Source organism: Lepus europaeus, chromosome 5, assembly GCF_033115175.1.
Source record: "Lepus europaeus isolate LE1 chromosome 5, mLepTim1.pri, whole genome shotgun sequence".
NCBI classification, from domain to species: Eukaryota; Metazoa; Chordata; class Mammalia; order Lagomorpha; family Leporidae; genus Lepus; species Lepus europaeus.
Window position 1 is genome coordinate 136,690,011 of NC_084831.1, and position 144,179 is coordinate 136,834,189.

General features: G+C 41.1%; 2 protein-coding genes across 2 annotated transcripts; both read left to right on the forward strand.

Annotated features, from left to right (window-relative positions):
- The first annotated feature begins 1,876 nt into the window (after positions 1-1,876).
- On the forward strand, positions 1,877-42,787 carry SELP (selectin P). The gene is made up of 16 exons (XM_062192754.1): positions 1,877-1,987; positions 12,140-12,230; positions 13,833-14,219; positions 16,061-16,168; positions 17,771-17,956; positions 20,536-20,721; positions 22,621-22,806; positions 24,880-25,065; positions 28,166-28,351; positions 33,949-34,134; positions 34,877-35,086; positions 36,001-36,186; positions 37,732-37,851; positions 39,773-39,803; positions 41,286-41,341; positions 42,229-42,787. Exons 1-15 carry the CDS (start codon positions 1,985-1,987, stop codon positions 41,338-41,340), a joined length of 2,307 nt encoding a protein of 768 aa, XP_062048738.1. The 5' UTR covers positions 1,877-1,984; the 3' UTR covers position 41,341; positions 42,229-42,787.
- A 2,054-nt stretch (positions 42,788-44,841) lies between these two features.
- F5 (coagulation factor V) lies at positions 44,842-118,754 on the forward strand. Its single transcript, XM_062192756.1, has 25 exons — positions 44,842-45,308; positions 48,576-48,667; positions 63,397-63,519; positions 70,432-70,644; positions 72,238-72,381; positions 74,678-74,899; positions 75,652-75,817; positions 78,961-79,138; positions 81,383-81,485; positions 81,875-82,086; positions 84,426-84,576; positions 85,304-85,516; positions 86,710-89,233; positions 95,056-95,233; positions 97,135-97,371; positions 98,751-98,958; positions 101,844-102,023; positions 104,841-104,957; positions 105,833-105,904; positions 107,161-107,264; positions 107,562-107,717; positions 110,537-110,681; positions 112,640-112,791; positions 116,366-116,548; positions 118,251-118,754. Exons 1-25 carry the CDS (start codon positions 45,151-45,153, stop codon positions 118,395-118,397), a joined length of 6,378 nt encoding a protein of 2,125 aa, XP_062048740.1. The 5' UTR covers positions 44,842-45,150; the 3' UTR covers positions 118,398-118,754.
- The last annotated feature ends 25,425 nt before the right edge of the window (positions 118,755-144,179 follow it).

Genomic DNA, 144,179 nt, shown 5'->3' on the forward strand with positions numbered 1-144,179 from the left:
CCTTCATATACAGAAGATCAACTTAGTATATACTAAGCAAGGATTTCAACAGGCTGCACTCACACAACCGCACAAGGTATAGGGTATTATTTGACTAGTAGTGTTGTCTTTAAGTTTCATAGTAAAACACATTAAGGACAGAGATCCTGTGAGTTTTATTAGGGAAATACTTTCCTTTACTGGAGGGTGTGAAAGCATTAACTGTGTCATGTACAGCAGATCTGGCTCTGGAGATGACATGGCTGTGCAGTCTCCATCACTGTTGGTGGTGACTACAGGCATTCTCAGAGAAAATGCTGTGTGTGTGTGAAGTAGCTGTGAAGGCTCTTAGGGTTTTGGTTGTGATAATTAGTAGAGTCCTCCGTATCTCTCCCTGTCTTTCTTCCTACCTGTAAAATAAACACAATAAATAATAAAAAAATTTTTAAAACAAAGAGGAACCAAAGAGTAAAAATAAGAACTGAAGTAAATGGACGCAATAAATAATAGCTAAGATTTAACATTGCACTTACAATATTCCAGGTATTGTTCCAAACACCTTAAATTCATGTGATTGTCCCAACACTTGTATTTATTTTGTGGTTATTAATCTTACTTATTCACATGAATGAGGAAACTGAGTCACAAAGAGGTTAGTAACTTGCCCAAGTGACACAGCTGGCAGGTGGTGGGGCCAGGAAGTCTGGCTCTGAGGCCTGGGCTCAGGACTATTGCATTATTCTGCCTCAAACTTTCCCATTTCTTTCCTCTCACTCAACTCTTCTTATTCTACTAAGCTCGTTCCTTCATCACTACCTCCTTCACCAATCTTTCTACTTCTATCATGAAATTAATCACTTTCTCGTGATCATAAATTCCAAAGTGCAAATGCAGCCTCATGTTCTTTAATTTATCTTCTTCTAGATCTTTCCATTTTGTTCCACCTCCAGTCCATCTATGAGATGCCTATTTACAAGCGGTAACTATCACAGAGTGAATCAAGAATAACAAACTCCTCTGCACCATTAGAATTCCAAAAGGATACACTGCAGTGAGGTTTTTTGATACTAAAGGTTGGATACTTGATTTTGCTGAGACCAATCTGAAAAGTAATATTAGTAGTTAAAATTTCTTGAGTGCCAACTATTTTATTTCAAATACTTTCCACATATTATTTGTTTCAATCCTGTGAGTTAAGTAGTGATTATTCTATATCACAGTTCAGAAAACAGATGAATAGAGTGCTTAGGTAATTTGCTTAATCTGTAGCCAAAGATGGAGCCAGGATGGGTCTCACCAAGGTTAACAGCACAACCCAATTCTTAACCACTGTGTCAACAGCCTTTCAGTCCCACACTATCCATGGCAAGAGGAATATCAACCTTTCCAGCTTTATACCTTTTTTTCTGATATAGGAAGCAGAGTTTCTTTCCTTATGAATCTTGTCTGATTAACATGCCATTTCAAAACCATTTCTATTAATCTGCCCCAAGTACCAAGAAACCCTCCGTGGCCTTTTTTTTTCCTACACAATTCTGTTTGGTTACTATTTTGCTCTTTTCCCTTGGAAGGGTGCTAGAATAGTAAGCATTCACTGGCATTTCACAATGACTGGAACATTTACTCTGGGACATTATGATTAATTCAAAGCATGTTTCCCAAATGAATTGCCTAAAATTGGGGGCTCACCTCAGACTCACTAAACCTAATCTCTGGGGGTGTTGCTCAACCTGGGATGTCCAGGCATGATTCACACTTGCCCCTGTCTCCAGACTGTCTCCCGTGGAGGGGTAACTCCTTGTCCCCTTGGCAACTGCTCTTTGCAAGCTGCCAACTTTGCTCCTGCGCTATCAACACTCTAACGCCATGGGAAGGGCTGTGACGAGTTTCTGGAAAGTGAATAGGAAGTTGACTTTCTAAACAGCCTGACACTGAGGGGAGGCAGTCAGACTATAAGAAGCCTGGGTTTGGCAAAGGGCAGTGAGCCAGTGAAGTCGCACAGGAGATGGTAAGTTCATTTTTCTTTCGTATGGGAAGTAGATGAGTTGATGTGGCTTGGGGCTGAATCAGGCAGATAAAGGTTCAGAAAGTCAAAACCAGCAACAATCATAGAGTTTCATACTGAAGAGACTGTGAGGGTTGGCAAGCACATCTAAACTTGCTCTCCACTGGGAGCCTCCCAGCATCCCTGTGAGCTGAGGAGGTTATTTGCATTTAACAAATGAAGACTGTGGCTTACAGAAGCTGTCTGTTCAGCCTAAGACTTCACCTTTAGGCTTGATCATAGAGGACCTGCATCCTGTTTTCTGGCTCCAAATCTGCTCTTCTTCTTACTAGAATATTCTGGGACCCTTTTGAGTGGATCTTGGTAAGCCTGTCAGCTCCTTTCCCAGGACTGCTGTTCTCTCTGGGATAAATAGAAGGGTGGGGGAGTGCCCTGGGACAAACCTACAATTGAGTGGTTTCTCATCCCCAGCCCTCTTCTTTCTCTAAGCCCATATCTGCATAGTTTTAGTTTCTGCTCTAAATTCAAGCCTTTTAATGACTCAGTTTCTGCTTCTCTAAAATGAACAAAATAATAGCATTCTATTTTGTAATGTCATTGTAAGGATTAAATGATACTAAAAACTATTTATATCTGAGTCTGGAACATAATAACTATTAAATGATAGCTATTTTTATTGTTAGGAGAAAGAGAAAATTCTTGGGATAGTGTTGGATTTGGAACCCAGAGAAGATGCAAAAGTAACCAGGCATTTCAACTTCAGTAATGTTTTCCTAAATGAGACACATAAGGTTAGGCCACCTCTAATTCCACCTTTGCTCCACACCAACTCATCAGTGATATCCCACGGAGTCCCAGTTTCCAAAATCCTGCAGTCTGTGGCTAGGGAGGAATCAGGCAGGTCTCTGCTCTTGTGTGCATTTCTAAGGGCTCAAGAAGAAAGTAGAGCAAATACCTGATTCATCCCACCTCTTTATTTTACTACAGCACTTTTCAAATAACATATGAGCATTTTCTGTTTTGGGGAAACAGAAACAAGGGGATAACAAAGAGAAGAGGAAGCAGTTCAAGCCCGTCCTAAATTTGAACCACAGTGAAATAAGGATGTAGATTTCTTTTTGCATGTCATACTTCTCAATTCTCAACTCAAATGAATAAGCAATTCTTCTCCTCCATTCTCTTTGATGTCCTTCTCTCCATTTCAAAGATATAAGCCTATTGAATCATGGAGGTCTTTTAGATTCTGGGTAGAAACCATGAAAGATCTGACTCCAACCTACCTTTTCTATTAACCTTGACCACATCAACACTGATCTTTAAATCTCATCCCTTTGTAGTGATCTGCCACTGGCTTCATCTCATATTCCTCTCCTCCACTGCTCTTTATATTTCAGCCACACTAATGTTCTTTGAATATATTACACTATGCTTCTATCTTAAAATCTTTGAATTTGCTTTCTTATCTGCTTTTTTCACTACCAATTTGCTGTATGAGGACAGGAATTGCATCTATTCTCATCATTTTAGCCCCTTTCTCTAGAACAGTGTCTGGCATTGTAGGTACTTAATCAACAAATAATAAATAAATAGCAACAATAAGTAATGGGAAAGAACAGAGCACCTCTCTTGGTGTCGGGGTGGAAGTGGTTGTGATAGGACAATTCCTTTGAGGAGGAAACTTTTGGATTCACAGAGCTAGGCAGACCCAGAAGGAGGGGATGCTGTGGGCACAAGAGCACAGGGAACAAACAATGCATCCTGGAAATTATATGATGCTTTATTGTAAATGCATTGTTAAGTTGCAGAGAAAGCATGGGGTGATTAAGGGGTACTGGCAGGAGATAAGAATGGATGAACAGGAAGAGGCCACATCTGAAAAGGTTTGACTCAGGGTTTGCTCAGAAAGTGGGAACAGCTGAAAGATTTTAAGTAGGAAGGCAATATGGTCATATTTTTGTGTTGGGACTATTATTCTCATGGCATTTTAGAGAAAGAATTGGAGACAGTTTATGTAGAAAATGTGGCCAGTTAGAGGACGAGTGTCCTGGTCTGGGAAAGAAATGATGGCATCTAAGCTAATTCTGTGACAATCAAAGGAAATTTGGAGAATAGTTAGGTATTTTATCAAAAGAGAAAGTCAGTGTTGATGTGATTGATGTGAAGGGTTATGATGAGGAAGAGGTCCTTGTTCTTTCCTCCTTGCTCCAACTTGGTGGAAGACTGCAGGGTGTCTGTGGACAGGTAGGGGACAGGGACAGTGGCGGTGTCACAGCCTTTCAGAGTCATCCGCAGTCTAGAGGGTGAGATTGAAATTTGCCTTCCCTTCTCCCATTTCTAAGAGTGTCTGCTGTCCAGTGCCCTCCAGGCTTCCTGGGGTATACCAACTGTGGGACAGTCCTCGCTCCTCCCCTTCTCCTCCATTTGTTTCTTGTATCCCAACCTGGAGTTAAGAGAGTGAGTCCTGTTCATTGATCTCTTCATTAGGAAGAATGAAGGAATGAGACCTCGTACCCTTAATTTCTCTCACAAATAGAATGAGACAAAGTTCTAAGAAAAATTGTGTGTGTGTAATCTCCAGAGGCCCAAACATATTTTAATAAATTTTACTGTATATGTTTAAGATATACCATATTTTAAGGCATACATATGGATGGTAAAAAGCTCACTACAGTTAAATAAGTTCATATATAGGTACTTTTTTTGCTGTTTATTTTGTGTGCCAAGAGAAGCTAAAATCTCATTTAGCCTGAATCCCATATACTGTATAATTTTATGATCTATAATGCCCATGTTGCCCATTAGATCTCTAGACTTGTTGATCTTGCATGTATGTTACTCTGTATGATGGAAAGCAAATGGCAAGAACATATTTTACAGCTTTCCTGTGGTCTTCTAAGCATAATATACTTTTACTTAGATACCATTGCTACTGTCACTATAATGCACTTCTTTATAATTATTACTAATTGTTCTATTTAGCATACCTCTATCTTATGTTTAGTCATTCCCCTGCTACAATTCATTCAACCATCTATGCATAAAATTTTCATTAGATGTTAAGCATCTGCTCTACCATGGATGGGGATTCAGACCTGAACGCCAGCAACTCCCTCCAGCCTTATGCTCCCATGTTTGCTTTGTGTTTGGATTGTGGCTCTCATGCTCGGAGGGAGATCACGAATGGAGTTACTTAGGGGGACAAATGACTGTAAGAAGGACCCACGAAAGCAAAGAATGAGGGGAGAATGGGGCCAGGAAGGTGGGAACCTAGGTAAACACTTACCACTGCAAGTGAAGGCAGTGGGCTGACATAGATTCAGAAGACTAAACCAGTTACTCCAGGCATTACGGAAGAACCAAGAGTAGAGCTAAGAGAAGCATTTTAAGCAAAAGGAAGTAGTCAGAAGTACATATTGGTACACTAAGGGCAAGGCTGTTAAGAGCTGAAATCTTCCTTTGATTTGGCAATTTGGATGCTAGTGATAAAGCTCAGATGAGAAGCTCTGTAGGATGGTGGGGCAGAGGGTTGGACAGTAAAGGCGAGGCAAGGAAGTGAAGAAAGCTTAACACAGAGGAAGGAGAGAAGTCAGGCAGTATCTGCATGGAAGGATAAGGGGCCAAGAGAGTAACATGGACTCTGCCTCTCTACGAGTGTAAAGCTGTGGTCTCCAGTGTAGAGGAGATGGGATCTCCTTTTCAAGGCACCCTTCTTGCCAACTGTGTACACCAGCTGGAATACCAGCAAGGCCTGGGGCTCCTGTGGGTCTCTAGTCCCTCTACCTCTGAAAAGGGAGGTCAGGGTCAAGCACGATTTCCTTCTACTCTCTGCCTCTCTCTTTGCCCTGCAATTCCTTTCTGTGCTTGGAAAAATGAAGTTAAAGATAAAGATAACCATGGTGCCTGACGAAGGTTTACACAGGCACAGGATATCACTCCAATGACCCAGTCTCTGACTCCTTTCCAGCGACTTCCAGTTGGAATCAGGCTGCCAGAGAACATTAAAGCAAAGATTAGCAGAACACATTGCAGCTTCTGCTAGAAGGCATTTCCTCGTGTTTCTACATGTAGCTTGCTGAGTAACACAAGGTAGAGTCCTTAACCCTTCAGCACCCTGACCCAGTACCATTCTAAAATCTCTACATGGTGTCTTAAAAAATATCATGGAAAATTCTTGGGATGAAAAAACTTCATGGATTTGAAAACTTTTGACCAAAATAAAATTATCTTTTAGTTCTCTTTTTCCACAAACATTTTGAAGATCCCTCATACTGTACAGCCGGAGCAGATGTGAGAAGAATTGTCTACCCATGGAAATTTCAGGAGAAAGCTATTGAGGAAGATTTTTAAGCATCATCTATGCCCCAACTCACACATAGTTGTGAGTGATTGAAGCTGCTATGTTACAATTAACATTAACCATGGGCAAATGTAATGGGTATATGCACCTTCTGAAATTGTCTACACCATTGCGAGTATATTGCTAGGCCCACTCTACAGCTTGAACCTGAGGCTTCTCTAATCCAAACAAGCACTTGTACTCTTGCACTGTAATGCAGTACCCAGTTGTTTTTGTCTCTGTACCCATACCAACTGGGATGTGACTACCTGCCATTAGTAAGACACAGGCCTGTGCCCAGTACAGTATCTGACACTCAGAAATGACAAAGTGAATATACCCAGGACAGCCTGGTACAGAACCCTTGCATGGAGAGAAAGAGAGATCAGGTTTACTGAAGAATTAGATGGGAAATCAGGTGGACTAAGGATCATCAGGACAGATAAGAAGAGCACCTTCCTTCTTCCCTTCAACAAATGCTTAACAAGTGCCTTCCATTTGTTATCAATGTATTCTGCTAGGGGAGGAGGGTTTATACAAGAAATCTCCTCCTGTGACTGTGGGGAAAAGGAAGGCCTGGCTGTACATGCCTAGGTTACGATCTCAAAGAATATGTTTAGAAGATTTTATTTATTTATTTATTTATTTGAGAGATAGAGACACAGACAGACAGAGGAAGAGACAGAGAGGTCTTCCATCCACTGGTTCACTCCCCAAATGGCCTCAATGGCTGGAGCTGGGCTAATCCGAAGCCAGAAGCCAGGAGCTTCTTCCAGGTCTCCCACATAGGTGCAGGTGCCAAAGCACTTGGGCCATCTTCTACTGCACTCCCAGGCCATCAGCAGGCAGAGACCTGGATCAGAAAAGGAGTAGCCAAGACACTAACCAGCGCCCATACAGGGTGCTGGTGCTGCAGGAGGAGGCTTAATCTACTATACAATAGCGTTGGCTGCCTCCAAGAATATTGTTTGCTTATGCAAGCAGACTATTTCAACAGTGTAACAGGGTCAGGCTCCCTACCCAGCTTTGTGTATACTTGATGAGCAGGGCCCCAACCTTCCCTAACAAATTGGTCTACACATCACATCATTTAAAAATACTTTAAGGGGCAGGTGTTTGGTGCGGTAGTTACGACAGCAATTGTGGGATGGGTGGTGTGATACAGCAAGTTAATCTGCCACTGGGTATGCCTACATCCCATACTGGAGTACCAGGTTCATTTCCTGGCTATTCCATGCCTCTGATCCAACTGATTACTAAGATGCCTGAGAGTATGGCTCAAGTACTTGGATTCATTACCACCCATTTGGAGAACACAGGCGGACATTTGGAGAGTGAGCCAGCAGATGGAAGATCTGTCTCGTTTTCTGTCACTCTGCCTTTCAAATAAACCTTTAAAAAGAAAGATGCTTCTTGGTATCCCCTGGTTCAAGTTCTGCTCTGCTTCCTATTCAACTTCCTGCTAATGTGCAACCTAGAAGGCAGCTGAAGATGGCTCCAGTAGTCGGGTCCCTGCCACCCACATGGGAGACCCAGATCGAATTCCAGCCTCCTCCATTTGACTTAATCTAGCCCTGGCTATTTCAGGCTTTTGGGGAGTAAACCAGTAGAGGAATAGAAGATTTATCTGTCTCTGTCTCTCTGTCTCTCTCTGCTGAAGAATTCCAAGGAAATGCTAAGTAGATTTGGCATAATCCTCATAGTCTCCTACAGCTGTGACATAATCTATGAAAGGTGACCGGTACTTGGTGATCAAAAGAAACAGAAATGTATTATTGGATTAAAGCAGAGGATGAACTTTTTCCTCTCTTAGATATAATATGCTTTGATCTGAAGCACCACAAGTCCTATAAGACTTTGAAATGTTTAGAACCAGCGTCTCTCTCTCTCTCTCTCTCTCTCTGTGTGTGTGTGTGTATGTGTATGTGTGCATATGTGGGTGTATTCTGTTTCAGTAGAGAATTTGCTGAGGAAATTTTGTTTAAGCCAAATTTTATTTAAAAGTTTAAGCAATTAAGATGGGAAATAGTGGTTAGAATTGGGCATGGTGATAGGGAGTCATGATCCTCATCTACTCAACCTCCCCACAAACTTCCTGGAGCTGGTTCCATAGCCAGAGAGATCTATGAAACTATTCTGTTCAGGGAGAAAACTACTTCCTAAAGTCAGCAGAAGGGCATTGTTGGTTTAGAAAATTTGTAAGCTTCCAATCTTCTTGAGTAGAAATCCAGCACAGGTTCAAAGGTAGACACTGGGGTCACCTTCGTGAAGGCTGAGTCATTGCGCTTCTTACTGGCAATGCTTTTACTCTCATACTTCCACAAATATTTTTGGAATACCATGTAACTTCCTGCACTTTTCTAAGGGGACAGCTAACATTTTTCACAATAAATTTTAAAAGAAAAGATTGGACTTCTAGCAGATTGTGAAGATTAGCCTCTTAAAGTTGTTGCATCATTTCTTAGTATAGCCAATGTAATTTATACCAAAGTGATCTGGTGACTCTCATCACTTAAACCATAAATAAACTTGTAATAACAAGTTTTCCATAACTCGTTTTCTCTCCCTTAATACTTCTTTCTTTAATTCTTATTTACTTCTCTAAAATTTTAATGACATTTTAAGCTTAAATTCTTTTCTTGATTACCCTATCATATTTATTTTAAAGAATAAAAGTACGGCCGGTGCCGTGGCTCAACAGGCTAATTCTCCGCCTTGCGGCGCCGGCACACTGGGTTCTAGTCCTGGTCGGGGTGCTGGGTTCTGTCCCGGTTGCTCCTCTTCCAGTCCAGCTCTCTGCTGTGGCCCGGGAGTGCGGTAGCCCAAGTGCTTGGGCCCTGCACCGCATGGGAGACCAGGAGAAGCACCTGGCTCCTGGCTTCGGATCAGCACGGTGCACCGGCCGCAGCGCGCCAGCCACAGAGGCCATTTTGGGGGGTGAACCAACGGAAAAGGAAGACCTATCTCTCTGTCTCTCTCTCTCTCACTGTCCACTCTGCCTGTCAAAAAAAAAAAAAGAATAAAAATACAATAAATAGAAATTTTAAAAGATTTTATTTTTCTGAAACCTTAAGTATTTATGTTTAAAATTTATTTTAAATTTTTTATTAAGTTAGCATAAAAATTACTTTTAATATACAACTGAATAAACTACCATAAATATACTACAAATTTTGATAAATAACAAACCATTATATTTTAAATGGTATTAAAATGCCTCTCTATATGGGAAAGGGACTTTTTTCTTATTTATTTGTATATCCATAGATTAATATTGTTTATCAATAAAATTAGAGAAGTTTTGTATCAGTTTTTTTCTTATATTTCATTTTTAGGAATTTAAACACTGAAAAACTTCATTAACATGAATAAGTAAATGAGAAGAGAAATTTTATTATAACAGTTATTTCAGTTCTTTGAAATCCTTCTATGTCACATGCTCCAACCTCTGTAGTCGAAACTTGTTCAAAGCTGTGACTTAATTGGGTCTTCCCTCAAAGTTGGTGAAAGGAAGGAGATAGAAGCCACTGGATTTGAAAATGGAACAGATGTGTTACATTATCATAAGTTCTCAACACCTATTCCAATATTTTTAATTGTCTCTGACATACCAATTTTTTGTTTTTTTTACAAGCAGAGTGGACAGTGAGAGAGAGAGAGAGACAGAGAGAAAGGTCTTCCTTTGCCATTGGTTCACCCTCCAATGGCCGCCGCGGCTGGCACACCGCGCGGATCCCAAGGCAGGAGCCAGGTGCTTCTCCTGGTCTCCCATGGGGTGCAGGGCCTCCACTGCCTATACCAATATTTTTAATGTCCAGGGGGCAAAACCCCAAGTAAATAGAATATTAGCAAAAAGAATGATTTTCTTTTGTAAAGTGGGAGAAGGGCATGTTTTTAGGCAGATTGGTTTTAGAAAGGTATTCATTTGAAAGGTGAGAATATAAATTCTGATTTAACTAACCCTGCTCTTGCTTGTGTAAATCATAAGTCAGAGTCGTCCTGGTTTGAAAATTTCTCCTAATGTACTTAGAATGGTACTTTTTGTATATTGAATATAAATTGAATATAAATACAGCAGTAGAAATAGCTGGTAATTCAACACAATCTGAGAAACCTCAGTGGGGTTAAGTCCCCACCAGAGAATTACCACCATAGTTGCTTGTGCAAAGAAGCAGCACCATAAATCATAACATTAGGATACTCCCAGTTTAAAACCAAGGTTGCTACAGAGGTCAGCTAACTAGTGTTCTAACTTATAAGAACATGAAATATGCCTGCTTATTGAAGTCATTATTCAAAAAGTCCTAATTAGAAGGTGCCAGGCTTCTTACACAATGATACCCTCTCACCTCAAATCTGGGAGACTTTTCATTGTTTGAGTTGTGTCCTCACTGCTATATGGTTGGACTATAGTCAGTTGTGCATGTACATATCACACACACATATATACCACCTTACATCATTGCAATTATCCTACATCATTCACTATTGGGACACAGACTGTGGTAATTCAAAATTTCTCTGTAAGAGAGGTCTTAGGCAGGTCTGGCATAGCTGTAGAATTACAGCTCCAAAGAAAATGCAATTTTTTGTTGGTGGTGATAATGCTGGGGTGGCTCTTGGGGGCACTGATGCAGCAGCTAGGCTTGGTCATGTCTGTCACACACCCAGTCACCCACAACAGCAACACAGCATGCATCTGGAAGCCTGGATGTTTATCAAAATGAAATTGTGGAGCAGACAGAGCTCTTGTTTCAAAGTCAGGCTTTTCTGCCATCCTCTGTCCATGTTATTTAGATGTGCCAAGCTTCATCATTTTCATGTGCAATATGAGGAAACTGGGGAAGATGAGCATTTCTAGAATGAATTTGTCTAAAAAACCTTTTAAGTGTTAATGGATTTGATGAAATCCTCACAAAAGGGAGCTCATGAGAATTAACAGCTGTTACAGATCCAAGGGAAATAAATTTACTCTATGTTTTAAGATATTTTAAATATATACTAAACATTAAATAGTATTGTGCATACCTATGCTAAAATGGTAAATCAAGCAGTTAAGACATAGATCAATGACACAAAATAGATGGCATTGCATAATACAATTAATTGATGCTCTACACATCAAAATAGTTAGATATTATTTCTATGGATCGAGTGCTCGTGTGACTTCCTAGTATACCTGGTTATGACATACCAATTCTTAAAGGAAGAATGCTGCATAATAATGACATTCATATTGCTGTGCTTAGCTTCTTCTTTAGAGATTTTTTAAGGACAGAGACAGAATCAGTAGGAGGACTGAGCGCCTATCTGCTGGTTTAGTCTACAAATGCCAGCATGAGGGGGTCAAAGCTCTCAGTTCAGGTCTCCCACATGGGTGGCAGGACACCCAGTTCCAGGGTCTCCCTTCCAGTGTCTGCAGTAGCAGGAAGCTGAATCAGGAGATAGAAACAGGTATTGAACCCAGGCCTTCCAATGTGGGACGTGGCTAACTGGCTTAACCACTAGGCCAAATGCCCAAAGTGGGTCTGGTATTTTTCTTACAAGCATATTAAAAATATATTTTAAAAGAAATGCATTGGTGGTAAAGTATTACTCAGGAAATATTTGGTGAAAGAATGAAGAAACAAACTCTGTGCTCAGCTTCAGTATAGTGTTCATCTAAGCCTTGGAAACACAGCAATGAGAAATAAGCAGAGAGCTTGCACCACCCACCAACTGAAATAGGTAGTACTCAACATAGCAATTATTAGCTAGAACTGTTTAGGCCATTTGGTTGTGCATGGGTACTAATAGGAGGTTTGCCTTTCTTGTTTCAGGCCAGCTGCCTAAAAGTCATCTGGAACCAAAGATTCCAGAAAGCGGTCTTCGGAGCAGCCCACCTGCTTTACTTCAGTGCTCTGATCTCTGGTAAGCTTTATGGTACCTCCTCACATGAACTGAGTAATCAGGCTAGAGCCCAGAGCCAAATGGGAGAAGTCTAGGATTGCAGGCAGTTGTGAAACATGGGAAAACTGTCCAGGTCCAGATTCCTAGAGGATAAACACACCCTATGCCACTGTATTGGTAGAAAAAGGCTTCAGAAAGAACTTACGTTGATATATCCAGGACCAACTACTCTATTAAAGCGTAGTAGGCACAGTCTCACAGCAGTGTAAGGAACCCATCAAATGTTTTCATTTCTTTAAAGATAATTTTCTTTGAATTCAAAATGCTTTAATATAGAATGTACTCATTTTTATATTGCCTAAGTCCATGAAAGTAAAAATGTGAATCTGGTTATATCAGAATAAAGTTTTACGGCAAAGCAATTTTATACAGGTATTAGTGCAGAAGGCATCAATGTGACTGGTCCTCAGGCAGGCAGCAGGGGTGAGGGCTGACTAGCAACAATGCTTTATAAACAGGAAAGGCAGCCATTTCCAGGCTTGATTGCTTGCATTGTACACCTTTTCACATGGGATTTGGCCTCTTCTGCCCAGTGAGCGGCCACAGGCTACAATAACAGTAATTTACCTCATCGTGCCTTTATACTTCTGAAGGGCACATTCTTTGTTTCATTTGATGTCACAAACATTTGTAACGAATGGCTGTTTGAGGCCTGCTTTAACAGTGAGTAAAAAGACATAGAGGAAGTAGGGTAGTTTATCAAAAAGAAACAGTCAAGAGAAGTAAAATGAGTGCACGATTTCATATCAGGAGATCTGATTTCTATTCCTGACTCTGCCCCAAACCTGTTGTGTTTCACACATTCAACAAGTTTCTATGTTGATGCCTATGAAGTCTAAACTCTATGCTTGCTGCAAGGGATCCAGGGCTAAAAAGAAATCACCATCAGGGATTCACAGTCTAGCGTATGTGAACCATGTCAGTGAAATTAACTGCCATATCATGGCAATTAACTGTGGCAGAAGCAGGGACGGATGCAATGGGCAGCTGGAGGGGAGAGCACTGAGCCTACTTGTGGCTGATACAGAAAATAGGTGGAGTAAGAGAGGAGGGCCGCCAGGGTAACAGGAAGAGGATGTGCAAAGGCACAGAGGAGAAGTTTTGTTTTTCTAAAAAAAGTAAATATGGTGAGCAATGAACGTGGGCCAACAGGTAGTCTCCGACTCAGAAAGCATTTTGGTTTCCATGTGACGAGGAAGAACCTACCACAAAGATTTTTGCATGTGTGTGTCTTTAAGTTGAGTTTGGACAAATTGTTTGACATTTCCTTAATTTATAAAAGAATAAGTTACATGATCTCTACCATCTCTTCAATTCTGAAATCTTATGTTTCTGAATCTTTCACACCAGAACTTTTTGACATGTTCTTACTCTGGACTTGAATACATTAACAAATGAAATAGAGAAATCAGTCTTTTTCATTAAAACAACCATATTAGACAAAAAATCGTATTTTGGGCATTTATCTGGTCAGAACTTCTCTGACTTCATGGACGCCTACTTAGGCTCATAGCCTCCTTCTAGTTAGGGTGCTAACCTGGTCCTCATTCTTCTTTGCATTAGAGTTAACAAATCAGAAAGAAGTGGCAGCATGGACATATAATTACAGCATAAAAGCATACTCATGGAATGTTTCCCGCGCCTTCTGCCAGAAATACTACACGGATTTAGTGGCCATCCAGAATAAAAATGAAATTGCTCACCTCAATGATGTCATACCCTACTATAGCTCTTACTATTGGATTGGGATCCGAAAGATCAATGATAAGTGGACTTGGGTGGGAACCAAAAAGCCTCTCACCAAGGAGGCTGAGAACTGGGCAGACAATGAGCCCAACAATAAGAAGAACAATGAAGACTGTGTGGAGATGTACATCAAGAGGTCGACTTCTCCCGGAAAGTGGAATGATGATCGCTGCAGATATAAAAAGCGGGCGCTGTGCTACACAGGTAGGGCCTTCCCCATGCTGAATCCTTCCTGTAAAAAAAAATACCTTCCCTGGTTTGCCACTGTAACCACTGGGCCAATAGCATGAAGTCATAAAGTCAGGGACATGGAAAAAAGGAGTAAACAGTCAGCAATTTTGAGCACATTGATGGCTGTAAGGTCAGGACTAGAGGAAACTGGCGATGTGAAGCTAGAGGGAAATGTTAGTATCATCTCATCCACCTTGCTTGTCCTGTAACTGATGAAATGGATGGCCTGGAAGTTTTAATTTCTTAGGGTCAGAAAGCTGGACAGAAGCAAAGTTAGGGCTGCAAACCAGTCCTAAACTTTAGGTTCAGAGCTTTTTCAGCACTATGCCTTGGTATAAAAGAAAGTACAAGTTGAGAAGGAATTTATTCCCACCCTTGGGAGACACAGCTGTAACTGCTGTTTAGTGATGGCCAGCTGTCTTTTGTTCCAGATGTTGTGCTGATGGAACGTGCCATTTGATCATTTAGTGTTAGATTTGGTCCTCATGACAACACTGTCAATCAGGTTCTTCTTTTATTGTTATTTTGCTAGTGCTGGAAAAGGTCAGATTTACTAAGTAATCCGCTCAAGGTTTTAAGCTTGTTGATGGTAGAACCAGTTTCAGATTCATGTTGAATCCAAAGTTGGTGTTTATAACCATATATGCTACTATATTCTTTGCTTCACATTTTCATAAGATAATTTGAGAACATGACTAAGGACTGCAAAAGCTGAACAGAATTTTAACGTCGTATCTTCAAGTACTTTGGACTTTGATGGGGTGAGGATAGTGCAGGAAAGGGAAGAAGTTCCCTAGTTCAGAGTAAATAGGTGTGCATGTCTGAGAAAGAACACAGGAATAATCTAGCACATCTTTCTGTGTATCATATGGATTCTCTTGGTAATATACTCCAAAGTGGACCGACACGTGCCTAGAGATTCGGGCAAAGGAAGTGGCCAACAGAAAATAGTTCACCATAGGCCTTGCCCCCGGTTCTGACCTCATCAATAAAAATATCAATACAAAATATTCATCGTGCCTATTGAAATACTAATCCTCCACAAGTGCATATACCCTCAAAGACTCTTCATGTAGGAAAGAAGCCCTGGTCTTTTCTCTTCCATCACTCCAGTGTCACAGACTTAGTGAGGAAGGCCTGAAAGGTCAGCAGTCAGCTGCACCGTTTAAGCCTGACACATTTAGATTCATGAAATGTCCTCTAATAAGATGTTTGTTCTTTACCATAAATAAGTCTTAAACACCTCATTTGGCTCCTTTGTTTCTCTGCTTTATGGTATGAGTCTATATTTGCAGCAAAAGGTGGGAGGGTTTTGCCCCTAACATTGTGCAATCTCAGCTCAGAGAAATATTCTGCATAAGGTCTCACAGCAGGTAGGCAGCAGAGCTAGGATTCAGATCATATGTGTATTACCGTTTCCCACCTCACATTTGGTTTCTAGACTCCATGCTCTAATGTCTGGCACAGGGCTTCTACAATAATGCAACTCATTGGATACTCTTGGTTTGAAAACCATAACTCACTTGTACTCCCGATACAGGAGTTTCTTTGTCCGCATATCTATCCATGGCTCCATTTGTCCCTCAGTTGCCACACATTGTTAGCCCTCCTTAGGAAACACTGCATACAGAATGAAATGGAGCTGTGCAGTACTCCATCAGATTTCCACAATACTTTTTACGAGGAACAGGGTGGGTCACAGATGGCACTATGGTTCTCTGTGGTCTGGTTGGTTCATTCCTACTTGAGAGGGCTGCATCTACAGCTCGTCTCCTGCGAATTCCCATGTTTCTGATTCTTGTGTATCTATGCAGCTTCCTGCCAGGACACATCCTGCAGCAAACAAGGGGAGTGTATCGAGACCATTGGGAATTACACCTGTTCCTGCTACCCTGGATTCTATGGCCCGGAATGTGAATATGGTAAGGCTTCTATTTTGTTGACATTATTTTGGTCCTGGGTCTTATGCTAGAGATGATACCATAGAGCAAGTCATGTTGGAGACTTTCCAGTGAGTAAAGATTAATCCCAGGCCCCCTCTATCATCTGTTTTCTGTCTCCTTCAAACTGTTTCTATACAGACTATGGATAAAAATATTTTATTCCTAAAGACAACAGTCACTCATAAAATTTCAAAAGGGAAAGCGAGAAGGCAAAGAAAACAAACAAAATTGGCTATTTCAGATTAATGTTACATGTTTAAAATGAAACTAGCAAAAAAATGATGACTTTCCAAGAAGCAGCCAATACAAAGGAATGAAGTGAAGATTGGCAGTCAAAGAAATGAAGATGGCTATGAGCCTAGGAAGATAGAGTTAAGAGTGTCACACAAATATGAGGATATTCCAAATAGGTCATGGAAAATGGAATTAATAATGTTTAATTTGGTGCAAATTTTAAAGATTTATTTACATATTTGAAAGGCATAGTTAAAGAAGGAGGGCAAGAGAGCCAGCCAGCCAGTCTGCAATCTTCTATCCATTTGTTCATTCCCACAAATGGCCACAACTGCTGGGCCTGTGTCAGGTTGAAGCCAGGAGCCAGGACCTAGGAACTCCATCCAGGTCCCCCACATGGGTGGCAGGACCCCAGGTATTTGTGCCATCTTCTGCTGCTTTCCCAGACACATTAGCAGGGAGCTGGATTGGAAGTGGAACAGCAAGGACTCAAACTTGGCACTCGTATGGGATGCCAGCATCACAGATGACAGCTTAACCACTGTGCCAGCCCTTTAACATGTATTTTCTATGAAATTTTTGAAATGTCCTAGTAGTTCCAGCCTTCATGGACTTATACAAGTAGAGAGAAGAATGGTGATTATTATAGAGGCCAAGGAGTATAGAGGAGAAGGAGGCATGAAGAGAAATTGGTTAATGAGTACAATGGTATAGCCAGATAAGATGAATAAGTTCTGTTATGTTATCACACAAAAGAGCGACCTAATGAACAATATTGTATCACATAACTCTAAATATCTTGAAGAAATGATTTTGAATGTTCTCATCACAAAGAAATGATAATCAGTTGAGATGATGGATAATCTAAATACCCTGATCATTAAGCAAACTATACATTTACCAGAGCATCACACTGTACCCCACAGAAATATACAATTAATCGCTTAATTTAAAAATACACCAAAAGCAAAAGTTCCAGGGCAGGCACTTGGGACCGTTGTTAAGATACCATTTAGGATGCCCGTATCTCACGTCAGAGTACCTGGATTCAAGTCCTAGCCCAGTTACCAATTCTGATTTCCTGCTCATGAGACCCAGGAAGATAACAGGTAATGGTTCAAATACTTGGGTCCCTACCATCCATGTAAGAAAGAGGCTGGAGTTCCTGAGTCCTACATCTGCTTGGCCCAGCCCCAGTTATTGCAGCCTTTGGAAAGTGAACCAACAGATGAAACATCAGTCAGCCAGTCTGTCTCTCTCATTCCCTTTCAAATAAATAATATTTTCCAGCTTATCTTTATGTCTGAAATTCGAAAGAAAATAAATCAACATTTGTGTCCCCTACAGTCAGAGAGTGTAGAGTACCTGATGTCCCTGAACACACCCTCATGAACTGCAGCCACCCCCTGGGAATGTTCTCCTTCCACTCACAGTGCAGTTTCCACTGTGCTGAAGGGTTCCAAGTGAGTGGACCCAGCGAGCTGGAATGCGTGGCTTCTGGAATGTGGACCAGTGAGCTCCCGCAGTGTGAAGGTATGTAGACTTCATTCTTTCTATCCTCACTAACAGCTAGATTTTGGGGTGGGGATTGAGTTTTCTCCATTAAAAAAAAAAAAAAAACGGGGGCCGGTGCCGTGGCTCACTTGGCTAATCCTCCACCTGCGGCGCTGGCATCCCGGGTTCTAGTCCCAGGGTGATAACAGGTGGCAGTCGGTCCTGTCCCGGTTGCTCCTCTTCCAGGCCAGCTCTCTGCTGTGGCCCGGGAGTGCAGTGGAGGATGGCCTGGGTGCTTGGGTCCCTGCACCCGCATGGGAGACCAGGAGGAAGCACCCGTGGTGGCCATTAAGGGTGTGAACCAACGGAAAGAAGACCTTTTTCTCTGTCTCTCTCTCACTGTCTAACTCTGACTGTCAAAAAAAAAAAAAAAGTGGGAAATAATGATGACTTACATTAAATGGACAATTTCGGATTTCACTGTTACCTATCAACGATAGTAACACTAATTTTGATTTTCATGGTATTTTGTATCTGTAGAGTGGGGTAGTCACTCAATTTAATTCTTTTTCCTCAGTCAAAAACATTCTAAAGGGAACCCTCCTGCTGCTAATTACAAATTGAACAAGTACAGTGATGAGGACTTAAGGGTTGAGTGTTACTAGTCTGATGATTTTAACCTTGCTTCTTTAAATCAAAAACAATGGTGTTTGGAGCTTCCCAGACAGCTATTGAAAAGTACCATTTAACTAACCAAGCATATCACCTTGCCTGCCACTTTGGGAAGGTACAGCTACTGCAGAATCCTAAGACTTCTGGGACCGGCATTGTCACCTAGCAGGTAAAGCTGCCACCTGCAGTGCCAGCATCCCACAGATTTGAGTCCTGGCTGCTCCACTTCTGATCCAGCTCCCTGTTAATGGCCTGGGAAAAGAAGTAGAAGATGGACAACAAGAGTTTGGGCTTTTGCCATTCATGTGGGAGACTCAGATGAAACTCCTGGCTTCAGCGTGGCCCAGGCCTGGCCATTGCAGACATTTAAGGAGTGAACCAGCAGATGCAAGATCTCTCACTCACTCTGTCTCCCCTCACCTCTCCCTCACTCTGACTTTCAAATAAGTAAATAAATCTTTAATAAATAATCCTAAGATTTCTAAGGTGCTTGGTATGATTGCCCAAGGACTCCTCACACTGCTCTGTGGGGGTTTTAGCTGTCCAATGTCCATCCCTAAAGAGTCCTGAATGAGGAGACGCGAGCTCTCTCCACAGGGCAAGAGCATCCCAGCACCATGCTGCTCTAGCTTCAGTTGTGAAAGTGATTTGTGTTAGTTGAGCCAGAAGTGGTGCAATGCATAACCTAGGGGTGTGTGGAGGAGAGTTTCAGGCAGTTGGGGATGTAAAATATCCACTGCACCCAATCCCTGCGAGAGTTTGCATGAAACCGGCCAATTTATGGAGAGCGCCGGATTGGAAGAGGACCTCCTAGGAGGCAAACTGGGGCCCATGTGGGATGCAGGGGCTTCAAGCAGAGGCTTATCCTACTATGCCACAGCACTGGCCCCTAAGTTAGCAAATTTCAAAAGCGTTGTTGAGCTGCAAAAGATTTCAGTAAACGGTCTGTATGTGTGCCCAGCAAAACATTAAGGATCTATCATTCTGTTGAAATGTTAAGTTTCTCTAATCCTTACAGAAACTGCTTTTTTTTTTTTTAATAGAAGGGCTAATTCTTTGTGATCATAGAGCCTCAAGCTGTTCATACCTTTCAGTCTACTAACAAACATCACTGGAGAGCTGAAAACAGTAACCTCCTTATACCTGTCCCTCAGCAAGATTGAGAACATCTGGGATGGAAAAGGGGTGACAGAGTCTAGAAAAACAAGAGGCTTATTTTACTACAAACAAAATTATTAAGCTATCCCTTCCCCAGAACCCACAACCCACAAACATGAATAGCCTCATTTATAAATCACATAAGACAGGAAAAGGTGACATCCACATGAATAAGTAGGCATCAAGAGATCTACCAAAACAGGTTTACAGAGGTATAGGGAACAAAAGGTATTAAGACTTGAGCCTGGAGCAATCCCTTACCTGAAGACTGATACTCCAAGGTAGGGCATTCTAAACTTTTTCTTTTTTTTCTTCTGAGGTTTTTTATTTTGAGAGTCATAGATACAAAAAAGAGGGAGAGGGACAAGGAAAGAGCGAGAGAGAGAGAGAGAGAGAGAGAGACAGAGAGAGAGAGAGAGAGAGAGAGAGAGAACTGGGACAGATGGAAGAAGCCAGGAGCCAGGAGCTTCATTCAGTCTCCCATATGGGTGGCAGAGGCCCAAACCCTTGGTCCATTCTCCTCTGCTTTTTCCAGGCTATTAGCAAGGAGTTGGATCAGAAGTGGAGCAGCCAGCACATGGACTAGCTCCCTTACAGGAGGCCAGTGTCACAGGCAGTGGCTTTACCTGCTACGCCACAGTGCCAGCCCTGGGTCTTCTGACCCTTTCATCATCCCAGCTCTGCCTCAATTTCCAGAGGGAGTTCCACCATTGCCTTCCATTTGTTGGTGTGGTTTTTCTCCTTCCTCATTGCCTTTCTCTTTCTTTTTCCTTGGTTTTTCTTTACAGTTGTGCAGTGTGAGCATTTGGAAACTCCCAGTAAAGGAACCATGGACTGTGTTCATCCACATGCTGACTTTGCATATGGCTCCAGCTGCAAATTTGAGTGCCAACCTGGCTATCAAGTGAGAGGCCTGGACACACTTCACTGCAATGGCTCTGGCCAGTGGACTGCACCCCTGCCAACCTGTGAGGGTAAGATTTTCCTTCAGTGGTCCCTAGTGCACTCAAGGAGGAGTCGTGACACAGTAAAATCAAAACAAAACAGAACAAAAAAAAGGGCTCTTAGTGTCAGGGTGATCTCCTCAGGCTCTGACACTGGAGCAAATTATTCAGCCTGTGGGAGCCATGAGTTTTCTCCCCTGTGAAACGGAAGAATTGCAAGGTGCTTTTCCATGTACTAAGTGTATAAAAAGTATACAATAAGACAGCTTGTATAAAGTACCTAGCAAGGAGCTGGGCACTTGATTAACTGCTTTCTGCCTCTTTTTGTTTCCTTTCCTGCCCCGATGGCACATACAAGCAAGCTATGGGATGACATCTGATACTTGAGAAGAAGTCACAACTGTGGCTCTTAGGATGAAGAGATAGAGAACCCATTGTAGCCTTTGACAGAGCAGAGGAAGACCATATGGAAAAAGAATGTGTGTGTGTGGTCTTTGTCCTGCAGTTAAGATGTAGCTTGAGATGCCCACGTCCCATTTTGGAGTGTCTATGTTTGAGTTCCAATTCTGCTTCTAATTCCAGCTTCCTGTTAATGCATATTCTGTGAGGCACCCATAATTGCCCAAGTAATTGGATTGTTGCCGTCCATGTGGGAGACCCAGATTGAGTTCCTGGCTCCTGGCTTCAGCCTGGCCCATCCCTGGCAGTTGCAGACATTTAAGGAGTGAATCAACAAGGGCAGATCTGTCTCTCTTTGTCTGGCTCTATCCCTCTCTCTGTTTCTCTGCTTCCAAATAAAATTAGTAAGTAATTTAAAAAATTCAATTAGACCCTAAAAAGAAAAAGAGCTTATGATGCCATCCTGGTTAACTACATAACTCGGCAAAACTAAATTCTGTGCAATTGCCTCACATCCATAGCTCTTAATAATGGGGAGGGGGTATTGGGTGCAGAAGTAGGAAATTAAAGGCTGGATCCATGAATTCCCAGACCTAGATTCTCAGTCCAGTTCTGGTACTGTGTAGCTATGAGACTAGGGAAATCCTTAACATTTCCAAACTTCACTTTCCTCATCTATAAAGTAAGAGAGAAGCACTAGGGGATTTTTGGTCCTCAAACACCCTGAGTTTGTAAAAAACAAACAAAACAATAGAAGTGAAAGCCAGTGAGAAAGGATAGTTTTTATTCTCTGCAAAACTCCAAAACTCCAAGAACAGCCTGGAGATGAAGTGCTTTCTCAAGGAAAAACAGAGGAAGACAGTCATTATCAGCACTTTGGTCACTCAGGGCTCAATTGTGTTCAGGAACTCCCTTAGGCTGCATTCTCTGGGCAGTTGAAGTCTGATTAGGATGACATCTGATTAGGATGACATCTGATTAGGCTGACAAATTTGTCCAGGGACAAAGCCCATTCAGCATTATTTCATAGGAGCGGGTAATAGCCTCAAAAATAAACTATGCTCTTCCAACTTTTGCTTTGTATGTTCAGCCTTTTTCCTGTATCTACTCTCCAGAACCAGTAAGAGTGTCAATAAATATTCAGTGAGCACCTTCAGTAGACTGAACACTGTGCTAGACTCTGTGAGACAGCTCCGTATGATCCATCCAGCCTCAAGGAGACTGTGGTACAATGGGGAAGAACTGAAATTATACATGAACAATGCAAAGGACAGGGGTTATGGGAGCCCACAGAGTTCCTGACCCCCAACGAGGGTGTGCAGAGGGGGCTTCTTAAGAAAAGTGAAGGCTTGCAGAGACCTGAGGGCAGATGAAAGTGAGCCAGGCAGAGAAGTGCATGAAAAGGAGGAACTGTGGGATCCGCACATACTGATGATGTGGGTAGGAAAGGTATAACATCACCGCAGAGGCTCAGCTGAAGAAGACCTGGGCCTTCCACTACCCAGTTTTCAGACAACCTTTTTCCATTAGCTGTCATGTGTAAGCCACTGGAGAGCCCCGACCATGGAAGCATGGATTGCTCCCCATCTGAAGGGGCATTTCCATACAACGCCAACTGCAGCTTCCACTGTGCTGAGGGTTTCGTGCTTAGAGGAGCTGATGAAGTGCAGTGTGCCGACTCGGGACAGTGGACAGCACCAGCCCCTGTCTGTCAAGGTACTGTGATGTTGAAAACATTTCTTCTATGCCTCCTGGTCACTAAAGACACCCGCATTTGCATGTAACATTGCCATTCATCTATTCATCACACATCCATCCACTTAAAACTTACCATGTGCCAGGTCCTTTGTGTTCAGCATTAGGGATCAAATACTGAGCCAAACCAGTCTTAGGCACAACATGCTCATTACAGCACAGTCAGGGAAGGGGTGCTTTGATTGGCACATATAGGATGGGTTGAGGATACAGGAGCTGTGGAAAAGGAATGATGCATGAGGAACACCACGGGCTGGTGGAAGAGCGATTGACAAGGTACTGAGTTCAGTTCCATCATTTCCTGTCGATAGGATATGAACTGTGTGAGGCTCAGTGTCTTCTGAAAATGGGAATATTTTATCTACCTCACTAGTACTTAGGGATTAATGCATGTAAGAGCAACTTTAAAGCTGCTGTTAGCTTTATGAATATAAGGAAAATAATGATGATGATGATATTACCTTAAACACCATTTGTCTGTAGTCTGGTTTGACAAAATGATCCTTTCCCAATATTTCATATTTTCAATGCTTTGAGAGGTCAGTAGGATGATGACGATTTACACAAAGAATTAATGTTCCAAAAGTAAGATATTTGCATTCCACGTTGCCATTTACGGAAACCCCCTGAAAAATTTCTGTGAGTCCCTAGGTCTACGTGTTCCTTGATTTTTAAACAGGGGCAGTGGTTTACAAGTGAATCCTGGAGAACCATTTTTTACACACATGTTCATTACGGAATTGTTCACAATGAGTAAAACACAGAAGCAATCTATTGTCTATCAGTGAATAAATGCATAAATAAAATTGGTATATACATACAGTGGAATATTATTCAGTCTTAAAAAGGAAGGGGATTCTGACACATACTAAAACATGGATGAAACTTGTGGACATTATGCTTAGAGAAAAAAGCCAGCCACAAAGACAAATGTTGTGTTATTCCACATATATGAGATGTGGGTTAGTTAAAAATCATACAAGAGTAAAATAGAATGATAAAAGAGGAATGAGTTTAATGGCATAGAATTTCAGTCTGAGATGGTGAACAGAATTCTGGAGAGGATAATTGTGATGGTTGCAAGGCAATATGAATATATTTATTATTATTTAATTGTACAGTTAAAATTGGTTAACTGATAAATTGTTGATTTTATGCTATATATTTATATATTACCACAATAAAAAACTTAAAAAACAAGGCAGCAAAGTAATTGATGGCCACATACCAACATGGTGAGAGTTAGGGTGATGGGAGGTGTTGAAGATGTATCATCTGGAAGAGAAAGACACACAGAACCCTTTGACATACTTAAAAGAGGTGGTAAGGATTCCTTGCACCATTCTTATCTCCAGGTGGATAAATGTCTAACCATCCAAAACCAAAATTCTAAAAACTCTGAAATCCAAAACACTTCTGATTTCAGGTAGAGGAGACTCAGCTTCATATTTAAGATAAGAAAAGACCTGACAAATGTGGAACACATGTGCTCTCTCCCTATATAATCATCTATTTCACATGCTTAAGATCATGGCATAGGTTAGAATTTTTATTCTGCCTTTTCATTTCATATCATACATTGGAACACTTCTTACATGTTTCTGAGATGAAATACATCATTTTAAGTGACCTTCAATTTTCCTTTCATGGATCCACTGTAATTTATTTAAGCCTTAGATTGGCAACATTTATTCTTGTTTTTAATATTTTGGTCTTACAAATGTCTTAAAATCTGATTTTCCAAATTGCATCTTCATAACATACTTAGCATATATCCTTGGATCTTAATGATAGTTTAAAAATTATTTATATTTATTACCAAAATGCTCAATAATGGCTGAGCATTTTCCTTATCAAATTCATCACGTGGCATAGTAATTAAGTGCACTTTGCTCACCTTCCAAGTTAAAACAAGCTCAGTTCAGAAACCTCTGTTCCTGGCTCTAGAAATGGTTAACCAGGTCAAAATCATAAGGAGCATTTTTGTAACCGACTATTTCCTTACTCCTTTTCTCCCTCACTTCCTCACCTTAGCTTTGCAGTGCCAGGAACTTCCACCTCCAAATAAGGCCCAGGTGAACTGCTCCCACCCCTTTGGTGCCTTCAGGTACCAATCAGTCTGCAGATTCTCCTGTGACGCGGGCTCGCTCCTGGTGGGAGCAAGTGTGCTTGAGTGCTTGGACACTGGACGTTGGAGCGCTGTCCCTCCAGAATGCCAAGGTAAGAGTGCGAGCTTCTCAGCGTCTTGGGACTACATTGCAGGCAGTGGTTGAAGGGGCTAGATTTTAGACTCGTAGCTATGATTGGTTCACCTTGAAACGTACAGGAAAATTAACATCCTGCAACACTAGGATCCCAAATGAAAATGTCTTCAGTGACTAAGCAGGTAGCACATGTCAGAATATTTGACAATAGAGAATGGCCCTTGCTAACTCCTTATCAGAGTGTTTCCTAGCACCTAAAGGCTGCTAGCATCAGGTGAATTCTCCTCTCCAAGCCAAAAATAGTATATGGAAAGAAGACCAGAGCAGGGAGGAGTAGTTTCCGGGTGGTCGTCCTGAGACTGCCCTGGCAGTGCCACAGGACGTAGTGGTAGAATGGGAGGAGATGCAAGGAGTATTATGGTGGTGAAGTTGAGGGGGGAGGATTTTATAGGTACCTTATTACACACATACTTGAACATCTGTACAGAAGTGGGGAAATATACTTAGGATACAGTGGAGAGTGATGGAAAGAGGAAGAAACTACTCCAAGAACTGGAGTTTACTGGGATTCGCAGAAGAAAGAGATGTACAGATTCAGAATAATCATTTATATCTGCATTGTACTTTACACTGAAGGTCAGTGTCCTCTTCAGTCTTGTAACACCCTCTCTGAAATAGAACTGGGTCTACTCATCCGTGTGAATGAAGAACAGATTGTGTTTTTCTATATCCCCCATTCCTTTGTCCACTCATTGCATCCAACTCTTTAGTTATATAAAGGAAAGTAGGGCTTCTGAAAAGCAGGATTCTCATTAATAACAGAAAAAAAGTAGGCAGATTTAGGTTTTTTATGTAGAGGAAGCTACTTTCTCACACACACAAATGCATGCACACACACACCATCATTAAATAAGTCAACAATGAATGAGTGAATGAACTCTACAGAATTGGATGTCCCTCATCCCCAGACACCAAAGCATATGGGAAGCCACTGGAGCTAGGTTGGGGGCAGCTTGCACCCTCAGTTCACATCCCGGCCACGCTGAATGGAGCACAAAGCTCACACAACTTTGGGGAAGCGCCTGGAGTCTCTGAGGGTGGTTATCTCAGAGATCAGAAGCCTTCCAGGCAAGCCTGGGGTGCACAGGGCACAGACTGCATCCACATTGTTGCTCCATACTGTCCTGCCCAGGGGTTCACAGCAAGGCGACTGCCACACACCACGGCTTCCTGTGACCTTCCAGTTCCCTTCTGCTTTTAGTTCTTCATTTGCTCTGAACTTTCTCCTCTTGCGGCTGGGTACACATCAGTACAATACCCAAATGTGGGCTGGGCAGGAAGGTACCACGAGATTTGCAATCCACTCGCTGTTGTAATACTTCTGACAGTACTATTTTTTTACTGGCCCCATCCCCTAGTCCTACCAGGCCACACACACACACACACACACACACACACTGGATACAGAAAGACTTAAAGTGGTGGGAAATAACGATTTCTTTTAAGAGGTGGATCAGATTGAATGGAATGGAGCTGGGGAGGGAAAGGAATGAAGAGCAGATTGAGAAAATGCTCTTGAAACTTCATGTTGTTCAAGTGAGCTTCTAAAAAAGTGGCTGCATGAGCTGTAGTACAGCTGTGTCTGTCTGAAGCCACACACTGCTCAGCCAGGTCAGCCAGTGAAGCAAAAATACTCTAAACCATGCGTTGACTTACTCTTCCTTTTTAACGTCAACGTGTTTAATCTTGCCTTCTTGTTGTATCAGTTGGCAGACGAACATCTTGACAGCTCTGAATATAGACTTCCTTCTTTCACTCTTTTTTAAAATTTTATTTAAGGCATACAAACTTCATGCATTTCATATATACAAATTTAAGAACATAGTGACATTTCCACGCTACCGTCCCTCCTGCCCTCACTCCCACGCTTCTTCTTCCTCCCTCTTCTATTCCCATTCTTATTTTTCACAACAATCTATTTTCAGTTAACTTTATACTCATAAGATTAACCCTACACTAAGTAAAGAGTTCAACAAGTAGTATGAAAAAAAAATTATTCCTTAACAGTTGAGACAAGGGCATTTCACAATCACTGCATCTCGAAGTGTCAATTCCACATCCATAGATTACCTTTTAGGTACTCTATTAGTTACCACAGATACGAGAGAACATACGGTACTTGTCGTTTGGAGACTGGCTTATTTCACTTAGTATAATGGTTTCCAGTCACATCCATTTTGCTTTTGTTCGCAGTAAAAATCCTGGGAACCACGTAATGCTCTTCTCCCCATTTTCCAGGTGAAGATAGCAAGGCTCAGAGAGGTTAAGTGACTTGCCAAAGGTCACAGAGGATGATCTGTAATGGAAGCAAGTCCCAGTATCTCAAACTCTATATGTGTATACTATGACAAAGAACTAAGGAACCTTGCTTACTTTTCGGGAGGTAATTGAACAGTAGAGCTATGAGTACCTGGTTCTTGAGAAGAAGGAAATGAGCATTTGCAGACAGTGGAGTACATGATGGGTCTACTTTGTGTGAGTGTTTGTTTATTACATTTTAAACTTTAATTTTACATATGATTTACTTAACATTACACAATACAGTCCAATGCTAGGTAAAGATTATACTTTTTCAAGTAATGACAGAGCCAGGATTTGGATCCCAACTGCTACTATTTGGTTCAAGAAAGCATGAGAACGCAATTTATTCTATTTTCCTATTTCAAGTATCTTGTCATTGCTTTCTGATAGGGTCATTACAGCTGTTTCTGAAGACAGCATCAAGGGTGCAAATTCTTCCACTCCCACCCGGGTCAATTGATCTGAGCTGCACCACCATCTTTCCAAACAGAGCCCAGCTCTTTTTCAAAATCTCTTCTGAAGCTCTTTGGGGGGAAGCATCATTCCAGGACATCAGTCCTCTGTGAGCTGCCACGGTCTTACCCCTCCACAACCTCTGTGGGGTGAGAGAGCATCGTAAAATGTAAACCATCATTCTAAGCCCAATGCTGCCTTGTGGATTAATGTGTGTGCACACACACACTTACCCTCAGGCTCATTTCCAGTTGTTGAGTTTCAAATGATCTTTTTTCTCTTCTTCTGCCATTCCTTGGTAGCCATTACCTGCACACCTTTGCTGAGCCCTCAGAATGGAACAATGACCTGTGTCCAACCTCATGGAGACTCCAGTTATAAATCCACATGCCAATTCATCTGTGATAAGGGCTTTTCTTTATCTGGACCAGAACGATTGGATTGTACTCCATCTGGAAGCTGGACAGGCTCTGTGCCAACATGTGAAGGTGGGCTCGTGGGTCTGTTCTTCCTTATGCTTTTCACATGGTAAGAAGAGTGGAGACACATCAGGAATCCCTTGACCTGAAAGCTCTCTTTCTCTGAATAATCTTTTCATAATATAAACACTTCACAGTTTTATAAAATACATTATGTCATTAAAGTATTCAATGTTTACCACAATTCTGAAATAACAAGGAAAAGCAATATCATTCCATTTTATAGGTGAGGGAGAAACACAGGCTCGGAGAGATTAAGCAACTTGCCCAAGTCACACAGTTAACAAGTCATGATGCTCAGCTGTGTCCCTGAAACTTGTTTCCTTAGGAAGCCTTTTGCTGCTACGCTAACCTGCTGCTACAGTCACCTTCACCGAGCCCTGCCACCTGCCAGATGCTGAATGTGGCTAAAGCCTACTCTGTATACTCCTCTCTCCACTTCCATGCAGACTACAAGCTCCTTAAGGGCAAAATCTGTGCCCTCCTTGTCTTTACATTCCTGGTAGCAATGAGACAGAATAAAAGTATGTGTGTAGCAATCATCTGTTGAATGGAAGCTTACAACGTTTACTGGCAAATTTGACTGAAGCACACACCTAGTTGGCAGTAAATTAATGGGATCCTAAAGGCAGGAGTTGGATCTTATCTGTCTTTGAACACCCCTCAGCCCCACCGCCCAGAGCATTTGAAGGGCACGATGTCTAACATATCATGTGTTATAAAATAGAAGAATGCTGAATTGATTTATAGTTAGCGTTTTGTATAAAAAGGCATCATTTTTCCAATTTATTGTTCAGTATAGTCATAGTAATGAAACAAATGCTAATAACTAACATTCATTGCTTAGTGCAGTAGCAGTTGTTTCATACGCACTGTCACATTCAATAGATACAACCATCCCTTTCGATGGTTATTATTATTCCCATCTTAAAGATAAAGAAACTGAGGCTTTGAGATGGTATGTAGCTGGCAAAAGTCACATTGCTAGGAAGTAAGAAGATGGGGGTTGAAAACCAGGCCTGGTCTGACTATAGGCCTTATGTTTTTACCACTATGCTACACTGCCACCCAGTGGCCTGGCTTCTAAATCTTGGGTCTGTCACCTGTAGATTTACTGTTTTCCACTGAAGTTAGAGCTTGTACTGTTTTAAAGAACCTTAAAAATTGTAGTGCCTGGCTGTCAGATGAAAGAATATGGTAGATGGCCAGCGCCCCGGCTCACTAGGCTAATCCTCCGCCTGCGGCGCCAGCACCCTGGGTTCTAGTCCCAGTCGGGGCACCGGATTCTGTCCCAGTTGCTCCTCTTCCAGTCCAGCTCTCTGCTGTGGCCTGGGAAGGCAGTGGAGGATGGCCCAAGTCCTTGGGCCCTTCACCCGCATGGGAGACCACGAGAAGCACCTGGCTCCTGGCTTCGGATCAGCGTGGTGCGCCGGCAGCAGCGCGCCGGCTGCAGCAGCCATTGGGGGAGTGAACCAACGGAAACAGGAAGACCTTTCTCTCTGTCTCTCTCTCTCACTGTCCACTCTGCCTGTCAAAAAAAAAAGAATATGGTGGAAAACAATCCGTTACTGTATAAAGCTACTGAAATATTATTCATCCCGCCTTGTGCAATGGGCACTAGATCAATGCCCAAATATCTCTATTAGTCTTGGCCTTAGGTCATTAAGAAAGGCTTGTCACACACACCCTTGGGCTTCAGTTTTCTCAATTCTAATGGGAAATAGGTGGAGAAGATAATTTCTGAGGTCTCTTACTTGACAAAGAATTTTGTAGTTTGAAGAATATAAAATACTACCCCCTACTGTCAAGAAGATATACTACAAGCCCCTAGAGGTATACAGAACGTTTACAGGAGCTAAACATAGGACTGGTGTTTCTTTGCTCATTCATTTCTTTCTTTCTCTCTTACTCCTTTATTCCACTGACATTTATCATGAGCTCCATTTTCTAGCACTCTGTTTTCAGGCTAAAGAATTTTTTTAAAAATCCCTAAAACTTGTCTCATTAGAGTTGCAAATTATGTTTGTTGTTTAATCTGTAATCTCTGAAACTCCTGGTAACCCTCACTCCTTTCCACTCGTTTCTCACTTCTGTCTCCAAACAGGACACATTTGCCTCCCACCTTGCAGGTCCAGCTCCTATCCAAGGTCCAGAACCAACCCGGACCGTGGACAGCAGCCTTAGCCAACCATGGGCCTCAGAATTGTCTGATCTTGATTTGGAGTTCTGGGTGTTGTATCTGTGTTCCTGCTTCATTCTTCAAATGTATGTTCTAGATTTAGGCAAACGGTTCCTCTTCTTTTCCTGTGTGCCTCAGCCCGTGAGCTGTTAATCCTCGGGACTGCGCTTAGAACCCTGACTTTCACATAGCATTTTGGGGAAAGCGAGGGTATATCAGAGGTGCCTGAGGAATGCCAAGTAAGAAGAGGCAATGTGGCAGAATGCAATGCAAATTAACTTTGGGAGTGGTTCCAGAAATGTCTCCATTTTAGTTAGAATACCACACCAGCACCCTGCACCCCAAGGGACTTGGGTTCTGCCTGTATTTTCCAGTTTCCCTCTTGGACCTTTAGGACCCAAAGTCCTTTCCACAAATCTAGGTGGTGATTGAGGCTCTTCTACCAACTTTCACGATGCCATTTGCATGCTGGATTGTTTGTGTCCAGTTACTGTGACCTTCCTTTGCGTGCCTGTAGAGCCACCTTTCTGAAAGACAATAACACTGGGGACCATGTCTGATTGATAGGCTCAACTCCTAATCCAGCTTTAGCTTGCTCTGTGTGTGTGTGTGTGTGTGTGTTGGGTGGTGGCAGGGAGTGTCAGGGGGTGGAGCAATCTTTGGTTCCGTCTCAACCACACTCTGCTCTTCTGCCTTGTCCCTGCTTGTCCAATTCTAAAAAAAAAAAAAAAAAAAAAAGTAAGTATCCTTGGAGCTCTGACCTGGCTCACATCTCTATTTTTTTCTTCATTCCCTCAAGTTTTCCCTGATCCATGGGAGCTCCTAGTTTGATTTTTAAAGTTTAAGTTTAGAATAGTTCACTCAGTTACATATATATATATATATATATATATATATATATATATATATAATTTATATCTTCTGTCCACCAAATTCTTGAAGAAACTATGTGCAATTCAAAAGAAGTGAGATAACAAGAAAAAATTTGCTAAGTCTATTTGAAATAATATAAATCAACTTACTTTCAGCTAATGGCAGAGTGCCAGTGAATCTAATAATTCACACATTCACAATCATGTACACATACATAATGGGTTACAGAAGAACACCAGTGAAGACCACTAGGTGCACAATTGCAGAAAACAGTGGCAATTGAGTATTAATAATAAAAGCACTAAACAACGAAATAAAAAGTACTAATTATTCTTGTAATGATTCAGTTTTGCCAGTTTTACAGTAGGTTCAAGAATGTGACTACTTTTTCAAGTTATGAACAGAGGTTACTCCTTGCTATAAATGTCCTTTTTGTCACAGATCTCTTCCACCCAGTGGAATCCTTGATAGCTCCACAAGATTAATGCAACCCACATTTGCTAAGTGTCTACCATATGCCAGATCTGGGGTAAATTTCCATGTACTTCATCAACACCACTCCTCAGACAACAGCCTGTTTCCCTACACAATTCAATGTGAAGCTCTTAAAAGTTATCTGGAAGTCTTTGGTTGGTCATGGTTGATTACTATCTGAGGGGGTTCAGAAACTTCCATGAATACAAAAGGCTGAATCGGTAGCCTTGGCAGAGCAAGACTGATAATGGAGACCAAAGTAATATCACCAAATGGATTTAATGCTGTATTAATTCTCATTTTATAACAGGAATTACTTTGATCAACTTTTTAAAATAGTTACTCCTTCTGTTTCTCAACTGGATAGAAAAGCCCTTGCTATGATGCATCTAAGTTATATTCATTCAACAGATATTTTTAGAATCCCTACTATGTGCCAGACCCTGTACCCTGGATACAGAAATGAAAGTGTGACAAGACCCCTGCTTCCATGCAGCTGATACTGTGGAATGTATTCTTGGGTTCAAATTTGGGGAAGGAACCAGGGGATGGAAGACCTCTCTCTCTGTCTCTCCCTCTCTCTATAAATTTGCCTCTCTAATAAATAATCTAAAAAATAAAGTATTGCACAAAGACAAAAAACTGTAAAAAGATACAATCCTGAGAGATTCTGAAAAAGTCATTTTAGTGAAAATGTTCACAGATGATTTAATGTCTAAGAGTTATACCAATAGACAAGTCTAATAAATGGAATTGGTTTGTGAGATATGAAGTTATTAATTATGCAACAATTTCAGAGTCTTAGACTGAAATTCAATGTTACTTTGTTATTTAAATTATGTAAAAAAGAGCCACAATCCTTTAGTGAATAGCCAACCACTGAAAAGCACATGGGATAATATGTATAAACCAAACATAGCACTTTCTCATAAGGCAGCATGTAAGATTTGAAAAGGTGTTAAAAAGCTAAACAAAATGAGTTTAACTTGACCAAGATATTGCCTTCGAAATAGCATTGGATTTAAAAAAACTAGTCACTTTGTTTGTTAATAACCCGAATCCAATATCTGTTGATAAATCATAGTTTGTGTTAGAGAATTTACTGGAGCGACATATGCTAAGAGAAATGTGCAACTATAATGATTTATAAAAACAATTTTAGTGAGAAATTGTGGTTAATAGAGTAAGTATTCCTTTGGCTATTCACACATTAGATGAGCATTACTTCTTGAAACTTTACACTGGGAATTATGGGAGATACAATGACTAAAGATTCTTAGCTTGGGAGGCTTACTACCCAGTAATGAGAAGGGAAGGCATGACATGTGACATGGCATTTAAACAAAAAGCAAATACATTGAGAGAAGAATTCAGGCTGTGGTGATCAATGGAGGCTTAAGAGAGGCTATATTGAGTTCAGTCTTGAAGGATGTCTGGGATTTTGTTAGTGGAAATACTTTTAGAAAGAAATGTAAACAATGTGAGCCAAGAACCTGACATGACGCACACGGGGCAGTCCAGGGGATTCCCAGTAACTGATCTATCTTAACCAGGAGGTTTTGGTCTTTCCTCTGATTTGGAGCTGTGCTATTTAAACAAAACAAAAAACAGCCTGGGAACTAAAATGGAGGAAACAGTTTGAGATAGAAGGTGATCGCTAGTGATCCCTAGACATGTTGCATTTGAAGAGATGGCAGGATATCTAAGAGGAAGTCATTTCAGGCAAGAGGAAGGGCAGAGGTGAAATCCTGGATTGCACCTATTCAGATAAGAGTGTGAGCCATGGGAGGCCACAAGGTTTTGGAGTAAAGGGTGTAGAGAGAAAGATGAGTTCACTGATATCCTTGACTTCCTTATCTTTGTCACCTCGACCTAAGATCCCTCTCTGCAAGCCCAGCATCCCCCCCAGTGCCCCCTGTAGTAAATGACCGATCTTACATGTTGTGGAATGCTGGCTGCTTAGCAAAAAGGGTAGGAGGTGTTTAATAAATATTTGTTAACTCTATGACTGCATGAACTTTGTGGAACAGAACTTTTGAATAAACCTGGAGATGGTAACACTCTTGATTTGCTGCTCTAGCCATCAAGTGTCCAGAACTCTTTGCCCCACAGCACGGCAGCCTGGATTGTTCTGACATTCATGGAGAATTCAGTGTTGGCTCCACCTGCCATTTCTCCTGTAACAAAGGTTTTAAGATGGAGGGGTCCAAGAATGTGGAATGTAAAGCTTCAGGAAGATGGTCAGCACCTCCACCATCCTGCAAAGGTACTAATATATACTTTTCAGAACAAAGTTCTGTTGGAAAAATTTCCCATTAAAGCAAACACTTACAGAACTTTTCTTTATGACAGGCTTATGTTACAGTATTATTTGGGTCTATCAAACGCCGCTATGGAATACAAAATTCTAGGGAATGACAGAATTTCTGATGTTTGTGAAATGTTTCACATGCGTGGCCTCTTTTTCTCAAATAGCTTTATTGAGTCAATTGCATAGTCTCCATGACTTCACTGCTAATAGAGAGCAGAAGAGGAGGGATCTCTGGTCCAGCTTTTCAAATCAAGGAGTTGAGATGCAGAGGGGCCGACCACCACCGCTCTATCACATACCAAGTTAATGACAGAGCCAGTGGGATCACTCACATCTCACTTTTCATGTTGACCTTTAGCCAGAAAACAGAAGCCAGGGTGCAGAATCAGCCCCTGCACGTATTTGGTTTTCTGTTACATTCCTGCACCGATTCTTCTTCCTGTTTTAATATTGGTAAGATTGATCCTCTGTTTCTTCTGGCCAGAAGAATAATCTCTTTAAGGACATTTTAGAGTCCCTTTCCTTATCTGGTTTTCCATACCTAATTAAAAATTTTTTCTTAACTTCCTTATATAGATACTGCCAGAGCCTCCTTTGTTAGGAAAGGAATGGAAAGCAATTATTTCATATCAGCTTTAATTCTGTTGTGCTCCTTTTAACTGGGAGTTTTCTAACTTGGAACATTTTCTCACAACAGCAATTGTATCAGTTCTTACTCCAGAGGTGCAATGCCCAGCTCTCACCATTCCCAGCCAGGGAACAATGTCCTGTAGGCACCATCTGGCAATCTTTGGTTTGAATACCACTTGTTACTTTGGATGCAAAGCTGGATTCACCCTTATGGGAGACAGTGCTCTCAGATGCAGACCTTCAGGACAATGGACAGCAGTAACTCCGACATGCAGAGGTAATGTGTCAAGGAGAAGTTCTGATGCTATTTTCCAACTAGGTATTGTACCTGCCTGCTGAAATTCCACACAACCCCATCAATCCCTACAAGATGTTAAAACCCATGAAATCTAAAACAGTAATGTGCCGTGGGCATATCACTCTGCCCTTCCTTGTGTCACAAGATAATGCCCTAGTACTCAAAGACCCAAAAAAGGAAGCATTTACAGATGTCCAGTATGTATTAGAACAGTAAGCACAGTAAACCTGAAATAAGCCGTATGATTTGTGAAACACAAGTTTCAACTGTATTAATTACATGACAGTATCATGTATGATGACTCCTAAAGAGCTGTCACCTTGTGCATGAAACATTGAATCCCATGTCTCCTTCATTTTTATGTTTCCCACAAAGTGTAGCCTACAGCCTCACAAATGTCATTCTTGCTCAGTAATATTTCTTTCTATTAAATTTAATTTCTTGAGCTTTAGTTTCCTGTCCATAAGTTAGAGAAAATAATCTGAAATTTCCTGAAATATAAAGAGGATGATGGTGTTTACTTTTTTCAAATTTCCTATCTTTGGTTAAGTATTTTAATAAGCACATGCTAATATGCCTGTTAATCACCGATGTAGTAATAGTAACATTTAGAACAATAACAATATTATTTTTGAAAAGCAAAATTTTGTGGGTAGAAATTTTGCAGGCAAGATCGGTCAATCCATGAACAGATGTTCCTCCACATTTCTTAAGTGCTATATTACCACATGTGATGTTGCAAGAGCTAGTGTGAATACTGGGAGTGGCTCAGCTCCCTATATGAACTTCCACATTCTGTCTATTGGTAATCCAAGTCAGGTTGCAAATGAAATCATAATTTCTTTCACCTTCATTCCACATGTTTATTTCTCCTGCATTCTTTGGTTCTGTAGCTGTCAAATGCTCGGCATTGCAAATTAATAATCCAGTAGAGATGAACTGCTCCATTCCTTGGGGAAACTTCAGCTATGGATCAACCTGCACGTTCTATTGTCCAAAGGGTCAGTTACTTAATGGCTCAGCGAGAACAGAATGCCAAGAGAATGGCCAGTGGTCAGCTCCCATGCCAACCTGCCAAGGTACATTTTTAATATGGTTTTAGAATAAAAAATAACACTGGCGCCGTGGCTCACTTGGCTAATCCTCTGCCTGCAGTGCCAGAACCCCAGGTTCTAGTCCAGGTTGGAGCGCCGGATTCTGTCCCGGTTGCTCCTTTTCCAGTCCAGCTCTCTGCTGTGACCCGGGAGGGCAGTGGGGGATGGCCCAAGTGTTTGGGCCCTGCACCTGCACGGGAGACCAGGAGGAAGCACCTGGCTCCTGATCGGTGCAGCACGCCACCCGCGGCGGCCATTTGGGGGGGGGGGGGCGGTGAACCAACGGAAGAAGGAGGACCTTCTCTCTGTCTCTCTCTCTGTCTAACTCTGCCTGTCAAAAAAAAAAAAAAGTAAAAAAAAAAAAAAGAAAGAAAGAAAGAAATCACCTTAACTTGAAAAAAAAAAAAAAAACAAATTAGTGCTTCTTCTATTCATATTCCTCAAAATGGTTTTACTTTCCATTACTGAATTTCCCCCATGCTTAATAAATATTTCACAGTGAGTCAGGCAGTATCTCCTGGCCTTATATATGATAGTGAGAATTGAATTTAGTGACTCCCTGCAGAGAAGCACCATTCCTTTCCCAGTGTTCAGACTTGTGAAATAAATCCTTTTATTTCCTTATAATCCTTGTTTAACACATGTTGAAGCATCAAAACATTCTAAACTTGGCGTTTACTGCATGAAGATTGCTTGTTTATCTCAGAAGGTCTTTATTCACCACTTGCCTCTAAAAACCCCACAGATCTCCCTTCACTCACCTCCATGTGCAGGTTTATTTCATTCTCCCATCTACTCCCTAGAAGCTTGTTATGACTACTTTTTGTTGAGGAACTGAATTTTCTATTACCAAAATAAATACTCATGGTTTATTTGATTTGCTGAAATTTCCACATGTAGGCCTCTTGTGCCTACAATTTAATTCCATTTACAAGGCCCTTATCTTGACTGATAGGGAAATCATAATTTATATTTAAGCTTTGATTTTAATTTTTTTAAAGATTTATTTATTTGTTTGAAAGTCAGAGTTACACACAGAGAGAAGAGAGGCAAAGAGAGAGAGAGGTCTTCTATCTACTGTTTCACTCTCCAGTTAGCCACAATGGCCAGAGCTGAGTTGATCTGAAGCCAGGAGCCAGGAGCCCCTTCCAGGTTTCACACGTGGGTGCAGAGGCCCAAGGACTTGGACCATCTTCTGCTTTTCCAGGCCAAAGCAGAGAGCTGGATCAGAAGTGGAGCAGCTAGGACTCAAACCAGCAGCCACATGGGATGCCGGCACTGCAGGCAATGACCTGAACCGCTATACCACAGTGCCTGCCCCGAGATTAAAATTTGATCCTGCTTCCAATTCTGTTCCAATGGATTGATGACTGCTAGATCTTCTTTCATGCCAGATGGTCATCATTGCTAGGATGATGATCCTACCTGGTCTCACTTCTCAGAGGTCTTGAGATTCTTCTGGGAGAATGGCTGATCTCTGGCAAAGTTCACTTCTTATACCTTGCATGTTTGTTTGTGTATTTTTTACAGCGGGGTCATTGACTGTCCAGGAAGCCCTCACTTATGTTGGTGGAGCAGTGGCTTCTACAACTGGTCTGGTAATGGCTGGAACCCTCCTGGCTCTACTAAGAAAGCGTTTCCGACAGAAAGGTAAATAGAAAAGACTCTTCTTGCTTTCTTTTTTTTCACGTGATTTGGGGTGGGGCAGTGAAAACACAACTTCAGTAGTTCACGTTTGGAAATACTTCCTTAAAAAGAAAACAGGGTGAGTGATCTTAAGAGCTAAGTGCCCAATCAGAATCACTTTGGGGGCATAATAGTGAGGAATGTAATTGAGCAGCTAGGACCTGGTCAGGATACCCATACCAGAGTACCTGCATTCAAACCCTGGCTCTGTCTCCAGACTCCAACTTCCTGCTCAAGTGGACCCTGGAGGTAGCTGTGATAGTTCAATGCATCTGAATCAAAAGGAACTATGGAGGAGGCAGGAGATGCATCTCAAGGTGTAAGCTGCTTTATCAGTGACCTGGAGTGACAAATTAAGAGGTCTGAATTTTGTCCTGAAAATTTATGTGGTTTATGTAGGATTTAATCAGAGAAGGGAACAAATGGATGAAGACTCTGTAGAGGAAATTGTTCATCAGAATAAGAATTTCAGCCTAGGAATAAAAGAAGGGAGCAGATCTTCTCCTGAGATTTAAACAGCCTTCCTCAGTTTGTTGTAGTCATGATTTCACAAACCTTTGGTAATGAGGCTGTTTGTGACCACTCCTTGTGAGAAGTAAATAGGGACATCAAGGGGACAAGTCATGCTCAAACTCAGGTAACAGTCATGCTCAAATCTGTTAAAATACCTGACAGTTCCCATTGGATTGAGAGGTTTACCCACCTATTTTTAAAAATTTATTTATTTATTTAAAAGTCAGAGTTACACGGAGAGAGAAGGAGAGGCAGAGAGAGACAGTGAGAGAGGTCTTCCACCCACTGGTTCACTCCCCAATTGGCCACAATGGCCGGAGCTGCTCTGATCCAAAGCCAGGAACCAGGAGCTTCTTCTGGGTCTCCCACGTGGGTGCAGGGGCCAAAAGACTTGGGCCATCTTCTACTACTTTCTGACTCAACTCTCTGCTATGGCCTGGGAAAGTAGGCCTGATCAGAAGATCAGAGTCTGTTGTTTGGATTAAGTTAGAAGATTCCTTGATCATGTATGTTACCAGGAAAAGGAAACATCACTGTTGTGTTGATATGGGTTTGTTTATGGGATTAGCTTGCCTAGCTGAGGGAGTCTGACACAAAAATGCAACAATTAGACCCTCAAACACTAAATAAATGGGTTGCAAGAACCAATAAATGGGCTGGCGCAGCAGCTCACTTGGCTAATCCTCCACCTGCGGCGCTGGCACCCCCGGTTCTAGTCCCGGTCGGGGCGCCGGATTCTGTCCCTGTTGCTCTTCTTCCAGTCCAGCTCCCTGCTGTGGTCCTGGAGTGCAGTGGAGGCTGGCCCAGGTCCTTGGGCCCTGCACCCGCATGGGAGACCAGGAGGAAGCACCTGGCTCCTGGCTTTGGAACACACTGGCCGTAGCGGCCACTTGGGTGTGTGAACCAACGGAAAAAGGAAGACCTTTCTCTTTGTCTCTCTCTCTCTCAATGTCTAACTCTGCCTGTCAAAAAAAAAAAAAAAAGAAAGAAAGAAAGAAAGAAAGAAAGAAAGAAAGAAAGAAAGGAAAAAGAACCAATAAATGAATAAATGAAGAACAGAACAAAACAAAGCAAAAAACCCCAAATAGATATGCATATTATCTCCAAGAGGCTGAAGGTCTTAGAGGTACCAGGAGAGATTTTTACTGAAAGGAAAGCAGAAGGTGAAAGGCTCTGCAGTTAAGTATTCTCAGATATTTAATTTAGCCTGAACCAGGTCCTGTCTTTCAGGGAGAAAGTGTTCCCAACATTCCTCTTACAAACAGCTGTCTGAAAGTCAGTCTACTGACTTCCCTAATAATTTCTAACACCATTGACTTCTCCCCCATATGTTTTTCTTTTCTAATCATTCATATCTTCTCAATTATTTCAGATGATGGTAAAAACCCCTTGAGCCCTCAGAGGTAAGTTGGAAATGTTTAGGCTGGAGGAAATTTTGCTAGTTTTGTTATGGGCTAGCTTAAGCCAAAATTTAACATTTAGGGTCCTTGTCTTAAGCTTAGAGAAGAATTCTAAGCTCAGGCACAAACGAGACAGGCAACATGGTAAGGCTTGAGATTTATTTAGAAAGTGAGAGGAATACATAGGAACGTGAGAGCTTTATTAAGGGAGAGGAGCCCAAGAAAGATTAAATGGGAAGCTACATTCCAGAATCTAAGGAGGTGGGCAGGGGCCACGTGCAGGGGCCTCAAGCCAGAGGTGCACTGAGAAGCCAAGTGAGCAGAATGGCCAGAGCGGCGGCAAAAACTGGGTGGGCTCAGAGCACTCTAGACCCCTTATTTGCTCCCCAAAGGGGAGTGGTTACCTAGTCTGATTGGCAGGTGGGTGGATAGAGGTAAGATCAGGTAGGGGCAAGAGGGGGTGTGGTCTCTAGCTCATGAATCTAATCAATCTAACCCTATCTCCCTGATTGGGTCCCATATCAATTTGACTTTCTGACTTACTATGTCAGCATAACGCAAAGCTGCCTCTTTTTTACAGCAAATCTTTTGCATCATCCTCTTTCCCATTTTGAATTAATGTGGATAATAAATCTCAACTACACATGTTTTTTAAATCAGCAAATGTCCCAATTATAGTGCAAAGAAACAGTAAAAAAAGGAAAGGGGCTTATAATAAAGACAAGATGCTAAAGCTTATAGGCTACACTAACAGATGCCATGCAGTCATCAGAAGCTTGCACCTTCTCATAGAATCACCATGAAGCTCCTAGCCACTCAGGTAGGCTGATAGGACCAGAGTCATGGTCAACGTGAAGCTGGTTTTTCAAAATAGAGGACAATTCTGGTCAAGGGTTGTTATCCTTCAATTTGCATGGCAATTGTACTAGAAATAATGCAGAAGCAATATTTACATGCAAAGCAGCAAAGCTGCAAGCTCAGAGGCGTTTAACCTGGATGTATATGAAAATTGATATATTCCAAGTTTAGGTGTAGTATAGGACAATTCTTCTGTGTCCTGTGCCTATTTGGACTCCCAGCACTGCTGACCCCTGCCCACTAAATGCTGGTAGAACTCTTGATCATTATTATCACCAAAAACATCCTTAGGGGGCAGTACTACTATTCTTTGAAACCTATTGCTAGAGTACCATTTTCTATTTCTTCTCACAAAAGAGGCTGCAGCTCCCCTAGAGGGCATAGCAGGTATTTCATACATAAAGCATCAGCCATGACTTAGTGTGGGTATAAAAAGCAGGGCAAACCTCCAGGAGCTGTTAAGCACGGTTCCATCAATTTCTTTGGCATCTGTTTTTCTTTCCTTTTTAAGGCAAAATTCAGAGGGTGGGGTGTCGATCTATGGTTCTTGGAGGTGGTATGTGCTTGTCTACACTGCTGAGGACCAAGTACTTTATGGCAAATCACCCTTGTGTTTCTGTTCTTCAGCCACCTAGGAACATATGGAGTTTTTACAAATGCTGCATTTGACCCCAGCCCTTAAGGTAAGTTACTGTGAATCTTTTCTTTAATTTAATTAATTTATTTCAGAGAGAGAGAGAGAGATGGAGAAATAGAGAAAGAGAACTCCCTTCTGTTGACTGATTCACTCCCTAAATACTTGCAACAACCACAGCCACAGCTATGCCAGAGCAGCAGCCAGGAACATAAACTAAAGCCAAGTCTCCCACATGTGTAGAGGAAAATTATTGAGCCATCAATGCTGCCTCCAAGGGTCTGCATTAGCAAGAGGCTTGAGTCAGAAGCCAGAGCTAGGAACTGAACTCAGATACTACAACATGGGAAACAGGCATCTTTAATAATTAGGCTAACCACTCACTCCAAAGATATTTTTAAATGAAATAGAATAAAGGGAAATGGAAAAATATAAATTTGACTTTTATATAAATGTGTATTATATTTTAAGCATTCCTTAACTTTTCTGACCAAGAAGGAAATTGTGTTTACAGTAGGAGGCAAGGATGAGAGCAGAGAGTACATTCATAACAAGGTTTCCATTTCTCCCAGGATAGAAATGTTCTAAGACATAAGGTATTTCAAGATGTCTAACACTAGGTCGCTAAATGATATTATCACTGTGGCCTTGCCTGAGACACAGAAACCAGGACTGCTGGGAAAATTCAAGCAATATGTTATGGAGTCAATCTCTTCTGCTACTTGCTAGGAAAACAAAAACAATCCCAAACTTTCTATCTTCCAAAAAGCTCAGTGAGTAATTGAGTTTCTTATGAAAATGACCTTAATAGCAGCATATTTGGAATCTACAAAGAGGTGATCATTTGAGCTTTAAGGAATAGATATGACACAAGATTCTTTCTTTCATTTTTTGAGGAAACTACAATTATTTTAATTTCTTTTGTCTCATTTTTAGAGGCCTGGTCTTCTAGTCATCTCATTCAAGCTCCACAGGTTCCTGTTTGTGAACACCGGGTTTCCTGCTAGACCCGACTGGGACTGTAACGTGTTTGCTGCAGTTTTCTGTAAATACTTGTGAATAAAGGACTTGGCATTTCCTTTCAATTAGCTCTGGGTCAAAGCAGGATTTTACCACATTCCCAAACTCTCCACTCACCAGCCCTTCCTGCTCGACCTCTGCTCTTCCTGCAACAAAGCTGCAGAAGCCAGAGCAGACAACTTGTTGGAAGACCAGCTGGTGGAGCAAGAGCACCACCTCTTTATTTTTGGGCTGAAAGGGAGGGGTCCGTTAGTTTGTTGGAAGACAGGCGCCTTCTCAACTTGGAGGACTTCCTGTGCGGTCTCCTGGACCCTCCAGTGGTTGCTGCTGCTGCTGAGGCCTCCTACACTTCTGCTGTTGATGTTTCCAGAGCTGCCTCCAGATGGTACTGGGAACTATGGAAAACCAGGAATCAAGACTATTCAGTTCGCCAAACAGAAAGACCAACATTCAAGTGTATAAATAAAATGATCCCCAAATCCCATGATTTGAGTTTTATTCAAAAAGTTCTTCTATTTGAGTTTTATTCAATGAAGTCTGTCACATGTCTCTGTCTACCGCCAGTGCAATGCATGTTTCGGTTGTCAGCTAGTCAACAAATGCATCACACACTACTACCCCAGCAGAAAGATGAGTGGGAAAAGTCTTCATCACCTTCTTCTTCCACAGTGAGAATGCATGTGTTTGATGTGTTCTTTAAAAGACATGTTCAGCAAATAGATCATGGAAAATTACACTGCAATTATCCGGAACTTATCCCAAAAAAGAAAGCCAAACAATGAAGTTATCTTGTCTCTATGAAATGTGATGTGGTAATTCTATCACACAGATTTGATACACAGAATCAAGCATATGGGTAAAAATGGTAAAGCCATATAATGAAAGATTACGATACTTGTACAAGAAATTTGGTTGTAACCTTAAGATTTAGGGACACAGGACCTTTTAAAAGTTTCCCTGAGATACTGCCAATGGCATTTCTGGTTGCTTATCATATATCAGTCACTAGGCAAATTATTATAAGACAATGGTTTCAATCCTGTCCATCCCCTGAATGAGAATCTGCATTTTTTAAAAGCTCCCTGGGGAGCTCTTTTTTTAAAAGTAATGACTATTTGAGAGGCACGAAGACACACACACACACACACACAGAGATCTCCTATCAGCTAGATCACTTCCAAAATGTCCACAACAGCCCAGGATGAGCCAGGCCAAAAGTCAGGAGCCTGAGACTCAATCTGAATCTCCCACATGGGAGGCAGGGACTACTTGGGCTATTATCTGCTGCCTGCCAGTGTATGCATCAGCAGGAACTTGTAATCAAAAGAGGAGCTGAGACATGAACCCAGGGGGGACAAGTGGAGTCTTAACTCTCGTGCCAAACACCTGCCCCTCTCTCAGGGAATTCTAATGGCCTATCAACTTCAGGAATCACTAATATTATAGACACAGACGTATAAGGAATTGTTCCTGCTCTTCAACAGCTTATAATCTAGTTGTGGGTACAGTACTCACATAAAATGATAAAGGGTAATCAACACAAGTATATAACTTGAATAGTGTTGGAAGAGCTTATAAAATGGAAAAGTCAACTTGAGCCCAAAATCATGGAGAGTAGGACAATGAACTTCAAAGGCTGGACAAGCAATGAGAAAGAGAATGGGTGTTCTAAGTTGGGAGAATAATATCAGCTGAGGAACAGACAGAAGGTGGTGTGCAGAGGGAGGCAGCTGCTGAGGAGCTGACGTCATTACTGGAGAGCACCTGTCCGGTGCCTGCTGACAACGCATCAAATGCATAAAGCCCGAGAGAGTTTGAGGGCAGCAGACCCGCAGCCCAGCACAAGTCATCACAGTGCTCCAGGTCATAGCACCCTCAGCTCCTCCGTCAACAGCAAGGTAAGATGTACGGCAACGTGAAACCACCAGATCCTTCCATAAGCAGAAGAGACCTTACTGGCAGCAAAATAAATCCACAGCAATAAATATGCTGTGTGCTTTCTAAGTTCTAGAAATTACACAGTGTACAGTAACTTTTTGTCCTCCCGACAATTCTAGAAAGAGAAATTATTATTATCATCCCTATTTTGAGGATGTCGCACTGCACACCAGAGAGGTAGAGTAACTAGCCCAAGATCACACAGCTAGCAGGTAAAACTGAAATATGGACCAAATGTCTCAGGAAAGCTCTTTACATTGTCTGTTATGCTGATGCTTCAGCTGCTGACTGACAGGTTCTCATCAAGACAGAACCGTGCTAGAAGTCAGCAAGTGACTCAGAGCCATGTTCACGTGTTTGTCCCTTGTTTCTTTACCACCTGATAACAGGGTCCAATACCCTTCCCCACAAGTCAGGAGAGATGTTGTGAAGGATGCCAGGTCCCATCAGACTCAGCATTGCAGGGGATCTGGCAAATGTGGACTTTGACCCAAACTGGTTTTGTGACAGGTGGTGGGCGGCTCCCGCCCCAGTGGTAGCAGCAGGTACAAATGGAGGAACGTAGTTTTTTCGTGGTACTTGAAATCCCTGGGTATTGTCCTTCCTGCTAGAGCCTCTGTTCTCTGCCCTTTTCTCGCCTATGGTAAAGAAGTCACTAATCTGGTTGCTCTCCCTAATAAATTCCTCTTGTCACCAGGGGCAGTCCCTGACAGGAAAAGCCCCAGGACTCGGGGAGGGAGAGAGAGCTAGCTAGAGGCTGCTGGGGAAGAGGGTGCTGCCACCCGCCGCCTCTGGAGCTCACTGCAGTGGGGACAGCCAGCCCAGCACAGGGCACCGTCAGCCACCGGGCGAGCCCTGCCTGGTCCTGCGGTGGCAGCCAGCAGGATCAGGGGAGGCATCATGTTGCCAGGCTGCCCACACCTCTGGGTCCTGCTGGTCCTGGGCACCAGCTGGGCAGGCTGGGGGAGCCAAGGGACTGAAGCAGCACGGATAAGGCAGTTCTACGTGGCTGCGCAGGCCATCAGCTGGAGCTACCGCCCCGAGCTCACAAACCTAAGGTAACTCAGATCTGGTGTCTGCGTGGGCTTCACTAGGGAAAGTAATCTATTGGCTTTAGAGAACACTTTCTTTGCATTTCCATGACTTAAAAAAAAAAAAAAAAAAGGAAAGAAAACTTCAGGCGAGTAAATGCAATTCATAGGAAAGTATAATGAAATAAACTTAGTGGATGCTAATTTTGCCTCCAATAAAATGGTTTATTATTCTGAGAATATAGAGCATACTCAGTTTGATTGGTTAGATGTGGCTTTCAAGAGCTTGATTTTTGTTTAAGAAGGGGAACAGGAGAGGGAGGAGGGAGAAGGGTGGGAGGGCAGGTAGGGTAGGTGGGGAGAATCTCTTTGTTCCTGAAGTTGTATTTATGAAATGCATGAAGTTTGCGTACCTTAAATATTTCTGGGAATAGAAGACTGTTTTTTTTAAACACAGTTTTGTTAACATCTTTGTTGGTTTAATATATTGATTGATTCAAAGTGCCACTGGCTCCCTCATTGGCCTCTCAGCAATCTCTTGCTGCAGATTTTAGTTTCCAGTATTTTTATAAAACTTTTGATTGCATATTGTCTATTACATTGTCTGTATAACCATATCTTCTAGAACCAAAATGTACAGCTTAAACTTTATTACAAACAGATCATTCAATAACTATTGCCATGATTTTGTTGCTTTCTTATAAATGACTTTCAAAATTTCATCCAGTCCCTAGAAACACATCCTTTTCACACTTTCTGCTTTTCCTGGTTCCCATTTGATTCATTCATGCTTTGAAAGTGACTCTCACTTTTTTCTCTCACTCTTAATAACCTCCTGGGATATGGTTTACACTGGCTATTTTGTCAAGGTCAGTATTAAAAGGCATACATAAACAAAAGGAAGTTTAAGTGATATAACACAATCTTTGAGTTGTAAACTACTTTTTGCTAATTCAAAGAGTAGAAAAAAGACTTTCCAGAAACTGACAAGATCATAGTATATATTCAATGTCTCCAGTTTGTTATATTATTTAAGTAGTAAACCTCTTAGTGTGACTCATTTTTTAGCTTAACATCACAGTTTAAGTGATTGTGAAAGATTTGTTCCTCTTTTACAGTTACAAAACCAAAGCAATCAGCCAGGAAATAATGTAATATTTTGAGAGTCTATTAATGTACAACATTAACCCTTTTAAAATTTCATCATACCTGAGTTATTTGGGAGGGTATTACATACCACTGTGGTCTTAATAATAATAAGGAATCACTTCTTTTTAAAAAAAATAAGTATTTTAAATATTGCATCTCAAGGTGATAATCTAGGTCATACCTACCCTCTTAGGGAACTGATTTTAACTAAATCCCCACAGAAAACAATGGTCTTTCCAATGCTAATCTTGCTTGCTGGTGAGCAGAACAACAACTTGGTTGCTGGTTTCCTGTGGTGATGCTGTGTTTATGCATGAAGGAGTGTGGGGGTTGGGAGATGTGGGTCAAAGGAGACACAGTGGCCAACATGCAGGGTGAACAGTAGAAGATGTAACATACAACATGACAACAACTGTCAACAACAGGGCATTGCACTGGCTGTCTGCCTCTGATCAGAAGGGAAGGTTGAGTGAAGCACTGACAATAGGATCCAACTGGAGGAAGTCTGTCCTGAGTGGCTTCTGTAGTGCCTGTGAAATATGCTGCCAAGATTAGGATCCTGAATCCCATTCAGCCTAGAGATAAAGAAGAAAACAACCATTACCAGAGTCAGGGTGGCCGTGGGGGAAAGGGAAGTTTGAATCTTTTTGTTTTGCTTTTATTTTTTATTTTTGTTTAATTGAGAAGCAGAGAGAGACAGAGAATTTCCAATGACTGGTGCACTCCCCAAATGCCTGCAATGCCTGGGGTGGGGTCAACCTGAAACCAGAAGTCCTGAACTTCATCCAGGTCTTCCATGTGGGTAGCAGGTTCTGAATCCCTTTGAGACATCACTTGCTGCATCCAAGGGTGCAAATTAGCAGGAAACTGGAATCAGGAATGGAGCCAAGACTTGAACCCAAGCACTGTGACTTGGGGTATAGTTGTCCCCAAACCAGCCCTAATGTCCACCCCAGTTTAATCTTTTTAAATCTTGGCTCTGCCATTTATCAACTACATCAATATTTATCCACTATATCTCCTTGAACAATTTTTTGGTTGTTTGTTTCCAGTATGAATTCCAGAGCTCTTATTCTTATTCCAGCTTATAAACTATAGCAGATTGATACTAATTTGCAATGTTTCCCAGTAGCTTAAAACTGTATTTGAAAGAGAATTTTAGAAAGATGTATTTGATTAATCAGTTGAAAAAATAACTTTCATATTTGTTTCTTTTCTATTTTTTTACTTTTCACTTTTTTGAAAAGCATAGAGAGAGATAGAGAGATCTTCCATGTCCTGGTTTAGCCCCCACAATAGTGAGTGCTGGGCCAGGACAAAGCCAGGAGGCCATAATACAACCTGAGTCTCCTACCTGGGCGGAAAGGACCTAAGCTGCTTGAACCATCACCTGCTGCCCTCCGAGGTGAACATGAGGAGGAAGGTAGAATTGGAAAGCGGGGCAAGGACACTAATCCAGTTACTCTGATATGGGATGCAGGCATCCCAAGAGATGCCTGAACTGCTGCACCAAAACTCTGCCCTGCCTACTCATTCATAGAGGATTTGGTCATATTTTCAATCATTTAAAACCTAAATATAAAGTTTGGCATTGCATCATGATTGATTATAACAATATTAAAATAGCCTAGAGGCTGGCATTGCTGTATAGTGGGTAAAGCCACCTCCTGCAAAGCTAGCACCCCTATGGGAAGCAGTTGTAGTCCCAGTTGCTCCACATCCAACCCAGCTTCCTGCTAACACACTTGGGAAAGCAGTAGAAGATGGCCCCTGCATCCACGTGGGAAACCCAGAAGAAGCTCTGGATTCCTGGCTTCAGCCTGACCCAGCCCTAGCTGTTGTAGCCATTGGGGATTGAAATAGCCAATGGAAGACCTCTCTCTCTCTAACTCTGCCTTTCAAATAAATAAATTTTTAAACTAGCCTAAATTTTTGAAAGAATCCTTATCATAGCAGAATTACAGATTATTTTTGAACAGACCAAAAATTATGTTGCTTAGTGTTCATATTAATAAAAGCTTGGATTTCTGAATTATAATAAAAATATTGTTACTTTACTAGAAATCTGAAGATATTAGATATTTTACATAACATGAGCAAATGTCATATATGCCTTTCAAATTAGTTTTTGTATTTTATTTCCAGTTTGAATACTTCTGGAACCTCCTTTAAGAAAATTGTCTACAGAGAGTATGAAGCATATTTTAAGAAAGAAAAACCACAATCTAGCATTTCAGGTAAGCCTCAAGTATATTTATAAAAAACATTTTCCAACTTTAAATATGAATTTTATAGATAATTTTATGCCAATAACTATCTAAAATATTTAGTGACATTTTGTAGAAATACGATGCTATTGCTTTTAATCAGTATTGGCTATATGGTACATGGGGCTCAGTGCACAATGAGAATGTGGAACTCCCTGTTCAGATTATTGAAAATTGACAATTTTAAAACAGTGACAGCAAAGCTTTAAACCAAGCAGGAGGTCATTCTGAGTATGGAGCCCTGTGAAATTGCACTGGCAGCATGCTCAAGAAGGTGGCTGTGCTTTTTTAACCTTGATCAAAAGAACTAAACGAAACTTTAAGACTTTTCGATTTTTATTCATTCATGGAACAAACTATAGCTGTGTGCTTGCTATGAGCTGGGAATGGAATTATGTGCTATGGATGCAAGAGTGGATAAGGCAGACCTAAATTATGCCTTCCTGGGGTTTATGGTCCGGTTTAATGAACACAGCTGTACCTAAATAGAATTAATTTTTGCCTCCATCTGTTCCCTAGACTCATTCAAAATGAGTCTACATACATATGGCTGATTCTTTTATATCTCTCTCCCCACCTCTTTTCTTTTTTATTTTTTAAAAGATTTATTTATGTGAAAGGCAGAGTGGCAGTGAGAGAGAGACAGATCTTCAATCCACCAGTTCACTCCCCAGCTAACTACCACAGCCCAGACTGGGCCAGGAGTCAGGAGCCAGGAACTCTCACATGGGTGGCAGGAACCCAAGTACTTGGGCCGTCATCTGCTGCCTCCCAGGTGCATTAGCAGAAAGATAGATCAGAAAGAGGGCAACTGGGACTTGAACAGTCACCCCAGTATGGGATATCGGCATCGCAAATCCATTTTGCCTCTTGTACCATAATGCCCACCCCTCTGTTCGAGGGGATGTTTACAATAGTTATGATTTTTTTTTTTTTGACAGGCAGAGTGGACAGTGAGAGAGAGAGACAGAGAGAAAGGTCTTCCTTTTTGCCGTTGGTTCACCCTCCAATGGTCGCGGCCGGCACACTGCAGCCAGCACACCACGCTGATCTGAAGGCAGGAGCCAGGTGCTTCTCCTGGACTCCCATGGGGTGCAGGGCCCAAGCACTTGGGCCATCCTCCACTGCCTTCCTGGGCCACAGCAGAGAGCTGGCCTGGAAGAGGGGCAACCGGGACAGAATCCGGTGCCCCGACCGGGACTAGAACCCGGGGTGCCAGCGCCGCAAGGCAGAGGATTAGCCTGTTGAGCCACAGCACCGGCCAATAGTTATGATTTTTTTTTTTTTTAATTTTAAGAATCATGTATTTGAAAACACCTCTTAAATATCTAACATGGTGTAGTTTGTTTAGCCAGTAAACTTAAGCACAACCATCTAAAATGTTTTTAGTTTCTTTCTACCAACAAGTCTAAAACATATGATACACAGATTCAGGTCCCACAAATTAAAATGTATCTTTGATTGATTTTAGCAGCTTAAATTTATGGACAATCTTATCTATAAGCCATTTAAAATAAAACTCTTAATAAAATTTCCCCATGTGGACATACAATATGTACACACATATAATATAGCATAATAGACCAATATAGCAATTTTAATAATAGCTTTTAAAATCTTTAACTCTTTTTGTAGATTGCCAATTGATTTGAATTGCTTTTTCTTTTTAGTAACCTCAGTTAACCATACTTTCTCTCAGTTGGTGCTGTTAATACATTATTGGCTTCATCTGTTTACAGAGCCATCCCAAAGTACTGAATACAATAAAAGTGGCTGGAAAAAGTCCATAGGAACCTATAGGAGGACAGCTAAACACAGAACCAATAACGCTTTAGTTTTATGAGCAGCACATCATATATAACTGTGGATGACAAAAGACTTTAAGTCGCCATGTTTAAAATTATAAACTCATCAACCAACAAGAGGCACTTGCTTACTTCACAGTATTTTTGAAAGCACCTATAGGATTTTACAAGTATTTAACCCTTTAAGCCTCTGGGGCTTTCTCATTAAGATAACTATCATGTCTAGTAACACAAGATCATTAGACTTTTTAATTCTCAAACATTTGTATTAATAGCATTTTCCATTATAGAAACTTAAAGTCTGGTACCACATCACATCTTGACAGTCCTTCTAATATACTCCAAATAGACTGATTAGTTGGTGTCTCTATAAGATGAGAGACATAGGTCCTTCGATTTTTTCAGTTGGGCCCAAACTGGAAAAACCAAAGTCCAGGATTTACTGGAAATTTTAGCGACCAGATTGTTTGAAACTTTGATTTTTTGAATGCCTGTCAAGAATGCCAAGAAGGCTCAAAATCCAAAATATCTGGTTGAAATAAGATTTCTTAAAATCATGACATAACATAGACCAAATTTGATCATTGTTACAAGGTGATTATTCAAATTTTTGAAAAAAGCACATATTTAAATAACCCATAGCTCTTAATAAAAATTCCGCTGTTTTTGAACAATTAGAATGTAACAGACATCAAGAGAACATAATAGATTACTTTAACACATTGCTTTAACAGAGCATCAGAGTTTAATTCTATGTCAAAGAGAAATTGAGCTTCCTGGGATCTTTTGCTGTGAGGTTTCCTTCCTTTACCTTCTTTCATATTGGTGACCATGTTTCTGTGTTTCTGTGTGTAACACATCTTTAAGCATCTTTTGCAGGGCAGGATGAGTGGCAACAAATTCTTTCAGTTTCTGTTTGCTATGAAAAGTCTTAATTTCACCTTCATTCACAAATGAGAGCTTTGCAGGATATAGTATTCTGGGCTGGCAGTTTTTCTCTCTTAGTACCTGGGCTATGTCTCGCCATTCCCTTCTAGCTTGTAGGGTTTCTGATGAGAAGTCTGCTGTGAGTCTAATTGGAGATCCTCTAAGAGTGATCTGACGTTTCTCTCTTGCACCTTTTAGGATCTTTTCTTTATGTTTCACTGTGGTGAGTTTGATTACAACATGTCGTGGTGAGGATCTCTTTTGGTCATGTTTATTAGGGATTCTATAAGCTTCCTGTACTAAGATGCCTCTGTCCTTCTCCAAACCTGGGAAATTTTCTGCTAGTATGTCACTGAAAATGCCTTCTAATCCTTTCTCCCTCTCCATGCCTTCAGGAACTCCTAGAACCCGAATGTTGGGTTTTTTAATAGTATCCTGTAGATTCCCAACAATATTTTTTAGATTTCTAATTTCTTCTTCTTTTCTTTGGTTTGCCTGTTTCCTTTCCTGTTCTCTGTCTTTTAAGTCTGATATTCTCTCTTCTGCTTCGCCCATTCTGTTTTTAAGGCTCTCTAATGTGTTTGTCATTTGATCTATTGAACTCTTCATTTCATTATGATTTCTAGTCACTATCAGAGTTTCTTGTTCCACTAGTTGTTTCATTTCATTTTGATTCCTCCTTAATATTTCACTTTCACGAGAGAGATTTTCTATCTTGTCCATGAAGGATTTCTGTAGTTCAAGAATTTGTTTTTGAGAACTTCTTAATGTTCTTATCAATTTTTTGAGATCCGCTTCTTGCATTTCTTCGATCTCATCATCTTCATAATCTTGAATTGGGGTGTCTTTTTCATTTGGGGGCATCATAGTGTCTTCCTTGTTCTTGTTAGCTTGGTTTTTGTGTTTGTTGTTTGGCATGTTGGAGATATTTGGTTTCTTCACTGTGGTGTTTTTTCTTGTTACACTATGGCTCTATATTAAGTGGACTGTCTGCTTTCAGTGGAGCCTTAGAGGCTTGAGATGAGTGTGGACTGAGAGCTGTGTTTGGTTCCTCAGGGTTGAGGGTGTGTCAAAGATGACACTCCCAGGTTAGGTGTGATAAATCTCTCTTTCTTTTTTTGATTTAAAAGGGAAGTAATTCCGCACAGCTGAACGTAATTGGAGGTAGTTAGCAGGCAAATGATATACCCACAGGAGCCAGAGATCGGAAGCTCTTTCCCAAGGACCACACAGGGAATCTCTGCTGCCCTCAGTGTGGGCTCCAATTCTCCTGCAGTCTCCCACTGGGTTGCCAAGTTAGATGCTAATCTCCTGTTATTTCACCCCTCCCCCCAGAGTCAGGTTTTTCTGCTAGGCTCAGGGCTGGTGCAGACCTGAGGTCGCCCTGCTTATGACGTATGTCCAAAATGGCGCCTGCTCTGTCTTGCTCGCCTTTGAGAGGTGAGCGGAGAGAGAGAAACTTGTGTCTGTATCAGTCACTTTTTTTATTTTTTTCCTATCTCTCTTCTAGTTAGCCTGGTGAACTTTTCCCCACGGAGTTTCAAGCCTCGTTCCCTCTAGCCTCCTCTTTCCGCTTGCCCGCTGGTATCTCGGGCTATGGAGGTTCGGCTCACCTCGCGTTCCAGCGCTGGTGCGTTGAGTCTGCCGCTGGTGTCCCGAACTTGGGCTCCCACGCTCTCCACGCAGGTCCACTGTGAATCACTAGTTCCGGAAGAGTTTCCTCTGCTGTTTCATCCCCTACTCTTCCTTGACCCTGCAGTATCTCCACTTATATTAAACTTTCTCTCCCCCCGGACTAAGTGTGCTCCCTGCCTATTCCGCCATCTTGCCGCCTTGTACAAGACACTTTTGCAATAATAATAATAATAATAATTAGGGTAGGCACTTGGCCTAGTGGTTAAGGCATTAGCTGGGATGCCCATGTCCCATATTGAGGTACTTGGATATGATACCCTTCTCTGGCTCCTGGCTCCAGCTTCCTACTGATTTTTAAAGACTCTCTCTCGCTTTTTCATCATCTATTCTTTAGACAAGGAGACCAGGTTGAATGGGGTTCAGGATCTTAACTGTGGTACCATATTTCACAGCAATAATAGAGGCCATCAAAATTGAACTCTCCCTAGTTGTCAGGAAATCAGCTATTTTCCCCGTTAACCAGGTAAAGGCTTGTCATCTTTCCCAAGCTCATCCTTTACTTTTGCTATCAATCCAAGTCTCCCCTGCCTCCTCTGATCTTTAATCTTCAACTTATTGATTGGAATCTTTCCTTCAGTTAGAAATCGACAACCAAACCAAACTGAACCAAGCCAAATCCTGTTCAGGTTCATCTCTATCTAGAAAAACAAAAATCTGTCCTTCACCCTGCCTGCCTTTTCTCTTCTCTCCTTTGCTTCACTACCAAATTTCTATATGACAAGTCTATATCATTCTCTACATTCTTCTACCTACTCAATTATGAACCAGTCCATTAAAATTACCCTCAAGAAAAGAGAACTTGTGACTTCTGAAAGGCCAGAGCCCATGATTTCTTTTTGGTATTTTTTTGTTAAGATGTATTAATTTTATGAAAGGCAGAGTCACAGAGAGACAGGAAAGACAGAGAAAGATTGAGATCTTCCATCTGCTGGTTCACTCCCCAAATGGCCACAATGGCCAGGCCAAAGCCAAGAGCCTGGAACTCCATCCAGTTTTCCCATGTGAGTAACAGGGACCCAAACATTTGGGTTATCTTCCTTGCTTTCACAGGCACATTAGCAGGGAGCTGAATTGGAAGTAGGGCAGCCAGGACTCAAGTCAGTGCTCATATGTGATTCCAGAATCATAGGCAGTGGCTTAACCACAATGCCAACCCTTTTTCAGTTCTTTTATACTAGATATTACTAGGATATTTAACAGTCTTCTTTCTTGAAGCCATCTTCTTTTTTAAATTTTATTTATTTATTTGACAGGTAGAGATATAGATAGTGAGAGAGACAGAGAGAAAGGTCTTCCTTCTGTTGGTTCACCCTCCAAATGGCTGCTACAGCCGGCGCTGTGCAGATCCGAAGCCAGGAGCCAGGTGCTTTCTCCTGGTCTCTCATGCGGGTATAGGGTCCCAAGCACCTGGGCCATCCTCTACTGCCTTCCCGGGCCACCGCAGAGAGCTGGACTGGAAGAGGAGCAACCGGGATTAGAACCCGGCGCCCATATGGGATACTGGCGTCGCAGGCAGAAGATTAACCAAGTGAGCCACAGCGCCAGCCTGGAGCCATCTCCTTAACTGGTTCCCTAGTGTTACTTGGCCTGGTTTTCCTCTGACTTTCCTTCCCACCCTTTTCATTTTCCCTGTCTACTCTTCCCAAGCTTTTAACCTTAGCCATGACCATGGCTTCCACTCCAGCCAACCCAGAGGCCATGTCCTCTCTGGGACTCTATTGACTCCTGTTCCCTGCAAGTAGAATTAGCTTTTCCTCTTCTGTGTAACTCCAGTACTTGGAACTAACTCCTGCCTTCCAGAGATGTTGTGAGGATAAACGGAGTGAATCAGGAGGAAGTACTCAAAGTTAACAAAAAAACAGGGCTCAATAAATGTCGATTACAGTGTAGCTATTGTTGCTGATGTCATCAATCATGCCTTTTTTGAACATACAAAAAGTACTATAGATATCTACATATTCATATTTCCTCATTCACTTATATATTCTCATTCAGTTCAGTAATAAGAAAGAACTATAATGAGAATTCTATAGGAGGACACAGGAGATCTGTCTCCAGCTAGTGGTCAAGGAAGACTTCCTATTCCAAGTGGAAAGCTGAAAATAGAGTAGGATCTTGGGAAACCAACTGGGTGAGGCAGCAGGGGTGAGGGGAGATGATTTTAGACCAAGGAAGCAGTACATGTAAAGGTTTAGAGGTGAGAGAGTATGGTGGCGTTTGAGGAAGCATAACTGGATCAGCACAGTGGAGCACAAAAGTCCAGGAAGGAATTAGCAAGAGATGTATTTAGATGGGGACACAACCTATCAGGAGCCACGTATGGCTTTTCTTGAGGGGAACAGGGAGTCACTGAACAATTTTAATCAAGATGAAGACAAGTTTAAATTCGTGCATTAGAAAAATTATTCTATCATAATGCAAAGAACAGATTGGAAAAAGAGTTATGGGGGAATGGTGTCAATTCAGGTAAGAAACTAGAAGAGAGGCTGGTGTTGTGGCATAGCAGGTAAAGCTGCCACCTGCAATGCTAGTATCCCATATGGGTGCCCTTCCAATCCAGCTCCCAGCTAATGGCCTGGGAAAACAGTAGAGGATAGCCCAAGTGCTTGTGCTCCTATACCCCTGAGGGAGACCCAGAAGAAGCTCCTTGTTCCTGTCTTCAGCCTGGCCCAGTTCTGGCCAATGTAGCCAGAGAGAAACCAGCAGAGGGAATCTCTCTCTCTCTCTTCCTCTCTCTCCTTTCTCATCTCTATCTCTATCTCTATCTCTATCTCTATCTCTATCTCTATCTCTATCTTTATCTCTATCATCTCTCAACTCTGCCTTTCAAATAAATAAATGAATCTTTAAAGAAAAAGAAAGAAAAGAAACAGGAAGAAAGAGGGTGGGTCTTTAGTGCAGAGATTAAACTTCCACTCAGGAGCATCTGGTTGAAGTTCTGGCTCCTCCATTTCCTATTCAACTTTCTCATAATGTGCACCCCAGGGAGGAAGCAGGTGATAACTCAATTACCTGGATCCCTGCCAGTGACAAGGGGGATCTAGATTGAGTTCTGGGTTCCTGGCTTTGGCCCAGCCTAACCCTGGCTGTTGCAGGCATTTGGGGGAATGAACCAGCAGACGAAATATCTTTTTTCCCTCTCTCACACTATCTCTCAAATAAAGTGAAAATGAATTAAACATTATTTTTAAAAGATTTATTTTATTTATTTGAAAGACAGAGTTACAGATAGAGGTAGAGACAGAGAGAAAGGTCTTCCATCCACTGGTTCACTCCCTAGATGGTCGCAACAGCTGGAGCTGTGCCAATCCAAAGCTAGGAGCCAGGAGCTTCTTCTGGGTCTCCCATGTGGGTGCAGGGGCCCAAGCACTTGGGCCATCTTCTACTGCTATCCTAGGCCACAGCAGAGAGCTGGTTCAGAAGAGGAGCAGCCGGGACTAGAACCGGTGCCCATATGGGATGCCAGTGCTTCAGGTCAGGGTGTTAACCTGCTGTGTCACAGTGCCGGCTCCCGAATTAAACATTATTTTACAAAAGGAAGAAACCAGCAAAGAAGTTGAGATGGATTCCAACTAAGCTTGGTTAGTCATTGGATGGAAATAATGAGGAAGAGAGAGGAATTACTGTTGATTTTAGATCTGGATTGAATAGCAGAGTTACCATTCAGTAAGAAATAAAATTTAGGAAAAGGAGGTTTGTGAGGGAAGGTGGTGAGCTTAGATTTGGAGTTTGCAATATCTATGGAATATCTACCTATAGATGTCACATGAGAAGGTGGGTATAGTTGTCTGGTCCTAAGAGAGATAACTGATATATGTATACACACATACACACATACACACACACACACACACACATACAACATCTGTGAGCCTTTGGAGCAAAGGTAGATAAAACCTTTGAAACAAAGTGGTAGATGAAGCTTTGAGAGGATGTTAGATCATTCAGGGAGTATATATGAAGAGAGGAGAAGGCTTCAGACAGAACTTAAAGAAACAAGAAGGTCCTGGGCATGAGCCAAGAAAAAACAAATTGACCAGGGAACGTCAGAAAGTCTGCCCAGAGAGGGAAGAGGAAAGCCAGAGGATGTGGTATGCTGGAAGCAAGGGGTCAAGTGCTACCAAGAGAACTTGTAAGAACTACTGTAAGGGCCAAAGCCATGTATCTTGTTGTGGAATTGTTGGATAAGTTCAGATGGCAGGTAGCTAAGGAGTGAATGGAGGGACTTACAGATAACTCTTTCCTGAAACTTTAATCCAAATGGGAGGGAGACTGGATAGTTTGGGTTGGGGTCAGTGAGAGATCTAAGGATATTTTGGAGTTTTATGAAAAGAAAAACAAAAACAAAAGTATTTAAGGGAAGAAGCCAATAGCAAAAAGACAGCATCTAGACATTTGAGAGTAAATAAGTGGTGGAGCTAGACTCAGAAGAAGCAGGAAGCACTGGAATTGAAGCTTGGATTGGCTCGCCTTTGATAGAAAAGCTTCCACCCTCGTTGAGGGGGGAGGCTAGGGAGGAGGACAGTTGTCTGTAAAATTAAGTTTGTTATCATGGACAGGAAGTTGAAGGGCCTCCTGTCTTCCAACACACAGTCGATTCTTTTCCTCAGCTCTGACTCCAAACTTAGCATTTATGGTAGAACTTTGCAAACCATCTGATTAAATAAAACTATAGGTGGCAACAGGGGAAGTGAACTGGGTAATGTATTTGTTAGGCTTGGTAAACAGGAATTGGGCAGATATTTGGAGCTGTAAGTTTTGTGGCTTTTGGCAAGTTAGCTAACTGTTAATGCCTTTGCTGTTTAAGACATTGTGCTGAGTGCCATAGTGACAGAAAGGATCAACACCAAGTGGGAGACTTTAAGTAAGAAGGAGACATCAGTAGTTTTTGAGGAGGGAATTGTGATTGAAATCCTTTCACAAGACTACCTAACCAAGATTTTCTGACTTACCTGTAGTAATTAGAAGTAGACCTTGATAGTTGATGAGAACAGCCTCTGATTGTGGTTAAGCCCTTTGCACTTTGAATATTACTTTTCTGTCACTTTCAGTGTTTCTCATGTTTGTTTCCTGTGACCTAAGGCATTTTAACATCCATTTTTATGTAGCCTCTTCTTGAACACCCAAAATTGCTGAACTGTGAGGCCCTGATGGGAAGATCTTACTCTTCTTTGCATCCCTATGGTGGTTCAGAAAAGAAGGAAAATCTGGTGTGAAGGAAGAGCCTCAGACTCTGAAAAGATCTGGATCTGAGTACAGATCTAACCACATGACTCCTTCATTTCCCAGTCAAATCCTATGTTATTTGTATCTTTGCCCTATTTTCTGCTCCGCTCATCTGGTCAGTATGATTTGAGCTCAGCCCAGAGTTATTGTAATTTGTGGGCAGGGACTGTACCGCAGAATTGAGATCTGAAGATGGGTGTCCAGCAAGATTATGGACATGTGGACAGGTGGAAGGGCTGGACTCATTTCAGGAATCCTTCTTGGGCTTTAAAATGGTAAGGCATGAGTCTGCATATTTTCAAGGAAGATTATAAAATGTTTGTCCTCAAGGGACTTTTAAAATAGCTGCAACAATGGGCTGTTTGTGTTATGTAATTCATTCTTTACCTGACAGCAGGGATTGGATTAGCTGACCTCCTGCAGTCCTTTTCAACTGTACAACCACATGACATTGCTTACCTGCTGGGCTTTATTCCTCAAACTCCAAGACAAGCCATTTCTTCCTTTAATCCAGCTCTGGATGCTGAAGAGGGGTGCGAAAGGCTAATGAATAAGCTAAAGAGCAACTCAAAAATCACTCAGACAAATGCTTGCTTACATGCATGAAAGTATTTGATTTGCATTTATGAAAGCATCCTTTTGTTTTACCATAATTCTGAAGAAGCAGGAAGGGAGGCTGAATAAATAACCCAAACAGTTCATCAAAATGAGAGGTCTTATGAAGTTAAATAACTTGGGAGTCTTGTTCTGGGTATCTGGCATTTGTACCCCTGTGATGCCAACCAACAAATCAACCAAGCAACAGAACCATAGCAACTAAACGCAGCACACAATGAGTCAGCACTCTCAGCACCCTGTTGGTCTCATGGGCAGCCCAAGCCTGGGGGAGTATCCAATAGGGTTCTTCCAATGGAAGACAAAATGGAGGGTGGCTGTCAGAAAAGAAGGGGTCAGATGGTAGAGCCCAAAAATGTGTAGACACCTGGGCTATTCCGGAAAGATCAGGGGCATGAACCTGCTCTATGGAAGTCTAGAAGCCTGAGGCCTAGTTCCAGCAATACCATTGACTAATCGTGAGCAAGCCACTCTTATCCCCCAACAATTCCACTTCCAAGGTTTTGTAAGCCATGTCTAAAATGAATATTGAACTTTTTATTTCCATGGTCCCATGCAGAGCTACCACCAAAACAAATCAATAGAAAGCTTCAGGCACAATATCAGGATAGATTCCAGGGCTGGAAGTTTTGTAAAAGAACTAGGGCGATTGTAGAAAGATAGGAGTAGGGAAAGAAGAGACCACTATTCCAGAGATTGTAGTTTAGCATTTCCATGGTTACAAATTAACCACCAACCTAATGGCTTACCACAGCATACATGTCTTATATTTTCAGTTCTAGATGTCAGAAATTCAAAGTGGGTTTCACAGGTTAAAATCAAGGCTTTGGCAGAGCTGTGTTATTTTGGGCTCTAGAGGAGAATCATCTCCTTGCCTTGCCTAGTTAGTAGAAATGGCCAACTTTCCTTCATCTTCAAAACCAGGAGAGTAGTATCTTCTAATACATTTCTAAGATTCTCTTGTATTGTCTTATAAGGACACTTCTGAGTACACAGAGCTAACCTAGATAACCCAGGAAACTCTCTCCGTCTCAGGATCCTTAATCATAGATGCAGAAGCCTTTTTGCCATATAGGATCACATATTCGCAGGTCCCAAGGATCAGGACATGAACATCTGGAAGAGGAGGATTATTCTGCCTACTGCATCTATCAAAAAAAATCCCTCCAACAGTGCTCTCTGTTGCAGAGAATAACATCACCCACCAGCTCCTCAAACTAGAACATCATGACCATCCGTGCAAATTTGATCTCTCTCACCCCTGACCAATCCATTGACAAGTCCTGCCCATTTAATCTCTTTAGCAGAGTTCCACTGTGTCCTTTCTTTATTCTCTCCACCACCATAGCCCTGATCTTAGTGACTAACATCTTTCTGTCTTCAGGATCCACTGTGTTTTGCCCCCTGATTATCCTCCACAGAGTAGCAATAGCTTTCAAAGTAAAATTCTGGACCATGCTGTCCCCCAGCTGAAAGCTCTTTAATGGATTCTAGATACCTTAGATTAAAGGCCAAACTAAAAGACCCATAGTATCCTGAATGATCGGGCATCTGATGATGCCTTCAGCTTTAACTTCTGCCTCACCATCTTACCTACTGAGCTCTGCTGTGACCACCTGCTGGTTATCTAACAGGCCAAGTTTATGGCACTTCAGGAATTTTTTACACGCTAACCCCACTGCCCAGAATGCCCTTACGCATGGCTCTGCCTCTCTGCTTTTTGGTCTCAGTTGAAGTATCACTTCTTTAGGGAAGTGTTCCCCAACTCTGACCCTTCCTCTGCCTCCAAGATTAGACTAAGTTCCTCTGCCAAATAGTCTACACTGTACTTTTCTTTTGTGATACTTACCACAGTCCATAATTAAATATTTGGATGACCGTTAAAATCTGTATTTCCTACTATCTTTTTAAAAAGATTTATTTATTTATTTGGAAGGCAGATTTACAGGGGATGGGGATCTTGGAGAGACACAGAGAGTCTTCCATCTGTTGCTTCACTCCCCAAATGGCCACAACGGCTGGAGATGGGCTGATCCAAAGCCAGGAGCTAAATGCTTCCTTTGGGTTTCCCACGTGGGTTTAGGGGTCCAGGCACTTGGGCCATCCTCCACTGCTTTCCCAGGCCATAAGCAGGGAAGTGGATTGGAAGTGTAACAGCCAGGACTCAAACTGGTGCCCATATGGGATGCTGGCATGGCAGGCAGCAGCTTTATCCACTATGCCACAACACCAGCCCCTCTTAATATCATATAAGCCCTATGAAGTCACGAAATATTACTCTTATGCAACATTGCTTTCTGATACTTAGGTTAATGGGAACACTTAATATTTGTTTTATTGTTGAAGGAATAAATACAAGGTGGGGGTGTAGCATGAAGAAGCAGTTTAAAGGTGAGTAGAGTCAGGCAGATTTAAGCTTAAATCATGGCTTTACCTATTATTAGCTGCATGACATCAGGTGAGATATCTGAATTATCTGACTTCAGTTTCCGTATCTGTAGACTGAAGATATTAGTATCTACCTTGAAGACTGGTGGTGAGGATTAATGCAAGAACTTACAGTGATTGGGTATCCTAAAGAAACAGTAAGTGGAAGCCCTATTGTAGTTACCACCCCGACCCAGTTGAACATCGTGACGGCTCTAACCTCCATGTGTCTCCAGGATTCCTAATGACCAGAATTCAATCTCATGCAAGCTGATGGATGTCTTGGAAGTGAGAGCAGTGAATTCTTGTTACTCACTTGAAATGGGGCTTTTGGCAATAGATTATCAAGTTTTAAACGCCACAATCACTGGGCACGTATGTCAAAATGCAGATTCACATGCTCTGCCTTCAGGAACTCAGTTTCATCAGAGCTAAGGTGCTGAGAATCTGCCTTTGAGTACGACCCCGGGTTATTCTGATACAGACACCCCAAGGATCACACTTTAAGAAATTCTGATGTAAAATTCACCGAAGTTCTGACTTGGATATCAACTTGCTGTCGGATTCCTCAGATAAAATTGGTCCTGCCCTCTGCTCCCATGGTATTTGTCAGCAGTAGGTCCTACTGAGCACAGTGACTGTTTCTTACTTACCCAGGTAGCCCTGGGACCCAGCACAGGACCTGGAATGTAGCAAGTGAAGCCTCTCTCACTTTCTGTACCTTTAACCTGCTATCCCCACCGTGTTCCTCATCCTAGTAACTGATAACATTATTTACCCAGTTGCTCACATCAAAAACCTTGTAATCATCTAACTTCTCTCTCACACATGCCACATTAAATCCATCAGAAAAAATTCTGCTATAATTATCTTTTTTTTTTTTTTTTTTTGGACAGGCAGAGTTAGACAGTGAGAGAGAGAGAGAGAGAGAGAAAGGTCTTCCTTTTTCCATTGGTTCACCCCCCAGGTGGCCACTACAGCTGGCGCATTGCGGCCGGCGCACCACACTGATTGGAAGCCAAGAGCCAAGTGCTTCCTCCTGGTCTCCCATGTGGGTGCAGGGCCCAAGGACTTGGGCCATCCTCCACTGCACTCCCGGGCCACAGCAGAGAGCTGGCCTGGAAGAGGAGCAACAGGGACAGAATCCGGGGTCCCAACCGGGACTAGAACCCGGGGTGCTGGCGCCGCAGGTGAAGGATTAGCCTAGTATCTTTGAATACATCCAGAATGCAAATACTTTTTTACCACTTCAATGCTGCACATGCTGGCCCAATACACTGTTGTCCCATCCCTATAGGGCCAAATCACTCTACTTTCATTCTTCTTGCTACACAGACTACCCTGTACATGGCAGCTCGATGCACTTTTAAACATGAGATCATGTCTCTTGTGCACAAAATGCCAGTGATTTCCCATTCCACTTAGAGGAAAACTCAAAGTTCTTAGCACCCATAGGGCCTCATGTGATGTGCACTGCTCCCCGCCCCCCCACCATCACCACCACCTCATCCTTTCTCATTCAGTCCAGGCAGCTTTTCTTATTGCTCCTTGGATGCATGAAGCTCACTCCTGATTCTCAGATTTGGACTTGCCTCAAAGCCAGATCTGCACGATTTGTTCCCTTACTTCACGGAGGTCTCTAAGGTCTCTCTCCTGGGAGAAAACCTCGTATCACCCAGTGTAATTGAAAATCAATCTTCCTTTCCCTGACCAGAGGAAGAAGTATCTAAGGAAAGACAATGGATCACAGAAGATTGACATTGCCGGAAGTGTTTCCCCTACTCTCTTAACCTGCTTTGGGTCCAGGTCAAGTGTTCCTGTCCTCTTGTTTTTTCTGTGACTAAACCTAATGTAGAGTTAATGAGCCGGCAGCATCTCTAGATTGAAGATAAGAAGGTCAGCTTTAGGAGCAGGAGGAATGGCAAACTTCCCGCTTGGTAGCTCTGTCTTTGACAATCTTGAACACAGACATGTTTTAAATGTTTTTTTTTTTTTTTTCCATAGGACTTCTTGGGCCTACTTTATATGCTGAAGTTGGAGACATCATGAAAGTTCACTTTAAGAACAAGGCAGACAAACCCTTAAGCATCCATCCTCAAGGAATTAAGTACAGCAAATTCTCAGAAGGTAAGAGAAATTGAATATCTCCCTAGCAAGGGAAAATGTGCAATTTTTGTACACCGTTACTGAACAACACTTGTTGTTGGAGAAATTCTTTTTCTTGTAACTGGTGATAATAAAATTGTAAAAATTCTTGCATTTGTAAGTTTCAGAGATGAAATAATGTCCTGGAGTCACATAGACCTCAGGTTTTTTTCTTTTTTTTTTTTTTTTGCTAGATTCTTGTTCATTAACAGTTAGGTGGGAAAATTGCCTAATATCTCTGAATTGCCGTATGCTCACTTTAAAATGAAATGGGAATAATGATAGATGGTTTAACCTGTTATGTCCCATTGTCCTCTCTCTCTCTCTCTCTCTCTCTCTCTATATATATATATATATATAAGACTTAAATGGAATAATAAATATACTACTTATAGTAACTTGTAAATAAATATTGTGTCACTAAAATATTTGCAGAATTGAAAACTTGAGACGCAATGGGATAAAGCAGGGATCAGCAAACCTGTCTACAAAGAGTCAGTTTGGTTAATATTTTCAGTTTCTAGGGTCATAAGAGTTCTGTTGCAATTATTCAACTCTGCATTATAGAACAAAAGTAGCTATAGATAATTATGTAAATGAATGACCATGACTGTGTTCCAATAAACCTTCATTTACAAAAATAAGCTGCTGGCAGGATTTGGTCCATGAGCCATTGGCATGGAACTATTCAGACAAAAGGATTGACCTGGCACATGAATGACATTCAGTGAGTGATATTTGGTGGTGGTGCTGTTGACGGTACCATTAGAACTTTGGGCATAGTAAAATGGTTAAGAACATAAGCTTTGAAGGCAGACAGGTTTAAATTCTGGTTTTATAACTTTGGGTTCTGTGATGTTAATATCTCTGAGCCCTAGTTTTCTCATCAATAAAATGAGTGATTATAACTACCCCATAAAGTTGCTTTTTAGGATTAAATGAGATCATTTAGGTATTGTATTAAATATGGTTCGTGGGACCCAATAAGCTCTCAATAAATGATGATGATGCTAATGATGAAGATGACAACAAAGGTAATGAAGACTACGGTGGTGAAAGTGACTGCATGAATTATAGGGTGCTAAATACACCTATCAATATTCATCTAATTATTTCCATTATGCTGATGTTCAGATCACAGTTAGCAAAGTGGAGTTCTGTTAGCAACTAGTATTTTTTTAAAAGTTGTATCTATATCTTAATAGTTGCTGGTATAATAACATTTTAAAAGAACTTCATATTTTTCACAGTTCACAAGGTCTGTACTTCCTTCTCTCATATTTCAGCCATCATACCTCAGAAGAAAGGAATTGAGTAGTTGAGTGGTTTGCATTGCAGCTTCTGGAAAATCTTGGCCTAGACACTTAACTAGCTGTGTAACTTTTGTAAAACTGTAAGGTTCTCTGAGCCTCATCTTCTTCATCTAGAAAACAAGGCTAATCATATCTATCTCATACAAGCTTGTTGTCATGAAATCTTTGAACAATGCCTAGCACTTAATTAGCACTAAGTAAATATTAGTTATGATAGTAGAGGTGATTCTTCAGTCAAAATATATTCAAATAATTTAATATTTATCTTATTATTTGTGAGCTAGAAAGTTGTCTTTATATTTACTACTTCCTGTGTAAATTATTGTCAGACTCATTCCTACCAAGGTATAGGTGATTGATAACAGAACAATGAACTGCCTTCCCCAGGGGTATTATCAGCACTTAATTCTTAGCTCTAGAGAAAACAAAGCAGCATTGGCTATGAGATTTCATGTATCTCCAAAAGCCAGTTTGGCAAGACTTGTGAGATAGCACACACAGGAATATCTCTTATGTTCCCCAATCCTACAGTCACGTTATAAACAACCACTTAGCCTATTCATGAGGCTCTCAGATGAATGCAGCAAGAATTTAGCAGCATAATACAGGAGGAAAGAGACCTGCTCTATGTCAAAATGTCCCTGGTAGGCTCCTTTTCAAATACAGGAGGTGGTGAGAGGACTAGGAACTTTGAACCCTAGCTAGGCTGTTTGCATAGGGAATGAACTTTGCAACATCAACCTTCTTCCTTTACTGTTTATTTGCCCCTTTATCCCCCACAGCCAGCAATCATTTATGAAGAATTGCTTCATATGCCCCCCCCACTTACACTGGTGACCTGCTTATTGGTGTATAGTAGTGCCTCTGGTTTCAGGGAAGGTAAATGCAGATGAGTGGGGAAAGTGAAATGTAACCCGGGAAATGAGAGGCAAATAGATGCAAATAGATCGAGTGTACTTCCTGGTAAAAGATAAGCTTTCTGTTCATTTTATCATATACTCTGTGTTAAAATAGCATGTCTGTTGATCCACGTCCGACACTCACCGTCACCCGCAGCCTCCCTCTAAGGTCTGAGCTATTTTTTCAGGAATGGAGAATGTGCTGGACCAACAGGCTGAGAAATGGATGGTGGCCCATGGGCAAGGATGGGTTCCTACCCTTTTGGGCAGGATGGTCAAACCACAATTTGAAAAACAAAATGATTACATTTCCTTTAGAAATGTATGAGTATTTCATAGGATTATGTTTTTAAGTCAGGAAATTAAATATCTATAATTATTACCTAATCATAAAATTTTCCATTATTAAAAGGATTTCAATTTGAGGCCAAAATTTAAGAAACTCTAGCATACACTGAACTGTGTTTGAAAATCTATCCCCTTGTTTAGTAAGATTTTTAAAGCTGGTTTCTTCCATTATCTTTGGGAAGTTTGTTTCACAGTTAATCTTTTTTTTAAAACTTTTATTTAATGAATATAAATTTCCAAAGTACAGCTTATGGATTACAATGGCTCCCCCCCCCCCATAATTTCCCTCCCACTTGTGCCCCTCCCCTCTCCCGCTCCCTTTCCCCTTCCATTCACATCAAGATTCATTTTCAATTATCTTTATATACAGAAGATCAATTTAGCATATATTAGGTAAAGCTTTCAACAGTTTGCACCCACATAGGTACACAAAGTGTAAAATACTCACAGTTAATCTTAACATTATTATTTTACTTTATTTATTTATTTATTTAACAGGCAGAGTGGATAGTGAGAGAGAGAGAGACAGAGAGAAAGGTCTTCCTTTTTGCCATTGGTTCACCCTCCAATGGCCACTGCGGCTGGCGCATCTCACTGATCCGAAGCCAGGAGCCAGGTGCTTCTCCTGGTCTCCCATGCGGGTGCAGGGCCCAAGGACTTGGGCCATCCTCCACTGCCTTCCCGGGCCATAGCAGAGAGCTGGCCTGGAAGAGGGGCAACCTGGATAGAATCCGGCGCCCTGACCGGGACTAGAACCCGGTGTGCCGGCGCCGCAAGGCAGAGGATTAGCCTGTTAAGCCACGGCACCGGCCATACTTGCTTTATTTTATCATGTTTTAAATGGATGAGTTACTTTACAAGTATTGTAATGGAGAATTAATTCCATAATATTTATCCATCTACTGGTAAGTCAACTCTCCAAATAAAAAATACAATTTCCACTGAAGATTGTTCCCTGCATTTTGATGTAGCCAAATTCTCTCCATGAAAACAATCTTCTAGGTTTTTCCAAAGAATTCCAATACTCGGCATAATGTAGGTGATTACATTTTTCACTTTTCATGTGAATATTTTGGTCATATGAAGACACTTCCTTGACTATAGGATAAATACTCCAAACAAATCATAATGATTAATAATTCTCATTAATCACAGAATTCTGAACCTCCTTTTAAAAGTGACTTGAACACCCAGTGCAATGGAATCAGGCTATTAACAAAAAATCAGCATTTTAATTTGTCATTGCCTAAATTATAGCTTCTGAAAGAATGTTCTGTATCTTTGCATGCTTTAATGCATTCACTAAGTTTATTAAATGGGAAGAAAAAAAGTTGTTCACAAAAGCAAGTAACAAGTAAAGATTTAATGAATCAGCACCCTGATGGGTAACCAAAAAGGCTCTTTATTTAACCTCACTTTCCAAAGCTTCTAGGCACCATTTTATGTTAAAACAAAATACTGAGCACCCTTTGGCAAATAGTGGGTTCATCAGGACAAGAGTAAACACATTACAAAGCTGACTATGGACTGAGCAGGAAGCGAACAGAACTGAGTAAATATGCAAGGAAGGACTCTGCTCGTGTAAAGAATTTATTCTAGCAAGAAGTTGAACAAGGACTTTTTGTGCCCTAGCACAACGATTGTTCCTGTGCATTCCTCCTCTTTTTTATTTTTGGAGTTTTAATTTTTTATTTTGAATTTAAAGTCATAATCGGATTCACCAAAAATGAATTTCATAAATGATTCATCTAAATAGCTGTTTATTTCTCTGACTTCATGTTATGTAGATTGCAAAATCAAAGATATAGCATACATGTTTTATTTTAGACTAAAGGTAAAATAAAATAATTTCAGTAAAAAGAATAAAAACTTTGGCAAAATTGTTCCCAATTCACTCATTCATGGTCTTTGCTCAGTATAATTACAGAGTATGTCCTGTGTGTAAATCTATATTGTTCACTATTTGTTTCAAGTTGTCCATTAAAAAAGATGCCCATAATTCATGTTTTAGTAGTAAACTTAATTTATTCAATTATTTGAAAACCACCTTATGTTTTAATTAACAGATGAATACGAAATTCTGAGTAATTTACTTTGGTCCATTAGATGAATGTTGATCTATGTGACTACAGCAACTGTTTCCACTGTATTTATATTGGAACCATTTATGTAAAACCTACTTTGCATTGGACTGCTTGCAAATAAGGTTGATACCTATGGAAAAATCAGTCACACAACTATATCTAGCATAAGTGCTAGGTAATTCTTAGATATTTGTATCAGGTGGTTATCATTCCAGAGAAATAGTATGTTCTAATTACGACCTCTGCCTACAGGAAATCCAGGGATGAAACCATGTCCCCTGCTGCTAGCCAGGGTAGGCTTCTCGGGGGTTTCTGCTGCTCCCTGTTTGCATTTGTACCCTGGCTCTCAGCACAGAACCTGGGATGTGATGATGATGATGATGGTGATAGTGGTGGTGGTGGTGGTTACTGAATTAAACTGAGGGGCTGCGGGCTGGATTAGAACAAAAGAACCATGTGTTATTTTCTCTTTGCTCTGAAATTTATGGATTTTGCTGGCGATTCTGAGCAGTTACCTTGTATCATTACCAGTTTTTATCTCCTTAAAGCTAGCTAAAATAGATAGGCTACTGCAATGGACTGGACACTTGTGCCTCCCCCCAAATTCTTGTGTTGAAACCCTAACCCCCAACATGATAGAATATTTAGGCCATGAGGGTACAGTCCCCATGATGGGATAGTGTATAATAAAAGGGACTCAAGAGATCTCATAAAAAAAGGTTTAATTCCATTTGGAAAAAAAGGAGGGAGGAGAGGTATATGGAGAAATAGAGGGAAAGGAAGGAAAGGAAAGAAATGAGTGTTACCATTTTCGGTAGGTATGGTCACTTCAGTAAGAACAGTTTCCATGTAGTAATAGGTTAGGCCTTTTTTTTCAGGTATGTGTTGTCTGCCTACACTCTTCCCTGCGATGGTCTCACCGTCTACCTCAAAGAATTTATTAAGCTATTGTACCAAAGATGGGTGCATCCCAAAGAGAAATGCTGACTCCGGCTCATAATAGTGACCCTTTCACTGAATGAGATGAGGAATGCCCCAAGAAGGGCCAAGTGCCCATCCCTCTTGGCTCTCTATGACACTGGCCTTTCCTTTCCCTGCCCGCAATTGCTCCATCTCTACCACATCTTCCTTTTTTGTTGAAACACCCATCTCTCTGCACTTAATCTTCAGCGTCTCAGTTCCTATTTTTCAACTAAAAAAAAAAGACCAATTTTTACACCCTTCCCCTTTCCTGCAAGTAGAGAAAGAAAGTGAGGATTGTGCGGAGGTGTTGATAAATGGGTCTTTGAATGCCCAAAGTACAGAAATAAAGCATCTAAACTTCAGGGGACAGACGCATTTCATATTCACAAAGACATTTAGACTGATTATTGGAGCTAGAAGCCGAGACTCTAGAGGGAAAGTTGGGGTAATCAATGGCACAAATGTAATTAAGAGATAAAACAGGGCTGATGATGACAGCAGTTGGGGAAAAGATATTAAAATGTTGATATGGGACAAATAAAACAATATATAAACAGCAGTATCCATGCTGCATACTACCAGGCAGTTAAGTATGTTTTATCAGGTTCTATAGAGAAAATAAAATCCATTTTCATGTTCTGAGATGTTTTACTGATCCTTAGATCACTTATGACTCAACTGTCTGATTGTATTTTTTTTTTTTTGACAGGCAGAGTTAGGCAGTGAGAGAGAGAGAGAGAGGTCTTCCTTCCTTTGGTTCACCCCCCAAATGGCCGCTACAGCCTGCACGCTGCGCTGATCCGAAGTCAGGAGCCAGGTGCTTCTCCTGGTCTCCCATGCAGGTGTAGGGGCCCAAGGACTTGGGCCATCCTCCACTGCACTCTCGGGCCAGAGATGAGAGCTGGACTGGAAGAGGGGCAACCAGGACAGAATCAAGCACCCCAACCAGGACTAGAACCCCGTGTGCCATCGCCACAGGCGGAGGATTAGCCTAGTGAGCCATGGCGCGGATCTCTGATTGTATTTAAATAACCATTATTTAGATTCCATGAAAAACTGACTTTCTAAACCTTGATTGATTAACTAGTCATATTTTGTGTTCTTCAGACTACGGTATTAAAGCCTTTGTAACCACATGAGGATAGATAGAAGTGGATGTTACATGAACCTTTCCAAGCAATAAAGCTTCCTGTACATCTCTAGAGAGCTCATCTTAGGCTCACCAGACTGGAGAATGATGATGTCCTCAGAACTTCCTGGATGACTTCATGACTGTTGCTTCTTCAGGTGCTTCCTACACTGACTACACATCCCCTGTGGAGAAAATGGATGATGCTGTGGCTCCAGGCCAAGAATACACCTATGAGTGGACTATCAGTGAGGACAGTGGGCCCACACACGATGACCCTCCATGCCTCACACACATCTATTATTCTTACAATGATCTGATACAGGACTTTAACTCCGGGCTTATTGGACCTCTGCTTATCTGTAAGAAAGGTAAAGACAATACTAATAAAAGATTCAACAACAAAACAGATGTTGGAGTAGTAAGGATCTCTGTACTGGGATAAGGCTTGGGAGTACCTGGGAAGGAGAAGGGTGCAGAGACCAGATCATTGTTTGACAATGAATATTTAAGGACTTGGATTCTTCTCTGTTTCTCTTAACGCCTCCTTCATCTCAGTCCTGGGAGCTTCTCCCAAGCAAAACCATTTTGAGAATCTGTTCTGATGCTGCACTTATATGATTTGTAACATTTAGATCAATGCCAAAGGTTTTTTAAAAGCATATAGTAGTCTATACTCTGATGAGAGAGTTCTTGGATACAAATCTGGATAACACATCCTACATGCCTGAGGTTCAGTTTGGTAATTTGGTTTGTAAATATGAAACTCCAACTTTGTTTCTTATCAGCTCAACACTTTGAGTGGCAGGTTTCAAAAATGCTCAGTTGGCTTTATAATACATTTCATTGGCTGGGCTTCTTAGGAGTAAGCTTGGATTTTGATTGTATCCCAAGATAATATAACCTATCTTTCATTAAAACAAATAATGAAGTATAGCATGGGAAAAATTTGATGTCTAGTTGTCCACAGTGAATTTACCATAGGATAGATTCACCATATGTCTATCCATACAAACAAACCATACCTACATCCATTGCCAGTCCATTCATTCATTCATTCATTCATTATACAAACACATTTTTTCATTGTCTAATATGTAGAAGATACTAGGATGGCAGTGAAAAAAACAAAAACTGATGAAAGTGTTTTCTTTCATTTTACCATCAGCTTTTTGTCTTGATGTGAGAATGGATTAATCCTGATCCTCTCAACCAATTCTCTGATGCCTCACTTCATGTGCAAACAAGATGGCTATATTAAACTTGGGGAGTGATGCTTTTGCCACCTGAACTAAGATTTCTATGTATTGGCCTATGGAGACTGGAGAAAATAGATATGTTTGCAGTTTTGATTGTCACCAAATGTTTTCATTCTTTGCCATATGAAATTCACATTTAAAGCTCCATTCCCCAAGGCTGTCAGGTACTTAGAAAACACTTAATAGGGCATCAAGACTTTACTAAGCCCCCAATCATTGTCATTTGGTAAAGATGATATCTTTTGCCGGCGGCTCACTAGGCTAATCCTCCGCCTAGCGGCGCTGGCACACCAGGTTCTAGTCCCGGTCGGGGCACCAGATTCTGTCCCGGTTGCCCCTCTTCCAGGCCAGCTCTCTGCTGTGGCCAGGGAATGCAGTGGAGGATGGCCCAAGTCCTTGGGCCCTGCACCCCATGGGAGACCAGGATAAGCACCTGGCTCCTGCCATCGGATCGGCGCGGTGCGCCGGCCACAGCGCGCCAGCCGTGGCGGCCATTGGAGGGTGAACCAACGGCAAAAAGGAAGACCTTTCTCTCTGTCTCTCTCTCTCACTGTCCACTCTGCCTGTCAAAAAAAAAAAAAAGGTGATATGTTTTAAAAGTTGTTGATATCACTATGATTGTTTGCCATAAACTGTTTGCTATCTAGGAATAGCTAATGCGATTCTTTTATGGGGAATATTGAAAATCCATCTTTTCTTTCACAGGTACCCTCGCTGAAGATGGGACTCAGAAGATGTTTGACAGACAACACGTGCTGCTGTTTGCTGTGTTTGATGAAAGCAAGAGCTGGAGCCAGTCATCCTCCCTAATGTACACAGTCAATGGCTATGTGAACGGGACAATGCCAGGTAACACGTGGGCAGTGCACTGCCCAGCAAGAGTAGATCCACTAGCACCTGTGCTCCTGTTGTTCTCAAGGCACTAGGGAAGTAGACCATGCTCACCAGTTTTCAGTTCCTAATCAGAAAATCATGTAACTTAGTGCAGTAGTTCTCAAGGTATTATCTTTTTTCTTAACTAGGAATTGCGACAGACAATTTAGAAGCTAGTCAAGAGACAAAGTGTGCAGCCTTGTTAGGTATAGTGTTTTGAACAGGTTTCACCTTGGCCTATACCTGCAGATATCAGCTCAGTCTTCCTCATTGATTTCTGTGGTCCCTGCTGCATGGTGACTTTACCTTTTTCTACTGAAGTTCGAGATCAATCCCTACCAAGAAGATAAGCAGAAAGAATGAAATTAAGACACTTACACAATGAAGATAACTAAAAGATCAGGAAAAAGACCAACATATAAAAATACTATTAGCATTTCAGAAGGTGATGGATGAGTAATCTTCCTGGGTATGTAGTATGTTTTCCCTTTGTATCTATATGAAGACTGTTGTGAGAAAGCCAAGACATAGCAACTGTAAAGAGGGAAAGAAGAGACAGGCTGCCAACTAGACCACCAGATTTACTCTTTCTGGTAGAAATGAGTTACAGCTAGCAGTCTAGGGTATATGGCATGGTCTGAGGCGAAAATGAAAACACTATCTTACCAAATAAACCATATTTCAAAATACAAAGCTTCTCAGATATCATTATCTATGTCTAAAAATCACAAGTGGCTTCACCTGCTGAAAAACACAAGTTGTCAAGTAAAGACCTCAGCATTGTTTTTATAAGGTATTCTATTTCATTTGACCCATCTCCCACCTGGATTATTAAAAACTCACTCATATGACTCTGAGTATTGATTCTGATTTCCAAAATCAGGAACTTGCAAACTTAGGACTTAGCTAACTGACCTGCACCTTGGGAGATCAGAATGCAAACTTCTCTCACTTCTCTATCTTGCCAAGTGGCCTTGGTTATTAGCTGTTTCAACATATTTACTTACAGGAATTGATTAATCATCTGCCCTAATATCTATTTCCTGGCAAAGTGAAAAATTGTGTAAATACATGGAAGGAAAAATCTCCCACCCCACCACCACACAAACCATATGTGCAAAAATTAAAATAACTTGATCAGAACAGAGAGTTTATGAATTTAGAGATGAAAAAAATAGAATAACTAGGGGTAAGTAGGAGAGGGTAGAGAAATGCCATTCATGGAAACAATACTTAATGCTTGTAAAACTCTGCCTTATGGGGAAGTATAGATTGACTACATATGGTAAATGCTAATACAAATGCATAAATTGATGTGTTCAATATGAGAATTTCTTTGTGTGGAGAAAGACTTTCTACCTTCTAGCTTCTTATTCTCATCACTGACACCAGGAACATCTGCTTTGTTACAATAGTCTCCTAAAACAAGCCCCTCTATGAATAAGGAACTGATTCTCAGCGTCATTATTTAATGTCTCAATATTAGACATCTGAAATTTAGAACCCAAGCCAAGGAGAGAAATGAAGGTTGGAATCTGCAACCAAGCCAAAGAGCATTGTCCTAGTCCCTGTAGAGCCAAGGAAAGAACAAAACTAAGCTTTTGTTCTCAGTTCTCATTACTCCATCCATGAAATGCTCTGGGGATCCAGCATAGTGAGCACTTCGCCACTGCATTTTAAGGATAGTGTGTAACCCACAGAGCAATTTATTACCTTGTCATTAAAAAATAGTGTGGGTAAAGAAGCAATGGAAAACCTTCAAATTACCTTCACCTCTCCCCATAGGCAGATTTCTATCTAAGAGGATTAGGCCCTTAAACTCAGGACTGGAGGTTCTAGTGATTCCCTCCAATCAGATTAAGGTAACCACTTACTCCATTTTGCCTTGGGCTTTACCATTTCTAACACTGAAAGTCCTACATCCTCAGAAATCCCTCAGTCTTGGGTAAGCCTGGCTGGTTGGTCATCTACTTGGTTCCCTCCTTGGATTAATTCCTTTGCAGTATTTGTGCTTTCCAGCTAATGTCCCCAATCTGTTGGCTCTATTTTTACCTCTATAATGCCATTTGCAGTGTGTTATGACTGCTCTTTGCCCATCACTCAAACGTTTGCTTTTTCAGGGCAGGAACCACAACTTGAGCATCTGGTCCCCTAGAACTTTGCACAATGCCTGTTGTATAGCAGGTGCTGTATACATGTTTGGTGAGTGATGTTTTGATCACAGAATTCTGAACTTGATATGTGTTTTGACTACAATCTTCTTTTTTCTCAGATATAACGGTTTGTGCCCATGACCACATCAGCTGGCATCTGATTGGGATGAGCTCTGGCCCAGAATTGTTTTCCATTCATTTCAATGGCCAGGTCCTGGAGCAGAACCATCACAAGCTTTCAGCTATCACCCTTGTTAGTGCGACAGCCACCACTGCAAATATGACTGTGAGCTCAGAAGGAAGGTGGATCATATCTTCTTTCATCCCTAAACATTTCCAAGGCAGGTAACTCTTCTGACAGTCTTAATTCTAAATGCAGGATCTATTCTTGCCAGGTACCAACTCCTCTCTTCCCCTTCGCTCTTTCAAGCTACCCACACCCCAAATAAAAAGGCCTTGGGTTCTAACACACTTTAAAAACTCTTCTCCTAGTCTTATAACCCAATGATTGTGGTTGGAAGAAGTAGAGGAACTGTCAAAGATTGCTTATAATTAGGCAAAAGCTGAAGAAGCCTCAACTTCCTTAAAAGCAGGAAAGAGGAAGGAAATAAGTGCATACACAGAGGTGGTCTTTCTTGAGGACATCTCATACGTAGCTGAAGACAAAGGCCTTGGTGCTGGACTACGAGAAACAGCCACAAATATACAGAAGCGCCAAGTTACAGAAACTACAAAAGCAGTAGTGTGATCTTCATTTCACAGACAAATGGACGGTAACAAGAAAAATGAGAACTCAGCAAGACAGAAGTCACAGGGCTTTAAGGGTCTGGATATTACAAGACATCTTCCTGCTCCAAAAGAAACAAAGGCGGTCTCCCTAAGGTTTTCTACTAACTCTTCTTCCTTTCCTCATCTTTTTTATTCTAGCCCCCTCTGGAGAGTTCCAAGCCAAAGTGTGCAAAAATTGCCAGAGCTTTCTTTCCTTTTACTATGATTATTTAAACCTTCCACAAGTGGATTTTTAAAATATGCATTTTGATCAGTTCTAATTTCAGCTCTCAAATTTTTTCACTGTCTGTATATCCTATCTCAGCTGGAATGCAAGCTTACCTTGACATTAAAAACTGCCGAAAAAAAACCAGGAGTCCCAAGAAACTAACTCGTGACCAGAGACGGCACATTAAGAGGTGGGAATACTTCATCGCTGCAGAGGAAGTCATCTGGGACTATGCACCTATAATACCAACAAGTATGGACAAGTGAGTTGTTGGGGTCCACACCACTGTGCAAAGGTCCAGGACATATTTCCAAGGGTGCTAGATGGTGCAGGAGCAAAATGTCACGAGTAGACAAATATAGAGATCTCCTTGTCTGATTCACTCTTGAATCATCCTAAATTCACCAAAGGAATTCAGTCTAAATAATAACAGCAGCTACCATTTGGTGAAGGCTTCTGTTACCAAACACTGCTTTCGACATTTTTAAAGGACTTCACTTAAATTCTGTAAGTTTGATACTACTGTATCATTTTTTGCCATTATCAGTGTGGGAGTATGTCAGATCAGAAATTTGGAAATTCAGCTAGCTCTCAAACACTTGGAAAGATACTAAAGTTCACTTGTAATAAAAGAAATACAAATTAAACTTCACTGGAATACTATTTGTCATCTATCAGATCACAAGTCCAGGTGACATCATGTGTTGAAACTACTGCAGTAAACACGTGCTTTCATCCATTCCTGGTGGGAGAGTACATTGGTGAAGCCCTTTTGAAAAAGTGTCAACATGTTAAATGCATATGCCTTGTGATGCTTCAGTTCATACTGGGAATTTAAATATGTAGATATACTTGTTTACAGATGAAATGATGTATGTATAGGGTATTCACTTTTGTATATTTAGTAGTAGCAAAAGATGGGTAATGACTCAAAATATCTATCAATAAGAAACTAGTTTAATGCATTATGGTATATTCATGCAAAGGAATACCAGGCATCTGCAAAAAATGCAAACCAACATTCTCCATGTACCAATATAAAGAGGTCTTTAAACCATATTGTTATATTAAAACTTTGAGGTAAAGTGTAGATATAGATAGTTTTCTGTTGTTAAAAGGGTAGGAGATGAAAATATGTATATTTGCTTATTTACATATTATATTCTTATTTAATATATATATTCACATATAACATTCATATAGTATTTCTGGAATTAGGCACATGAAATGAAATGAAATTGTTTTTTAAATATTTTATTTATTTCTTTGAAAGTCAGAGTTATACAGAGAGAAGAGAAGCAGAGAGAGAGAGGTTTTGCATCCGATGGTTCACTCCTCAATTGACTGCAACAGCCGGAGCTGTGCCAGTCCAAAGCCAGGAGCCAGGAGCTTCTTCTGGGTCTCCCACGCAGGCACAGGGGGGCCAAGGATTTGGGCCATTTTCTACTGCATTCCCAGGCCATAGCAGAGAGCTGGATTGTAAGCGGAGCAGCCAGGTCCCGAACCAGTGACATATGGAATGCTTGCGCTTCAGGCCAGGCCCGTTAACCTGCTGCGCCACAGTGCTGGCCCTATGAAATGAAATTAATTTAAGTGACTACCTAAAAAATTCAGGGAGGGGTTGGGAGGCCAGGTTGAGGGTGTGAGAGTTTTCACTATAATAAAAATAATATCCTGTTCTGGTAATACTGCTTTACAACTTTTCTAGAAATAGCTTGAGCATGTGTAGACTGAAGATACTTCAATATTTCTGAATTCTATTGTAATAAGTGATTTAAGAATATTTTACAAAAATATGCTCTGTATCTGTCTGGAACTCTGTTACCAATACTTCTAAGTTATTCCTTTCTATGTTCAATAATAACATAATGTATTACATATTTAAACCAAAAAAAAAATTAGTGGAAACTTCATTTTACACAGGGAAGTAACTAGTGTCCCTCTGAGTGTCATTATTTTTATAATATAATGCATGATTGATAGAACATATTGGTTTAGTTCTTCATCCATAACCATAAGTTTCCTTATCAATAAGAGTTTTGTACACAGTCTTGGTTTATCACTGGAGAACTTCATCAGTATGCTTAGCCCTTGATATTGACGGCAGTCGGTGCTCTGAGCATTCTGCCCTAGGCTGTATTTTCGAAATTTATGTTTGGTATCGGCTTATTCTATTTAAGGAGGGTCCTGGAACTTTCCAAAAGGTTTACTTTAAGAAGTGTTCCATTATCTTTAACAAACACCATAATAATCTTCCCTAAGTACCATTGTACAACTTGCTTTATGACAGTGCTTGGTTTCAAGAGGCTGAACACAAAACTTTCTGTTGTGATTTATTTTTCCTTTGTTTCATTATGAACGTTTTGCTAAGGTTTTAGTCTATGTATATCTTATTTCATAGATCCACTGAATATGAAGGAGTCTTTGCAGTATTTCAACATAATAAAGCACATATTAGTCAAAAAAAATAATATCCTGTTAAAACATTAACAAAAAGAGCAAAAAAGAAGTTTGGACAATATGATATAATTAGTGATGGAGCTGTCCTAGCCATGGTCAGTGCTTGTCACTGTACAAAATAAGTGCATAAAATGCATCCTTAATCATGGAGTTTCTGCTTTTGCAAACTTATGCGATAAAGAGGGCCAAGAGGAAACAGAATTCGTGTTGCTGCCTCAAAGTCATTTATCTCAGTAGCTACAGAGGGTAGATAAAGGAAGTTGCTTTCATTTGGCTTCCGGGTTGGGTAGATAGTGGAAGGGAAAAACAAATAGTGCAGAACTCTAATATAGATTTATTACAAAGTAAAAGCCTTCCTGGAGTAATGAACATTTTTTTTTTTTTTTTTTGACAGGCAGAGTGGATAGTGAGAGACAGAGAGACAGAGAGAAAGGTCTTCCTTTGCTGTTGGTTCACCCTCCAATGGCCGCCGCGGCTGGCGCGCTGCGACCGGCGCACCGCGCTGATCCAATGAACATGCTTTTTAAAATGGAGAAATATCTAGAAGGCCAATAAGGATATCATAGGTTAAGTGATAGGAAAGACTTTGGAAAAATTCCCAGTGTCTCCTATTCTTTCAGCTTGTATGGACCTTTTCCCAGAGATATCTAAAGTTAGCTGTTATCAGCCAAGAGTGACAGGAAGATCCAAGTAGCTGCTTCTAGCTAATCAACTACGACTTTACTGATGTTAGAAGAGATAACTCAGAGGTTTCCAGTTCTACAGCTAGAAAGAGAACACCATGACATTGTTGCAAACTGCCTGAGGGACTTTTATAGAGAAAGAGCATTTCTAGCTAATCCACAAGCAGCACTTCTCAGCACAAGGGCTTCCCCACTGTACTGGGGATACCACTTGAGGAAGGCTTTTAATTTTTTTTGTTTTTGTTGTTCATTTCACTTTAAGAAAATACAGGTCTTTGCACTTGGATAATTTCTCAAACCAAATTGGAAAACATTATAAGAAAGTTGTTTACAAGCAGTACCAAGATGAGAACTTCACCAAACGCATGGACAATCCCAATATCAAAGAAGATGGGATTTTGGGTCCTATTATTAGAGCCCAGGTCAGAGACACACTCAAAGTAAGTAACAGAAATATAGACCATAGAGGAAATTAACCTGTGAAAGACAGGCCATAGAATATCTGGTTATTGGTTTATTTTTATGAGAAAGAAGCATTATAATTTTAAATTCATATGTAGTTTAGTTTTTATTTAATGGTTGTACTGATTTATAGTCTGCTTAATAATACAATGGAGCTAGACTGTTTATCAAAGTATAAAGGAAGAAACCAGAGTGTAATCTGAGTGAAGAATAATATGAGGAATAAGAAAATAAAGCCATAGATAAGTATAATGAAATGCTCATTATATGAAATACTCATGCAATGAAATACTCATACATGCCACACAGTCCCATAAGACTGCAAATTTTGTTCTGGCTTTATAAAAGCTACAATGAAAAATGAACTATGCCAGGGCAATATTTACAATATCTATTTTTAAAAGCACAGTTTTCACTCCCACTGAGACCTAATAGGAATTTCTTCCATGGAGTCTTTAAAAGAGAATGCTATATGATGCAGTGGATGATATTCTTGCCCAAACTCCTGCAACTGCTATAATAGATTTTTAATTTTTAAAATTTGTTTTCATTTTATTTGAAAGGCACAGAGAAAGAAAGGGACAGAGACCTTTCAGTCACTGGTTCACTCCCCAAGTGCCCACAACAGCCCCAACTGAGTCAGGCCAAAGCCAGGATCCTGGAATTCCATCCAAGTCTCCTAGGTAGCAGGGACCTAAGTACTTAAGTCATCACCTGCTGCCTCCCAGGGTGCGCATTAGAAAGAAGCCGGATTAGAAGCAGAGCTGGGACTGAAATCAGGCACTCCTATATGGGATGTAGGCATCCTAAATGACATCTTAACTGTTATACAAATACTCACCTCAATAATACATATTTTTAAAGCTTCATAGCTCTTTAATGTTTCTCTTTGTAGCTGAGACCATAAAAGTAAACACTGTTGAGTAAAAACAATTATTGGATGTGGTCTAGCTGAGCAGCTCTCTGAGGCTTGATCGCTGGTGAAGGTGAATTTCCAATTTTAGTATATGTGCTGCAGAAGCAAGCACAGGTAAATTTCAATATATTACCAGTAGTGGGGAGTTCATCTCCAATAATTTCCCTTAAATGTTTTGTCACATCACTGAGATCGTAAGAACTGGGCTGCAGACAATCAAAAGTTGCAATCTTTTACAAGATCCTAGAATACAGATTATCCACCAATTAGGGATGATCCAAATGCCTCCACAATCAACCAAGTAGAAAGTAATTGTTTATTTTTCAAAGACTAGAGGGCCTAACTAGGACTCCTGTATAAATAATGGTCATGACATGGTCTATTTTGTCCATTTAAAAACCAACCTGTGGCACAGCAGGTTAAACCTCTGCCTGTGACACCAGCATCCCATATACGTGCTGATTCCAGTCCTGGCTGCTCCATTTCCAATCCAGCTCTCTGCTAATGCACCTGGGAAAGCAGCAGAAAATGGCGCAAGTGCTTGTGCCCCTGCACCCATGTGGGAGACCCGGATGAAACTCCTGGCCCCTGGCTTCAGCCTGGCCCAGCCCCAGCCTTTGCAGCCATTTTGGACGTGACTCAGCAGATGGAAGGTCTCTTTCTCTCTCTTTTTTTTCTCTCTCTCCCCCTTTTCCTCCCTCCCTCTCTCTCTGTAACTCTGCATTTCAAACAAATAAATCTTTTTAAGAAGCTAAGCAAAACATTCTTTCTGCCCCATTTCTGACCCCTTTAAGGTGCTTTTAGGTGGTTTAAACCTTTTTGAGAATTCAGGACTTGACTAATTGCCTGTGTCCCACAAGGAAATGATTTCATTGACAACGAGCCTGGGAGTTCTGTCATGCAGGGGAAGGGGATCTGGTACCTAGATGAGAAGGCCTACATTGAAAGTGGCTTGTGGCTCAAGCTGAAAAGAGAGGGAGAGGAGGATGTGGACTGGCTTGAAGAGGGGACAGCTGCTAAAATGTCACAACTTTAAGGTCAAACGCTTCTATTTTCCACATCAGTGTGTGTGTGAAACTCTCTGAAACACTCCTGCCAGGCAATGGGATGAGGCTGCTATTCCGGTAAACAGAACTTTCCCACAGTGTACACATATGTACACTAGAACATGTGCACATGTGCACACACCTACACACACGCACACACCCCTCTTCTTCAATAGCCAAATATGCAAAGCTAACATCCTATTTCAGTTCCTATGATCAATCTTAAATCCTGAAATAACAACTTTGATTTAACCTTGTAGATCGTGTTCAAAAACTCGGCCAGCCGCCCCTATAGCATTTACCCTCATGGAGTGACCCTGTCCCCTTACGAAGTTGAAGTCAACTCTTCTTCCTCCACCTCAGGTTTGTAGCTTTCACTTATACTGAACAAAACTAGTGACCTCTGAGAGGCTCCCATATTTGTCTACAGACCTCTCTGCACAGTGGTATAACCAGAGCAGTAAAGGAGTAGACATACAGGACCATCCAGCCAAACTGGATTACACAGCCAAACCCTCCTGGATTTGGGGAGTTTTGTTAAATGGCACAAATACTGTCCTGTATTAGAGTTATAGTGGCCTCTAGTGGATCAATATTGAATCCAAGCAGAACTTAATATGAGAATATTCCTTTCCTGGTACTAATTGGTTCTAATGAAAGCTCATATTTTAACTACCTATATATCATCATCATCATCTTCATCATTAAATATCTTTCCAAGTGAAAACATCTTTGAATATATTTTCTTCTAGGCAATAATACTGTGATCAGAGCAGTTCAACCAGGGGAAACCTATATTTATAAATGGAACATTCTAGAGTTTGATGAGCCCACAGAAAATGATGCTCAGTGTTTAACAAGACCATACTACAGTGACGTGGACATCACAAGGGACATTGCCTCTGGACTTATAGGGATACTTCTAATTTGTAAGAGCAGATCCCTGGACAAGCGAGGCGTACAGGTATTTTGTCCTTGAAGTAGCCTTTTAGAAGCTCAATGACTCAGTGACCTTCTTCTAGATGGAACAGATTAGATGCGATTGATAAAAATGAGGCTTTTCACCTCCTGCTGCAATCCTGTCTTGACCTCCCTTCCCAAAGATGCCCCTTTTCAGCATGAAGCAGCCAGAGCAATCATCGCCCAGTTCCCCTTAACAAATATTGGGGTTTCCATCTGGGAGGAGGGAATGTGAGGCGTCAGATGGGTTAATCATAGTCAGGGGGTCCCAGTGGAATTTGGGGTGTAAAATACTTGCTTCCTTCCCCAAAACATTAACTTTAGCAAGAACAAACAGGCCACCCTCCTTCCTTTGGAATCTCCAGATTTACCATGAGAATAGCAAAGGAGCTCTTCCTAAGCACAGCTCATTATGAAAACAAGTTATCTATCCCACCCTTAGCAGGCCAGACAGGATGGAGAATTGTAAATGAGGTCTTTTGATGGTTTTTGTCCCCCTGCCTAGTAAATTGTACTGAAAAAGCTGACTGCCACTAGTTTCTTGAGTTTTCCTCTCTTGGAAGCCCCCCTCCATGCCACTCTGGCTGGAGGTCCTTGATTCTACTAAATGCTTTTAAATCTCAAAAAAAAAAAAAAAAGGGCTTTTCCTTCTTGAGAACAGTAAATATTAATTCATCCCCTTCAGTGCGACTGTGATAACATGTGTTATATTGGCTACTTTTTTGTCTTGTCTGCTTTTACCTGGACTCTCACTGCAAAAGGCAGGTCTGTAGTGCAAAACTGCATTTTGTTTTAGTTGAAAATTCCAGGTCTCTTGGTATTGGCTATGTGATGAGCAAATCACTTAGCTTCTCTTTGTGTTTTCCTTTTATCAAATGAAAAACCCCTTCCTAAAATTTTTACAAGGTTTTTTTGGGGGTTCAATGAGACACCACCTGGGAGATACAGTAAGCTGTGTATCAGTCTCTTTTGAGAGGCTTGCGGGGTCAGGGCTGTGGCTCACTTGGTTAATCCTCTGCCTGTGGCACCGGCATCCAATATGGGTGCTGGGTTCTAGTCCCGGTTGCTCCTCTTCCAGTCCAGCTCTCTGCTGTGGCCCGGAAAGGCAGTGGAGGATGGCCCAAGGGCCTGGGCTCCTATACCTGCATGGGAGACCAGGAGGAAGCACCTGGCTCCTGGCTTCGGATTGGTGCAACGCTGGCCATAGTGGCCATTTGGGGGGTGAAGCAATAGAAGGAAGACCTTTCTCTCTGTCTCTCTCTCTCACTGTCTAACTCTGTCTGTCAAATAAAAAAAAAGAGAGAGGCTTTCACTAAGAGAGACAGGAGAGATGCCATGGAGACATAGTGTATGGAGTTGGACCCAGACTATGGCCCACCTCCAGAGACTAAATTAAATAATGATATAAATTGCAAAAATATTGGAAACAAAGATACTAACTATAGGAGTTTGTCTTTACTGAAATAATAGTCTCACGTTATTAACCTAAAATTTCCAGTTAGGCTAAATTATCATCAAAGAGATCTCATGCCAATGCATCCAAAACAAATAGATGATGAATCAGAAATGGATCCTTGGAAAGGCCAGATTTATTGATTTAGGAAAGGAAATTAATTAGGAGGGGATAAAGCCCTCCTTTTACAACCTCTTGTCTCATTCTTTGCCATTGTTTTTATTTGTTTTACTTTTTAAAGATTTATTTGTTTATTTGAAAGAGTGACAGAGAGGCAGGAAGGGAGAGACAGAAAGATCTCTCCACTGATTCACTCCCCCAAATGGCCGCAATAGCTGGGGCTAGGCCAGGCTGAAGACAAGAGTCAGGAACTGCTTCCTGGTCTCTCGTGTGGGTGACAGGGTCCCAAGTACTTGAGCTATCTTCTGTTACCTTCTCAGGAACATTAGCAAGGATCTGGATGAGAAGTAGAACAGCCGGGGCTCAAGCCAGTGATCTGCTGTGGCATTCTGGCAATGGAAGCAGAAACTTAACCTGCTATATCACAAAGCCAGCCCCTCTTTCCAAATATTTTAAACATATTCCATTGATCACGCATGTTGAAAGGTTCCCAGTTACAGGGATAAGCAGACTTCCATTTGTGATGCAATGGGATTTTTCTAATGGGATATCTTTCACCTCTGAATTTTCTGATCTACTCGGCTTGCTGCCTTTGCATGTTGCTGTTAGCTTTAGCAAGTGCTTTATACACAATGGACTGTGATAAATTCCTGCACTGTGTGACTTCTGTGACAGCAAGGACTGTGACCCTTTGGTTTCTGAGAAGTACTCAGTGATGTAGGTAGTCACCTGGAACATTAATCACTGGACACAGCACTTTCACCTCCTAGAGAGCTGCTGACATTGAGCAGCAGGCTGTGTTTGCTGTGTTTGATGAGAACAAGAGCTGGTACCTTGAAGACAACATCAACAAGTTTTGTGAAAATCCAGATGAGGTGAAACGTGATGACCCCAAGTTTTATGCTTCAAACATCATGAGCAGTAAGTCTGACACTGTGTCATTCTTGACTCTTGTAGTTGAGGTGTTAACGATGCCCACATGCAGAGATGTGGATTAGGATATACTTGCTGCAGAGTTCTTGTCCTCACTTCTGATCCAGGACTTGGTGATACAATCCTGCAAGATCTCACTACCATGCTTAGTACATAACTAAAACTATTGTTTAAAGCAGTATCTCTTAAATGATAATGAAAATATATGAACTTGATACTTGAATAAAATCTGTAGCATTGATGAAAGCAAGGAGTAATAAAACTGGAGAAACATGCTAAATAGTCTCCATTTTTAGGGGCATCCCTTATCACTTAGTGACTGGTATGTCAAGAAGAAGTCCTTATATTATGCTTTCCCTTTAGGTAGAATTATTCTGGATAATATTCTAAATTTAGCTTCGTTATATTTTTAAAGGCAGAACACAAGGAACAAAATATTTGATATCCATTTGACAGAGGAAAGAGTAAATTGATGTAGATGAAAAGCATTATCTTTATCCTGACATTTGTCACTTGCTAACTAAGAGCATATGCTCTCATTAGGGAAGAATGAGTTTGATCTTCTATTCAGCACATTAGACCTGGGAAAGCGAATATTGGATAATCACTGCTTTGACACAACATCAATTTATCTGGAAAATTTATCTTAGGTATAATTAGCCACATCCCTTTTGTGGGCACAGGCCTGGCACTTGAAGAGACTTTTCTCTTTCAGCTATCAATGGTTATGTGCCTGAGAGCATACCCATTCTAGGGTTCTGCTTTGATGACACTGTCCAATGGCACTTCTGCAGTGTGGGGAATCAGGATGACATTTTGACCATTCACTTTACTGGGCACTCCTTCGTCTATGGGAAGAAACATGAGGATACCCTGACCCTCTTCCCCATGCGTGGAGAATCTGTGACCATCACAATGGACAATGTTGGTAAGAACTGGACCCTTGGAGAGGAAGCTGACTTCCAATCTCTGCACTGTTGAGTTCTTCTATAGCTCTCCAGGGAACCATTGCTCCCCTGGTTCATCTTCCTGAGCCCCTGCAGGCTTCCTTCAAATGCTCCTCATGATTTGCATTCGGGAGATAAATGACTCAAGTGAGTCAAAGTCTTTAATGTGGGCCCCATTTATACATCTCTGGACTAAGGCAAGGAATAAAAACAAACAACAGCAGAGAGATAAGGAAGAAGCATAAATACTTCATAAACTAAATAGCATTTCTTGATCAAAATGCCCCTTTGTGCCTTTTGGAGGCCCCCTAGGGTTAGCAATCATTAGATGTAGTGCCTTAGAGGCTACCAGAGACAGCTTTGGAGTTTGCCAGACCCAAGTTCAAAACCTGCTGTTACCTTAGGCAAAGCTACTTGGCTTCATTGAGTCTCAAATTTGAAAAACAGGATAATAATACCTTACAAAGGCGCTCTGCTCATTACTTGCAGTGTGCACCAAGTGCCCAGATTTCAGCAAGTAGTAACTTTTCCAGAGTTCCTGGGAGATCTTTAGTGTGCTAGCAATTCACATATTTTGAAGAGATTCAAAGTTGCCCTGGGCCTACCTGAGTTATTACTTAGAAATACCTGAGTATCTCTTATTTGTGGGGACAAACTTGTTCATTATCTCTCTAATTCTCAAGCAAATGTCAGCCAACAAGATGTATATGATACTCAGGATCCACTTTATTCTTGACTCACCTCTTTTTAATATATTCTAAGATAGTGATGCTTGAACCATTTGTGCTGAAAGACACTTTTCCCTCCTTAATCTCCATTGACCAATACTTTTGGTGTATATTCTGTTTAATGAGATAAGTACTCTGATCATGTGCTTAGATGCCACAACAATGTCAAATTACTGAAAGAAAGAAAGGACAAAAGAAAAGGAAAGAGGGAGGGAGGGAGGGAGAGACAGAGAAGTAGAGAGAGAGAGGAAAACATTTTTAAGATCTTTATTTCAGTTTCTCTGTTTATGTCATCATGGAGCAGTAATCAATAGTTTACAGATTAACAATAGTCCACATATCACCCTTGCATATTCTTGATTAAAGTTCATTAGAAATTAACTGCCACACTGAATCCTAGTGCTTTATATCTTTTCCCAGATGTTCAGCTCTTTTTTCTTCTGTAGGAACTTGGATGTTAACTACCATAAATTCTGGTCCAAGAAGCAAAAACCTAAGGCTGAGATTCAGAGATGTTAAATGTATCCGGGATTATGATGACGACTCATATGAGATTTACCAACCTCCAACGTCTAGTCCCATAGATACACGGAAAATGCGTTATTCTCCAGGAAACAGAGATGAGGACTATGATGCAGAGTTTGATTACCAGAATTCACTGGCTTCCTCGTTAGGAATTAGGTCATTCAGAAATTCATCACTGAACCAGGAGGAAGATGAGTTCAATCTTACTGCCCTAGCCCTGGAGGGTAGCTCTGAATTCATTTCTGCAAGCACGGATGCAGCTGTTGGTTCAAATTCTTCTTCTCCAAGGAACATCAGTAGGCTCATGGTGGATAACCTAACAGGACCTCAGAAAACCTTTCCTCACTCAGGAAGCGCTGGAGCTGGGTCCCCCCTGAGACACCATGGTGGCTTAGACAACGACTCAGTTCTCAACTCTCCCACCGAAGAGAGCAGCCCTTATTCAGAAGACCCTATAGAAGATCCTTCACAGTCGGATTTCACAGGAGTACACTTACTTCCACTTGATGCAGAACAATCCAGAAGTCAAGAACATGCTGAACACAAGGGATCCAAGGTGCAAAGAGACAGAGCAGCAAAGCACAGGTTCTCCTGGATGGAGTTACCAACACATACACTTGAAAGACATTTAAACCAAAATAATGCTTCTCCTTCCAGAATGGAGCCCTGGGAGAACATTCCTAGTGATCTGTTACTCTTAAAACAAAAGGACCCATCTAAGATTTTGAATGGGAAGTGGCATGTGGCTTCTGAGGAAGGCAGTTATGAAATAATCCAAGATGCTGAGGAAGACGTGGCTCCTAAAAAAGTGCTAAGTGGCTCCCATGGTGCCTCGAGGGCTTGGGAAGAACACACCCCCTTTACAAACAAACCTAGAAAGCACAGGGGCCACACGTTTCCTGGATTCAAACATACATCTCTACGAGCAGAGCAGGGTGGAGGAAATAGGAGACTGAAGAAAAGCCCATTTTTCATCAAGACACGAAAAAAGAAAAAGGAAGAGAAACTTGTACACTATGGTCCTCTGTCTCCCAGGGGCTTTCGCCCTCGGACAGGAGAGGCAGACACGAGACTTGAACACTCATTGTTTCCCCATAAGTACAAAGAGACATCTCTCCCCATAGACCTCAATCAGACATCCTCTTCTGTGAATGTTGACATGATTGCTTCACTTCCTGACCATAATCAGAACCCCCCAAATGACCCTGGCCAGACAAGTTCTCCTCCAGATCTTTATCAGATGGTGTCCCCAGAGGAACACCATCAAACATTCCCTACTCAAGACCCTGATCAAATGTACTTGACTACAGTCCCTCACTATGGCCTAAGTTTTGAGTCCTTCCCTACTGAAAGTAATCAAATGTCCCCTTCCTTGGAACATGAAATAGGGCAGACAACTATCTCTCCAGATCTTAGCCAATCAGCCTCCTCCCTAGACCTAGGCCAGGTGCCCCTATCTCCTGACCTTGACCAAGCGACCTCCTCCCCAGACCTCAGCCTGATGCCCCTTTCCCCTGACCTTGATCAAGGGACATCCTCCCCAGACCTTGGACAGATGCCCCTTTCTCCTGACCTTGACCAAGGGACTTCCTCCCCAGACCTCGGACAGATGCCCCTTTCCCCCGACCTTGACCAAGGGACTTCCTCCCCAGACCTCGGACAGATGCCCCTTTCCCCTGACCTTGATCAAGGGACCTCCTCCCCAGACCTCGGACAGATGCCCCTTTCTCCTGACCTTGACCAAGGGACTTCCTCCCCAGACCTCGGACAGATGCCCCTTTCCCCCGACCTTGACCAAGGGACTTCCTCCCCAGACCTCGGACAGATGCCCCTTTCTCCTGACCTTGACCAAGGGACCTCCTCCCCAGACCTCGGACAGATGCCCCTTTTCCCTGACCTTGACCAAGGGACCTCCTCCCCAGATCTCGGCCAAATGCCCCTCTCCCCAAACCTCAGCCAGGTGACTCTCTCTCCAAACATCAGTCCAACAATCCTTTCTACACCATCATCTCTTCCAGATATTGATCAGACATCCTACCCTTCTGAGTCTGGTCAGCCACTGCCTTTTTCAGAATCTGGTCAGACTTTTGATTATCCAGACCTTGGTCACATGCCATCTCCTTCATCTGCTCCTATACTTAATGACACTTTTAATGAAGTTAATCCACTGGTTGTAGTGGGTGTCAGTGGAGATGATGGAGATTACATTGAGATTATTCCAAGGCAGGAGGTCCAGAGCGAAGAAGATGAGTCCTCTGAAATTGATTATGTGTCTTATGATGACCCTTACAAAACTGATCTTAGGACAGACATCAACTCCTCCAGAAATCCTGACAACATTGCAGCATGGTATCTCCTCCGCAGCAACAATGGAAACAGGAGAAATTATTACATTGCTGCTGAAGAAATATCTTGGGATTACTCAAAATTTGCACAAAGATATGGGTAATTTTCCTCCTTTTACATTCTTATTTTTCACTAGTATTGAAAAAAGTAATTACCATGATCCAGCAAGATAATCTGGGGCAAATTATACTAAATATAACTTGGTTCATCTATTGTAACTGTTACCAGTGAATGGCAGGGTTCTTGTCTTCACACAATAAAGAATTCAGGCATGAGACAGAGTAGTGGAAAGTAAAATAGTAAGGTTTATTAGGGAAGGGACATCCATAAGAACAGATGGGCACCTCTCCAGACAGAACCTGAGAGAGAGTGCCCAGTCACTCAGACTGGGGGAGAGCGGGGTTACATGGTTGAGTGGAGAGATTACAACTTGGCAGGCCAGGTGGGCAGCTCAGCAGAGAGGCAGAGGGCTGAGCACCCAGTCCAGTTGAGGCTGGGGTTTTTTAAGGAGATGGGTCTTTGTCTTCTCACATCTCCTCCTGAAATAAAAGACTTTATGGGTGTAAATACTAGAAACTCCTATCTGAGTTTTCCCCCAGAAGTTATCAGACAGGAGGAAGCCTAACTGGCTCCACCCTGGGTTTAGAGGAAGGGTGAGCAAGACCCTCTGGAGTATCAGGGTGGGAGCAGGGTATTTGAAATGCAGATACTGGGCTGCATCTGGAAGATTATCAGGCAGAAGGGGCGGGGACCCCCATCTGGCAGGTTATTGGGTAGAAGGGGGCAGGGCAGGATGCAAATACTGACTTTGAGATGGGTATGCTAGACATAGATGTCTTCTCTTTAGGCCTTTGTCACACACACATAAGCTGATATCTGACTTCCTACCTAACACAACTTGGTCTGCGAATTCCAAGTCTTTGTGAGTTCCAAGATTAGCTTCTCTGCTTTAGGTGACACTTGGACAACATAAGAACAATCACTGAGAGAAGGTGATGATATTCTGTAGTTAAATAAGCCTCTCTTATTACACATTTCCCTAATCCCTCATTTTCTTGATCCAATGCAAAGTCCATTCTACTCATAGCTATCTGCTAATCAATAAGATATAACTGAAGTTGACCTCAAGTCAAAGCTTGTAGGTAGAAATCTCTTTTTGCATTTATTTGTTTACAAAGGAGTGTTTCTGGGAGATCTGTGTACCTGTTTTCTTTTAAATCATTTTCAATCCAATATTGCTGAGGGGTAGAAAGTTATATTGGGCTAGGTTCTATGACATGGGATGAAGATACAGAGATAAAAGAGAGGAAAAAGGAGCAAGGCTTTGTAAACTACAGATTCTCAGGGATATAACAAGATGACTAGTCACAAATCATCTAAACATAGCCCTCAGCTTTTACAAAAGCTAAGTGTTACACTAATCAATTAACATCAAATTGTAATTATAGTAGGCACACACAATGTAAGATTGATTTGTGCAAATTAGTTCATTAATTTGATGCCTGATATTTCCATATCAAAACTCTATTTAAAACACTTTCTCCTGTGATTTTCTATTTAGATGCAGCACCCATTCTCATGTACACAAGAATAACTGGTTTTCTGAGGATTTCTAAGAAAGGCCATGATTGGATAGGATTTAGGACCTGTCCAAAGTGGGAAAGGGTAGAACCAGTTCCTTCAAAATCTTGGATCCCATACAAGGCCTGTCCTACAACACATTTTAATGGCAGTTGTGTTGTTTGACCAATATGTATTCTGTAGCGTTGTGTGCTAGACTGAGAATCTGAATGGATGGAGTTAGTATGAGAGAAAGACTGAGAAGAAGGCAGAGTGAGATTCTCTGTTGATGATTTATTGAACATCTGTAAACTTTATGGGTTCTATGGATGAGCTTTTAGCTTGTTTCCACAGACTTGGAAAACTTGAGAGTCAGTGGGAAAACATGACACGCTTTGGTCCCAAACTGAGCTGATGAATTATATTGAGGAAAATGTATCTTTTTGTACTTTAATCAAAGCTTTTGAGATAATTTTAGATTCACATACAGTTGAAAAATTAATACAGAAAGATTCCTTGTTTCTTTTACCTAGTTTCCCTCAGTGGTAATATCTTTTTTTTTTTTTTGGACAGGCAGAGTGGTGAGCGAGAGAGAGAGAGAGACAGAGAGAAAGGTTTTCCTTTGCCGTTGGTTCACCCTCCAATGGCTGCCGCAGCTGGTGCACCACACTGATCTGAAGGCAGGAGCCAGGTGCTTCCTCCTGGTCTCCCATGGGGTGCAGGGCCCAAGCACTTGGGCCATCCTCCACTGCACTCCCGGGCCACAACAGAGAGCTGGCCTGGAAGAGGGGCAACTGGGACAGAATCCGGTGCCCCGACCGGGACTGGAACCTGGTGTGCCGGCGCCGCAAGGCAGAGGATTAGCCTATTGAGCCTCTCAGTGGTAATGTCTTAAAAATCTATAGCACTATATCACAACCAGAGAAGTATAATCAATACTGTCAAGGTACAGGAGGTTTCCATCCTCACAAAAATCCCTTTATAGTCACATGGTCCTCCCTCCACCTTTTTACTTCCATTCCTCTTGGCTTCTGTAATTTTGTCATTTCAAGAATATTACATAAGTGGAATTATGCAGCATGTAACTGTAAGGAATTGGAAATTTTTTCATTCAGTATAATTCTCCAGAAATTCATCCATTGCAAGTATCAATAGTCTGTTCATTTTATTGCTGAGTATTCCATAGTACAAGTGTACCACAAGGTTTTCTTTGTATATGTTGAGGGTATACAACATGATATTTAATATAGATATAAATTATGAAATCACTAAATCAATCAAATTGACATATGCATTATCTCACGTACTTATTTTTTGTGGTGAGAGCTTAAAATCTACCCTTTCAGCAATTTTCAAGCACACAATACGTTGCTATTAACTATGTTACTAGATCTCCCCTGGTCTAAAGAAAATTTTGTATTTTTTAAAAATATTTATTTACTTATTTGAAAGGCAGAGATAAAGAAAAGAAGGATGAGAGAGAGAGAGAGAGAGAGAGAGAGAGAGAGAGAGAGAGAGAGAGAGGATAGAGATCTTCTATGTGCTGGTTCACTCACCAAATGGCCACAATGGCCAGATTTGGTCTAGGCTGAAGCCAGTAGCCAGGAGCTTCAACCGGGTCTCCCATATGGGGGTATTTGGACCATCTTCCCCTGTTTTCTCAGGTGCATTAGCAGGGAGCTGCATGGGAAGTGGAGTAGCCAGGACTCCAACCAGTACCCATATGGGATGCTGGAGTGCTGGTGGCTTAGCCTTCTGTTTTTATTTTTGTTTTTTAATATTTATTTATTTGAAAGGCAGAGTTACAGAGGCAGGAAGAGAGAGAGAGAGAGAGAGAGAGAGAGAGAGAGAGAGAGAGAGAGAGGTCTTTCATCCTCTTGTTCATTCCCCAGATGGCTGCAATGGCTGGAGCTGGGCTGATCCAAAGCCAGGAGCCTGGAGCTTCTGCCAGGTCTCTCACTTGGGTGTAGGGTTCCAAGGACTTGAGCCATATTCTACTGCTTTCCCAGGCCATAACAGAGAGCTGGATCAGAAGAGAAGTAGCTGGGACTCGAATCGGTGCCCATATGGGATGCTGGCACTGCAGGTGGCGAATTTATCCACTACACCAAAGCACTGGTCCTGCAGCATCACAGTGCCAGCTATGAAATTTTTTATCTTTTGACCAACATCTTCCCAGTCAAATCCTAAGAATCACCATTCTACTCTCTGTTTCCATGAGTATATTCTCCAGGTTCATCTATGTTGTAGAAAGAGATGGGGTTTCCTTCTTTTTATGCTGAATAGTATCTCAGTGTGTATATACCACCATGCCTTTTTTGAATTTTAATTTTTTTTGTAATGGGTTCAGCAGAGTTCACAGACATAGTTCTGAGAATATAATGATATCCTGTTTCTCCCTCCCTCCTTCCCTGCCCCTTTCCCCCCTTCTCCCCTTCACTTTTGAGGTAACATATCTTTAATTTACATTGCAGTCAAGGGCTTAATGCTCCAGCAAATAAAGAGTTCAACAAGTAAAAACCAAGGAGGGGCCGGTGCTGTGGCACAGCGGGTTAAAGCCCTGGCCTGAAGCACCAGCATCCCATATGGGCACCGGTTCTAGTCCCGGCTGCTCCTCTTCCAATTCAGCTCTCTGCTATGGCCTGGGAAAGCAGTGGAAGATGGCCCAAGTCCTTGGGCCCCTGCAGCCATGTGGGAGACCCTGAAGAAGCTCTTGGCTCCTGGCTTCGGATCGGCACAGCTCTAGCCATTGCGGCCATCTGTAACTGTCTTTCAAATAAATAAAATAAATCTTTTAAAAAAAAAGCAAAGAGAACCTAGTTTAGCAGAAATATAAGCAAAGGCTATAAACTATAATCAAATGGAAAATGACTATTTTACTCATATACAGTAAATTTCAAAGGAATCACAGATAATTAAAACCATTGTATTATAACATTTTTAACAATTAGTTTGACAAAGGTATAAAAGAAAATTGACAAAACTATATTTGCAGCAGTACTGATACACACAGGCATTTCTTTTTTTGTTTTTGTTTTATGATTTGTTTAAGTTTAGCTCCCATATATAAAAGAAAACATGTGTGTACCACATTTTCTTTTTCTGTTCATGTGTTTCTAGACATTTAGATTTATTCTATATCTTGATTATTGTGAATTATTATACACTGAATATGGAAGTGCAGATATCTCTTTAACATACTGATTTAATTTTCTTTGGCTTTGTACCCAGAAAAGGGATCTATTTTTCATTTTTTGAAGATTTCCCCATACATTCCTACCCACAATGTATAAGGGTTCCCGTTTCTCCTCATCCTGCCAACACATATCTCTATCTTTCTTATAACATCCATCCTAACAGGTGTGAAGAAATAGGAGTCTCTTTTCATGATATGATTTGTTTCTCTGATTATTGCTAACATTGAGGGTTTTTCATGTATCTGTTGGCTATTTATATGTCTTCTTTTGAGAAATGGCTTTCAGATCCTTTGCCTCTTTTTAATTGGGCTATTTTTTTTCCATTGAGTTCCCTATATTTTAGATATTAATTTCTTATCAAATGTATGATTTTCAAATATTTTATCCTATCCTATAGGTTACCTCTTTATTATTTCCTGTGCTGTGCATAAACTTTTTGTTTTGATGCAATCACAATTATCTATTTTTACTTTTACTAACTGTGTTTTTGGGGCCATTCCTAAAACATCTTTGCCCAAAGCAAAGTTTGGGAATAATGTGCTTTAGCAAAAGCAAATGTGAGGAAAATGCCTAGAATACAAAACATCCATCCACCCTTTGATCTTCACAAGAGTGGCCTTATAATTCTGTCGAACAAGCTCTGGCACTATCTCATTGAATGATTTTGTCTGCCTTTAATGCTAAAGTTTGCTATGTTAATATACAGCTATATTTATTCATTCACTTATATGCTTTACAACAAATGTAAGTGTTTGCAATATACCAGATAAAGTGCTAGGCAGGAAAAGTAGCATGAGCAGCTAGGCACAACACCCGAGCTCATGAGGTTTATTTCTTAGTGGCAGAGCCAGATATTAATGGATAATCTCACAAATGAGTCACATGTGATTTGCTACATATACTGTAGAAATACTACAGGGATTCACTATATACTATATAATATTTGTAAATATAAAGAATGATAAGAAATTACTTAGAAAATGATAGTTAAGCTGGGAGTTGGAAGATATTTACTGGACTGTGTTTTGATTCATTCATTTTCCAACAAGGATTTACTAAAGACTGCCTCTATGTTAGGTACTGCATTCAGAAAGAGGGACGAATTCCTAAATTTTTGAACGGTCTTTGATTTCTTCCTCTAAACAAATACTATTGTTATTTCAGTGATGACATGGATAATGAAGATGCTGATGATATTCCACAGGCCACTGTGTACAAAAAAGTAGTTTTTCGAAAGTACCTAGATAGCACTTTTACCAAACGCGATCCTCAAGGGGAGAATGAAGAACATCTTGGCATTCTTGGCCCTGTCATCAGAGCTGAAGTGGATGATGTTATCCAAGTAAGTCATCTAGAGCGCTACCAAGATCATAGGCTTTTCCACACTTTTACAGGATTGTAAAAGTGAAGGTGTCAAGACAGCTACAAGTGATTTATTCATTTTTCTAGAACTAATAATTACATTTCTTTTCAAAGGTTGCTTGCCAAGCAATTGGATAAACTCCTAATTTTTTAAAGTGATGAGAATTAGGGGCAGGCTATTTGGCCTAGCAATTAAGATGCTAGGATATCCACATCCCGTAATGGAGTACATCCCAGCTCCTCTCCTGATTCCAGCTTCCTTCTAATACACACCCTGGGAGGCAGCAGGCGATAGTTCAAGTACTTGGGTCTCTGCCACTCATATGGGAGACCAGGACTGAATTCTTGGTTTCCCACTTTGGCCTGGTTTAGCCCCAGATGTTTCAGGGGAATTTGAGGAGTAAACCAGCAGATAGGGAAGTGTTTCTCTCTCTCTCTCTCTCTCTCTCTCTCTCTCTATATATATATATATATATATATAATAAAATACAGAAAAAATAATGCTGGAAGCATATAATGTAGGAGAGGTAGCACTATAACTTTTATCTAAAACTAACATGAAAAATTAGTATGTTCAGGAGCAATTCAATTGGGTTTCATAATAGCAGAGGTAGTGGGAGTAATAAAAATTTAAAAATATCTCCTGATATTTTCCTAAAAGAGAAGAAGGTGAATTTAAGGACAATCCATAAGGTAAGTAATGGTGTCTCATGCTCTCCAAAAGTGAGCAAGTTTTCTAAGAATCTTGCCAGTCCTGGTCATTTCTTTAAAAATCCTCTATCCAGTTCCAGGTCTATAGCTGGCTTTGATAACAAAGTTTATTTAGCCCATTCTTTTTAAACTTACTTACCAAAAAAATAAATAAATAAATAAATAAAGAGAGGCCCTGAAGTCTAAAGTAAACTAGCTTCCTAGACCCAAAAACATTCTTAAGATGTTGTTAAATTTTTCAATCATCATTTGCCTTATAAAAATACAAGTAAGTGGGGATTTGAGACTTTTAATTATTCTAAATGATTCATGAAGATATGAGAGGTAATAGTCCTTTCTCATGCTTAGGGATTTTTTTTAATTCTTAGAAGTTACTGAAGAGGAGCTGGGAGGAGCTTTCTCCACAGACCTGGCATGCAGACTTCTCATGTGGCATTTAAAATCCTCTACCATCTGGTCCCAATCTGGCCCCAACCTGGTCTTCTCCAGTCTCATTTCTCACCAAGTCCTACTCACCATTCACTCCATAGTCTCACCACACCCAGATCCCTGTTGTCACCCCGGCTCCACCCCTCCATGGCATGTTTTTGCTCTTCTGGGAGCTGGAAATGTCCTCTTTCTCTCTGCTGAGCTCCTGTTCACTCCATAAGAGCCAATTCCATTTCCTCAAAGAAACTTTCCTTAGTTTTTCCGACGTCTCCTAAACATTCTGTGGGATTGGGTTTGTTCTTCTGGGGCATTTCCACCTAATCCCACTTCCGTTTTGTTAATAGCACCTGTTGTCTCTGTAGCTGGAGCTCCAGTTCACCTGTGCACATCTCGCACCACCAGTAGCTTATTAAAAGCTTGCTGGGAGCCAGGACCAAGCCTCATTCATCTTCAACTCTCCAGCACCTAACAGTAACATCTCATTTGTAGACAATGTCAATTTTCTGTCCTTGAGCCTAAGATATCTTGATGTTTCTGGGGCTAGCCTACTTGGATCTGTCTCATGAGATGGTTGCATAAACTATAGGAAACAGTAAACTAGTATTTAATTACAATTATAAGCACTCACTACATCATAGCTCTAATTTCATTACTGTACACTTTGTAACAATAATGCTAACATTTGGGGGTTTGTGTTTGTGTTAAGCCCTAATTGCATACATGGACCATTCCATTTTTTAGGTTCGTTTTAAAAATTTAGCATCCAGACCATATTCTCTTCATGCCCATGGTCTTTCCTATGAAAAATCCTCGGAGGGAAAAACCTATGAAGATGAATCTCCTGAGTGGTTTCAGGAAGATAATGTTATTCAGCCAAACTGCAGTTATACGTACGTATGGCACGCTACGGCGCGATCAGGGCCAGAGAGCCCTGGCTCGGCTTGTCGGGCCTGGACCTACTACTCAGCTGTGAACTCGGTAAGTACTTTCCTGGACAGCTTCTATTGTTGCCCCAACCTTATAACTTGGGCTTGCCAAACGGAAAGGTCTGATTATTTTTTGTTAAACATCTGCATTGTCTTTCAAGAGGATTGTGCAATAGTTCTGGTCCACCGTCTGCACAACCACAGCCAGAACTCTCCATACAGCTCTTCAGGTGACAGAGAGACAAAATTTCTTCAGTGGACAGGAAAGAAGATTACTTAAATAGCCCCAAGTTAAAGTGCCTATATTTACAGAGCAAGACATTTATTTGCAATATCTTGAACTAATTCTGTGAAGTCAGCACTGTTTTATTTGTATCATTCCACCCTGTATGTTTCAAAAATATACATTGCTCCTGGTAAACACAAGCAATTTTACTACTCCATTAACAACACCAAAAAAACTCCTTTGCTTTAGGCACAGTGGGAAAAAAGCAAGACTTAGGTTGGAATTTCTGTCCTGTCACTAGTAAGTGACATGACTGAGGGAAATTATGACATATTAGTACGTAGCATATGGTAGGCACCTGGTAAATACATTTATTTAATGAATGAATATGTAAGGATAGATATATAGATAGGATAATTGTCAGGATTCAATGAAATACTACAGGCTAAAAATTAGTAGTAGATGTTCAATAAGTAGTATCCATTATGTTAGCAATAGTATTATTGATATCAGTACTGATAAAATATTAGTCAAAGGAAGCACAAATCAAAGGACTCTGAATGCAATGGAATTAGAATGATAAGTATCTAGGTTTTATAAGCTATTCATTTATAATCTTCAAACTGAGAGCCTTTAGGGAGATTTCTGGCTCTATATGATCAGCAATTGTCACAAGAACGAAGAAAATCCCGAAAAAGGGAAACCACCAGGAGTCTTCAAAAAGTTCATGGAGGGGGCTGGTATTGTGATACAGCAGGTTAACCGCCACTTGCATCACAGGTGGAGAGCTGGTTTGAGTTTGGCTACTCTGGTTTCAATCCAGCTTCCTGCTAATGCACTTCAGAATGCAGTGGAAGATGGTCCAAGCACTCGAGCTCCTGCCAGCCACCTAGGAGAGCAGCATGGAGTCCCTGGCTCCTGGTTTTGGCCTGGCCCAGATTTGGCCATTGCAGCCATTTAGGAAGTGAATCAGAATATGGAAGATCTTTCTGTCTTTCTCTTCCTCTCTCTCTCTCTTCATGTCTCTCTATTGCTCTGCCTTTCAAATAAATACTTTTTAAAAAGCTCATGGAAAATGCATATTGTGGAAAGAAACATGCATGGATTTCAATTTTTTACTCCTAAATAAACTACTCTTTTAATTCCATTTCCACAGACTTTTCGAAGTACCCTCATACATGCTTTGTACTCTTACTATCTTCCAGGAAAAAGACATCCACTCAGGCTTGATAGGGCCCCTTCTGGTCTGCCGAAAAGGAACACTTCATAAGGCGAGCAACATGCCCGTGGACAGGAGGGAATTTATCTTACTCTTTATGGTCTTTAATGAAAAGAAGAGCTGGTACTATGAGAAGAAGTCCAAAACGTCTTGGAGACCCAGCTCAGAAGTCAAAAACCCCTATGAGTTTCATGGTATTTTCCTTAGAGTTTGATCTAATCTCTGAACTAAATTATACTGTGTTACAGTGATTCTTGCCACTGGTCTTCACAAGATGAAACATGCAATGCTTCTGAGGAAGCAGGAGCTAAATTAAAACCAAGTCCTTGACATATCAGATTGTTATAACTTGGCAGGTGATCCTGCTGGGGAAGGGGAGGAGGGAAAGTCTCAAAGGTAGCACCCAGAGGCTGTTGTAAAACCAACCAATCAACATAAACAGCAGGTGTGCTTCAGCTGGTAACCTACACTGACACTATGCCCGGTGTCCCGCACTTCAAAATAAACTTGTGACTCTTCTAAAACCAGAATGATTCTAATGGTGCTAGCTCTCAGGAGTTACCAGATGACATCCAGAACGAATGAGAACAAATTGAGGCAGGAAACTAGGTCATGGATAACGGGAAGGTAGGAGCAAGAGAACATTTGAGAGTTAATGCCGGGCAAAGTTAGCCCACTAGGAAACCTATTCAGGAATTTGATTTGTACATTGGCAACTGAATTACAAAACAGCTTTATTAGAGATGGGCAGAATTTAGGACTTTGTGGGCAGCACAAAGAAGTAGAAATTTAAAAAATGAAGATCAATAAATCCTGATTTTAGAGATTGATAATTGAGGGTGATTGCTCTTGGATTTCTGATTACTGAGGATTTGTGCTTTGGGTGAGAAGTCAGCCACTCAGTGTAATAGGGAAGGAGAAAGTCACTATCACTTAAGGAAAAAAGACATTGCACAGTGTCTGGTCTACTGCCACCTCCACCCCCAGCAAACCACCCAGGCCAAGGAGGTCATTCTCCCTCCTCCATTCACATGCTCCGGACACCCTCCTTTACCTTCTTTTTGTTTTTAACCCTACTCTTATTTCTAGGTGATCTCACCTGCCAAAGTACTTTGGGGTAGAGGAAGGCAAAATGATAAGATTTATAATCTGCTGCAAAATCCCACCAATTAAGAATTGTCTCTGCTTACCATAAAAAGAGTAAAAGATTTTAAATATTAAGATGTTAAAAATATTAAAATATTCTTTCAAGCGATATAGAGTTGAATCCATTGAGAACAGCTGGCCAAACAAGCTGCAAGTGGAGCTTTTGCTTCGATTCTCTAGGCCTCTCGGCCTCGTGTGCTCTTGAGAAGCAAGAAGCACACCTTTACGAAAACCTGTCAATCTGGCAGGAAAGTTCAGGCTGCAGAACCCCTTGGCTGGTGTCTTGGGTATGCCTTTACTTGCTGAATGCCTTCAAGGTACTGCCTCCTGATTTCTCAGAGAAAGAGTTAAATGCATCAGTGTAGTTTCATTCCTAAATGTGTTGTAGTCCAAGTGTCTGTAATTTGGTAATCCATGTGGTGTAGTAATCATCAAAGCATTTGATGTGCAGTCCACCTGAAACCTCAGCCCCTAGCTCAGTGCCTAGCCTTTGCAGTATGTACTCAACAAATATGTGTTAAATTAGTAAATAAATGGAAGACTTTCATTAGCCAAATGTTTACTGAGCACCTATTATGCTGAATCTTCACTTCCCTGTCCTGATGCAGTGGTTTAACTATGCTGACCTAATAATCACTTGAAATGCCTTTCACTCTTCTGATATTTATTTCTTAAACAGTAACTAAGATGAGGGGATAGGAGTTGACACTATTAGTGTGTAGATAGATATTCCCATACCTGATTTAATTTTAAGGGTGTCAAAAATATTTCTATTACTCCATCTCCAAAGATGCACTGGCTTGGTTCCTGAAATCCTACCGCAGTTCCTTTAACTTAAGAAGAAAAACCTTCGGCGCCGCGGCTCACTAGGCTAACCCTCCGCCTTGCAGCGCCGGCACACCGGGTTCTAGTCCCGGTCGGGGCACCGATCCTGTCCCGGTTGCCCCTCTTCCAGGCCAGCTCTCTGCTGTGGCCAGGGAGTGCAGTGGAGGATGGCCCAAGTCCTTGGGCCCTGCACCCCATGGGAGACCAGGATAAGCACCTGGCTCCTGCCATCGGATCAGCGCAGTGCGCCGGCCGCAGCGCGCCTACCGCGGCGGCCATTGGAGGGTGAACCAGTGGCAAAAAGGAAGACCTTTCTCTCTGTCTCTCTCTCACTGTCCACTCTGCCTGTCAAAAAAAAAAAAAAAAAAAAAAAGAGAGAAGAAGAAAGACCTTCCTTCATTTCAGTTCTAGATACATGCTTGGTAGCACTCAGCTTTTTATCACTGAAATGTTATATTTTATTTTAAGGGGATCAAGCTTACAAAGTACTTTTGAAAACCTCACATGTTTCATTGAGGGGAGTGGGCAAAATCTAAGGAGTCTGGATGTTTAATCTGGGAAAGGGTAGGGAAGCCACACATCAGTGAAAGGATAAACACGTATCGCTCCCTGCTGGTGCATATACCAAATCTCAACTCCAGCTTCTTCATATTGCCTGGAACTATCTCTGAATGTATGAAGCCTTAGGATGATGTGCCTCATATCCCCTCACTTACTCCAATCCTTTCAGTTTGCTTTATCTGCCTATATTTGTCTTTATCTTTTTGTAGTAAAGCAAAATTTATACTGTCAATGCAAAGGGTAAATGGAGAAAGCATAGAGCAGGAAAAATGTATAAAGTCTGGGGAAAGAGTGCCGTACTGTTGAAACAGGAGCTCCCTCAACTTCCACTGGGGGCTGGTGTGAGTGACATCAGATGGAGTGGTCTTTCTGTTTCATCCTGTCAGTGATTGGATGATATACAGGAAGGCCCTTTCTATGCCAGGAATGGGCTGGCAATGTGGAGCAATGAGAAAGACGGGGGGGTGAGTGATTGTCCCATAGTTCCTTACGAGCCTCCCTCCTGATCTATACAGGTTTTTAATTGACTGTAACTCTCTTCTTTCAGCCATTAATGGGATGATCTACAGCTTGCCTGGCCTGAGAATGCATGAGCAAGAGTGGGTGAGGTTACACTTGCTAAACATGGGTGGCTCCAAAGACATCCACGTGGTTCACTTTCATGGGCAGACCTTGCTGGAAAACGGCACTCAACAGCACCAGTTAGGAGTCTGGCCCCTTCTGCCAGGTAAAGATCTGGGCAACAGGGAGAAGTCGCTCTGAAACACAGCAAGAGAATGAAATCCAACACCTGTAACTCACCCTCAACCCCTCCTTGTGTATCCACTTGCCAAAGGGTCAGAACACAGGCTTCTGGCATAGATCTTGGGAAAAGCCATCTACCTAAAATATATAGGGAGTACAAAAATAGCTATGTTCAAACCGTCTGCAGTACCATACAGGCTAAAGACAAAGCCTAATATGTCCCATACAGTTTCTCCCAAGCCACTGTCACATGTACCAGGGCTCAACAGATGACAAAATGAATCCAACTGGGCTCAGGCAGCTCCAGATTTTTCTGCTGGGAAGGAGATAAGAAACTTTCTAGGCCGTCGCCATGGCTCACTTGGCTAATGCTCCACCTGTGGCGCTGGCACCCTGAGGTTCTATCCCAGTTGGGGCGCTGGGTACTAGTCCCTATTGCTCCTCTTCCAGTCCAGCTCTCTGCTGCTGCCTGGGAGGGCAGGGGAGGATGGCCCAAGTGCTTGGGTCCGTGTACCCACATGGGAGACCAGGAGGAAGCACCAAGTTCCTGGCTTCGGATCAGCACAGCGCCGGCTGTAGCGGCCATTAGGGGAGTGAACCAATGGAAGAAAGACCTTTTTCTCTGTCTCTGTCTATAACTCTACCTGTCAAATAAAAAAAAAAAGAAGTTTTCTGGCATTTCCAGATACTTGAATTCTGGCTCTATTATCCTGATATACTGTGGCAAGTGACTCCAGAAATCATAATCTTGAACTAACTCATGAAGTTTTTGGAGAGAAAAAAAAATTGTTAATGGTTGTAAAACCATTTAAGTATTTAGAGCTAGTCTGGACAAAATAAAGATAAATGCAGATTTGAACAAATTACAATCATCAGAAAGGATTTTAACATGCAAATTAGTTGATGGTAGATGTATCTTCTTGTGGATAGCTGTATGTATGTTAGAATCTACTTATTCTCACGCTTTACTGCGTCTAATAAAAACCTAGGAAGCTGGTTAAAATGCAACAGCTAAAGCACAGGTTTGAGAGGGTAGATTTGGGGCAGTATGCTCATGAGCCTGCATTTTTAATAAACAGCCTCCTTTTCATAAATGTTGTCTGAGGAACTAGCAGGCAGTCCACTGATGGAACTTTGAATAGGGAAGTTGACCTGTGAGTCTGCCTCAGATGTAGGCACAGAAGTCCAATGGGTCTGTTTTGGTTCGAAGTAAGGGAGAAGGAGGTTGTTTTACATGTGCCAGTGACTCACTAATAAATCTAGAAAGACTGACTTTATTAAGATCAGAGGTACAGGGGATTATCTTTTCACCAAGTATTAGCAGATAAGTCATCCTTTCCATGGGCCTGCAAGATGGACTGAGAAGCTATGATCAGCTGTCCACTGAAATCACCAAACCAGCACATCTACATTAAAGAGAGGAAAGCTGGAGATTTAAGAGGAAATTATTAGCAAGGCAGAGTTCTTCCACCTGTGGGTTCATTCCCCAAATGCTTGCAATGCCTGGGCTGTGCCAGGCTGAAGCCAGGGGCAGGAAGTTCTGGTCTCCCATGTGGGTGGCGGGGATCTAACTGCTTGAGACACATTGCTGCTTCCTGGCGTGCACATTAGCAGAAAGCTAGAATCAGAAGCCAGAGCAGGACTTGAACCCAGGCCCTCATTTATGGAGCGCATGTGTTTCCACAGCCTCTTCACTACTAGGCCGAACATGTGCCGCTGGAGGGCTTATGTTTGAGGATGACCATCAGCTATTAACTTTGACTCCAAATCTGGAGAATGGTCACAAATTAGAGTCAACAGAATTTACATACAATTAGCTGGCAAAGGATACTGTTAAATATCAGAATAGATCATCAGAGACTTTAGAAATCTCATTCTTTGAGTGATTTTTCTGAGGCAACTTACGTAACTCTTTATCCAAATATGTACTACTTCTAGAAAGTTTGAAAATGTGGGGGAAGGAATGTTTTGATTTTCTTATATAAAAAAGCAAAAAAAAAAAAAAACTGAAATGAAGGGAGAACAGAAATGGGTACAACAGTATTAAGGCCCAATGATGTGTCATTTAAAGTCACTTTGATACGTTGGACTGTCACACTGTTACCTGCAAGTGTGGATTACCTTGCAACATTGCATTTAGATGAGTGAGAGTTTATTTCTAGAAGGGGATATAGAGATTACAAATTTACTTTTTTTTTAATACAACTTTTTTAACTTTTACTTAATAAATATAAATTTCCAAAGTACAGCTTTTGGATTACAGTGGCTTCCCCCCCCCCCATAACTTCCCTCCCACCCGCAATCCTCCCATCTCCCATTCCATTCACATCAATATTCATTTTCAATTATCTTTATATACCGAAGATTAATTTAGTATATATTAAGTAAAGATTTCAACAGTTTGCACCACACAGAAACACAAAGTACTGTTTGAGTACTAGTTATAGCATTAATCCACATTGTACAACACATTAAGGACAGAGCTCCTACATGGGGATTATGTGCACAGTTGACTTAACAACTGACACTCTTGTTTATGGCGTCAGTAATCACCCCAGGGTCTTGTCATGAGTTGCCAAGGCTATGGAAGCCTTTTGAGTTCACCAACTCAAAAGTTGACAAACTCAAATTTACTTTTAATAACCTGTGTGTGTGTTTCCTAATCTAGTCCTGCCTAAACAGAAATGAATAACTCAAATTCTACTCTAAAACTTCTTGTGATACAAGGCCTTTAGGTTGTTGGTGAGCTGTCCTAGTTAACCTTTGGATGTGTAATGCTGTCCTTAACTCTCAACTTCAGGTTCATTTAACACTGTTGAAATGAAAGCATCAAAACCTGGCTGGTGGCTCCTAGACACAGAGGTTGGAGAAAACCAGAGATTGGGGATGCAAACGCCATTTCTCATCATAGACAAAGGTATCACCCCAGAACAACATCATATTTTGTAACAGAAGTGTGCCTGTTACTAGAATATTACCAACTATTAGATTAGAAGCATTCAATTTGGAATTCTGAAGTGACAATGGCATAATTTGTAGTCACAGTTGCTTTTATTCTGGACCATGATCTGATTGCACTGGACACATATCAGTCATCTAGAAAACTTAACCCTGATGGTTCAGGACAAAGGCATTCCTCTCCATTAGGGAACCAAGCTAAAGCACCCTTGCTTATGATTTGTGATCGATGAGAAATTGTAGGGAAGACATGCTCCAGGTTCCACAAGTAGAGGAAGGAAAAGGTATAGAAATTTCACAGTCAATGACATAGTCACTGAATTTGGCATTTTGATACACAAGAAACAGTTTCCATCTGTCCATCTGCTTATCTATCCATCCATCCATCCATCCATCCCTCAACCCATACTGCACTTCACTTCTCTACAGTTCCAATCTCTGGGCCAACATCCAGATATCAAGATAACACAGCAGCAAGTATTTCCTTCTTTGATCAAGATGTAACTTTCAAGCCAAACTTTGAGAACCTAGCCCCATGGAGAGATGGTGCTTCATGTTGTATTAATGCTTATTTTAAGATATAAGCAGATGGAAATCAGTTTAACAAACAATTGTATTTCAAGATTTCAGTTATTTCCCTCTAGAGGAACACTATTCCTATTGACGCACCAATCTTGAGTATGTATTTAAGCACAGACATACTTAAGCCCATGCCACACAAGAGTGGTAAAAATCTTCAATTATTCACCCTTCAGAAGCACAGTCTCTAGAAGAGGAGATTTTTACTTTGATATATGTATTTTCTAAGCAAAATTATTCTTTTCTCAATCTTAGAATGTAAACAGCCGTTGGGACTAAGCACTGGTGCCATAGCTGATTCACAGATCAAAGCCTCTGAGTATATGGGTAAGTAGCCTGCGAATGGCACCTCCTACAACTATGCTGTGTGCATCCTGTGAAACCATGCATGGCAATCATGCCGAATGGTCATTTTTCCTCTCCAGGCTTTTCTCCTACCGCCAGATAGTGAAGCAGTTCCATTTGGAGTGCTCGTGTGGTAGGGGAAGGAGCACTCTGGCAGGTGCTAAAAGCCTATCAGTGTTGTTTTATCACTGCCACCCCTGTAGTGTATAATGTTCCCAACCAGTGCCTTCCAGGGAAAACCAAAGGTGGAGTAGCTAATACCTCTACCTACATAGTCTGACTTTTCTAGAGGGATTCAGCAAGAATAAATAGATTATTTTTATGACATGTGCTTATGTCTATGTCTCTCCATTCATCTTTCTGGATTTGAGCACATATTCCAGTCAGATTCACAGGGTCTTTTTATAATATAAAGATTTATTTATTGATTTGAAAGGCAGTGTTACATTGGGGTGGAGGAAGAGAGAGAGAGAGAGAGAGAGAGAGAGAGAGATTGATTTTCCATCTACTGATTCCCTCCAAAAATGATCACAATAGTCAGGCCAAGCAGAAGCTAGGAGCCAGGAATTCCATCCAGTTCTCCCACATGGACAGCAGGTTTCTAAGTACATGGACCATCTTCTGCTGCCCTCCCTGGTACATTAACAAACAGCTGGATTAGAAGTGGAGCAGTCAGGACTTGAACTGACACTCTGATATGAGATGCTGGCACTGCAGGCAGCAGTTTAATGGCAACCTCTCACATAGTCTCACAAGCCAGGCATTAGGCACCAATTAATAGAGCACTTTACCTGTGCCAACCATTCATCTATTTAAGAAACTTTGCTGAGCACTCACTCGGAGTGTATGGCAGAAATTCTCCTAAGGTTCTTCGCTCTGCCTCAAAGCCCTTCCTGAGATCAAGAGGATCACGATGCTTCCACCCCTCCCAGGTCTTTCTACTGGGGAGGCACAGTTAGCAGCAACTGAGAAAGACAAACATGACTCCTGTGCAAGACATGGGTGGATGGCAGTTAACAGCTGACCAAACACAAACCTGAAGCCAAGTTTTCATCATTTTCAGGGACAGGCTTAGCAACCAATGTTGTGTCAGCTGCCTAATCTCCTAACTGTAACATATGTCTTCCAAGGACCTGGTTTTCCACTGAACTAAAGTCACTGGAGAGATTGTTGATTTTCTATTTTTTTTTATTTTAAATTCAGAATACTCACAATTTTTTTTCTTGCATTGAATTTAGGTTATTGGGAGCCCAGATTAGCAAGATTAAACAATGGTGGATCATATAATGCTTGGAGTGTAGAAAAAACTACAGTAGAATCTGCCTGGAAAACTTGGATACAAGTATGTGTTATTAACCTGGTAATAGTTACTGCTATTGACAGTAAAAACCCACTTAAAAGAAGAACAAAACAAGACATATAGATGTTTACTAATTTCCCAAAGTAACACATAGCTTGTGAGGGTTGCCCTGCAATTCAAGTCCAGATACTTTGTGTTCGACTATTGAGCTAGCATTTCAAACTTTGCTAAGACTTAGGTGCTACTCTTAGTTTTAAGAAGCCAAATATACAATGAATTAAATTAGTATATGACTCATTGACAGAGACAGTTCCATCTACTGACTTTGCTCTTCTGCAGGTGGACATGCAAAGGGAAGTTGTAATTACAGGAATCCAGACTCAAGGTGCCAAACACTACCTGAAGTCCTGCTATATTACTGAGTTCTGTGTGGCTTACAGTTCTGACCAGACCAACTGGAAGATCTTCAAAGGCAACAGCACACGGAATGTGATGGTTTGTGTCTTTGTTTCTCTCTGAATCTCAGAACTCAGCCTAGGGTTACTATGACTATGTCTGTGATTAAGTCTGTCTTTATTAAAAATATTCTTCTTGGTGTTAGAAATGTGAACAGCTTTCTAAGGGTCCAGTGGAGGCAAGTGGAAATATGATGGGTCTGCATATTATAAGTGAAAGAAATATGCTGGCTGGCGCCGCGGCTCAACAGGCTAATCCTCTGCCTGCGGCGCCGGCACACCGGGTTCTAGTCCCGGTCGGGGCGCTGGATTCTGTCCCGGTCACTCCTCTTCCTGTCCAGCTCTCTGCTCTGGCCTGGGAGTGCAGTGGAGGATGGCCCAAGTCCTTGGGCTCTGCACCCGCATGGGAGACCAGGAGAAGCACCTGGCTCCAGGCTTCAGATCAGCGCGGTGCGCCGGCCGCAGCGGCCATTAGGGGGTGAACCAACGGAAAAAGGAAGACCTTCCTTTCTGTCTCTCTCTCTCTCTCTCACTGTCCACTCTGCCTGTCAAAAAAAAAAAAAAAAAAAAAAAAAAAAAAAAAAGAAAGAAAGAAAGAAATATGCAGTACTGCTGAAACTTCAAAACTGCATATAACCTGGAAAAAATGACTGTATCATAAAAAAAAATCAGACTCTTCAAGTTGTCAGATGATGCACAGCAGAGTAGAATATCTGGTCTTCTACCCCAAGGAGTTCATGCTAAAAGTTGGTGACCAAGACTTTTGAATTGATTATTACATTGTATTTTGTTCTTTATTTCAATGTACCTGAAGGAAATGGTAGTATTAACGCCAGCAATGCTCTGAGGCAGTGTGATTCTCAGACTCATTCAAGGGTCACGGCTGAGGACTGACCTTCGCCGGCTGAGCTTCTGTAGGCTCAGCCTAAGAGTCCAGATGTTTCCCCTTCTCTTATTTCTCCTCCCCAAAGAAAACCATCTGCCTGCATGGAGTGTATTTGCCATTATTATGCCAATAACTGAATGTGTTCCAGTTATACTTTATGGAAGTTAATTACTATTTCACCTTTTGTGTATTATCCTTTAGCTATTTCTAGTAATTATTTGCAATAAACTTAGACCAAACCATGAAAATCTTGAATTATGGTTCTCACTAGTCAGTATGGGGAGAGGGAAAACAGGTTACAATTAAGGCTATGGACTAAAGATTTTTGCATTCAGGAGGCATGTCAGTGTGCAGTTTGGTTATTTTTGATATCTATTTCTGGTTTTCATATCATGATAATAGTAACTTCATAAAATAAACTGATGTTAATTCTTTAAAGATTTGCTAGAAATCTGGGCATGGAGGTTTCTTTATGGGGATTTTAAAAATTATAAATTCAATTTCTTTAAGAGCTATTGGGCTATTCAAATTGTATATTTCATATCGGGTAAGTTAAGGCACTTGTGGTTTTAGATAAAGTGGTCCATTTCCTCTAAGTGTTCAGTTTATATATGTAGAGTTATTTGTAGTAGCCACTTCTTGGCCTTTTGATGTCTTCAGGGTCTGTGATGATATTGCCTGTTTTATCTGCAATTTGAATTTCTCTTTTTTTCTTTTTTTTTTTTGTTAAGATTTATTGATTTATTGTGAAAGACTTACAGAGAGGGGGGCGGGGAGAGTGCTTCAATTCTCTGGTTCACTCCCCAAATGGCTACAATGGCTGGGTCTGGGACAGTGGGAAGCCAAGAGCTAGGATCTTCATCTGGGTCTCCCACATGGGTAGCAGGGGCCCAACTACTTGGGGTATCTTCTACTGCTTTCCCAAGGCCATTAGCAGGGAGCTGGATCAGAAGTAGAGCAGCTGGGACATGAATAGGCACTCATATGAGATGCTGACATCACTACCTGCTACAATGCAAGGCTGGTGCCTTTAGTTTTGCTACAGATTTGTTAACTTTTTGAAATGTTGGAGAACCAATTCTTTCTTTTGCTGAATTTTCTCCATTGTTTCCCTGTTCGCAATCTTAGTGACATCTGCTCTTCTGTTTTAGCATTTTGACATTGCTCTACTAGGGAAGAACTGGGTACAACCTGGTTACTGCCAGGTGGCGGTCAAAGTGCCGGTCTCCCACTGGGCCTTTGCTGGCCCCTTACAGCAGAGCACTCCTCTTTCTTCTGGCTGGAAAGTTCCACTGACACTACAGTGGTGAGAACCAAGGGGTGAAAATCCCAAGTCCCCATCTGGCCTTCTCAGATCCAGGAGGGATTTGAGGGAACCTCTTCAGTCTCACAAGCATAGACATCTAGCCTCCCCCAAGTCTTTGCTGCCCGGGGCAGGAGAGGAGCCACATTTTTTTTCTCCTGTGGTGTTTTGTTGGAGTGGATCAGTTGTTGCCCAAAAGTGTTTTCTATCTTGCCAGGCTGCTCTTTCTTGACTCTTGGACTAGATAAGGTAGGATTTTATTAGGGCATTGTTTTCCCCATCTGTATCCATTGGTGTTTCCAGGTTCTTGATTTCTGCCTCTCCAAGACTGGGATAACCCAAGGGGGAAAAAATAAAACAGGAAACACAGCACCCTGTTGTTCCTTGGGGCCCAAGAACCCTAGCCAGTTTGCTGCCTTTTCTCCTCTATTCAGAGTCTTCTTGTGTTTCCTTTATGTATAAGGACCATGGTTTTTAGCTGTCCTTATCAGGAGGAATAGAGCAAAATATATCTACATCATCTTCTGGAAATGTCACCAATTATCATTTAAGACCAAATTATTTGGTTCAGGTCCCATGAGTACTGAATATTACAATATGTAATCAAGATTTATTAAAAATCACTTCATAGAGAATTGTTGCAGAAGTAAGCTTTCCTCTTTTCTTCTAGTATTTCAATGGCAACTCAGACGCATCCACAACAAAAGAGAATCTGTTTGACCCGCCTATTGTGGCAAGATACGTCAGGATCTCTCCAACTAGGTCCTACAACAGACCTGCCCTTCGAATGGAGCTGCTAGGTTGTGAGGTTAATGGTAAGGAACAAAGATGCATTATTTTCTAAACCTTGCTCCGACAATCAGGATGTGGGAGGTGTGGGAGAATGGTAAATTCTTACTTCTTTCAGTGACTCAGGTGCCAAGGAAAACCTTTGTGAAACAGAGATTTCACCTGGAAGTACTCTTAGTGTCTCTAGACTGAGACTGGTTCCAGCAGCTGGGGTAGGCACCACCTGTCTGCATAAGCCTGGCTGATGTGGACACCACCACGACCTCCAAGGAAGAGCCCTTACTTGGAATTGCCGTCATCAGCCCACTCTCAATGAGAACAATCGGGAATTAAAACAAGGCCTGACTCTCCCAAAGCCCCGCAGACCGACCACTCAGACTTTAATGGAACGGCAGTTTCTAGCAAAACTGCTACCATGTATTTGGTGTTCAATGAACAGCTTTGAAATGTGAATCTGCTTCCCAATTTCTTACAATCAGGATTGTACTATGTATTCTTTTTTGTATCCTTTGTCTTCTCTATGTAAGCAGCTATTTTTCAGGGAATGTAACACATCCTATGGTATAAATAAATCCAAGCAATCATAATGGTCATCATAAAACCCTACTAGATGTAGTGAGGGTGTTTAATAGTCTTATCAATGATTCTGATCCTTGAAGCTGTGCTTTCCATTATTTTTCACTTCCAAGCACCCATGCAAAATGTCTGCCAAGCATTTGAAAGAATGAAGCAACTGACTTAAAGTTTGGCTGATCCAGGACCACCCAGCAACTCGAAGGCTAAGGGTAGAAGGATCAATACCCGATTATAGACACAGCGCAAGTTGCTGAGGAGCACTGTTGGGGAGCTGCAGTAGCTTCTCTAGGGTGGAGAGAGGAAGTCATGAGTCACAGTGCAGAAAGCATCTGAGCCTTGGAATCAGTTTCTCATCAAAACAGATGACGGTGCAATCTCCCCTTTTCGTACATGAGAGGGACAAATATGGGCATTTTGCCAGCATGCAGGTAGCGATACTATATAACATCTCCTACATAAAATGCACATTTTACACAGGCAGGAGCACTCCTTGAAATAGTTTCATGACTCATTGTTTTTGTTTTTCTACATAATATGGGCTGTAAGTGGCAGATGTGTTCAGATCCTGGAGTCAGGCTATCCTGCAATGTGACTTTCAAACTCTGTTAATTGATTTAAAACATCTGTGGTTTTTTTTGTTTTGTTTTGTTTTTTACACAGGAAGCATTGCTTTCTTCTTTATTTTCTGGGATTTCTAAAATTAATATTCGAAATAGGGAAAGTCAGGTGTGATTTCAAGAAAGCTTCCAGATGATTTACCAGTAGAACAGTGTCACAGAGATGACAGGCACTGAGCAAAGCTCACTCGCTGGGTACGCTCATGTTCTCACATTCACAGACCGGCCTCACTGCCTGTGATGTTCAAAATTATGCCTTGGCAAAATTTCAAAGGGTGTATAACATGAATCACAATGAAAGGGCTGAAAAAGCAAATAAGTGGTGGCTACCTAGGATCCACTGCATCTTCTTTGTAGTAATTGTTAGACAAAGAAACAATATTTTATTTTTTATATACATGGATAGTTCAGGATTTTTGTGTACCTCAACACAAAGACCCAGGGTCCATGTCTCTCTGAAGGAGGGAAGTAGGTTTGAATGTTTAGAACCATGTGTTTGGTATCAGAATGTCTGGGTTCAAATCCAGTTTCTGATTTTCTGGCTGTATTACTTTAAGGCAAGTTACTGTTTCTTGCTCTATTTCTGTGTTCTCATCAGTGAAATGGAGATGATAAGAGGCATTAAATAAGCCAAGCAGAGCCCAAGAACAATGTTGGGTACTTGCATGTGGTGGTGGTTGTTTCCATTGTTCCTCAGTAGTCATATTATTTCTTGTCCCCTCTGCAGTGCAAAATGCCATTCAGGGAATGCTGCTGGCGTGTAATTAATCACATGACTTTTCTTTTGACAGGATGCTCCGCACCCCTGGGAATGGAAAGTGGAAAGATAGAAAACAAGCAAATCACAGCTTCCTCGTTTAAAAAATCTTGGTGGGGAGATTACTGGGAACCCTCTCTTGCGCGTCTCAATGCCCAGGGCCGTGTGAACGCCTGGCAAGCCAAGGTGACTATGCCCTATGAGTGGAGTTCCTCTCAGCCCTCCAGAAGAAAACAAAGTCCCTCTCTGCGGGGGCGTTAAGGAGGCGGGTGGGCTGGAAAGTGAGAGTACCAGCTCCTGTTCCTACTAATAGCCTAGGTCAAAGAATCTCGGAACCCTATTGACTCAACAGCTCTGGCTTTTACTTTGGCTCAGAGAGGTCATTTATTACCTCTGTGGACTTTGATTTAAACAAGATTGGACATGACTCTTTTGCAAAGAGCCAGACAGTAAATATTTAGGCTTTGTGAGCCATACATTCCCTGTTGTAGCTACTCAACTCTGCCATTATATCAGGAAAGCGGCCATAAACAATAATGCAAATGCGAGAGCATAGCTATGTTCCACTAAGACAATTTACAAGCAACATCCAGTGAGTCAGATTTGGCCTATGGTCTGCAGTTTGTCAACTCCTTATTTAAACAGCTTACATTAGTGATGAACAAATGATTTAGATTTAAAACCTATCTCATTTTTTTCTACAACATTTTTCATTGTCTTAAGAAAGTCCTTTAAATTTTGTGTCCATTTGTAAGAGCTTTGAGAAATTCCTTGAGACAATTGGAAGGATGATAAAATGTTGTAAAACCAAGGTTATAAATCCGAGATGAAGCTGAACACCTTCCAGGGAGTTCTATTCCCCCTGGGATGAGCCCATTGAGTATTCTGGTGACTTGATTTTAAGGTAACAGTTAACAATTGACCCACTCTTACTCCATACTTCATTTCTTCTTAGACTAGTGTAGATAACTTAAGATCCTTTCAGTCAGCTGAATCCAAATTCCCAGACTTCTGCCCTCCTGTCTCCCTCGAGATTGCACACTGCAATTCTCTGCAGTCTTTGTAGAATTCCAGGATCTATCTTCATGCTGGCCACTAGAAAGAGAATTGTGATATTACTTGAGGAAACACAAGAGCCCAGACCCCATGCAGACAGTCTTGGGAACAAATGTCTGAGTCTAGAGACTCATCTGGCCCAACACAGAATCTCAGAATGTTAGACTGGCAAGGAGCATGCCAAAGCATCTGGTCCGCACTTTTCCATTTAACTCTAAATACAGAAGATAGTAAGTAATTTTAGATTAGCCTAACTTCAGAATCAGGTCTGGAATCTCACTCTCCTAATAAGCAGGCCAGGTCCCTTCTACCAGTTCAAATAGTCCAAATACCTCATTGTGCAATTCTGCAGAGAGAGAGAAAAAAACTGACATCTAGAGAAGTTAAAATAATAAAAATGCTATGTTATATTACACTTATATAGCTTATATAGTCACATAAGTAATAAATAAGGAGATGTCATCTAGTTTCCCAGATGACCCATTAGACCTTCTCATGGTATAACGTTGTTGCCTTTCCCTCTCTTTTACAACCTTAGAAAGAAGTGCTTTCTATATTACTTAGACTTATTTATTTATTTGAAAGGCAGAGTTACAGAGAGAGAGAGAGAGAGAGAGAGAGAGAAACTTTCCATCTACTGGTTCAGTCCTCAAATGACAGCAACAGCCAGGGCTGTGTCAGGCAGAAGCCAGGAGCTTCATCTGGGTCTCCCACATGGGTGCAGGGGCCCAAAGACTTGGACCATCTTCTGCTGCTTTCCCAGGTGCATTAATAGGGAGCTGGATTAGAAGTGGAGCAGCCAGAACTCCAAATTAGTGCCCATATAGGATGTAGGCATCACAGGCAGAGGATTAACCCACTATGCCACAACACTGGCCCCTATTTTTATTTATTTTATTTAGAGAGAGAGAGAGAGAGAGACCCTATCTACTGGTCCATGCCTCAAATTCTCCCTACATTACAGGTTGAGCCAGGCAACCAACTCATTTCTTCCACATGGGTGGCAGAGACCCAAGTACTTGAGCCATCCACCTGCTGCCTCCCAGAGTGCTTATCAGCAGAAAGCTAGAATCAGGAGTGAAGCCACAACTTGAGCTCAGATGCTCCAATACAAGATGCAAGCATCCATAGTCCAAATGCACACTCCCTCTATACAGTTTGCTCTTAGTTTGTGTGATGTAATAAAGGCTCCCACATTAATTTTTAATGCCATCACTTAAAATCTGGAGTGCTAGTCAGAAATAGGCCTCACTTGACCTTCTCCAGTACAAAATATCTTTGTAGGATTTCTTTAGGAAGACTGACTAACACAGCCAGACACATGCAGGCATGCACACAGATGTGCACCTCTCAACATGACTAACTTATCTCAACCTCTTTTATGACTGCAGCAATCTCTTAGCTCCCTTTATTCTAACTCACTGGCAAACGCTTGATTTGAAGTCAACTGAGACACCATCCAGATGTCATGAAACTAGCAAAAATTTCTAATACAATTCTTCTAATTTAATTTTCTTTAAAATACACTTAGTGGGGCCAGCACTGTGGCATAGTAGGCTAAGGCTCTGCCAGCAGCACTGGCATCCTACGTAGGTGCCGGTTCATGTACTGGCTGCTCCTTTTCTGATCCAGCTCTCTGCTTATGGCCTTGGAAAGTAGTAGAGGATGGCTCAAGTGCTTGGGTCCCTGCACCCAATTGGGAGACCCGAAGAAAGTTCCTGGCTCCTGGCTTTAGATTGGCTCAGCTCTGGTCGTTGCGGCCATTTGGGGAGTGAAGCAGTGAGTGGAAGACCTTTCTCTCTGTCTCTCCCTCTCTCTGTCTATAGCTCTACCTCTCAAATGAATAAGTAAAATTTTTTTAAAAAAATACTTAGGGCATGTGAATCTGTTTGTATACCTACATATAGATGCACATAAATCCACATGCATTCCAATAGTCGTTATTTCACAGAGAAGAGGACAAGACTAAGGGACAGGCCAAGTCCCCCAAAGGTGAAAATGTATCTCAGATTACTCCAAAAATCACTTAGCTCTTCTGACCTTCTTTCTCCAAATGCATGCCACTGAACATGATGTTGGGCATTTTATTAGGCCAGAGATAGGGCTATTACTATACTCTGCCAAACCCTACTTAGGGACTTATCACGCCTCTCAAATATTACATCTGAAATATTAGGAAAAAAGACTATTTCTGCTATTTGACATTAGAGGTGCAAAGAAAAGCAAAGCTGGATTTTTCTAAAATACATAGAGATGCTAATTCTTTCTCAGGAAATTCTGCTCCAGTATCATGGTATTTAAAGAAACTTCCTTTACATAATGAGATTTAGAGAATGAAAGTAACTGATAATTTTGCAATTTAATAATTTTCTCAAGTGAAATTCATTTATTCATTCAACAAGTATTTTGTGAACACCAGCTACCTGCCTGCATTGTGATGCATGCCAGGAAACAAAGCTTCCCTCCAGCAGTATGAGATACAAACATACAAATAAGTTGCTGTGCAAAGTGTGGAATACATTTAGAAAAAACTTACACTCATCCTGTAGCAACAAAGAAAGACTGGGAAAGTTTTTAAAAGTGAATCCTAAGGAGTAAGATGGGGGAGGGGCTTGAGTCCTGTGTATTTCTTTTTTGTCCTAATCTAAAAAACAAAGGTTTTAACACCTTCCTTATCCATTTTTTTTAAAAATAATTTTCACAGGCAAACAACAACATACAGTGGTTGCAAATCGATCTGCTCAAAATCAAGAAGATAACGGCGATAGCCACACAGGGCTGCAAGTCTCTGTCCTCTGAGATGTTTGTCCGGAGCTACACCATTCACTACAGTGACAAGGGAGTAGACTGGAAAGCTTACAGGCAGAAATCCTCCACAGCGGACAAGGTACAGCGTGGCTTCAGGGCAAAGAGAACGCGATGGGCAAACTGCTCTGATGGAAACAACAAATACGCCCTGACATGAACAACTCAAAATCTGAATTCTAGTTCTGTAGTTGCCTGGTCTTGCGACCGGGCCTGTGCACATGACCTTCCCACCTTGACTGAGTCATGCTCCAGGGGGAAGGTGTGAGGTTTCGTTAGCTCTGATTGAGAAAGTAATGAGGGGATCCAGAAAACCTTCCTCTGTGAAATAATATATCAGCATTGTTTTAGACAAAAACACTCAAGATCGTAAACTTTTTGGTGTCATATTGTTACTAAACAAAACAGTTGGTATCCTCACCAACAGAGACGAGATTTCTTCATGTATTTCCTGGTTATGTGGTTAAAACATGCTACAAGAGGCAACGTTAAGGAGATGAACCTAGTTTTCCAGGAACAGGAACTGGGCTAAAAGTGATAGGTGAAGCAACACAGAGAACGGAACTGATAGTTCTTGAGTTTTCATCAAATGTGAACAGTTACTACAGTTAAGAACTTTGAAATCATCTCTCACTTTTTAAGCTGGTTGGTCGTCTGTTTTATTTCTCACTATACCAAATTATTCTCAAACAATGAAAACATCACTGTCATAAACAAATAGTGCCATGTGTAGAACTTGGGTATTGTTATAAGCCGCTCTGCCCCCCCCCAAAAAAAAAAACTTTGGTTGAAGATATAAGGTATACGCCAAAAAAGATGAATAAAGTTAAGTACATGATTGAATTGTATGTAAAATGTTAGTAATAGCTAACCATTTGTTGGTGTCCACTATCTGACACCTACTAGGCACATGTTGTATGTTTACATAAATTTTTAATTCTTTATGACAACTTCTATGAGGTAAGATATTCCTATCTATCTCCATTTTTCCAGTGAGGAAATGGAGCATCAAAAAATGTAAATAACTTATTCAAAGCCACACAGGTACAAGGAGGCTGGGAGCAGAGTAAGGCTTACAGCAGACTGTAAGCTTTACACAGCACCACGTCGCTTTTATTGATTCTTTCTTATTTGACTCAGATCACTGGGGAAATGAAATCCCTAAAGGGATGTCTGTTGCTTCATAACTCATCTCTGTGATGGTGCTTAAAAAGTTCATGGAAAAGTGGAATTAAAAAATGTTTATTTTGGGGGCCGACACTGGTGGAATGGGTTAAGCCACCACCTGCGATGCCCACATCCCATATGGGCACCAATTTGAGGCCCAGCTGCTCTGCTTCCAATCCAGCTCTCTACTATTGTACCTGGGAAAGCAACAACGTATGGTACAAGTGCTTGGGCCCCTGCACTCATGTGGAGACCAGTAAGAAGCTCTGGGATCCTGGCTTCAGCCTGGCTCAGCCCCAGTAATTGCAGCCATTTGGGGAGTGAATCAGCAGGTGGAGGCTCTCTCTCTCTCTCTCTCTCTGTCTGTCTCTTCCCTGTCTTGCAACTCTGCCATCCAAATAAATAAAAAATAAATATTAAAAATTATAAAAAATGTTTCAGTTCAAAAAATTTTTAAATCTGTGCATAGTTTTTTTATAATACACATCTTCTATGAACTTTGAGTCTCCTTGTATGTGTTCTTTGATGTACTCAGTTTGAGCTAAAAAATATTAGAAAAATAAGATTTTTACATCTATTATGCCATCATTAAAGATTTTCTCATATTTTCCTTTCAGATTTTTGAAGGAAACAGCAATACCAAAGGACAAGTGAAGAATTTTTTCAACCCACCAATCATTTCCAGGTTTATCCGTATCATTCCTAAAACATGGAATCAAAGTATCGCACTTCGCCTGGAACTCTTTGGCTGTGATGTTTACTAGAATTGAATATTCAAAAGGAAGAGTCTCTTTAAGATCTCAAACCATTTAGAGTGGGCAATGTATTTTACAGCTATTTTAAATGTTAACAAATTTTCCACTATTTCTCTTTTTTCTACTAGAGAATAAAATTTTATATAGAAATGTTGTAACTCCTTGCCACCGTTAAGCGAGATGGCAGCTATTATATCTGCATTAATTTGAATATAGATGGGAAAATAAAGAGCCAAAAAGAAAATGGCTTTTCTTTCACAATGTTTAAAAATGCTATATAGAATAATATTCATGGAGTTACCATGCTTTATTATAGCTCAAATCTTATATATGTTAATAAAAATAGTTATTTCTTTTTAAAAACCATTTATAAACCTGGGCATCTTTCATTCCTATATTCTTCATTAAAAGGTCTATTAGTTAGGAGCAAAGGAAACAAATATAAGATTTTTAAGTGGTTTGTTTTCCTTGACAGTAGGGGGAAAAACAATCTTACCTTATGAAACAAGTGCTTAAAATACCCGGTCTTTCCAGTATGAAAATGATTTTCCTGAGTTGCTATTGGTAGACAGAGAAGCAAGTATGTTTTTGGTAGTCCCACTGGGCTTGTGAATTCATCCTCGTCTCCTTGAGGACTGGTTACACGTGCTCATGTTCAGGGTTAATGGTCATTAAACGTCAAACAAACTCAAAATAATCACAGGAAAATTGAACATGGGCTCAAAACTTAGGCTTCCTTCTTGCTGGCACTACGTGGCATACTGTTTCATAACTCAGATTTACCTAAAGGAAAGCTCATATCTCTAAAACAGTGCATTGGAACCACTGACCCAAATACAGAGCTGTTGTTGCTTTCACTGGCCCCTGTCCACACTGAAAAGCAGATGAAAGTTTTTTCAGTGCCTTTCTCTGTTGGGCCTCAACCACCAGCTACTTCCCTTTGGAACTTGGCATCCAATGACCCTGTAGAAATTGGGAAGCCTTTTGATCTCATTGTTGAGATCATCTATTTTTCAGAAACAAACCAGCCTAAAAGTTAGTGCTTAAAACAACCACTACAAAAAGATACACGTGATGATGGATAGCTTGATCTAATCATTCCATAATGTATACACATATAAAAATATCACATTGCATACCATAAATATATATAATTCCTATTTATCAATCACATTTTAAAATGTGAAAGCAATATCCTCAACAAGCATATCATCTTTTGTGGTTCTGTGGGTTGACTGGGCTCAGCTGGACGGTTTTATTGTGGGTTCATTTGGGGTCTCAGGAAGTTACAGTTGGACAATGGCTGCAGCCCAAGTTGTCAGGCAGCTCAGTGATTGCTGAAGCAGCTGTTCTGCTCTCTTTCCAGGTAGTTTCAGGTCCTTTCTTTACTATGTGACTTCTTCACGTAGTCTGTCCATTTGATACACCCAGTGGGATGGCTCAGACTTCTGATGTGGTGCTTCAGGCTCCCAAAAGCAAATATTCAAAAGCAAAACAGAAACTTCCAAATTTTTTTTCCTTAAAATTTTTTTGTTAGCAATGATTATATGTACTTACGGATCCAGTGCAATATTTCTGTTTTTCCTTTGTCCTCCTAAAGCATTTTTAAATTTAAAATTTAACAATTTTAAACTTTTTGTCATGCTTCATATGTAAATATTACATATATATGCATATATACTATTTTCTCTTAAAAACAGGGCTCTTAACATCACATAATGTGGGATTCATGACAATGTACATAAAGCAAGAGAAGAAGGGTATGCTGTCATGTCAAGAGTAATACCAATCTTTTTGAGGGCTAGATTCTGCTGCCTTTTATGTGTAAATACATGACACAGCCCAGCCTAGTTCAGTGTAGGAGAGAACTACATAGGGTGTGCATATCAGGACACATAGTTCATGGGAAGCATCTTCAGAAACTACCACAGTTACTTATTGCTGCTCTCAGAGCAGGGGAGGGGGGTGAGCTCTGTGAGCCTATTCAAATATCCACAAAACATTGGCTTCCTCCTGTTTGTATTCCCATTATTTCTTCCTTTTCATAATTCATGTTACCATTGCACCAAAATTCTATTAAGACACAAATGGTGTCTGAAGGCAAAAGAAACATTCTTTCCTTCTCTCCAGGGCTGGCTTCATGGTTGTGTCAGCTGTTAAGTCACAAAGGACCCATGCTCAGAAGACCCTATAATTAGTTTAATGTTCTGTCAACCTCCAGAAATCATTAATAATTTTTAGACAAAGAATCCAACATTTTCATTTTGCAATGTGGCCCACACTTTATTCAGATAGTCTTGGGTCTTTCTACTATATTTCAGAATTGGCCATGACCTTTCTACATCTAGAATATATTGAGGTTTAATAGGGGCAAGAAAATCATGTAGAGTAATAGGTTGAGGAAGAGATTGGAAAGGAGCGTAAGATTCAACTTCATTATCCTGTATGTGAGAAAAACAAGGCCCCAACAGTTAAGCAGCATGCTAAAAATTTCAATGTCAGAGTTGAAACCAGAAACCAGACGATCATACTCCAGCCTCCCTTTTAGTCTGGGTTTCTGTCTTCCAAAAAATGAGAGTTATGCTTATGATTCGTCCTTCCACACAGGTAGACATGGATATAATTAGTAATGACTATTAATTCACCTGGATGGTACTGTCTTGGGGATCAAAAAGAAGTCTGGAGTATATCTGATACTGTGCAGAAAATATTTATAAAAATAAATTATTTATTTTGAAATAAAAAAGTATTTTCACTTTTTATCCCTCTCTTTGAGGTCACTACATGAAATTACAACTCTGGCTGAATAGTATATTCTCCGCTGACAAAACATAGTCCATATATTTGTTATTTCATAATTGGTTGCTATGGAAAGGAGTGAATGATTCACAGTGCAGTCATGATTTGAAAGGATAAAACAACAGATAAAATCCCCAAAATTATTAGTCATTGTAATTGGAAGTTGGGAAAGAGTGGTTGAGTAGGTATCATAAATTGTAAAGGCCAGGATTGTTAAGGCATTAAAAGAGATAATGGGCAGGCACTGTGGTGTTGCAGGTTATATTTCCACCTGTGATGCTGATATTCTGTATCAGAGCACTGATTTTAGTCCTAGCTGTTCTTCTTCCTATCTAGCTTCCTACCTGTACACCTAGAAAGACAGCAGAAGATGGCCCAAGTACCTGGGGCCCTGCCAGCCACGTGGGAGACCTCGATGGAGTTCCTGGCTCCCGGCTTCAGCTTGACCCAGTTCTGACCATCGTGGCAATGTGGGGAGTGAACCAACAGATGAAGATCTCCTTCTCTTTCTCTGTCTTTCCCTCTCTGTGTCACTCTGCCTTTGAAATAAATAAATATTTAAAAATAAAAGAAATAATTAGCTTCTTGTCATTTTTCAAAATAGCTCTGAATAATCACCATATTTTGAGTTCATGATCATTTTGGCAAATTCAAGGAAAAGCACTGTCCCAATAGTGTGGATTCTCCCAAGAGCAATCAATGCTTCACCATTTAATTTTCTGATGAGCCAAGAAGTAGTAATTCATGGAGTAGATTTTGATCCTACAGTTGGCACATGTCATAATGCAGTATGCCTAATATATACTTAAAAATATTTGAGTTTCATGTTACTATTTTTCTTACTATTTTTTTCTAAAAAGCATTTTATGGAAAATGTTGAATGCCTAATTCTCCAAAGTTCTTATGTTCTCAGGCTTAGAGATAGTCATTTTATCTATGTTCTGCTGCTTTCCCTGTATATGGAGTGGCATTCACAAGGTCAATGTCCAGGTAACAAGAAGATTTTTCATATCCAGGTGCTGTGCTGAGACAGACTCCAGAGCTTTAAGATCTTGCTATCTCCAACTTTATGAACTATCTCTACAAAAAACAAAAACTGAAAAACCTTATATCTGTATTTTGTATTTGATATGTTTTAGAAAGTTAATAAGAGCATCCCCAGATGTTCCTTCATGTTTATTTTTTACTATTAAGTTGTTTCTAACAACAAAACACTATGACATCCTTGCAGGGGAAAGTTTAAAAAATGACATGAAAGACACTTCTCTAGGTCTTGAACACATTATCTAGTTGTACAGAGCAGATAAATACAAAAGCCAAGCAGAGACAATGAACATATTAGGCCTAAAGGATACACTCTGAGTTGTAAAAAAGACAGTTAAGGGGGTAGCCCGTGTGGGATGGAGTCAGACTGTGAATACCTTCAGGATGCTTGGACCTAGATGATTGGAAAGAGAGATTGGACACTTAGGAAGGCATTGGGCAGAATCCCAAAGCAGCAGTTTGGGGACAGGTGTTGTGGTACACAAGGTTAAGCTGTTGCTTGAGACACCTGAGTCTCATATCAGAGTGCCTGGTCTGTGTCCTGTCTACTGTACTTCCGATTCAGCTTCCTGTTGACGTACCTGGGAAAGCAGTTGAAAACTGCCCAGGTACTTGGATTTCTGACACCCTTGAGGGAGACCTGGGTGGAATTCCTGACTCCTGGCTTCAGCCTGGCCTAGTCCTAGCTGAGGCAGGCATTTGGGGAAGTGAACCAGTAGATGGAGGAGATTCTCTCTCTCTCTCTCTCTCTCACTACTTTGCCTTTCAAACAGATAAATAAATAAAATTGACTACCGATGTCAATTCCCCAACTTAAAAAAAAAAAAAAAGGAGTTTGGGATAAGGACCAATGAAAATCAAGGAACTTTTATGCTGAAATCCAGGACCCTGTAACCACTCCCCAAAACACTCACCCATTCTCCTTATTCTCTTTCTTAAACTTATAATGCTTAGCATAGTTCTTAACAGAGAGTAAGCACTATATACTTATATAGTCATTATTGTTATTAATGGCGTAAATATGATATATTATAATGGAAATATATTATTAATGTTTTTGCTGTTTCCAACACTTTCCTGTAGTGCCTATTTCCTTTTAAATAATTGTGATAAAATATACATAAAATTTCCCATTTTTAAGTATACAGTGAAATGAAGTACATTCTCCTAGTTGTTCAGCCATCGCCACCAACATTACTTTTTATTACTACTCTATTTTCTACCTAAAACCTTGTGCCTTCCCCAGTAGGTGGCGTGTCTGGCTTAGTTGCACTTAGCCAGAGTTTGAGGTCAAGCCTTTATTATCCAGGCTAATGAAATACTTGAACATAGGCTTTCCTCAGTGGATTCAACTGATCTAACTATGCTTTTCTCATGGATAGGGACTATTAACATTAGTTTACATCCTGAGCATGTGGGCCTACTATAGGATTCAGAAATTATTGCAAATTATTTATAAATCAGAAAATTTAAGTAGATGAGTAAAAATTTTCTCTATAAGAAAAACTGATTGGCTGCCATTGAAGGAATTGAAATAGGCAGATGTAAATATGTTGTACGAGGGACTAAACTAGGAAGAATGGTCAAAATTCTTCATCTAATGGTTAGATTAAGTTTTAGTATGAAGACTGTGCTTTCTGCAATGCACCAAATAGATCACCAGACATGGAAGAAGCTCTTGGCTCCTGACTTCAGACCAGCTCAACTCCTTTTATTGTGGCCATTTGGAGAGTAAACCAGCAGAGGGAAGATCTTTCTCTCTGTCTCTCCCTCTCTGTGTCTGTGACTCTACCTCTCAAATAAATAAATAAAATCTTTAAAAAAAAATCACTGGCTAGTGATGATGGTGTGGTTTGGTATTCACCAAGAATTACAAATAATTCTCTCTGCCCTCTTAGCAGCTACCATTCTCAATTAAAAGTTCTCTCATTTATTTAGGAAATAAAGCAATAGACAGTGCAATGCTCTTAGCTGAAAATAAAATAGCAAATGACTAAACACATTATTTTGTGATGTCTGGATAGACGAATAGATATATAAATATCTCATCTTATTCCTCACTCCCCGACGCCAAGATTTAAGATTGCTTAAAAGTAAACATAAGCTTCTATTAGGCAACATACAAAGCAAGAGAAAAGCAAAAACAGAGTTAGAACATAAACAGGAAGCAGAAAAAGAGGCCAACATGAACAAGCATATCTAAAGCCCTTGATTTTGCTATGAGTGAGCTTGGGCTTAGCACAAGTTTTTTAGTAGCCAATGCAAAAAGAAAAAGCTGTTACACAACAGTGCCTCCAAATTTTTTTTAAAAAAAAAAAAAAAAAAAAAAGCACAGACTGGAATTAGAAACAAGTTTCTCTCAAAGGTCCATAGAAAGAGGCCACCATGCAACATGCAGAATACCTTTAACAACCACCGATTTTATCAGGCTGTTTCCTGCACAGGAGAAGCTGAGGGAGTCCTACCAAAGTTCAGTTCAGTAAAAACAAATCTTCAGGGGTCAGTGCCGTGCAGTCACAGCTTAAGCTCTTTGCTGGTCTGGCTTGAGCCATTTTCTTTCAGACAATAGGTCATATCATAAAACATCTTTCTCATGATTCTGATAGTCATTTAGTGGCAAGGAACTTAAGATCATACTACAAGGTGTAACAACTACATTTTTTTTTTGCAAGGTTGGTATGTTTTTACATCAGATTTTATTACAAATAGCAGTAGAGGCCAAATGTTTCAGAACAATTAAGGGAAAGAATGTCTGTGAACTAGAAAGGTAATTTTCCTTAGTCTAGTTCAACTGGTTCACTCCCCACATGGCTGCGACAGCTGGAGCTGCGCCCTTCTGAAGCCAGGAGCCAGGAGTTTCTTCCAAGTCTCCTACATGGGTGCAGGGGCCCAAGCACTTGGGCCATCTTCTACTGCTTTCCCAGGCCACAGCAGAGAGCTGGATTAAAGAGGAGCAGCTAGACTAGAACCGGTGCCAATATGGGATGCCGGCGCTGCAGGCCAGGACTTTAACCCGCTGCGCCACAGTGCCAGCCCCAGGCTAGTTTCTTTCCTGTCATTTTGAGAGAAGACACTCGTGTATTTTAGTGGCAGAGTACTTTAACCCAGCCCACAGAATACATATGGTGAAGATAACAACATTCAAATATTATAGACACAATCAGATTCTTATTTCTACTTCATTTCATATATATTAACCATTTCTTAAAAATCATCTTTCTTAAGAAAATGAATGTAACTTGTTTGGAGTCTTTCAATTCAACTAAACAAATATATGTTGTTAATTATTTACAGAAAAGGAAGTTTTAGATACTGCAGAGAATAGGGCCTGGTACAATCCTCAAGGAATCTGCAAACTAACTGACAAATTTCTAGTTACTATGGCCTGATTTGAGTAACCATGTTATTTTCTTCTAACTTCTTAATATTTGGTGGTTTATTGAAATACATTCAGTACAACAGACTCTAAAAAAATTAGTTTTCTCCAGATTTGAAATCATCTGGACTATAACCTAGATTTTGAAATATAAATATGTTATGAAGTCCCTAAACAAGATATTTGCTTTCAGAAGATACCGTTTTCCAGATTACAGCTTTGTAAATAAAACCTGGTTTATATTTAACTTCCTCCTTCTCCCCCCTTCCTCCCATGCCTACTTCCCTAACACTTCATTCACTATGCTTTTTCAACACTCACAAGTGTGTTTTCTTTTTTTCATATTAAGAAAACATCTTTAAATTAGCAGTCTTCATTATTTTATTATTTCATTATTTTACAGGAACAGACCTTGTCCTACTATGGTTAGCCCCCTTTAAACTACCAGCCTACTTAATCCTAAGGCACCCTTTGTTGTTTAATTCTTTACAATCTAAATTTGTATGGATGTGGAGGGTTGCTGAATTAAAGGCTTTTCCTGGAATGTGTACTTGAAGTAGGGATACATACAAAGGATTCTCAAGAAAGGTTTCTACTTGATTTCCATTTAAATTGTTATTTATTTTTATTTGGAAAGTGGAGAGACAGAAATAGACAGATCCCCTAGTTCTCTCTCCAAATGCCCACAACAGCTGGGACTCAGTCAGGCCAAAGTCAGTAGCCCAGAACTCAATCCAGGTTTCCCATATGGTTGACATGAGCCCAACCGCTTGAGTCATCTGCTACCTCCCAAGATGTGCACTAGCAAGAACCTGGGATCAGAAGTGGAGGCATAGGGCCAGCATAGTTGCATAGTGGGTAAAGCCTGGCATCACATACAGGTGTCAGTTCAAATTCAGGCCACTCCACTTCTGATCCAGCTCCTTCTCTGATGACGCTAAGAAGGTCTTACAGAGATCCTCCGTGTAGGATATTTTTTGTCACAAAGTCTTAGCTTTCCATGCCTGAAGTGCTCTCACAGGACTTTCAGCCCAACCAGGAAGCCTTAAGGGTTGATTCTGAGGTCAGAGTATTATTAACTGCAAATGTCATTCTAGGAGTCTGCTGTGTGGACTACTTCCCATGTCGGTCCTTCCTTCCTTTTTAATTCTATTATTTTTACCAGGTACTCGATGTTATTTATATAATTTCTTTTTTTTTTAACTTTTATTTAATGAATATAAATTTCCAAAGTACAGCTCATGGGTTACAATGGCTTCCCCCTCCCAAAACTTCCCTCCCACCCACAACCCTCCCCTTTCCCGCTCCCTCTCCCCTTCCAATCACATCATGATTCATTTTCAATTCTCTTTATATACAAAAGATCAGTTTAGTATAAATTAGGTAACGATTTCAACAGTTTGCCCCCATATAGCAACACAAAGTGAAAAAAAAAATACTGTTGGAGTACTAGTTATAGCATTAAATAAGAGTGTACAGCACATTAAAGGCAGAGATCCTACATATTATTTTTTAAAAAATTAATTAATTTTCTATGCCATTTCCAATTTAACACCAGGGTTTTTTTTTTTTTTTCATTTCCAATTATCTTTATATACAGGAGATCGATTCAGTATATAATTAGTAAAGACCTCAACAGTTTGTACCCACACAGAAACACAAAGTGTAAAAATACTGTTTCAGTACTAGTTATAGCATCACTGCACATTAGACAACACATTAAGGACAGATCCCACATGGGGTGTAAGTACACAGTGACTCCTGTTGCTGACTTAACAATTTGACACTCTTGTTCATGGCGTCAGTAATCTCCCTAGGCTCTAGTCATGAGTTGCCAGGGCTATGGAAGCCTTTAGGGTTTGCTGACTTTGATCTTATTCCGATAGGGTCACAGTCAAAGTGGAAGTTCTCTCCTCCCTTCAGAGAAAGGTACCTCCTTCTTTGATGGCCCCGTTCTTTCCACTGGGATCTCACTCACAGAGATCTTTCATTTAGGTCTTCTTCTTTTTTTCTTTTCCATGGTATCATGGCTTTCCATGCCTACAATGCTCTCATGGGCTCTTCAGCCAGATCTGAAAGCCTTAAGGGCTGATTCTGAGGCCAGAGTGTTGTTTAGGACATCTGCCATTCTATGAGTCTGCTGTGTATCCAACTTCCCATGCTGGATCTTTCTCTCCCTTTTTGATTCTATCAGTTAGTATTAGCAGACAGTAGTCTTGTTTGTGTGATCCCTTTGTTTCTTAGACCTATCCAAGCCATCAAATGTGAACTGAAATTGATCACTTGGACTAGTGAGATGGCATTGGTACATGCCACCTTGATGGGATTGTATTGGGATCCCCTGGCACATTACTAACTCCATCATTTGGGGCAAGACTGATTGTGCATGTCCCAAACTGTGCATCTCCTCCCTCTCTTTTCACACTCTGAAATTTAACAGGGATCACTTTTCAGTTAAAATTTAAACACCTAAGAATAATTGTGTGTTAATTACAGAGTTCAACCACTAGTACTAGAACAACAACAACAACAACAAATACTAAAAAGGATAAAGTATTACATTGTACATCTAGAGTCAGGACAAAAGCTGATCAGGTCATTGCTTCTTAAATCTACCAACAATAGATGCTGGAGAGGATGTGGGGAAAAAGGGACACTAACCCACTGTTGGTGGGAATGCAAACTGGTTAGGCCACTATGGAAGTCAGTCTGGAGATTCCTCAGAAACCTGAACATAACCCTACCATACAACCCAGCCATCCCACTCCTTGGAATTTACCCAAAGGAAATTAATTTGGCTAATAAAAAAGCCATCTGCGCATTAATGTTTATTGCAGCCCAATTCACAATAGCTAAGACCTGGAACCAACCCAAATGCCCATCAACAGTAGACTGGATAAAGAAATTATGGGACATGTACTCCATAGAATACTATCCAGCAGTAAGGAACAATGAAACCCAGGCATTTGCAACAAGATGGAGGGATCTGGAAAGCATCATGCTGAGTGAATTAAGCCAGTCCCAAAGAGAAAAATATCATTTGTTTTCCCTGATCGACGACAATTGAGCACCAAAGGGGAAACCTGTTGAAGTGAAATGGACACTATAAGAAACAATGACCTGATCAGCTTTTGTCCTGACTCTAGATGTATTTATATAATTTCTTTTATACTTAGGCCAATCTATCTGATGCCTTTAACATTTAATATGATCATTTTGACTGTGAAGATGGCGTTTATACCACCAATTCTTATGGATTTGGAGCCCCATGACTAGTTCTTAGGCTGTACCCTTAGGGGTAAGTCTACATGACTGTATGCAGAACTAGACTGTTTTAGAGTTTTAGACTACCTCCTCCATCTCTTATTCTCCCTCATATTTTTAACTGGAATCTTTTTCCAATTGCCTTAAAATACATATAGTTAACTCTGTGTTACATAGAGCTACCCTTTTACTTTCTGTCTAGATCTTTGAACAATCTTAGTCTTTGGACTATTAAGGATCCATTAGGAAACATCAGTAGCTGTTTAGCTTTTCCTTTATTCATGCTTTGCTTTTCTCCAGGGAAAACTGTGTTTTTAGCATGTATTTTTCTTTTCTTCTTGTTCTCTAACCTACATTCAATTAAAATCTCACTTTAAAGTTAGGAACCAATATCTCTTCAGTCAGTGCATTTATTGATTGCCTACAACAACATGCTAAACACTGTTCCGATATTAAAGAGAATAAGATAGACAAAACTCCTACTCTGCAGGAGTCTAGCCACAAGTGTAAAGAGAGACAATGAAACACATATGAATAGCATATAATATGTGTTAAGGCACAAAGAAGTTAGAAGAGGGAACAAGATATTTGTGGAACAGTAAAATGGTAAGAGACAGCCTTAGTGAGAAAGCTACATTTCAACAGGGACCAGAGAAAGTGAGAAAGCAAACAGCATAGACATGCAGGAGAAAAACATCAGGCAGAAAGGTTCCTGGGTGCAAATGAAATAAAAGCCTGCAGAAGGTGATCCAGGAATAGCAAGCACTTCGAGACTGAAGTTGACTGAGCAAGGCAAAGATTAGAATATGAGATTGAAGAATAAAGTGTCTGGGGAGAGATGTGAGTGTGGGACAGGGTGTCAGTTTAGGTCTAGGGAACCGTTGTGGGGCCAGTGCTGTGGTGTAGGAGGTAAAGCCACTATCTGCAGTGCCAGCATCCCATATTGGATGTTCGAGTCCTGGCTACTCCACTTCTCACCCAGCTCTCTGCTACGGCCTGGGAAAGCAGTAGAAGATGGCCCAAATCCTTGGGCCCCTGCTCCAACATGGGAGACTTGGAAGAAGCTCCTGGTTTCTGGCTTTGGATTGGCGTAGGTCCAGCCATTGTAGCTATCTGGGGAGTGAACCAGCAGATAAAAGACCTCTCTCTCTTTCTCTCTGCCTCTGCTTCTCTGTGACTCTGCCTTTCAAATAAATAAATAAATCTTAAAAAAAAAAAAAGAAAAGAAAGAAAATCCTTGTGTTTTTTGCCAAATGAGATGGGAGAGTACTGAAGAGTACTGAACAGAGAAGTGACAGGATCTGATTTGGGCTTTAAAATCTTTCTGGCTACTATATTGAGAATGGACTATAGCAAAGCAAGGATATTCACAAGAAGACCAACTTAGATGCCACTGCAGATATCCGCATAAATGGCGATAGCAATAAACGTGCTAACAGTGGTGGGATGTTGACTTAATTTCAAGGTCAAGCCAATGGGGAGGGATTGCTAACAATTGGACAGTGTACAATACAACTGCCCACCAAAGACTGAGTGAAAACCCTCCCCACTGAAACATTGGCAGCGCTTTTTAAAAGCTCAGAGTTGTCTAAACGATAGCTCCTTTGTGTCTGCTATCAATTGTTAGCAGATACCACTTACATTCCACGCTGCTTTAGCAGCCAATTCCTGCAGAACCTGCACCTGTCATCTTCAGAACAGGTCGCCACGGAATGTTAAACCCAGCTTCCAGAAGCTCCTGGTGCCTCCGGGCTCTGTAAACTTCCGCCATACACACTCAGAGATTTCACTGAGGCCTCCTGTTCTGTCAACCCCTCTGCGGCGTCGCACCTCTGAACCATCTCATGGCTTCTCTTCCTCCTCTACACAGTGTGCCCATGGTCCACTATCACTACTTACAGTCCCCTTGACTCCGTCCTTCTGCCCTTATGCCATCCCCTGAGAAACCCCAGCCTTGGATGAGTCCAGCTCTTGCATTCTCCTTGACAGAGAGTTCAGCTGGGCAATCTCTACAGCATTCTTTAATAGGCAGTCTCCACGTAAGCTACTTCCCCGTTCTATAGGAGAACCTGTCCCACCCTTATCTACCATTTTCTCAGTGACTACCTTGCTGCTACCACACAGGAAAAACTGCATCAGGGAAGACCCTACATCCACCTAGGGCCTATTTATTTACATTTCCATCCACTTTACCTCCTTCCCTGAGGGAAAAAAATAAAAATAAAACTCTCTTTTTCTTTGTCAAGGCCAAACCTGGTATTTCAGTTCCAGACCCCAGCAGCTTCCACACCTCAGAGGCCTATTTCAGAACCCCGTCAGAACTCACTAAACCCGGTACTCAAAATGAGTGACCTTTATTGAATGGCCCTCAGGGGCCAGTGTTGCAGTGTAGTGAGTAAAGCCACCACCAGCTGGCTCAATTTCCCGTAGCTCCACTTCCCATCCAGCTCCCTATTAATGCACCTGAGGCAGCAGCGGAGGATGGACACCTGTGTGGGAGACTCGGAAGAAGCTCCTGGCTTCAGACAGGCCTAGTTCCAGCTATTGCAGCCATTTGGGAAGTGAACAAGTGGATGGAAGACTTTTCTGTCTTTCCCTCTCTCTAACTCTTTCAAATAAATAAACAAATAAATATTTTTAAAAATACCTCAATAAAATTTTTAAAATTTCTTTCTAAAAATTCTAGAATCTCTTCTGTTGCTTTTCCTTCTCATGAATACATTCCTGTCTCTAACAAAAAGTGCTAAATTAAAAAATGTAATCTGCATTTGCTGCCTAAACAAGTACTTAACGAGTTCCTATTTTATGCTATGTACTGTCATAAGTACTTGCAAGCTAACCCACTAAGGTGCTTAACAAACCGATTTCTTTCTCTCATTCTCTCTCTAACATCAATGTTCTGCCAGCCAGTGTGCAAGCATCTGACACATATAATCTTACTTCACCTTTCCAACTGCTCTAAGATGTAGAATATTACTATTTCCATTGTACATGTAAGAAAATTGAGCCTTAGAAAGGAGTTAAGGTTGTCAAAAATTGCGGTAGTGGCATCATCCTAAACAGGTTTGTCTGTCGTTAGGGTTATAATTAATCCCTCAATATACTATGTCAAGAGATGAGGTTTTGGGGGGCGGCAAGATGGCGGAATAGGCAGGGAGCACACTATTAGTCCGGGGGGAGAGAAAGTTTAATATAAGTGGAGATACTGCAGGGTCAAGGAAGAGCAGGGGATGAAACAGCAGAGGAAACTCTTCCGGAACTAGTGATTCACAGTGTACCTGCGTGGAGAGCGTGGGAGCCCAAGTTCGGGACACCAGCGGCAGAATCAACACACCAGCGCTGGAACGCGAGGTGAGCCGAACCTCAATAGCCCGAGACACCAGCGGGCAAGCGGAAAGAGGAGACTAGAGGGAACGAGGCTTGAAACTCTGTGGGGAAAAGTTCACCAGGCGAACTAGAAGAGATATAGGAAAAAAATAAAAAAAGTGACCGATACAGACACAAGTTTCTCTCTCTCCGCTCACCTCTCAAAGGCGAGCAAGACAGAGCAGGCGCCATTTTGGACATACGTCATAAGCAGGGCGACCTCAGGTCTGCACCAGCCCTGAGCCTAGCAGAAAAACCTGACTCTGGGGGGAGGGGTGAAATAACAGGAGATTAGCATCTAACTTGGCAACCCAGTGGGAGACTGCAGGAGAATTGGAGCCCACACTGAGGGCAGCAGAGATTCCCTGTGTGGTCCTTGGGAAAGAGCTTCCAATCTCTGGCTCCTGTGGGTATATCATTTGCCTGCTAACTACCTCCAATTACGTTCAGCTGTGCGGAATTACTTCCCTTTTAAATCAAAAAAAGAAAGAGAGATTTACCACACCTAACCTGGGAGTGTCATCTTTGACACACCCTCAACCCTGAGGAACCAAACACAGCTCTCAGGCCACACTCATCTCAAGCCTCTAAGGCTCCACTGAAAGCAGACAGTCCACTTAATATAGAGCCATAGTGTAACAAGAAAAAACACCACAGTGAAGAAACCAAATATCTCCAACATGCCAAACAACAAACGCAAAAACCAAGCTAACAAGAACAAGGAAAACACTATGACGCCCCCAAATGAAAAAGACACCCCAATTCAAGATTATGAAGATGATGAGATCGAAGAAATGCAAGAAGCGGATCTCAAACAATTGATAAGAACATTAAGAAGCTCTCAAAAACAAATTCTTGAACTACAGAAATCCTTAATGGACAAGATAGAAAATCTCTCTCGTGAAAGTGAAATATTAAGGAGGAATCAAAATGAAATGAAACAACTAGTGGAACAAGAAACTGTGATAGTGATGAGAAATCATAATGAAATGAAGAATTCAATAGATCAAATGACAAACACATTAGAGAGCCTTAAAAACAGAATGGGCGAAGCAGAAGAGAGAATATCAGAAGACAGAGAACAGGAAAGGAAACAGGCAAACCAAAGAAAAGAAGAAGAAATTAGAAATCTAAAAAATATTGTCGGGAATCTACAGGATACTAGTAAAAAACCCAACATTCGGGTTCTAGGAGTTCCTGAAGGCATGGAGAGGGAGAAAGGATTAGAAGGCATTTTCAGTAAGATACTAGCAGAAAATTTCCCAAGTTTGGAGAAGGACAGAGGCATCTTAGTACAGGAAGCTTATAGAACCCCTAATAAATACGACCAAAAGAGATCCTCACCACGACATGTTGTAATCAAACTCACCACAGTGAAACATAAAGAAAAGATCCTAAAATGTGCAAGAGAGAAACGTCAGATTACTCTTAGAGGATCTCCAATTAGACTCACAGCAGACTTCTCATCAGAAACCCTACAAGCTAGAAGGGAATGGCGAGACATAGCCCAGGTACTAAGAGAGAAAAACTGCCAGCCCAGAATACTATATCCTGCAAAGCTCTCATTTGTGAATGAAGGTGAAATTAAGACTTTTCATAGCAAACAGAAACTGAAAGAATTTGTTGCCACTCATCCTGCCCTGCAAAAGATGCTTAAAGATGTGTTACACACAGAAACACAGAAACATGGTCACCAATATGAAAGAAGGTAAAGGAAGGAAACCTCACAGCAAAAGATCCCAGGAAGCTCAATTTCTCTTTGACATAGAATTAAACTCTGATGCTCTGGTAAAGCAATGTGTTAAAGTAATCTATTATGTTCTCTTGATGTCTGTTAAATTCTAATTGTTCAAAAACAGCTGAATTTTTATTAAGAGCTATGGGTTATTTAAATATGTGCTTTTTTCAAAAATTTGAATCATCACCTTGTAACAATGATCAAATTTGGTCTATGCTATGTCATGATTTTAAGAAATCTTATTTCAACCAGATATTTTGGATTTTGAGCCTTCTTGGCATTCTTGACAGGCATTCAAAAAATCAAAGTTTCAAACAATCTGGTCTCTAAAATTTCCAGTAAATCCTGTACTTTGTTTTTTCCAATTTGGGCCCAACTGAAAAAATCGAAGGACCTATGTCTCTCATCTTATAGAGACACCAACTAATCAGTCTATTTGGATTATATTAGAAGGACTGTCAAGATGTGATGTGGTACCAGACTTTAAGTTTCTATAATGGAAAATGCTATTAATACAAATGTTTGAGAATTAAAAAGTCTAATGATCTTGTGTTACTAGACATGATAGTTATCTTAATGAGAAAGCCCCAGAGGACTAAAGGGTTAAATACTTGTAAAATCCTACAGGTGCTTTCAAAAATACTGTGAAGTAAGCAAGTGCCTCTTGTTGGTTGATGAGTTTATAATTTTAAACATGGCAACTTAAAGTCTTTTGTCATCCACAGTTACATATGATGTGCTGCTCATAAAACTAAAGCGTTGTTGGTTCTGTGTTTAGCTGTCCTCCTATAGGTTCCTATGGACTTTTTCCAGCCACTTTTATTGTATTCAGTACTTTGGGATGGCTCTGTAAGCAGATGAAGCCAATAATGTATTAACAGTACCAACTGAGAGAAAGTATGGTTAACTGAGGTTACTAAAAACAAAAAGCAATTCAAATCAATTGGCAATCTACAAAAAGAGTTAAAGATTTTAAAAGCTATTATTAAAATTGCTACTATGCTATATTATATGTGTGTACATATTATATGTCCACATGGGGAAATTTTATTAAGAGTTTTATTTTAAATGGCTTATAGATAAGATTGTCCATAAATTTAAGCTGCTAAAATCAATCAAAGATACATTTTAATTTGTGGGACCTGAATCTGTGTATCATATGTTTTAGACTTGTTGGTAGAAAGAAACTAAAAACATTTTAGATGGTTGTGCTTAAGTTTACTGGCTAAACAAACTACACCATGTTAGATATTTAAGAGGTGTTTTCAAATACATGATTCTTAAAATTTATAGAAGGCATTGGACCTTCTGGTAAATGTTTTCTTAAGTTGTTATCTAATGGTTGAAACGGTTTGCTAAGTATTCATGTGATATTGCTATTGTCAGCAAGCGATCTAGGACTTGCTCCCTCATTTCTCTATTCTAAGCCCAACTTGTTCTTTCATTTCTCTATTCTCTTCAAGGTAGGAAACTAATTCTATTATGAAGGAATCTGTAGGACGCACAATTTAATCTTTAGACCTTATAAAAGAGATGGCTAACATTTTTCTGCAATAGCATAGCCAAAATAAGAACTTAAATAATAATCTCATAGCTAGATTCACTTCGCCATCAGCGAAGTATACAGTAAGTAGAAAAATCTCCCTTTCAGACCAAAGGGAAAGAAAGTTTTAAAGTGAGAATATAATTTTCCTCATGGGCATTGTCTACCTTAGAAAAACTACTACAGAACATGCCTGTGACTATAGACTTGTAGTTCAGGCCACCGAAGATTAGAGATGGGACACGGGCACTCCCTTGACTTGCATCCTCTGGTCTGCTTTAACACAAACCAGGAGGAAAAGAAAGCTCGGCATCAGAAGCAATGGGTGGCAGGCCTATTAATGGCTGATCTGTACAGTGATCTGCCCTCAAGGAGACCCAACAGGCCAGTCCACTGCAGTGGCTTTCAATGTGGTAAGCCTGGGCTTCAGCAGAAGTCAGCTTGTGAAGAGCCCTGGCAGCTCTGCCAAGAGTTGGATCACTGGAAATGGACCTGCCCTGGAGTCGAAGGATGCACAGGTCAGAGCCACAGATCTTATTGGCTCCAAGCTGAAAAGCCCTTCACTCAGCCCAACTTCCAAAGTGACCACTGCAGCTGAGGGTATGGTCAAGTAGGGTCAGCAACATTGCAGGCAGAACTGTAAATTTCTTGTTAGAGATGCCACCTGCCTTTACCTGGCCAGCTCTCCTCCCAGGCCAGCCAAGTAATGAAAGTCAACAGAGTGCCTTCCCCTAGGAGGGTCACACCTCCCTTAGGATATACCCCATGTGAAGAGATAGATAGGTCTGGGCCTCTGAATTTACAAGGCCTAAAGCCCACCAGATTATTATCAAGCCCCTTCTATCAGGTTCTATTTGCCTCTCAATCAGAAAAATTACTTGTAGCTTAGACAGCAGCTTTCTTAGCTCCTCTAATAATGACTCTGTCCTTTGTTCTAGGCCCTGTCTAGTGCACTTGGGCCTCATTCCTTTGTAATCATAACCTCTACTCTACCACCAATGGCTCTACTCCCAACCTGTGTGTACTGATGGTCCTCTTCCCCACTTAATGCTGTATAATTGTTCAAACCTGGTAAATGCCACTCTTAGGATCATTGGTTACTATCCTCACTCTGTCTTTTATGACCTTGTCTAAATATGATCAGAGTCAGCAAACTTGGAAGGCTTCCATAGCCTTGGCAACTCATGACGATAGCCTAGGATGGTTACTGGCGCCATAAACTAGAGTGTCAATTTGTTGGTTCAACAACAGGAGCCACTGTGCACTTGCTCCTCATGTGGGATCTCTGTCCTTAATGTGCTGTACATTGTGATTTAATGCTATAACTAGTACTCAAACAGTATGTTTCACTTTGTGTTTCTATGTGGGTGCAAACTGTTGAAATCTTTATACTAAATTGATCTTCTGTATATAAAGAGAATTGAAAATGAATCTTGATGCAAATGGAAGGGGAGAGGGAGCGGGAGAGGGGAGGGTTGCGGGTGGGAGGGAAGTTATGGGGGGGGGAAGCCATTGTAATCCATAAGCTGTACACTGGAAATTTATATTCATTAAATAAAAGTTAAAAAAAAAGAGATGAGGTTTTAGGTAGGTAGGATGGGGATGGAGAGATAAGAGATGAGATTTATTTAGTTATTTGTAAAGCAGAGAGAGAGAGAGAGAGAGAGAGAGAGAGAGAGAGAGAATCTTCCATCTACTGGTTCACTCTGCAAATGGCCACAACTCCAAGCCTTGGTCAGGCCTCATCCAGGAGCCCAGAACTGCATCAGGGTCTCCCAAGTGGGTAGCTCCCAAGTACTTGGGCCACCTTCTATTGCTTTCCCAGGTACATTAGCAGGGAGCTAGATTGGAATTGGAGCAGTGGGAACTTGAATGGCACTTGTATGGGATGCTGTCACAGGCAGGGGCTTAACCCACTGCACCACAATACCAGCCCATATTTCTCAACCTTATATAAAGTCTCTGCCCTCGTTGGTGGGGGCACAAAGTATCCCTTGCCATAATTTTGAATTGCAGCTTAAAGAGTTCTTGGTGGACCACTAGACACGATATCCTGCAGATACCCATTTGTACTTAAAATAAGGAAGAACTACAGTCCTAGAATGCTGGTGGAGTTCTAGAAAAGGTGTCTTTAGAAATCTAAATTGGAGGCTGACGCTGTAGTGTAGCAGGTAAAGCAGCTGCCTGTAGTGCCAGCATCCCATATAGACACTGGTTTGAGTCCCAGCTACTCCACTTCCGGTCCAGCTCTCTGCTAATGCTTCTAGGAAAGCAGTGGAAGATGACCCAAGTCTTTGGGCCCCTGAACTCCTGTGGGAGACCTGGAAGAAGCTCCTGGCTCCCGGCTTTAGACCAGTCCATCTCCAGCGTTGCAGCCATCTGGGGAGTAAACCAGCAGATAGAAGATCTCCCCCCCTTACTGTAATTCAGCCTTTCAAATCAATAAATCAATCTTAAAAAGAAAAAAGAAATCTAAATTGACATAGGTTATAGACAGAAGCATGAATAAAGTCTCCTTAAAATATTCGTACTCAGGGATGGAGTTATGGTGTTATAGGTAAAGCCACTGCCTGCGATGCCTGCATCCCATAGGGGTGCCATTCGTGTCTTGACTGATCAACTTTCAATCCATCTCCCTCTTAATGCACCTGGGAAAAGCAACAGAGGATGGTCCAAGTGCTTGGGTCCCTGCACCAATGTGACAGATCCAGATGAAGCCTCTATAAAGTTGGTTTTATATAAAGATGTTTACAATAAGATAGAAGAATTGTGGTATCTATGAGCATGGAATGCTTCCTCTACAGATAAGTGTGATATAATACCTGCAAATGTGTTTAAAATAGTACTAATGGCCGGCGTCGTGGCTCAACAGGCTAATCCTCCACCTAGCGGCGCTGGCACACCAGGTTCTAGTCCCGGTTGGGGCGCCAGATTCTGTCCCGGTTGCCCCTCTTCCAGGCCAGCTCTCTGCTGTGGCCAGGGAGTGCAGTGGAGGATGGCCCAAGTGCTTGGGTCCTGCACCCCATGGGAGACCAGGATAAGTAACTGGTTCCTGCCTTCGGAACAGCACGGTGTGCCGGCCGCAGCGCGCCAGCCGCAGTGGCAATTGGAGGGTGAACCAACGGCAAAGGAAGACCTTTCTCTCTGTCTCTCTCTCTCACTGTCCACTCTGCCTGTCAAAAAGTAAAAAAATAGGCCGGCGCCGTGGCTTAACAGGCTAATCCTCCGCCTTGCGGCACCGGCACACCGGGTTCTAGTCCCGGTCGGGGCGCCGGATTCTATCCAGGTTGCCCCTCTTCCAGGCCAGCTCTCTGCTATGGCCCGGGAAGGCAGTGGAGGATGGCCCAAGTCTTTTGGGCACTGCACCCGCATGGGAGACCAGGAGAAGCACCTGGCTCCTGGCTTCGGATCAGCGAGATGCGCTGGCCGCAGCGGCCATTGGAGGGTGAACCAACGGCAAAAAGGAAGACCTTTCTCTCTGTCTCTCTCTCTCACTATCCACTCTGCCTGTCAAAAAAAAAAAAAAAAAAAAGTAAAAAAAAAATAGTACTAATGAAAGTTGAAAGTAACTCATGAGGTCTTGGAAATGCAGACAATGGAACTGGACAATCCTTATGCTGAAAATACCAGAGGAGATAGAAGGAAAGATAAAAGACAACACTTACTCCTTGGCCACATAAATCCCTACTGGTAGTGAAAGAGGGGTCATATATACAACAACCAGGAATCATCTACCAGGAAAGATGTAACAAGGACCTAACACAAGCACAAGGGGCTTAGGTAGTCATGTCTCATAACATGTGAATGCTTTGCCAAGAACTGAAAATATCCTCTGTTGAACCAAGAACCCTCACCCTCGGAATCACAATTGAAAAGAAGATCATTGCTGATCATCGTGATGGGAGTTTGCAGTTACGAGAACCTAGAGGGGGGTCTTGAATTAACATTTAGATTAAAATTTGGGAAGGGCATTTCCTTACTAACCTCTTCCATGTAGCAGGACTTTAAATATTTTGAAACCTTAATGATCTATTGAAGAATGTTTTGAAATATGTTACAAAGCCACATGGAGAATACATAACTAAAAAGAGAGAAAATAATAAGTGTGTGATATGTTTATAAACTGTTAAGAGAGAAAGAGGAGAATACCATATCACAAAGATTTTAATAGACACAGCTTATCTCTGTTGCTTTGAGAACTTCAAAGCACTTGACCTGTGGTTTAGGTCAATTGTGTTGCCACAAATGAATATTTGATGAGAGAAACAACACATCCTTTTTTTTCTAGTTCATTCAAGTTATCTTATGACTCATTTACATGTGATTGTGAAACTACTTTTGGAGGTTAGTATAAGAGTTACATGCTTTTATAAAATAGGACTTAATATACTTTCCCAAGAAGTTCAGATGCAACCTTTAAAAAAGATAAACTAAGTCAAAATACAAATTATTTCAGCTCTCAGCTTGGCTAATAGTCCAGTTGGTTCTGATCTCATGTGAAACCTGTCCCTTATGGAAGTTGATGTGAGGACTTTTGGAGCTGCCTCAGTTGAGTTATTGAATGTCCTTCCAAGGCTGCTTGTTCACCAGTGTCTCATTGTCCGCTCCCCAGTGTACCTCTGGGAATCTCAAGAATGTCACTTGGAATTTCCACAGGTATCCAGAACTCTGGGTCATATTAATTCTACTTCTCAAAGAAAAACCCAACAGCAGAGTTAAGACAACACTACACTGCTAGCCAGTTTGCCATATCCTATTAAACCAGTCTCAGCTACATGTCTCAAACCTAGCTAGAGGACTGCTCCAACCTCTCCCCTCTTCTCCTGTTAGATCTTGATGGAAGCTCACCTTTTGCAAGGTTGGAGAAGGCTGAGGTATTGATAGAAGCAGGAGTAAAGATGACAGTTGAAGACTGGTTCTGCCAGGTGTAAGGCTTTGTCGTCTGACCCTCACCATTCATGTCCTTGCCAGTTGGATACAGGCTCCCAGCTGAAGTCAGAGAACTTCCCTGCTGGAAAGGCTTTTGCAAGTCATTTAATCCCAAGCCCATGTCAGAGACGCCTAAGATGCTAGGTGCAACTACTTATTCAGTCATGAAGCCTATTTGTGATAAAATCTGAGTAGGATTTTATTAGATTATTATTAGAACTCCTAATCCAGGGTTCTTACTACGATTAATTTGGCAGAATTGGCTCCTGGAGAATATCATCAGGTCCGTGGACTCATGCTGCTCAAGTGGAGTCTATGTTTTTAAGGCTTGTTGAGACCTGTACCTAAGAACATCAATTTGAGGGTTTTCCTACTTGGAAGGGACTATGTCCCAAGGCAGTACAAGCCATTATATGGCAAGACGGGTGCGTGTAAGAATACCTGCTGAATACCACAAGTTATGAGTGTTCGTGATGTGTCCTTTGTAGCAGAACTGTTGCACAATAGTTTGTTTATAAAGCTTCGGGTGAAATTACCACCCAATAAGTTTTAGGGTCAGAAAAGGCCAAAGGTCCTTAGGAAGGGGAACTTGGAAAATAGAGGAAATTTTTTTCTTTGTCTTGCTCGTCTATATTGAAAGTGCCAGAATTTAGTAGCATTAATCCCTAGAGATGGATTAACGAAGGGCTTATACACAGCCAATCTGGAATTTGCATGTGGCTCTATTATTGGTCCACCTTCATTCATTCTATTCATTTTCACCAAATTTGTGGTTGAGTACAAGAAATAACAGGAAGATGAGTAAGACACATGCTTTTTTTTAAAAAAAAAAGTTTTATTTATGTATTTGAAAGGCAGAGTTACAGAGAGGCAGAGGCAGATACAGAGGGAGAGACAGAAATCTTCATCCATTGGTTCACTCCTCAAATGCCTGCAACTGCCAGAGCTGGGCGGATCTGAAGCCAGGATCCAGGAGCTTCTTCCAGGTCTCCTATGTGGGTGCAGAGGCCCAAAAACTTGGGCCATCTTCCACTGCTTTCCCAGGCCATAGTAGAGAGCTGGATCAGAAGTGGAGCAGCCGGGTCCTGAGCCAACACCCATATGGGATGCCAGCACTGCAGGCAGTGGCTTTACCCACTACACCAGAGCACCAGCCCCAAGACATATACTTTTAAGGATTATATAGACTTCAAGGGCTAAGAGACAAAAGTTACAACAAAATATGTTGCTAAAATAGAGGCAAACACATAGTTCCAAGGGAACAGAGTACACAAGTGCCCATGAGGCATCAGAAAAGTGTGCAGAGAGAAATTAATGTTTTATTCATTCACTCAACAAATACATATTGAGTATGAATATGTTGCCAGTTAGTGTTCTAAAGCAGAAAAGAAAAACAGAAATTCTAATTTTATGGAGTTGCTATTCTAGTGCTCATTCCAGGAAATATGTAAGATGAATAAATATGTAATACAGCCAGTGGAGATGACTGCTCAGACAAATAAAGCAGGCAGAAGGACAGAGAGAAGCCAGGAGGTGATGCGTGATGTTTTAAGTAGCATAAAGGGATAATCGGGCAGAAATTTGAAAGTAGTGACAGAGGGCACTATGTAAACATCTAGGAAGAGAGCATTATAGGCAGAGAGAACAGTGAGTGCAAAGGTCTCGAGGTATGAGTGTGCTTTGTGCATACAAGGAGCAAGGAGGAATTAGTGTGGCTGGCCCAGTGTAGGAAGGAAGAGAGTTACAGGAGAAAAGATCACAGATGCCCTGAGAAGGAGTGAGTAGACCATGTCGGGCCTCACAGGCTGCTATAATTTGAATATTACCACCAAAACTCATGTTGAAATTTAATCATCAGTGATTAAGAGGTAAAACCAGGTGGGAATTTTAAGAGGTAATTAGATTATGAGGACCTTGTCTTTATGAATAGATTAATGCCCTAATGGACTAATAGATTAATGGTTTACCCGAAAAGGAGTTTGTTATAAAAGCCAGTTTAGCTCTTTCTCTTACACGCACCCGTCTTGCCATATAATGTCTTGTACTACCTTGGGACATAGTCCCTTCAAGTAGGAAAACCCTCAGCATATGCCAAGAAGATGCTGGCACCATGCTCTTGGGCTTCCAGAATCATGAGCTAAATATGTTTATTATATGTATGTATACATGTGCACACACACACACATGTATAGCCCAATTTGTGGTACACAGTTGTAACAGTAGGAAATGGACTAACACATGGTCCCTAATAAGAACTTAGGATATAATTCCAAATTTGCTGGTAAGTCACTAGAGGAATTTATACAGAAGAGTGGCATAACCTGATTAAGGCTTTTGGAAGGTCATTCTGGTTGTTGTACAAATAGACTACAGTGGTGAGGAAGGCTAGGGACAGAAAAAACTGAGCTAGGGAGCTAGTGTAGTAGCTCAGGGGAAAAATTATGGCCTGGAATAAGATGGTAGAGGCATTCTGAGAAATTGGCTTTTAGTGGAGATTAATGAAGAATAAGATTTTCAGTGTTAGCATAAATCAGAAAGAATTGAGTTTCTATTTAATTCTGTAGTACCAAATGTTCTTAAACAGGCAGATCAGGACAAAAGGTAATTTTAGACTTGAAGAATATTGACCTGAGATAGGGAGAGACTAGAGGCAAGAAAACTACAACTAAATAAATGCAAGTTTACTTCTGTAGTTTAGAAGTTTAGTTTAGTAATATCTGCACTGTTGTTAACAATAGATTGGTTCTTGTAGGGTGCACTAACTTTCATACAGGATGGAACTTTTTGAGATTGAAGAATGAAGGTAGCACTCTGGTTCAGGTGTCAAAGCAGAAGACAGGCAGAGTCAGGGGGAAGGAATGATACCTCAAAGTATATACTGGTCACACCCCAGAGCACTTTCCTGAAGGGCTTTGGTGTGGCAGTGGCTTGTCTGCATGGAGCAACATTCCCAGCCCACAGAAGCTGAGCAGCTGATGAGTGGGCAGCCGGTTGCTCCATGACACAGTTCAGCTCGACAGCCATACCTTGATGACTGCATACAAGTTCTGGGTCAAGAATTTAAGAAACTTGTGAGCTGAGTTGGTATTCAGATGGCACAGATTAATAATTTAGCTGATTATTATCAAGATATAACTTCTGTTTGTACAATAGGCCATCACTTTAGGGGCATCTCACTGTCATGCCTGGAGTGGTTCTTGGGTTGCTGATCCACTACTGATTCATCATAGGAGTTCCCTGACTTTGGAGAATGTCTGATCGTTGTTTTCCTGTGACACCAAATGCAATGCCTTATACTATAGGCTCAAAGAACTGTGTTAAGGGAATGAATATAATGAAGGGTGGAGATTCTTTGTCCCAAGATTTCCCATCTGTAAGTAGAGGGAAGTGTTTTTGCCTATCAACTTATAAAGCTGTAGTACAGATCCAAGTTCTTGTAAACACATATGAAAGGCATTTCTGTACTCTGTTTTCCAGAATGACTTTGTGGTACAGTACAGCTGTCCCTCAGTGTCCAAGGAGGATTGGATCCCTGCAGATATCAAAATCTGAAAATGCTTTATGTAAAATGACATTTTACGTATGACTCATACATTTCCTGCCATCTACATTAAATCATCTTGAGGTTTCTTCTAATGCCCAGTATGGTATAATGTTATGTAAATAGTTATTATACTGAAAACCACTATATTCCTAAAGTTGTACCTATGAAAATTGTATTCATTAAATAAA

Bases quoted from the DNA above. Each gene is read 5' to 3' on its own strand.
- SELP (XM_062192754.1), top strand. The intron at 25,066-28,165 runs GTAAGAGTGCGA...ATTCCTTGGTAG, and splicing joins TGTCCCTCCAGAATGCCAAG to CCATTACCTGCACACCTTTG. The intron at 34,135-34,876 runs GTACTAATATAT...TTCTCACAACAG, and splicing joins ACCTCCACCATCCTGCAAAG to CAATTGTATCAGTTCTTACT.
- F5 (XM_062192756.1), top strand. From the start codon at position 45,151: ATGTTGCCAGGCTGCCCACACCTCTGGGTCCTGCTGGTCCTGGGCACC. The intron at 84,577-85,303 runs GTAAGTCTGACA...TTTCTCTTTCAG, and splicing joins TGCTTCAAACATCATGAGCA to CTATCAATGGTTATGTGCCT. The intron at 97,372-98,750 runs GTAAGTACTTTC...ACTATCTTCCAG, and splicing joins ACTACTCAGCTGTGAACTCG to GAAAAAGACATCCACTCAGG.